General features: G+C 36.9%; 3 protein-coding genes, 1 long non-coding RNA gene and 1 pseudogene across 7 annotated transcripts; 2 read left to right on the forward strand and 3 right to left on the reverse strand.

Annotated features, from left to right (window-relative positions):
• Positions 1 to 4,369: 4,369 nt before the first annotated feature.
• Positions 4,370 to 22,811, reverse strand: LARP7 (La ribonucleoprotein 7, transcriptional regulator). 3 transcript variants are annotated; one of them, XM_042935668.1, is made up of 13 exons: positions 22,678 to 22,811; positions 16,688 to 16,898; positions 16,027 to 16,127; positions 15,874 to 15,957; positions 15,569 to 15,733; positions 15,395 to 15,488; positions 14,971 to 15,321; positions 14,733 to 14,877; positions 12,914 to 13,062; positions 12,003 to 12,121; positions 8,603 to 8,762; positions 8,311 to 8,402; positions 4,370 to 4,558 (listed from the first exon to the last, which is right to left on the reverse strand). In XM_042935668.1, exons 2-13 carry the CDS (start codon positions 16,887 to 16,889, stop codon positions 4,478 to 4,480), a joined length of 1,743 nt encoding a protein of 580 aa, XP_042791602.1. In that variant the 5' UTR covers positions 16,890 to 16,898; positions 22,678 to 22,811; the 3' UTR covers positions 4,370 to 4,477. The 3 variants fall into 3 exon arrangements, with proteins under 3 accessions (XP_042791602.1, XP_042791600.1, XP_042791601.1); XM_042935666.1 differs by having other exon boundaries at positions 14,971 to 15,324; XM_042935667.1 differs by lacking the exon at positions 22,678 to 22,811 and adding an exon at positions 22,329 to 22,484 and having other exon boundaries at positions 14,971 to 15,324.
• Positions 22,812 to 22,932: 121 nt separating this feature from the next.
• ZGRF1 (zinc finger GRF-type containing 1) lies at positions 22,933 to 114,201 on the forward strand. Of its 2 annotated transcripts, XM_042935663.1 has the most exons (33): positions 22,933 to 23,038; positions 23,148 to 23,277; positions 28,051 to 28,176; positions 29,329 to 29,418; positions 31,059 to 31,139; positions 39,759 to 39,818; positions 42,036 to 42,221; positions 42,543 to 44,817; positions 50,693 to 50,766; positions 54,503 to 54,553; positions 57,121 to 57,204; positions 59,494 to 59,679; positions 64,818 to 64,920; positions 65,020 to 65,117; positions 69,632 to 69,755; positions 73,239 to 73,291; positions 73,736 to 73,879; positions 75,011 to 75,149; positions 75,917 to 76,101; positions 77,265 to 77,461; positions 78,969 to 79,108; positions 87,363 to 87,506; positions 89,278 to 89,392; positions 91,620 to 91,879; positions 93,670 to 93,829; positions 95,097 to 95,174; positions 95,622 to 95,769; positions 99,327 to 99,454; positions 101,659 to 101,782; positions 112,193 to 112,369; positions 112,502 to 112,636; positions 113,326 to 113,587; positions 113,978 to 114,201. In XM_042935663.1, exons 4-33 carry the CDS (start codon positions 29,398 to 29,400, stop codon positions 114,121 to 114,123), a joined length of 6,078 nt encoding a protein of 2,025 aa, XP_042791597.1. In that variant the 5' UTR covers positions 22,933 to 23,038; positions 23,148 to 23,277; positions 28,051 to 28,176; positions 29,329 to 29,397; the 3' UTR covers positions 114,124 to 114,201. The 2 variants fall into 2 exon arrangements, with proteins under 2 accessions (XP_042791597.1, XP_042791599.1); XM_042935665.1 differs by lacking the exon at positions 73,736 to 73,879 and having other exon boundaries at positions 22,934 to 23,277.
• On the reverse strand, positions 53,101 to 53,984 carry LOC122217211 (annotated as a pseudogene).
• Positions 114,202 to 138,735: 24,534 nt separating the features above from the next.
• LOC122217034 lies at positions 138,736 to 141,470 on the reverse strand. Its single transcript, XR_006201261.1, has 3 exons — positions 141,289 to 141,470; positions 139,902 to 140,071; positions 138,736 to 138,817 (listed from the first exon to the last, which is right to left on the reverse strand). It is a non-coding gene; the product is annotated as an uncharacterized LOC122217034 (long non-coding RNA).
• Positions 141,471 to 142,064: 594 nt separating this feature from the next.
• On the forward strand, positions 142,065 to 143,840 carry NEUROG2 (neurogenin 2). The gene is made up of 2 exons (XM_042933937.1): positions 142,065 to 142,402; positions 142,794 to 143,840. Exon 2 carries the CDS (start codon positions 142,795 to 142,797, stop codon positions 143,608 to 143,610), a length of 816 nt encoding a protein of 271 aa, XP_042789871.1. The 5' UTR covers positions 142,065 to 142,402; position 142,794; the 3' UTR covers positions 143,611 to 143,840.
• The last annotated feature ends 339 nt before the right edge of the window (positions 143,841 to 144,179 follow it).

Below are 144,179 nucleotides of genomic sequence, written 5' to 3' on the forward strand. Positions count from 1 at the left end.
CTGACAGCTCAGAGCCTGGAGCCTGTTTCAGATTCTGTGTCTCCTCTCTCTGGCTCTCACCTGCTCACACTCTGTCTCTCTCAAAAATAAATAAACATAAAAAAAAAAAAAATTAAAAAAAATAAATATAAAATAAAAACTAAACTCTGTGCACAACATGGGGCTTGAACTTGTGACCCCAAGATTAGTAAGAGTCTCATGCTTTACCCACTGAATCAGCTAGGTGCCCCCAAAACACAACTTTTAAGACCAAGCCCTGGTTAGTCAAGATAAAGCAAATCTAAAACATTTCGGTAGACATTCACAATATAGTTATATATATTATAGTCGTAAGTATTGCTATAGAAATTTTTCCTATAATGGTTGCAAAACCTCAGGTTGACATTTAGAGATCCCTATTATAAGGTCTATACTTGAAAGTCCCTATTTTGATAACCTGCTCTGTAATATAAACCAAGTCTCCAGGTTTGGACCACCTCAGACCTGGAGTACTGTGGTAATTTACAAGAATGTTAGTTTTTTGTCTTATTTCCCCAGCAGTGTAAGGATGGTCTCAATCACAAAACAGAAAAAGCTAAGGATCACTAGGCTGTCATGTACAGTGTGCAGATTGTGCACTATATACCTCCAAGAACACCTTCACATCGTAGTCTATGCAAATGCTAGCACTGGTGCATAACTTGTGCAGCTGCATAAATGAGACAGTCTTGTTTGTGATAAGTCAGTCATCAGACAAATGGGGAATAAATAAAAGTGATAGTGTGGACTCTTCTAGTGCGACTGCTTCCTACTTTTTCATTTTAATTCTCTTTATATTATAAACTTCCCAAGGTATTAAAAAAAAAAAATTTGTGACTTCTTTTTTAAAGAAAGGTATTGCTTTAATTAAGATTGTATTTGTCCGCGGGGCACCTGGGTGGCTCAGTTGGTTGAACATCTGCCTTCAGCTCAGGTCATGATCTTACGGTTCATGGGTTCGAGCCCCACATCGGGCTCTGTGCTGACAGCTCAGAGCCTGGAGCCTGCTTTGAATTCTCTCTGCCCCTCCTCCACTCATTCTCTGTCTCACAAAAATGAATAAATGTTAAAAAAAAAAAAAAAAAAGATTGCACTTGTCCACAAAGTCTCTCATGCTAACTCAAAGATTCCTGCTTATCTGTCAATATTCTGAACATGAGAAAATAAGAAAAGAAGGCAGGATTCACAGACTCCAGACTGGGAAATTATTTTGTAAAAAGCAGACTGAAAGATATGGCTCTGTAAAAATATAAAATATTTATACAACAAATGTATTATAAACCAAGTTGAAAGGCAAGTGGTTGAATGGGAGAACATATTTATAAGGATATGTTAACATAAAAAGTTCTGCAGTTCAGTCCTTAAAAAGAAATTATCCATGCTATAAAAATCTACAAATAATAATTTGTTGGGGCACCCAGGTGGCTTAGTCAGTTAAGTATCTGAATCTTGTTTTTGGCTCACGTCATGATCATATTTATCATGAATACACTTCACATTTTCATGTTTAGATCGGGAAAAACGAAAACGACTGATTATGATTAGAACCTGTACTTTTTTTAATAGTTTATTCGAGAGTGAACAAGCATAGGCACAAGGGGGGGAAGGTGCAGAGAGAGTGGGAGAGAGAGAATCCCAAGCAGGCTCTGAGCTATCAGTGTGGAGCCTGACAGGCTCAATCTGAAGAACCATGAGATCATGACCTGAGCCAAAACCAAGAGTTGGATGCTTAATTGACTGAGCCACCCAGGTGCTCAACCTGTACTTTTTAAAAAGTAAACTCTATGCCCAAAGAGGGGTTCCAAGTCATAACCCTGATATCAACAGGTGCATGCTCTGCTGAGTGAGCCAGCGAGGCACCCCAGATTCTGTATTAGTAAGAGTTTAGATTAAAAAAAAAAAAGGGGGAAATGTAATTGTTGCCCAGTGAAAATTTATACACCATTTTGGGCTATTTCAGACATACTAATATAAAAGATATATATGTATTTTTAACTTTTAAGTAGGCTCCATGCCCATCATGGGGCTTGAACTCATGTTCTACCAAAGGAGTCAGCCAGGCACCCCTAAAAGATATCTTTGTCCCAATTCCTATTCCAGAAATCTATCCTGCAAATACATTTCAATAAGGTGGACATGATGTTCATTGCAGCATTGCTCTCAGTAGTAAAAAAGCAGACAACTAGTTGTCCAATAGAAGCATGGTTAAATAAACTACAGTACATCTCTACCATAACATGGAAAACATTGGCTACAAAGAATAAAATAAGGAAGAAAAGGAGAAAGGCGGGAAGGTGGTTAAGAAGGGAGGTATCACAGTTGTTAAATGTGTGGTCTTTAGAATAAGAGAAACTGAGCTTAAATCTCGGATTAGTTAGGTATTATAACCTTTGACAAGTGCTTCAGTTTCAACAACTACTAACAACAGACAATGACCAATGAGTGGTACTGAGCTACTGTAAGGTGCTTAAATAAAATTAGTTTTGCAGTTAAGAAACTAAATCCCACCAAAATACATAAAGACAGGTACATAGCAAGCACTTACAAAAAAAAAGGAATGTGAACACTGAGAATCAGCAAGTTGAGTAAGAAAATATCCTTTACTGGAGCAAACTGTAACATCCATCCTGGGGGAACATCTTGAAACACATATTCAATTTAACTCAATTAAACAAATATGTATTAAACAATTACTATGTGCTAAGTGTTAGATAAAAAGGAAATTCACTTACCCCCCCCCCCCCCCCCCAAATTAAAGGTTCATAGAAACCTTGGAAGGTCACTCAATTATCATGAGTAAGCTTTTAGGAATGTATCCCACATAATCTGGAGCTACTTGTTACATTACTTACATAGTATCATGATTATGTTGGCTTGTGGGTCTTCCCCAAGGCTGTAAACTGCTCAAGGGCAGGATGCCTTACCTTTTATTTGTAGCTGTTTGTCAGGGTCAAATGTGTAGCAAAGACTAAGTATTTCTTTAATTAAATGAATTAAAGAATAAATAGAAGAATGAATGAATGGGGTTTCTCCTCCACCTTTTCTGTTTGTCCTAAGGAGTTACCTAACGAAGTGTAACTTTTATTACTTATTTTTGCTTACCGTCTCTAACTACTGCTGAACTATAAGGTCCATGGGAGAGAGATCTTTGTCCCAAGTGCTAAAAGTGTCCAAAGATATTTGCTGAATGACCACTTATCTTGTTTTAAAAACTGCCAAGGGGAGAATTTCTTAAATTTTACTTAACAACCCTTCCAAAGTCACCTTAAGACAGTCCTCACTGAGACCAGCTGAATCCTTTAAACATACATCCAACTGTTGACTATTCTGGATCAACGGAAGCATATTTACTCATAATCTTCATAATAAGGTTTAGTAACTATTTACAGATATTTCTTTCCCTCCATTACAGTGTGTGTACGTTAGCTTTCCTTCATGGAGAAAAAAAAGGGAATGGGTCAGTGGGCAACTTGCCAAATGCCTATTTTTAGTATTAATAGACTGCTGTCACCCCAACCAGTGAGGCAGCCAATCTCCTCAAATCCCTGGCCCACAGAAGTAGTTTCCTGACTGTAGGTCTTCTACAATTAGGTACCAAATGAGGCCCTCACTTCTGGATAAAGCTGATGGAACTACAAATGGTTTCTAGCCCAAGGAAATGAACCCCATGGCTGTTTTTAATATTCTGATAGGGGATCAAGATGCCAGTCATGAAAAGGCCCTGTAGATTCAGTTCTGAGAAGGACTTAAAATACTCCAGTCTGCCACTTTCCTGAATAAAATGATAGAGTTCAGTTATGCCCAAGGTTGATTCTGAGAAGATGTTTTTTCTCCCTGTGTTCAGAGCATCTGGTACATTTTACTTTGGTTAAGCAAAATAAGATGTTTAACTTCATTTATGAAAAACAAACTCAATACTTTTAAAAGTTTAATATTTTAATTGGACAGTTCATATGGCCTATTCAGTGGAAGCTCAGATAAGCAAAGTGCAATGAACAGAATGAAGTATCACACATAAGTCTCTGTATAAGTCAACATGAAAAGATATCTTAGATATTTGAAATGGAAAAAGCAAACTATAAAACAAGTACAGTGAGTCTACCATCAAACATATTTTCTTAAACTATTTGTGCAGTATTTTTTGCAAATGTTTTTTTTTTTGTAATATAAAAACAACAAAATCAATGACAATGTTCAAAACATATTTACTAATTATTTTGAGGTTGATTTGTAGAAGATAATTTCAGCAAATAAGACGTTTAATGTAAAACTGTGGGTATACAATGTACTTGTCTCAAAAAAAAGTCTTATTTACAAGTTAAGGAACAAAGGTATTTTTTTTTAATTAACGTAGGTTTCAGGAAAACATTCTTTATTATTGACTACCATAATAAAATGGATTTCCTAAGAAAAGTTCAAGTAATCATTGAAATCTTAAGAGGTGAACCAAAAGTGTTTTTTAATCATATTCAGAAAATCTAATATGTTTACTTGCTTGTTGAGTCTTTGCCAGTCTAATCTTCTCAGCTTTGGTGATTAACTACAGAGAAAGAAATTAGAAATCAGAATGTACCGGATGCTTAAAAAGATAATTACGACTAGAAAAATCAGGTTGAATAAAAATTTTTTAAAAGAGGGAAAGGTAGACAAAAGACATAAATTAAGCTTAAACCAAATCAATATAGAAAGAACTGTTCAGGATTATGGCTTATTAAGTATAATAGATAATAAATCTTAGAATTACCTAAAACACTCAAATTTTAGTTTCACATTACAAAAAAATTTTCAGTTGAAAACAGCCACTCCATGCTGGCAATTTTTTTTAACCTTTTAGGAGGGTTCAAGACCCATATTGGTTAGTTGTTTCATATCCCCTTGGACTTGAGTATTAATTACTAAGACATTTCTTAAAAGATATGTGGTCCTAAATAATTATATTGTGCGTGCGAATTCATGCATTATTGGAATGAGACAATATATTTTGCTCTGAGTGCTACACAAAGGTTTGCTTACAAATTTGAAAATTAAAATATTCTACCTAGGGATCTACTCTTAAGAGAACTTATTACTTATCACACCCTTACATAAATACTTTAATATTTTTAAAGGCAAATGAAATTGTATGCAATGTAGAAGACTGTTTAAGATGCCTAAATATTCCAAAAGTTTTCTTGATGTAAAAATTTTAAATATTTTATTGTAGCTTTGGAGGAAATGAAAATCTTACTCCCTTAAAAAATAGATTCTAGGGGCTCCTAGATGGCTCAGATGGTTGGGCATCCAACTTTGGCTCAAGTCATGATCTCATAGCTCATGGGTTCGAACCCCACATCAGGCTCTGTGCTGACAGCTCAGAGCCTGGAGCCTGCTTCTGATTCTGTGTTTCCCTCTCTCTCTGCCCCTTGCCTGCTCGTGTTCTATCTCTCAAAAATAAACATCAAAAAATAAAAAATAAAAAAAATAGATTCTAGTAATTATTCACCAGAATTTCGTTAAAATGTTTTGTGACTGTGGCCATTGGTAGGAAGTCACTTTTATTTATTGTTTAGTTTCTTAAAGTGTTTGCTTAATATTAAAAGTTTACTTAAAAGTTAAAGTAGAAGTCAGCATAGAGATAGACCGGCTACACAAGTTAAAAATACAAGTATTTAAAGACAAAAACTCAAAAGATGCCAAGGTCACCAAACAGTCTGTTTATGACAGAAAACAGTAACAGCCACATGAGGACCACATTCACAAAAGTCATCAGCAAAGCCAGAACCAGGGTTTATATCTATGGAAGGAAAGGTTTATGGGATATATTTAAGATTTTATTACCATGGAAATGAAATTAGGGTGCCCCTGTATTTGTTGTTTTTGTACAAAGTCACTTCAAGATTAAACCAAAAGCCTGTTCCTCATTATAATTTCATGAATTCTGTCTTTACCTGTTGAATATCTGATATATCAGTAATTTGTAGAAAAAAGACCATGCTAACTAAATTTCAAAAATGCTTTAAAAGCTAAGGATGAATGAGAAAAGACTCATGGTCTCCAGTAGCTGTTACTGCATTTTACCCACATGGTCAAAGTGATAGGGAAGACAACAAAGGCTACAAAGACTCGCCAGAAGGAATGAGCCCCTTTCTGGGGGACGCTTCCTCATCTTACTAATCTTTTGTGAGAATTTACCCATATTGATCTCTATATGTAAAAAATACTACCATGAGTATAAAACACCTTTTTTCTTCACCTACTCTCCTCTTTTAATATTGCATAAACTGACTGGGACTTAGGAAACTGTCCCTAGTTTCCTTCTGCTCCCCGACATGAAAATGCAGAACGAAGATTCATTACCAGTGCTTTTCTTCCTTCGCTCATGGACCAAACACTACAATACTACTGGGAAACTTTGAACTGTCATATCAGAAAAGCGCTAATGTCATACTTTTTTAGCCGCTATTTTTTTTCTAAATATTTAACTTCCGTTACTACGGTGCTTGCTCCCAGGAATCTAGCTGCAGTGGCCTCCTTCCCTTTAAGGCTTCTGTGCTTTCTGGTGCCTCTGCCTGGAAAGCTGTGCATTTAAGCTCTCCTGCTTGTATGCTCACTTTCCTAAGGTCTGCCCTAGTGTCACTTTCACAGAGAACTTCCCAGAACCTCATGTGATGTAAAGATATCTCACAATACCCTTTAATTTGCTTTTTATACACAGCATTTGTCATCACCTGACCTAAACTGTTCATCTGCAAACTTCACGAAAACAGGGTATTTTGTTACTTGCAGCTATTTCCTAGAATGGTGGCTAACACAAATCAGCACTCAAAAAATATTAATTAAATGAATTATCAAAAAGGTAGACTGACATACTAATTACTGTGTTTTCTGAAAAGTATGTACAATACCCACTTTGTGTGGTACCTTATTTTAATTACATGACGGGAGCCAACTAGCTACTTTCACATCTTCAGCTAGAATCCTATACTATTTATCAAACAAATCATGCTAAGGACAAGACTGGTGGTGCAACAGATAAATGAGATCAGGAAAAAACTTTCCAACTCAGTAACAGAGGCACTCATTGTGTTCCAATGAAACTTATAAAATTCCCCAGTCATTGTTTATTTCCTTGCCTCAAGTTTATTTATGGAGGTTGGATCTTTCTGAAAAACAAAACTAATTCCTAGTTTTAAAAACATATATGATTTAAATGAAATTTCACACCAATTAGAATGGTAAATACTATTTAACAAAGCGATTTCATTTTAGTTATGAGCTCTGGTTCAATGATTTTAACATTTAAATAATCTCAAGCAGGCTTTGAAATTACCACCTCTTAGACCTGAAAGAATCCTTAGGGAGGAAGGAGGCCTTCCCACATTTCAGCAAATTCAGTCTGTATTCATGGAAACAGAATTAACAAAGACCAGTAGGAAACCTCCCTTCAAATCATCTTAAATTCCAGTGAATCCTAGGCAATGCAAGGCCAATGAAAAACACTCAACAAATCTAGCACACAGGAAGTATTATGATTTTAAGTGTAACCAGTCATAGAAGAATGCATATCTTTTTAGATACTTATTTAATAATACACATTTAAAAATTTTATAATAGCATTAGTTATTACGTACCCTTAATTTGTCCTAAGCACTTAAAGATGTACTACTATTTATAATAATCTGATTAAAAAGAATAAACGTTCCAGCACACAAACAACAAGTATTAAATTACTCAGTATCATTTAAAATGAAATTATTGAAACAGAGTCTATTTTACATTATTTAAAGTATTTAAGCTTGTTTGTTTCACTTGTTGACTACTATAGAGAAAAAGGAATAAAGCTTATCATTGCTATAACAAACATTAGGCATAAAGTCTCCCAATCTTATCTGTGGGGGGTCATATCTTAAAAAACTACACTCTTAAATACATTGTGTTTTTACCATTAAGACAATCTTTAAATAATCATTTACTACCAAACTATGATACATAGCAGCCAGAATTCAACACTGTTGAAATTAAACTGCTACTAACAGGTACAATAAAAGAAAGGAAAACAAGAAAACTCTAAATTAAAATTATGTACCCTGTGGGGAAAATAATTCTAATTTCGTATATTTCAAAATCCAGAGAAACAAGTATTGTCTCTCACAATTTAAAATGCAGTATACACCATGTAAATCTTTATCGTGTATAGGAAAACCAAGGTTATTTTAGGACTACACATTACTGACTTCCAGAAAACATTCAACCTATTATATTTAAGCTATCAAACAACTGTAACAACAAAAAACAAAAAAATGAATTGATTACCTTCTCAGTGCCTCTTTTCTTTTCACGAGGCTGATTAAGTTTGGCCTGCCTATCTACCAAAATCTTCTGCCAATACCTCTGCTCATGATCACCTTGAAAACAAACAAAAACAATAATCACTAATACAAATGAAGAAACATATTCAAGGCATTAATCACACTTCAATAGTTGTCTGATTAAATACTACTTTGTACATGCTGGAATATGAATAAAAAGTTTATTAATCAAAATCAGAAAACATAGTACAATCACCTCTAAGTAAGAATTATTAAAAAAGACTCTGACGTTTTACCAGAAAGGATCTCGAGATTCCAGCAGTGTTTCTTTTTAATTTCCGTATATGCGTTTATTACTGCTTGAGCATCCTCAGGGGTTTTAAACCTAGCATGGCATTCTGTATCTCCTTCTAGCAAGTCCACATAAACAACTTCTGAGATTGCTGCCAAAGTATCCTGCATTAGAGTTTAGAAAGATTTTACATAAATAATAGAAATGTTTGATAATAATTCTAAAATTATTCCCATAGTTGTGTTAGAATGTGTTACATAAATAAGCCATATCCAGTTTAAAATGAGGAGTAACTATCCTACTTATCATACACAGGGGTGCCTGGCTGGCTCAGTCAGTACAACAGTTAAGTGACTCTTGATCTAGGGGTTTTGAGTTCGAGCTTCATGTTGAGGGTAGAGATCATTTACATAATCTGGGCTAGAACTCACAACCCCAAGATCAAGAGTCATAAACTCTCTTGACTGAGCCAGCCACGCACCTCTAAAATATACACAAATACTCTCAAAATTGACTTGGACAAAGTTGAAAACTCTAATCAAACCCTTTTTTTCAATCACAATCTTAGAATATTAACTAGAATAGGACTACTACAGAGAGACAACAGATTTATAGAGCAGGATGTACAAATAATTTCCCCTAGCCCCCACATCAAGAAGGGGATTACAAGTCACAGTATAGTTAAAATAAGGAATACAATTAAAAACAAACAAAAAACCCAGAATGGATTGGGGGAGAAGGTGCGTTTCCACTTATCTGTACAAAATCCCTTATGACTTAAAATATATGAAAAAAAATTCAACTTTTTCTAACAACTTGTGAAAAAAAACATTTCATGGGAGCCTACAAAAATCCTAGGTTCCTGAGTAGATCTATGGGAATATAGCTCAAGAGTTCATAGTTTCTGATGAAATACCTCAACAATCTCTTCTAAACAAGTTGTGGTCCTCCAGCAAGGAAAAGTTTTACCTATAATGCCTGCTGTGAGGGCAAATTAACAAGATTCCTGCATTCCTAACCATTTCTTCCCAGCATGTTCTGTGGTGTAAACAATGCAATTATGCAGGAATGTTATATAATTCTTCATTCATCAACTTCCATTCAGAAAACCAAAGAAATTACTAGAGATTCCCAACTTAAAAAAAAAAGCACTTTATGCATCTGGCTTTACTTTTGACCCAAATTTCAAGCCTCAAAGAATTTAGATTACTTTTAGATGTTGGATTTTTAAGGTCTGAATTCTGTAACTGAGCAGTATTCTGGAAATATTATTTCACCACAATATAAGAAAAGTTTATTAGTTAATAATAAAGAATAAGCAATAAAAACCTGAGAAGCCAGGGAGTAAGTATTAACTCAACCCTACTCTTAGCATATTGCCTATCTCAAAATGGCACTTAATGATTGCTAATTACATGAAAAAAATAGAACTGGAGGGAAATATACTTGCTAATTCTTTCCACTTGTACTTGAGTACTAAATTTAGAAAGCAAGACAAATAATTGGTATGAAGTTAATGAAATGTGAATATATTAACTGGTAGTGTTTTGTAACTGACTTACCAGATAGACCCGATTACTACAATTCAAAATATTACCTATATATCCATTATAATGTCAGGCTAATCCCAGGACTTAAAACCATTCCTTAAAATGATAAATTAGCCTGGTAATCACATGGGCAAGTTAAATAGCAGTAAATACCATAATAACTCAATTTTTGTTCCGGCAAAATGTAAGTAACTACTAACTTTTAACAATGTTATGATTTTGTAAGTAATTTTTAACTGATATACTTATCTTTTAGATAACAAAAGCTCTTTGATGAATATTACTGAATTTATGTTATTTCAAATAACAAACTTTTTCTAATTTTTCTTTTAAATCTTTTGCTACTTGATTAACCACTGCTTCATTTACATCCTCAGTTTTTTACCCTTCTGATCTGAAATTCTGTATTGTTGTTACCATACTCTGAAATATAAGTTGGTAATACCAATTTGGGATTCACCAAATCCCTCATCAACATCTTAAAAAGAATCTAAATTTATGTTAGTGACAGCTACAGGATTTTACAGGAAACAGGATTTCAGATAAAGTGTTCACAAGCTTATTTCAGTGAGCAACTTCAATGGTCATGCAAGTTAAAAAATGTGACTGGTAGGAGTCTATGCAAAATCAAAACAACATACTAGATGATGATGAATGTCAGCATAACAATTGAAAATATATTTGCTATGAAAATATATATGCTATTTTACATAGGAATAGGTCAATAAGAAAGAAATATCGTTGTGCTGTTACAAAAGGCTGTTAGAAGATCAAATAGATAAAGTGAAAAAAGATTGCAGAGTAATAGATATAACAATGTGTACTGTAAATTATATAGGACTCCGTATTTATTTGTACACGCATACAAAATTTTTGTAGCTTTTCAAAATATTTTACACTTTTCTGTAATTGTTTCACATTTTTTTTAAATTGTTTCACATTTTTAAACAATCAGTGCAGACTGAAAATAGCAAAAAAAATAAATAAACAATATTAACAAAACCTTTTTTCTCCAAAAAAATCTTTGATTTCTTCCAGGAAAAAATTTCAATTTCCAAGAGGATTAACAGACAAAATTACTAAATTGATGTTAAGTTAAAAAATATGCATATGATATCCCCTTTGTTCCAAAATAGCTCTGACTTTAAGTCACAAAATCTTTTGGGAATCTATTGGAAGTTAAGAGCTCTAATGAAAACGAATTATGTTCGCTACAAAATCAGACAACAACAGACGATTAAAAATTCGTAATAACTTCAGACCAACTCTAATGTTGACTAGATATTCAATACATTTTAGCATGAAATATTTTCTAAAATAAATTTTCTCTGAAAATAGATGTCCCTTAAAGGAATACCAGGAAAGCATTTTACTAATTTATTCTTTTAAGTTATAATGACTATAGTAAGGCTTACTCATTCAACTACTCAATATTTTAGCATGAAATATTTTCTAAAATAAATTTTCTCTGAAAATAGATGTCCCTTAAAGGAATACCAGGAAAGCATTTTACTAATTTATTCTTTTAAGTTATAATGACTATAGTAAGGCTTACTCATTCAACTACTCAATCAACCGTTAACGGCACCAATAAAAATAAGCCAAGTGCAGTTCTATAGAAAGATGTTTTAAACTGAGCTCACTGCAAATTTCATCCAGCAGGGAATTTCAGACTTCAGATTTTGCTTCAAGTCAAATACAAGAGTTACGGTAGAATCAAATCTAGACATAGTTTATTGCAGAGGAACAAATTCTAATTTTACTTGCTTTGTTTTCCATATGCAAAACATTTTCACATGGGGAAGTTTTAAAAAGGAAAGAGCAACAACTATCCTCAACACACAAAAGCATTACCCTGACTTGTTTCCTGCCAGGCAGAGGCTCAGTGCTAATGATCTTCACAATCACGCCACTGACAAACTGTGGTCCTGTTGCATTAACCTTTTCCTGGGGACAACACTCTTCACTGTTTGCTGTTGATTTGAAAAGGAAAGAGAAATAAGCCTCTTACACTCAATAATTTAGTAGGCCCACTTTAGAAGAACAACAGTAATTTCTTCAGCTGATTTAAGTAACTAATTTTAATTTACTTAATGTAACTGTAAAATAAGTTATTCTGGTGTCATACTGCTTACTGCAGATTACCATGAATAAAAATACCCAAACCTTTACTACTCTAATTGCAGAGCCTGGTTAGAACACTTGTAAAACCTTAGAAAAAATTCCCCCTTTTTCTTAACCAAATAATAAGAGTACTTTACTTAGTAAACAGACACAGAACAGTATGTTAAGAACATTCAACAAACATTATGATTAAAATGTGAAAATTTAAGATTTTCAATTTGTAAGAATTCCAAATATGTCCTAATAGGATAAAATTACAGACGGAAATTGTAATTTTTGTTTCTACAAACTTGCTCAATTGATAGACACTCATCACTAATTCTGATTAATAAAAACTGTAGAGAAAACTTAAGTAAAAAAGATACTTTCTTTTTTCTTTTTTTAATTTTTTTAAATGTCAAGGGCTTGAATTACAAGGGGCTTGAACATAGGACGCAGATCCAGAGACACATGTTCTACTGAGCCAGCCAGGTGCCCAGAAAAACAGGAGTCATGAAAACGAGCACTTCAAATATTCTTACATCAAAAATAAATTGCACATTTAAGTTTTTAAAAATTAAGGTTTATCCTGTAACTCAGAAATAGTACATTAGTATATAAACACAATACAATACTACAAAAACTATTATAGTGGTATTTACTTTTTTCATTTTCTATTCCAGAGTTAGGAGCTACTCCATTTGTTTCCATTTTTGACTCCGATTTTATTTGGGATATTGTTTTTTTTAAAGAAGACATGCTGGCTTTTTGCAGTGCTAAATACTCTTTTTTCAAATCCATCCATTCGCTCCTGTAACGAAAAGAATGTACTTTTGAAATAGTGAAAAAAGATGGTCAAATAAAAAGTTATTATCAAAGTATATACATTCACAGTGCCTTGTAATCTTTTCCTTCTTCAAACACATACATTCACACTACTTCTGGAGTCCTAAGTCCATCCAGTAAATACATAAAGGGGAGTTCCATCTGACCCAACATTCAGATTAAATGTTTTAAATCTGACAATTCAATTCTTCAGTATGTTTCAAATATTTTCATTTATGAAAATAAAAGTTTTGAATTAATTAACTAGTAACAATTAGTCATCACTAGGGGGAAAATGGCAGATTACTATTTAGAGATTATTTGTTAAACTGCTTCCAATTTGGGAGATAACATTCCTTAGCATTTACTTGACTCAAAAGGAATTTCTAAGAAGAAAAAAAACGCCCCATGGAAGCAATTTATTTATTTACATGCATTTAACATGTAGATGTTTCTTCAAACAGCTAGAGCTCCTCCAGATAGAAACACAATGCCTCTCCAGGCTCCACAGGAGCACTCATTGTTACTCTAATCTATGCCATCAAACAAGCAGATAGGGTTTTTTTTTTTTTTTTTTTTTTAAAGAGGCTATCTTGCGGTAATGGTCTTAGCTGTTATTATTGACATCTGTATACTTCAAAAAAAAAAAAAAAGTATCCAGACCCACCCAGGATCATACATTCCCAGAGAGCTGATACATTAGAATAACAAAAACCTCTTGTAATGATTCTCTGAGATAAAAAGGCAAGAGGAATTCAGCAGTTAAGAATAGTATAAATACAAGTGCCTGAAGTCCTTGCCTTTTAACCTTCAAGAGGAGGACAGGGCACTTCGAGAGTACAATTCAAGAAGGATCAGAAAAACTTTCTTGGCAAAGGTATGGTTTTTTGCCTTTTCTTTTCTTTTCCTACATGGCTTCTGCTTCTTGTGTGGATGGACTCCCTTTAACTTTAACATGGAAGTACTTTCTTTGACTTTTAAATAGTAAGTGCTTCCATGTTTTAGTAGAAGTGAATCCAAATCACTCCTCTGAATGTAACAAGGCAAGTTCCTTATATAGCCCAAGGGGAGCCCCTTTGCTTTAACATGGGGGTACCTGCTGTGTAAAACAAAAGTAAGTGCTTCCATGTTTCAGTGGAGGTGTTCCCAAATGGACACAATGTTTATCTTGATCCGGCATTTTCTAAGCTTACTTTACAGGTTAAAGAATGGTAACTTTCACATTTTTACAAGACTGGGCTCCCCACCACTTAAACGTGGATGTACTTGCTTTGTATCTAAAAAAGTAAGTGCTTCCATGTTTTAGTGATGGTAAGTCTTACTTTTACATTTTACAAACTTAACAAGGCTTAAGCCTCACCGAAATGACCATCTATGGTATATTTAAGCTGTACCCTTAAAACTGTTAAGGAACGCCCTCTACTTTAACATGGAGACACTTGCTGTGACATGATAAAAATAAGTGCTTCCATGTTTTAGTGTGGTGGTTCCTTTCAAATCCTCAACTGCCTTATATCCATTATGTGTGCAGATCTTGGCTACATGCCATGACTGTTGCTAATATGCAACTCTGTTCAATACAAATTGGAATTGCACTTTAGCAATGGTGATGGCGTGTGCCAATTTTCAACTACAGAATCTGTATCATCTACTTACTTTGAAAGTACTCTTAAGGGTATAACCTCTTCTCCCATTTTGTGCCTCTCTTTGTGTTTTTTCTTATGCTTCCTTTTTGCTTTTAAAAGGGATCCATCTTTTACATCTCCAGTATCCTTTTCCTCTTCAGTAGAGACTTCTAAATCTTAATATCAAAAAGTTAACTTTAGGTAAATAAGGATTTCTTAATCTCTCATTTTAATTTAATTGTAGATAAATTAACTGTAGTTGTCAATACCTTTGTTTTCTTTGGGAACTTCTACATCTTCTTTTTTAATGTTGTCTTTCTGCGTTATTTTCTTTACTTTTGACCTGGGAGTTGGGTGTTCTGCTTCTTCAGAGATACTTCTCTTCCTCTTCCCTGTTCTGACTGTAGGTAAGCTGGATGCTTCTGCTCTTTCCCGTTTTTTCTTTTTCTTTGACGGTGGCTTCTGGGGTTCAGTAATCTCTACTTCAGATCCCTCAGATGTGGTCCTGGATCTTTTCATTTTTCCTACAGTCTCTTTACTTGTGTCAATGTTTGACTCTTTGGTCTGGATATTGTCCTCTTTCTTCATTCGGCCTTTCTTCTTCTTCTTCTTTTTCTTTTCTTCTGTAACAATGTTATCATTAGTGTTCATTTTACTTCAACTACGTTTACTTAAATATCAATATTAAGTTACCTGATACTCCAAGGACAGGAATAGGCTTATTTTTTACTGTCTTAGGAAATATGCCAGGTTTTCTTGGTGCTTCTTCTGGTGGGTTGTTAAGAAACTGAAAACCAATAAGATTTTGTTACTATTTAAAAACACTTGCTAATTGTTTTTGCTTTTCTTTTTAGGTTCGGGACCTACCTCAATAGCTTTTGCTGCTTGTTCTTTTGTTTCAAATTCTACAAAGGCAAATCCCTTTGGATCTCCAGTAGATTTATAATGTGGTATACTTATATAAACAACATTGCCACATTTCCCAAATACTCTTTCAATCCAGCTGTGATTAACATTTTTGGGAAGTAATTCCTATAAGTGAGAAGCAATATTAAAATAGAAGTACTTTTTCAGGGTCAATAAATTTTTACTTGTAATGTTAGAATGTTTCTGTCATTCTTTTGAATGCCAGCACTGAACTTTTAGAAAATAAGGTCTCACCACATACATACCACATACACTGTCCGCTCATCCTCATCTTTTGGTCGTTCACCTAAAGGCTTTTTTCTCCTGATTCTGGTGCCTTCTAAGTCCAGCTATGAAATAGTTACATGAGATTAATAACTGACATAATAATTCCATGATATAGTTGTAATAATTCTTACCTCTACAACAGATGAACTTTTCAGTGCTCTGGCTATTAACTTTCCATCTGTGGTCAATTTTTTCATTTTGTTGAAAGACACGAGAAGTGATATATCAACATCTAATGGAAATGCATAAATTAGTATTACAGAGAATAATTGCATTTTGGTAAAAAATTAATCACATTTCCCTCCTTTCAAAATTAATTAGTAAAATGCCTTATGAGAATTAATGCACTAAGCACACAGCATTCAAGAAAACTCAAAAAACACTGAAAACTTTGCACTACCCACTGAGCTTGCAAGGAGCTCAACCACACAAACATGGAGGCTAGTTAGGTTAAGCCTCTGACTTTAGCTCAGGTCATAATCTGCTCAGCACAAAGCCTGCTTGTGAACCCCTGTCCCGGTATCTCTGCTCTATCTCCAAGATAAACAAAATAGGATGTGTGTCTCCAGAATTAGCTGAAATCTTTGTCTTTTAACACTAGAAATCTGTCTTCTAAGCAAAAGTGAGCTATAATAGTTTTCACGTGTAAAAACTAATGGATTTGTATGTATATTATATGGTATATATCACAATATAAAATATGCTACCATTGTATTTATGGTAAACGTTGTACAAGTGTAACCCTCAAAAACTAGTTCCATTCATTCATTATACAGTGAAGTAAAAACTTACATCCATCTCTGGACTTTTCTATTTGTTCTCGAAGAAATCTATCCTTGTGAAGATTTGCATCTCCAAACCAGAAATCCACTTGCTTAGCAATATCTGCAAGCACCTGTTTAACTCTTGACCGTTTCTTTTTTTCTACTTCTTTTTTCTTTTCAGGGTTTTCTTCTTCCATTGCTTTTTCTTGATTTCCACTTTCAGCTTCCATTCCTGTGTACTGAAAAAAGGTTTATATCACATGTAATAATAGGAAAATATTTAGGTTACCCTTTTTAGTCTGAAGGGTTGATACACTCATTCCATTGTGGTTTTTTTTTAAATCTCTTACCTGTTCACTTTTCATTGGCCTTTTTACTTTCAAAATAATTTACAACCTGTCATTAATTAGCTTAAGCTTTTGATGCATTTTAGTTCAGGGCCAGAATGTTCTAGTACAGCATAAAATCTCTACCAACATCTATATCTTACCAAGCTACACTTCTAAATCAATATGTCAAATTATAAGATTAAAGACTCATTCTCCATCTTAAACTAAAAAATACAATCTCCAATGAAATAAGTTGATCTTGATTTTTAAGTGTTTTTGTTTTCAGTGTTTTCTTAAGTAATCTCTACACCCAAAGTGGGGCTTGGGGGCTTGAATTTACAATCCTGAGATCAAGAGTCCCACGCTCTATGGACTAAGCTAGCCATGTGCCCAGAAATGTTAATTTCTGTTCATTAGAAACAGAACTGGCTTTCTCTTTTCCAGGTGACCTTCCCATCCCAGTGTTTATTTCTTGGGACAGCAAACCTCTTTCCTTGAGTTACTTTGCATGTATCTTCTTTGTTATCTAGCTCTTCCTAAGACCTGGTTATCTAGCTCGTCCTAAAACCTGGCTGGCAAATCTTCAACTGAGGGCCTTCTGAATTTGCAGTTCCCTTCCAAACACTTGCTGCCTAGATAACATGGCTTGCTCCCTCACTTGCTAAAGTCTTGTTCAAATGACACTTCATTTAAAACTGCAAATTTCTGGATACCTGTATCTCCCTTGCCTTACTTTTCCTTCATTGCACTTATCTTCTAACATTATTGTACATTAAAAAAAATGCTTACTTATTTGTTTTAGGAGTGGTGAGGCAGAGAGAGAGGGAGATAGACAATACTTGGGAAGCTCCTGAAAGCCTGACATGGGGCTCGAACTCATGAACCGTGAGATCATGACCTGACCTGGAAGTTGGATGCTCAACTAACTGAGCCACTCAGGTGCCCCTACTGTACATTTTTATTTATCCTTCCTAAAATGTAATACTAATGAAATCAGGTTTTTGTCTGTTTTGTTTACTGATGAATTCCCATTCCCTGGCACACAGTAGTCACTCAAAAATTTGTTGAATGAATTGTGGCCTCTTCACTGAACCACTAGAAGTACGTACGCAAAAAGGAGTAAATGAGCAAAGGCTTATTAAATCGGGCCTGCGGTGAGATTTATCTCTGTAACATAGTTTTCCCATATTTTATTTCCCAGGCTCCCATAACTGTTTTCTTGGGACACAGGAGAGTGAAGACATATGGGGAGAGTTTTATCTGATTGCACCAGGGTGGGAGCCACTATTGGTTGGTATGCAGGCCTTGGAACTATGCGACCAGAATGGCATACTGGATTGATGGGAAACAGGGGCTAAGGCCTTTACACATCAAGGTGACCTAAAACATTCTGGTCCGTTATCTGTGGAAGTCACACACGTCTGGTGTATGTAAAGGGGGGGGGGGGGGGGAAAGTGGATTTGGATTAATTGCTCAGTTTGAGTAAGTGCTGGGGCCGAGACTCCAGATGAGATGAAGATGCTGTCCCTACTGTATCTTCTGTCTTTATCCTTCTTTAAAGCTCAGTGTACACAGTTTTAAAGCCTATTTCTGTCTCTTTGGCCTGTCAGCTGGAATCAGTTACTGAGCACCAATGCTGCAGACAGTAACAGAAATAGAAAATGTGTTTCAAAGTGACACCCAGTAAGAGAGTACAAGCCATTAATGCTTTTCACTTCAAATCTCCAACTAAACATGCTATCTCACAAAAATCAGATGAGTATTTTGGCATTTTCAGAACAGGCTGGAGCTGATTGACCAAGTACCAATTTTGAAAATATACAAGTAATGAAGTATTTATTGAGATACATATAAAAAGAGTTACTTGTCAGAATCATTAAAAAAAAAAAAACAACCAAAAACCAATCAGGTGTCATTTAGTGCTGAATAACCACATTCTTCAGCCCATCCTGTGAAGCTTCCCTTTCCATCATTCTAGTGAAACTGAAAACAGTGATCTCCACTGACTACTGGACCCCTTAGCAGCTCCTGCAGTCAAACTCCCTCTTTGAAAATATTTTCTTCATCTGGCTTCCAGGAGAGTTTTCCTCTTTCTCAATTTCCTTTTCTGGACCATTCTACTCTGCTCTACCTTTACATGCTACCCAGAATTGAATTCAGTCCTGGGCTCCCTTCTTATCTCCACACATATCCTTTCTGAGGGTCCCAGGCTTTACACTGTTTAGCTCTATGCTGATGTTTCACAAATCTCTATTCTCCAGCCCTTACTTCTCCCATTAGCTCCCCCCATTCCAATATTCAATCATCCATTTGACATCTTCACTTATCTTCCTGAACTATATATATCTCATGTGGAAAATGGCAAAAACCGAACGCTCAAATTTTAACAAACCTCTTTTTGCCTTGTTTTCCCCATTCTGGAAAACACCAATCACAAAACTGTTGAGAGCAAAAATTCTGAAATCCTCCTTCTTTTCCTCACATACCACAACAAATCCATTAGCATTTTTGTTAGCTCTACCTTTATAAAATATATCCTGAATATGAATACTTTTCATTTATCACCTGGTTCATGCTATCATTGTGTCCTGTCTGAACTACTACAAGAACATAACTTGTGCTTGCTTCTACTCTTCTTCCATTATCACCAACTCTCCAGATAGCAGCCAGAATATGTAAACCAGAGATGTCAATATCTTGGACAAAGTCCTCCAAGGATTTTTAATCACACTCAAAATCCAAAATCCATAGTATGCCTAAGCAGTATGCTCTCTAGCCTGGGGATATCTAACTTCATTTCTTAACAAGTCTTTCCAACAGGTTCACTCCAACTACAACATATCATTCCTTAAACATGCTAAGGCCATTCCCATCCCAAGCCCTCTGCTCTTGCTGTTTACCTTCCCTGCCACATCACAGGGATTACTTCCCTGTTCATTCAGGTCTCCATAAATGTCAATTTCTCAAAAAGGCTTTCTTTCACTCAATCTAAGATATTCCTTACCTGGCAACTTTAACCCCACCTATCCCCTCTGTCACCACTTTGTATCCTTGTATCTTCTTGGAGTTATAATTTTATTGTCTGTCTACCCCACTAGAATGCAAAAAGCTATGAAGGTAGGGACTTGAGCTTGATCACAACCTAGGCATTTGTTAACTAATTATTTAAAAGGATCTCTCATACACTGCAAAACGTTAAGCACTTCAAGTTCTTTTGAAAGGGGGTAGGATTATAATTTAAAAATACACGGAAGCTAAAAATTATTACATAAGGATCCAATGTTAACTTTCCTTTTTGTAAAAACTCCAAATTAGTAAATGGCATACTATTAGCTCTCTAGTTCCTTTCCTTGTCAGAGCCACCATCTAAAGAAACAGTGAACAGAATTGCAGAAGTGAAGAAAGTCACGATTTCCCCAAACCAGATTTTTCCTATCATTCTCATCTCAGAGACCCTCCTCATTCCTTTTCCTAAGGATTATTTTTGTGACCCGAATAATTAAGTTCCAAAACTCTTGCCTAGTGTGTATAACATACGTCTGCGATTTCGATTTTAAGAAATATATCCTCTAGATAATCAAATACATCTCTGTATTAGAGGAAGATATGGATGAAACATAAAGTAACAAGATAGGATTCAATTTAACTTTCCTATGCAATGGCTGCTAGAAAATCAGGAAGTTACACGGCAGTACTTTTGTCACAGTCTTGATTCTCCAACTCTACCTTCTCACTCCCTCCATAAAACGTAACCATTATTATTACCATTATTATTACCAACTTCTGGAAGGGCTCTTTCTTTCCTTCCAGTGTGTTCACAACTACTGTCACTATAATATGGGAACAGTTTATAAATGGTTCCAGAAGTCATCTATCCTTCTCAGAAGCTGTGTAACTTGTCCAAAACACAGACTAATTTTATGATTTTAATGTTACAACTTTCAACATTAAAAATCCTTTAGCACTTTCTTACAATATGCAAGTTTAAAAAATTGGTAATAAAAAAATAAAAATTAAAAAATTGGTAATGAACCAGTGACATCTAATTGGCTTCTAAACTGGGGCTTAAGGAATAAAAGTTACTGTATAACAATGCCAGTTACTTTACATATATTGTTTTAAATCCTCAGTCACAATCAGGTAGTTTCTTCCAACTTGTTTTGACACAGGCTTAAAGGTGAAGTGAACTGGCCGAAACTAGCTAGGTAAACAAGTTCTGGTAAATTCGACTCCTATTAGTAGAACCTCTTGTAGTCTGTCATCATTCATTCTATCTTCTGACTCAGATATTCTTAACCTAAAGTCCAGGGAATTTTGGATGGGTTTCAAACATTCTTGTCAATTTCATGAAATTGCTAAAAGATACATTTTAAAAAGAGAAATCTAAATATGTGAATATAAAATGAATACACATCAAATATTTTAAGTAATAAATCACGGAACTAGTTAAGTAGGATTTTTTATGTGTGTGTTCTGTGTTAGGAAACAGTTAAGTATTAAAAACTAGCTCAGGGGTGCAGAGCTGGCTCATTCAGAAGACCATGTGACCCTTAATCTCAGGGTCATGAGTTTAAGGCCCATGTTCGGTGTGGAGCCTACCTAAAACAAGATAAATAAATAATAAATTTAAAAAATTATATAAAATACCAAATCGAAGGAGAATTAAAATAAATAAGCAATCAGGAACACTGAAATGGATTTGTTAATAGGTGTAAAACTGGTTACGGCAGTTTTTTTTTTAATTGCAAAATTAATTTAATTCCAAGACTAATTTCCATTATTATAGTTTTCTACAACTTACACAAAGTAAAATAACTCAATGACAATGAAAGAGATAACCTAGACAACACATACAATATAACGCTTCTTGGCCGTCTCAAGGTTCTTCATAATTTCCCTACAAAATTATACGCAAAATATTTGGACATGTACATGAATTTTCCTGGGAAACTCATCCATAGCTTTTATCGTTTTTGGAGGAAATGGTGTGTCAAAAACGTTAAGTTCTAGTCACGGCTGACCACCCAACGGTACCAGAACTCCCTTGCCTGTGTGCAAGTTCTGAATTAGTCTTTTTACCTTACTTGTCTTATAAAACCTCTATTCAATTTTCAAGATCCACGTTAAATGGCATCTTACTCTCTATAGCTTTCCAAGACCACTTCTTCCTTAATTAACTGCTTCCTTACTTTCCCTAAAGGGCATCTATGAACGCACTCAGTACACTTAACACTTCTACTTTGTTAGCTCCTTTCCGTAATTGATTTTCGACATTTTTTGATGACAAAAACTAGAATCCTGAAAAAGAAAATGACTTAACTTCATAACACAAGCCCTTACATTCGCTATCGTTTGGCCGCCAAAGCTCAGATCGACGAAGTAAGGCAATTTCCACTTTGGCTACGGCCCACCTCAGCACCCGTCCTTTCGCGAGGACGTCGCCAAATGCTGGGCGGACCCCCAACCTCCCAACGCCGGATAATACGCGCCCCCAACCTCTGAAAACTGGAACTACAAGGGCTGCCAAAGCATTTTTGCGCGTGCGCACTGAGAACTAGCACAAGCAAACTGATGGGTTTGCGGGAGGGGGCGAGGTAAGAACGATAGATAAAATGGACTGCGTGAAAAAAGAGAAATTGAGACCTCGCTCAACCTGACCAACACTATCTACAGTCTACTTGGAACTTACTCTGCTCAATTCCCAACACACAGGGCTGGGGACTGCGTCTTCCAACCTTTTCGTCTCTAGATCCTTATGGTCCGAGTTTCCGCGTCATAGGACGAGCGACACCGTTCTCTCGTACGCCTCGGAAAAGACGAGCACGGAGACCGCGCGTCCGTCGCTTACGTCACAAGCGTGAGCTGGCGCAGGGGGCGGGGCGTCGGAGTACGCGGCTGGCCTAGGCTCTCAGCGAAAAGTTTGGCCGTTTGAAAATGCTGCTTCTCGTGGGCGGGCCAAGTATTGGGTCCTGATTTGTTCCGGTCGCGGGCTAATGACGTCACAGTTTTCCGCGGGAGAAATTCGAAAGTGGATTTTATGCAATGGACCGGTGAAGTGAACTGTTTTCCCGGGATTGAGGGTGGATAGGCAAGGGGATTTTAAGCGAGAGGCAGCGTCACTGATTTAGGGCAAAGAGTTAAAAGAATCTGTTCCGCCAGAAGCGGGGTCCGGGTGCTGTGCGGACCACATCTGGGTAGTGACTGTCGCAACTTGCTCTGAATCCCTGTAAAATTGCTGCCTCCTCTTCGCCGCTTTTCCAAGCCTCTGCTCTGCAGTTCCCGCATACGTGTAAGGACCAGGGAGGGTTTTTCTGTTTGTTTTTAGGACTGACAAAGGGTCAAGTCTCATTGCCATTTGGTTAACACAGGATCATGGTAATTACTGTCTTGGTAAATGAAGTGTGGGCTTCTTTTGGTTACTTGGACTGACTGGGTTCTTAAACAGGATATTGGGTTCGAGACTCAAACTTTTGAATCTGAACCATTTAGGGATTCTAAAGGTCCTGCTTGTTCCAGAATAAAAGACCAAAAAAATCTTGTGATACTTAAAAGGAAGCTACTCATTTTATTGAGAACACTGAATTTTATATATGAATGTACAAAGCAGTGTAAGGATGTATGAGTATATATGTGTGTGGGGGGTGTGTTTGTACGTGTCTGGTTATATAATTATCACACCATCTGAGGGCTCCATACCACTTTAGAAGTTTTCCACATTAAACTTTGACCCTTTAGTGGATCAACACTTGATGTGGTTAGATGAAGACTTTAAGGAAATTTTTTTCTTTTCAAAATTTTATGTAAATTATAGTTAATTAACATACAGTGCAATTTTGGTTTCAGGAGTAGAACTCCGTGATTCATCACTTACACATACAACACCCAGGGCTCTTCACAAATGCCCTCCTTGGTACCCATCACGCATCTGTCCCCCACCTTCCTCCCTCCATCAACCCTCAGTTTGTTTTTTATCCTTAAGAGTCTCTTATGGTTTGTTTCCCTTTTTCCCCCCATCCTGTAAGTCTCTGACTGACTTATGTGGCTTAACATAATATACTCTAGCTTCATCCACATCGTTGCAAATGGAAAGATTTCATTCTTTTGGATCGCTGAGTAATACTCTATTGTGTGTACATGTATATATTTATAGATACAACGCATCTTCTTTATCCATTCATCAGTTGCTGGACATTTGGGCTTTTCCCATAGTTTGGCTATTGTTGATGTTGCTATAAACATTGGGATGCATGTACCTCTGAATCTGTACTTTTTTTATCCTTTTGGCAAATACTAGTGCATTTGCTGGACTATAGGGTAGTTGTATTTTTAACTTTTTGAGGAATCTCCATTATGTTTTCCAGAGTGGCTGCACCAGTTTGCATTTCTACCAACAGCTCAAGAGGGTTCCCCTTTCTCCACATCCTGGCCAACACCTGTTGTTTCTTGTGTTGTTTACTTTAGCCATTCTGACAGGTGTGAGGTGGTATCTTATTGTGGTTTTACTTTGTATTTCCCTTATGCTGAGTGATGTTGAGCATCTTTTCATGTGTCTTGTTTGCCATCTGAATGTCGTCTTTGGAAAAATGTCTATTCGTGCCTTCTGCCCATTTCTTAACTGGATTGTTTATTTTTGGGGTGTTGAGTTTGATAAGTTTGTTATAGATTTTGGATAGTAACCCTTTATCAGATACGCCACTTGCAAATATCTTCTTCCATTCCGTAGGCTGCCTTTTTGTTTTGTTGATTGTTTTCTTCCCTGTGCAGAAGCTTTTTATCTAGATAAAGTCCCAGTACTTCATGTTTGCTTTTGTTTCCCTTACCTTCCACAATGTCTCTAGTAAGAAGTTACTCTGGCCAAGGTCAAAGAGGTTGCTGCTTGTTCTCTTCTAGGATTTTGATGGTTTCCTACCTCACATTTCTTTCATGCATTCAAATTTATTTATTTATTTGTTTGTTTGTTTATTTATTTATTTTAAGAGAGACAAACATGGCATGAGCTGAGGAGGGGCAGAGGGAGCTAGAGAATCCCAAACAGGCTCTGTGCTGCCAGTGCAGATCCTGATATGGGGCTTGATCTCACGAATTGTGAAATCATGACCAAAACCAAGAGTTGGACACTTAACTGACTGAGCTACCCAGGCACCCCCATTTTGAATTTATTTTTGTGTATGGTGTAAAAAAGTGGTCTGGTTTCATTCTTCTCCATGTTGCTGTCTGGTTTTCTCAACACCATTTGTGGAAGAGACTGTCTTTTTTCCATTGGATATTCTTTCCTGCTCTGTCAAAGATTAATGGACTGTATAATTATGGGTTTATTTCTGGGTTCTTTTTTCTGTTGATCTATGTATCTGTTTTTGTGCCAGTACCATACTGTCTCTATGACTACAGCTTTGTAATATAGCTTGAAATCCAGAATCAGGATGCCTCCAATTTTGTTTTTCTTTTTCAGGATTGCTTTGGCTATTTGGAGTCTTTTGTGGTGCCATACAGATTTTAAGATTGTTTGTTCTAGCTGTGTTAAGAATGCTGGTGTTATTTTGATAGTGATTGCATGGAGTATGTAGATTCCTTTTGGTACTATAGACATTTTAACAATGTTTTTTCTTCCAGTCCATGAGCATGGAAAGCTTTTCCATTTCTTTGTGTCCTCCTCAATTTCTTTCATAAGTGTTCTATAGTCTTCAAGAGTATAGGTCTTTTACCTCTTTATTTACCGAGGTTTATTCCTAGGTATCTAATTGTTTTGGTGCAATTACAAATGGGATAGATTGCTTGATTTCTTTTTCTGCTGCTTCGTATTGGTGTATAGAAATGCAACAGATTTCTGCATGTTGATTTCATATCCTGAGACTTTGCTGAATTCATGTATTCTGGTAATTTTTTTGGTGGTGTCTTTCCGGTTTTCTACATAGAGTATCATGTCATCTGCAAATAGTAAAGTTTGACTTCTTCCGTGCTGATTTGGATGCCTGTTGTTTTCTTTTTGTTGTGTGATTGCTGAGGCTGACTTCTAGTACTATTTAAATAGTAATGGTGAGACTGGAAATCTGTCTTATTCCTTCCTGACTATAAGGAAAAGCTCTCAGTTTTTCCCCATTGAGGATGATATTAGCTGTGTGTCTTTCATATATGGCTTTTATGATGTTGAGGTATGTTCCCTCTATACCTACTTTGTTGAGGGTTTTTATCAAGAATGGATGCTGTATTTTGTCAAATGCTTTTCCTACATCTTTTGACAAGATCATATAGTTCTTATCCTTTTATTAATGTGTATCACGTTGATCGATTTGTGAAGACTGAATCACCCTTGCAGCCCAGGAATAAATCCCACTTGACCATGGTGAATAATTCTTTTAATACACTGTTGGATTTGATTTGCTGATGTCTTGTTGAGAATTTTTGCATCCGTGTTCATCATTGATATTGGCCTGTAATTTTTCTTTTTAGTGAGGTCTTTGTCTGGTTTTGGAAATAAGGTAATGCTGGTCTTGTAGAATCAGTCTGGGAGCTTTCCTTCCAATTCTATTTTTTGGAACAGTTTGAGAATAGTTACTAGCTCTTCTTTAAAAAAAAAAAATTTATATATTTTGCGATGGAGAGCAAGTGTGTGCACCTGTGTGAGAGGGAGGAGCAGAGAGAGAGAGGGTGAGAGAGAATCCCAAGTAGCTTCCTCACTGTCAGTAGGAACCTGATGTAGGGCCCGAACTCACGAACCATGACCTGAATCAAAATCAAGAGTCAGGTGCTTAACCGAATGAGCCACCCAGGCACTCCAGGCCTCTTTAAATATTTTTGAATACAGTTAGCCTTTTTTTTTAAGCTAGTCTTTTTTTTTTTATTATCTAATTTACACTTCTGAGAGCATGGATCTTTACAATTCCTTTTAAATTGTAAATCCCGCAAGTAGTATCTCAAATTTAGGAAAACAATGGGGATTTATCTTGCAATTCCTAAATAGAATATAAGTAATCCTATATTAGTAAATACCGGTTTCCTAATCTGTATGTTGTGATAATATCTAAGCCAGTGCTTTAGATCATGCCTTCAGGATTCTGAGACTGGCAAATATTATATACAATTTTTATATGATATAAATTATCTAGTCTACTTCCTGCCTGATATAGTAGGCACTCAATAAATAGTTATATGTCATATTTGTGAGTATGAGTGCTAGAGTTTAGACTACTTAGTTTTTAAAATTTCGTATTTTTTTAAGTAAACTTTATGCCCATCATGGGCTTGAACTCAACTGGAGATCAAGAGGTGCATGCTCTAGGGGCTGAGCCAGGCAGGGGCCCCTAAACTACTTAGTTTTGAATTTTGAATCTGCCATTTATTTTGTGATCTTGGGCAAATTATTTACTGATATATACTTTCGTTTCCTTTTTTTGTAAAATAATGTGAAAATTGAAATCTATACAGTAAGGTTGTGAGCATTTAAAGCATGTTAGATGTCTAGCACATAATGGCACTGAATAAATGATAGCTGTTATTAAAGCAATCTCATATCAATAACTGCCACATGCCAAGCACTGTGCCTACACCATGTAGTCTCATACATATGTAGAATGTCCAACACATTCAGTGGCTGGGAGCAAGTTGCTCTAAAACAGTAGTGAAAGATGTGTTTCTCTGGACATCTGTTATCTTCTTGGCATTCATTAGGGATTTAGCAATTCCTGTGGGTTTGAGGGGAGGGATGTAGGATATGGGAGTTTTTATCTCTGAAAGGCAGTGCCTCCATAGGCCTGTGTCCTGTCCTGTGAACTATGTCCTGGGGCAAGTATTCATACCTCGTTTGCCTAATCCCTTATCCCTCCTATCTCCATTCAGCAGCCAGAGCAATCTTTGTAAAACCCAAGTCAGATTATGTAATCTTATTCTTAAAACCCTACCCTTCCCACTGCCTTTATGCAAAGTTCAAACAACTCGGCATAGCATAGAAGGCCCTCCGACTCCTATTATTTCTAGGTTTTTTTCAGTCTTCTCTCTCACTATTCCCTATCTTGACTCCTTAATTGTACTGAGTTCCTTGATCATGCCTTGCTGTGTCTTTTCACAGGACCTTGTATATATTGATTTTATTTTGGAAATACATTCCTGGCATCTTCTTTCGGTTATGGTTATTTCAACTTGCAGCTTAGACATTATGTCCTTCGGGAAGCCTTATTTGATGCCCTAGACCCAGTTAAGTGCCCCTCCTGTGCTTATTTCTGTCATGGTTTATTGTAAGTACTGTTATTCACCCTGCTACACTGAAATTTCCTTGATTAAGAATAGTATTTTGTTCATTTTAGTACCTAGTTTAGCACATTGTCTGGCAAGTACTAAGAGAAATAATATATGTAATTTATAAATGATACGTATGTGGTATATTTTATATGTATGAAAGGGGATTTGAATCTAGAATCACAAATTATAGTTTTATTGAATCATCCTGGGTGGTTTAGCCGTGTGTTCTCAAAATTGAGCATATATCACTATCACTTGCAGGGCATGTTAAAACGAAGTACTGGGCCTGACCTTAGACTCTCTGATTGAACAGGTCAGGGGTGGGACCCAAGACCTTGAATTTCTAACTAGTTCCCAGGTGATGTTGTCTTGTTAGTCCAGGGTTCATACCTTTGGAACCAGTGCTTTAGAAATTTTTTTTTCATTGGCATCTCTGTTTACTTCTTCAATTCCCCATCAGTAATTTTAGATTTCTAAATTTGCCCACAGTAACAATTTTATCCAGTAGCATAGGATAACTACAGTACTCATTCCAATATCATTGCAGTGATATTGCAAAGATTATTCCTTGCAGAGGAAATTTGTATATTTGTTCTTGGATGCTAGGATATGTTGACTTTAAGATGTAAAAGGAAAAATTCAAAACGCAAGGGGGCCATCTTGTGGTGCCTATAGCAATTTAGAAAATGGAAAATTGAAGCTCTTTCCACAAGGATCCCATATGTTGTGGGATCATTTTCAGATACATGTTATGGCACCTAGAAAAAGCTTTCCATGCTAATTATTTTATATAATATATATATTATTGTTATATAATATATATTAATAACATGTTATTTTATGTATTTTATAATATACATTATCTTACATATTTTACTTCGTTTTCTCTTTTAGTTTTTCTTGGCAAATTCTTTTTCCACAGGGTAGGGTCACTCTTTTATTGTGTACCTATTAGTATCAGATAATTTGATTATACCTATGTTTCCCTTGGTGATTCTAAGAGACGTAGAACTCTCAGATTTCTCTCTTCTGTCGAGTTTGTGGGAAACAATTGTGTTTGATATTTATTCTTTGCATCAAGGTTGAATGTTCTTTGTTTTCATTTTAGGTGATACAAATAATTGAATAACCACAGTTATTTTCTGGACCTGACTCGTTTATAACTTCGGAAGAAATAATGGAAAGCCAGGAATTTATTGTGAGTCTTACCAGTTTTCACTATTTCCTTTTTTCTTTTTTTAAAATCCTCCTTATTTTATTATTATTATTATTTTTTAAGATTTTATTTTCAAATAATCTCTACCCCCACTGTGGGGCACTAACTTACAACCTTGAGATCAAGAATTGCACGCTCCATCCATTGAGCCAGCCAGGTGCCCCACTATTTCCTTTTTCTTATTTCCTTTCACATTTCACAAATGTCTTGCTAGGGTTGATAGATTTAACAAACAACCTCAGAACCTAAAAGCAAGACACTTAGTTAAATTTAAGTATCAGATAAACAGTGAATAATTTTTTTGGTATAAATATGTATATTTCAAATATTGCCTGATGTTTTACCTGGCAACCCTATCTCTTGCCTACTATTCAGGTTTGTTATACAAAGTCCTTTGGAACAAACTCTTTGTAAGCTCTTTGTTAGGACCAGGAAATAATTTCTTTTGAAGAATTGGCATGCCTCTGCTATCTAGATTAGTGATTCTTAAAACTGTTTGGTCTTAGGATCCTTTTATGCTCTAAACAATTATTGGGGACCCCAGAGAATTTTTGATTATGGGGCTTATGTCTATTGATGTCTTTCATATGATAAATTGTAACAAATTTAAAAAATATTTATTAATTCATTAAAAATAACCCATTACATCGGACATAAATTACTATTTTTTTTTTAATGGAAATAGCTATATTTTCTAAAACAACAACAACAGAAGAAAAACACATAGAAAAAAGTGGCATTGCTTTACTTTTTTTTGCAAATCCTCCTAGCAATTGACTTAATAAAAGTCGGCTAGATTCTCAGATATGCCTCTGCATTAGTCTGAAGTTGAATCTTGCAACATTGCATATACATAACCCTGGGAGACTCCATTCTGCATGCCTGAAGAAAAGAGAGAAAAGGCAAATAACATCACGAAAATAGTTTTGACCTCATAGACCCCTGAAAAGGTCTTGGGGACTTATAGGAGTCTCTGGACTACATTTTTGAGCACAGATCATGACTTCTGTATAACTCAACAAATATTTTCCTTCCCACAGATGACTGAGAAGCTCAAAATTATCATTGTTATTATTTTTTTTTGAGAGAGAGAGTGTATAAGTGTGCGTGCAAGCAGGAGAGAGGGGTAGAGGTGGGGAGAATCCTAAGCAGGTTCCACGCTCAGCACAGAGCCCAATATGGGGCGCAGTCCCACAACCCTGGCATCATCACCTGAGCTGAAATCAAGCGTCGGATGCTTAAGTGACTAAGCCACCCTGGTGCCCCTCAAAATTGTTGTTGTCCAGTTAACTTTTCAGTTTCCTCTTTAGATTTTATCTTGTTTCTTTCCTGCCTTGACTTTTACTACCAAGTTTCTTTTTTTTAAATTGATGTTTGTTGTTATTTATTATTATTATTATTGTTTTTTATGTAAGCTCAGGGCCCAGTGTGGGCCTTGAACTCACAGTTATGTACTGTGCCAACTGAATCAACCAGACACCCTGATGTTTTGTTGTTATTATTATATCTTTTGTTTCGATAAAAGATGTCTAAATATTTTTTGTGGGTAGGAAGTGTATAAAGATATATAACATTTAATACATGTAAAAAGAAACCATTTCTTTTGTACTTTTGGAAATAAGGTACTATATACTCATCAAAAAATGAAGAAGTCAAAAGTGTGGCAAGATGGAACTCTGAAGATCACTCACTTGGGAAACAAAGTAAGTACAAAGCAGTTGACTACAAAATTCAAGAGCTAGATTCTTGCCTTTTGATTGAGTATTAAAAAAGACTCTATAGATGATAGAATGTTAAATTTGTCCATAAACTGAAACAATATGAAAACAGAAGTGATCAGATGATTATAGTGATTAATTTGTGCATTATAAAAGTTCAGTAAATATTATTGAATTTGTTTTGATTTTCAAAAGTTGAATTAGGTTTTCTATAAAATGTTTTAGGAATTTTGGCATATTTTTTTTCTTTGCAGGCATGAGTTTAATGATAAAAAAATATATTAAAATATATTTCTAACATGGTAATAGAGGGAAATGGTATGTACAGAGTTGACACACCATTGTAGAAAAGTTGCTGATTTCTAAAATTATGTACAGAGTACTCTTTATTTTCATGTTTTCTTTCAATCAGTTACTTTGATTGTGATATTTACCTATCAGTCTTGAGGGAATTATTTGCTAAGGTGATCTTTTACTTTACTAGATATGGTAATCCTTCTATGGGTTTCTTTTCTCACCCCCAAGGATCTCCATCTGCCAAATTGTAATATTCTTTATCCAGTTCTCATGACCTTATGCAACACTGTTGGCTCCTCCATTCTTCTTCCTATACCTCTTCATTTGACTTTTGTGACACCACACTTTCCTGATGTTGCTTACTGATGTCTAAGTATTTTCTGTGGGCTCATTCTCTTCTCATACTTTAAATTTTTCCTTAGGACTCAGTCTTACATGTACTTATAAAGAAATACATAAAGGTATATAAATCTTTCTTACTCTCTCTTTTATCCCTGTGTGTGTGTGTGTGTGTGTGTGTGTGTGTGTGTGTACACACACATGTAGAGAGAGAGAGGGAGAAAAGAAATTTATTCTAAGGAATTGGATCATGTGATTGTGGAAGCTGACAAGTCCCAAGATCCGTAGTTGGTAAGATGGGAGACCCAAGAAAGCCAATAGTGTAGTTTCAATATAAATGTTGGAACGCTTGAGACTCAGGAAGAGCCAGCATTTCAGTTTGAGTCAAAAGGCAGGAGAGCACTCATAACTCAGCTGAGAGACAATCAGGCAGGAGGAGTTTTTTCTTACTCAAGCTTTTTATTCTCTTCGGTCCTTCCTCTGATCAGATGAGGCCCACCCAATTAGGGAGAACAATCTGCTCTATTTTTTTTTATTGTTTTTTTCTATTGTTTATTTCTTTATTGAGGTATAATTGACATTTAACATTATGTTAGTTTCAGGTGTACAGTGTAGTGATTTGATATTCATATACATTGCAAAATGATCACAGTAAGTGTAGTGTACCATCTGTCACCATATATAGTTAACAAAATTTTTTTTCTTTTATTTTTTGTGATGAGTACTTTTAAGATTTACTTTTAGCAACTTTTAAATATGCAGTATGGTGGTATTAATTATGGTCACTATGCTGTACATTATTTATTTTTATAATTAGAATTTGACGTCTTTTGACGTCTTCATCCATTTTGTCCCTTCATTCCCCTTCCCAGATGGATTAAAAAAACATTTTTTTTTTAATGTTTATTTATTTTTGTGAGAGACAGAGTGCAAGCAGGGGAGGGCCAGAGAGAGGGAGACACAGAATCTGAAGCAGGCTCTAGGCTCTGAGCCGTCAGCACAGAGCCTGATGTGGGGCTCAAACCCACAAACCACGAGATTATGACCCAAGCCGAAGTAGGATGCTCAACCAACTGAGCCACCCAGGTGCCCCCCAGATGGATTTTTAAAAAAACTTATATTGTCCACTGCTTACTAGGTCCCAGGCATGCTTTATGTGTCAACTTACTTAGTCTACATAACTCCACTATTAGGTACTATTTTTATTTTTATTTTACTGAGGATGAAACTGAAGCACAGAAAGGTGAAGTAACTTGTCCACAGATCTCACAGTTAGAAAATGGAGAAGTCATATGTGACCCTAGGCTTTTTGGCTCCAGAGCCCATATCCTAACCATTCTGCTATCTCTGTTAATATTACAAATTAAAAACAAAAAACAAAAAAAACCCTCCAACACATTTGAGTTGACAATACATGAAGTTAGAAGTCATACTTCTCAGTTAGCAGTTAAGGATCTCCATATTCTGTCCTTGTTCTACATATCTATCATTGTGAAATTACCAGAGAAGCTTTTCAATGTAGAAAGACTACTTGTTATTATTTTTAAATTAGCAATTAGTTAAAACAAAATTAAAAGAAGAAAATCGTTTTGCTTTAAGCCTTCAAGTTCAACTTACACTTCCTATTAACTTTAACGTTCAGTGGGTTTAACGTTCAGTCAATTTAAGTTGAACAAACTGGATACTTTTAATCATCAGTCTAGTAACAAACATAAAATTTTAAATATTTTAAACTTATAAATTTATTTTCTTTTTTCTTTTTCTTGTTTTTTTTTTTTTAAGATTTTTTTAAGTAATCTATACCCAACATGGGGCTCAAACCCACAACCCTTAGATCAAAAGTGAAATACTCCTCCTACTGAACAAGCCAGGTGTCCGTTTCTTTTTTTTTCTTTCTTTCTTTTTTTTTTTTCCCCCAAAGTAATATCTACATCCAATGTGGGGCTCAAACTCATGATCCCAAGATCAAGAGTTACATGCTGGGGCACATAGGTGGCTCAGTCGGTTGAGTGTCTGACTCTTGATTTCAGCTCAGGTCATGATCCCAGGGTTGTGGGATCAAGCCCTCCCTTGGGCTCCACATTCAGTGCAGAGCCTGCTTGGGATTCTCCCTCTCCCTGCCTCTCTGCCTCTCCCCCACTCACGCTCTTTCCATCTCTCAAGTGAAAAAAAAGAAAAAGAAAAAAAGAGTTGCATGCCATACCAATTGAGCCAGCCAGGTGCCTCTGATTTTCTTTCTTTAGCATTTTAGTTGTCCTAACAAATAAAAACCTCCCAATTGCCAAAATCCTTCTATTATATCTAGTAAATTAAACATAAACATAGTTATTCTTAAAGCTTTGTAAGTATTCTAATTCTGTTTATAAACTTAGTAAAATTAAATTACCCACCTCTTTCACTTAAAAAGTCACATATCTGGGGCACCTGGGTGGCTCAGTTGAGTATCTAACTGTTGATTTCAGATCAGGTCATGATCCCAGGGTTGTAGGATCAAATCCCATGGTGGGTTCTGTGCTGAGCATGGAGCCTGCTTAAGATTCTCTTTCTCTCTCCCTCTGCTCTTCTCCCCTGCTTGCATTCTCTCCTGCTTGCATTGACCCAGCCAGGTGACTCTGATTTTCTTTCTTTCTTTCTCTCTCCCCTTTCCTTCCTCTCTCTCTAAGAGTTACAAAAAAATAAAGGCCACATATCCAAAATGAATTTTTCAGTTACACATTTGGGATCATAAATGTATATAATCTGTCTTTGTAAATTGAAACATTACAAGTACTTTTTAAAGTAAAAAATAATTTTTGAATGTTAAAATAGCACAGATACTTCAAAATCATGGATTGCATAATTACTAAAACCTATTCATGATCTTAATTCAAAAGCATTGATATTTTGGGTGTGATTTACTGCCTTATCACTATCCAGTTCTAAATGTTTCAGGAGTTAAAAAGTCCTTTTCCATAGTTAAAAAAAAATTTTTTTTTTAGGGGCACCTGGCTGGCTCATTCCATAGAGCAGGTGACTCTTGGTCTCAGGGTTGTGAATTGTGAGTTTGAGCCCATTGGGTGTAGAGATTACTTAAAAATAAACAAACAAACAAATAAATAATCTTTAGATAAAAATGTTACTGCCCAAGTAAATTGAAGGTATATCAGTGAACACAGGTTACTAATTAGATTCTAGGCTGGGACTTGAGACCTAAGGTTATAGATAATCACTGTATCCCTACCAGCATCATAAAGGGATATGTTGAGCCTTGTGTTTAGTGGGAGTAACAACAGGATGTCTAAGTCCATGCCCTTTAGAGAGTGTTGGTCTCATAGTTGATATCTTAGGTTTAGTCATGGCATTATCTAATTCTTTTATTATTTTTTAATTTTTACTTACTATTAAAAATTTTTTTTTCAATGTTTATTTTTGAAAGAGAGAGAAAGAGAGACAGAGCGTGAGTGGGGGAGGGGCAGAGAGACAGGGAGACACAGAATCTAAAGCAGGCTCCAGGCTCTGAGCTGTCAGTACAGAGCCCGATGAGGGGCTCGAACTCATGAACCTTGAGATCATGACCTGAGCTAAAGTCAGACATTCAACTGACTGAGCCACCCAGGCATCCCTATTTTTTAAAATTTAAGTCAAAGTTAGTTAACATATAATGTAATAATTTCAAGAATAGAATTTAGTGATTCATCACTTACATATAACACCCAGTGCTCCTCCCGACCAGTGCCCTCCATAATTCCCATCACCCATTTAGCCCATCCTTGCTCCTAACACCTTACCAGCAACCCTCAGTTTGTTCTCTGTATTTAGAGTCTCTTATGGTTTGTCTCCCTCTCTGCTTTTATCTTATTTTTGCTTCCCTTCCCCTATGTTCATCTGTTTTGTTTGTTAAATTCCACATATGAGTGAAATCATATATTTGTCTTTCTCTGACTGACTTATTTCACTTAGCATAATGCATTCTAGTTCCATCCACGTTGTTGCAAAGGGCAAGATTTCATTCTTTTTGATTGCCGAGTAATATTCCATCGTATATGTATACCACATCTTCTTTATCCACTTGTCAGTTGATGGACATTTGGGCTCTTTCCATACTTTGACTATTGTTTATATTGCTGCAGTAAACATTGGGGTGCATGTGCCCCTTCGAATCAGCACTCCTGTATCCTTTGGATAAATACCTAATAGTGCAATTGCTGGATTGTAGAATAGTTCTATTTTTAATTTTTTGAGGAACCGCCACATTGTTTTCCAGAATGGTTGCACCAGTTTGCAATTACCTAATTCTTTTAATCTGAATAGATGAATGTCTATGCCTGCCCTCATTCATATTTTTAAATAATTTGTCTTAAACTAATTAATCCATTCACTGTTTGAGCTATTCTTTCTCTCTCTCTCTCTATATATATACACACATATTTAATAGTTTTCCTATTTTGTTGGGCCAAGTCTGCAAAGTCTTATAGATTTTGTCTTATATTAAAAGGACATCTGGGGCCCCTGGGTGGCTCAGTTGGTTAAGCATCTGACTTCAGCTCAGGTAATGATCTCGCAGTTTGTGAGCTTGAGCTCTGCATCAGGCTCTGTACCAACAGCTCGGGGTCTGGAGCCTGCTTTGCGTTCTGTCTCCCTCTCTCTCTGCCCCTTCCTTGCTCTCTCTCTCTCTCTCTCTCTCTCTCAAAAATAAATAAACATTAAAAAAAAAGGCATCTGATTAGATTCTGCATATCCTTCATATCTTCTGGTACAAAATCATAATATTAGGTCACACTAGTGGTATCCAACTTTATTTGCACGTATAGCATATATTTATTGAATGTCTATTTTATGCCTCTCATTGGTAAGTTACAGGAAGACAAGATAAATTCAAGTTAGTCCTAGGGATTTTCTGTGATGCAAGAAAGTTAGTAGATCCTAAGTTACAGTCTTGTTCTCAAATCCAAACCACTGCTTGCACCATTTCTCTTACTAGTATTACCTTTTCCCTACCTATCCAAATTCTTACTGTCACAGTTACTCATCTTCCATTAATTGAGTCATCATTCAATAAACATATGTTGCTGGTAGGCAGTGGGAGAAGTTAAATAAGACATATGGAGGCAATGTAGAAGACCAGTTAATGTCAAACAACCTTAGTTTGAATCCTGGTTCTTCACTTACTAGATGCGTAATCTTGGCAAGTTATTTAGCCTCTCAAGGGCTATAGTTTCTTTAAGTTGTCTTGAGGATTAAATAAGAAAAATAAGAAAAATGTATAAATCTCTTATCAAAGTACCTGGCACACTGTAAGAATGCAATAAATGGTAACTGCTATTATAGTTTTTGCCTTCAAGGAGCTTTTACCTGAGAACATAAGATTATAATATGTAAAGAGATATGCTTAGGGTTCTATGAGATTACAAAGGAGAGACATCAAAGTCTGACTCTGGTTCAGAGAAGTCTTTCCAGATGAAGCATAGTTTTTGAGGATTTGTTTTGTTTTGTAAACAGAATTGATAGCTTGGAGGGACGGAAGCTAAAGATGGTGTAACTGTCACAACGTGGCGGTGTGGAAGTGTATTAAACATTTGGGGAACTATAAGCAATTAAATATGCCTGGAATGAAGGACTCATATTGGACAATTGTAGAATATAGCTAAAGAGGCAGTCAGGAGTCATATAATGAAGGACTTTGTCTTCTCTGCTTCAGGAGCCAGTGAAGAATTAGGAGTCGAAGAGTGACATAATCATGTTTCTATTTTAGAAAGATCACTTTGGCAGCAATGTGTATCATAACTTCTGAGCTGTGTAGGATGAAGTTAGGAAGAGTGTAGTCTAATGTAGACAAAAAGTGATGGGGGTCTGGCCAACCAGGCATTAGCAATGACAGTGGAGAGAAAGGATGATTAGGGAGAAATTATGAAAATATTATAGAATCTTAAGGTCTTGGATGTGAAAGGTGAGAATTCACAATGACTTTCAGGTTTTTGTATTGTTTTTATGGTACTGAAATAGGATATCTCAAAAAGAAAAAAAGCAAGTTTAGGAGGAAAAATTAAGATTTTGAGTTCCATTGTTTTGAATTTACTGAATTTTTTCTGTCCTAGGAACATTTAAGTAATTGTCTCTAGAGACCTGGAACTCAGGAAAGTTCTGGGCCACTGATATAGATATGTTAGGAGTATGTAACACTTAGATATTTGAAATTCCTGGAGTGAATACATTCATCTATTCATTTAGCAGATATTTAACAGCAGAGAACCTGTTATGAGTTACACACTATTGAGAGAGCAAAACACATAAATCCCTGACTTATGGAAATAGCATGGAGGAAAGAGACCAATAAACTAAATGAATACATATGGCTAGTGAGTTAGGCAAACAACAAGGAATAGGGTGAGCAAGGGTGAGAATGGAGATAAAGGGGATTATGTAAGCCTTACTGGTCATTGTAGGAACTTTTGTTCTTATTCTTTGGGAGCTGTGGAGACATTGGAAGGATTTGAACAGAAGCATGACATGATCTGGTTTGTGTGGATGATATCGCCAAAGGATGGAGTAGAGAATGTAAAGAACAGAGGGGAAAAGATAGGGCCTTTGTAAACACCAATCTTTTAAAGAGTTGTGTTGAGATAACATTTAAAAAACTTTTCAATTCACCCATTTAAAGTATTCAGTTTAATGGTTCTTAGTATATTCACAGAATTTTGCTGACCATTGCTACAATATAATTTTAGAACATTTGTCACCCCTAAAAGAAATCCCATACCTATTAATGGTCACTACTCAGTATCCACCTCCCAACCCTAAGCAACCGCTAATCTACTTACTGTCTCAATAGATTTGCCTATTCTGGACTTTTCACGTGTATGGAATTGTATAATATGTGTTCTTTCATTGAATGACTACTTTCATTTAGCATGTTTTCAAGGTTCATCTATGTTGAAGCATGTGTCAATACTTTCTTTTTATTGTTCAGTAATAGTCTATTGTGTAGATATATCACATTTTATTTATCCATTCTTCAATTGGTATACATATGAGTCATTTCCACTTTTTTGGCTGTTATGTGTAATGTTGGTATGAACATTTGTGTGCAATATTTGTGAAGTTGTGAAGATCTATGTTTTCATTTCTCTGTATATATATCTAGGAGTGGAATTGCCGGATCACGTGGCATCTCATGTTTAACCTTTTAAGCAACTGCCAAACTATTTTCCAAAGTGATGGAAACAGTAATATTTAAGGGACTAGTGGAGAAACTGGTATAAAAAATGTCTAGAGATAACAAGGAGAAAGCCAGAAAGTTATAACTACCTTAGTTTCCTTTTTCTCCTTCAAATTTTATTCCTTATACCTCATAAACAAGTATCCGTCCCAGTGCTGATGACTTATTTCAAGCACTGATCATCTCCCTGGTGCTCTGTGCCACACCATTACCATAGTCTCTTTACTCATTTTGCCTTCTGTTTTGCCCTCTAATACATTCCAGTTCTGTTTTCTTTCCAGTTCCATCCCAGATCCTTCTGGTAGAGATTAAGTTTGTGAATTCCTTATATGTATACCTTTGCTCTCTTGCAAAGACTGAATAGTTGCTTAGGAAACATTTGAGATAGATGCACTTTTTTTCCTTGTTTTTGTTTTTTGTTTTTTTTTACTTTAAAAAAAATGTTTGTTTATTTTGAGAGAGAGAGAGAGTGAGTGTGCTCAAATTGGGGAGGGCAGAGAGAGACGAGGACAGAGGATCTGAAGCAGGCTCTGCACTGATGGCAGCAAGCCCAATGTGGGCTTTATCTCATGAACCATGAGATCATGGCCTGAGCTGAAGTCACACTTAACTCACTGAGCCACCCAGGTGCGCTGAAATACACTTTCTAGTCCAAAACAAAGTGGGTAATTCTTTCATTATATGATTACTTACGCAACAACTTTTGATTTGCTGTTTATTGAAGATGTTTAAGAAAAGCAATATTATATTGTTTAACATTTGTTTTAATACAGGCAATTTTATATGATGACAAAGGAGAATGTTTGGAGAGTATATTTCTTAAGTGCCTTGAGGTATTTTAATGTTTCTATCTTATTTTTAAGTTATCTAAATCTCTATATTTAAGTTAAAAACATCTCTTTTTTTCCTTTATGAATATTGTCAAATACTGTTAGTGTTACTATTAGTGTTACTATAGTATTAATTATAGTTAGTACTTATTGAACATTTATTATTAGCCACACTCTGTGCTAAAAACTTTTAGATATTGTTTCATTTAATCTTTCCACAACCCTGTGATTTTTATAGATTAGGAGTGCAGTACAGAAAAGTTAAGTAACTTGCTCATGTTCATAGAGTTACAGTGGTAGGGCTGGGATTTGAACCCAGGAAGTGACCCTATAGCCTAACTCTATTACATGATCTTGATAGGCTGAGAACTACAGTGGGAAATATTTTGTGAAATTATTCCTATTTATAATATTTTCTCAAATATTCTCTGTTTTTCCCTTTTGGAGGGAAAAAAAAGGGAACTAAAGGCATATTTCAGTGTAAAGAATAAGGCTATTAAAGTAGGTCATTCTGGGTTCATGTCCCACTTTCAAATGCTTCCTAGCTAACCTCTCTCTGTGTCTAACTTCTCTACTGTTTATAAAATATAGACAATAGACAGATTTCATTGTGTTGGTCTAAAAATTGGAAATAATGTATGTGAAGTGCTTAGCAGTTTAGTATGGTGATTCTAAAAGTGTTAAAATGCATATTCTTGTTATCATTGTGTTGATTTTGACCATGGTGTTAAATCTTTTAAAATTTTTAAAGAAAAAAATTTTTAATGTTTATTTATTTTTGAGACAGAGAGACAGAGCATGAACAGGGGAGGGGCAGAGAGAGAGGGAGACACAGAATCTGAAACAGGCTCCAGGCTCTGAGCTGTCAGCACAGAATCTGATGCGGGACTCGAACCCACGAACCGTGAGAACCCACGAACCTGAGCCAAAGTCGGAGGCTTAACCGACTGAGCCACCCAGGCACCCCATAAATCTTCTAAAATTTTATGTGATATTAATAGTGGTTGTGGTATCTTTATATTTATCATAAAGAGGAAAAGCACTATCTCCATAGATGCTTAATTGGGCCTAACTACTGTTATTTCATTTTAAATCATTTACTAATGAGTAAAGACTAAGCACATTGTCTGAGATAATACACAGATTTTGTGTATTACCAGGGGTTAATAATCTTATTTTTATGCTACAGAGATGGTGGCAGGTGCTATGTTTTTTGGGGTTTTTTTATTAAAAAAAATTTTTTTTTTAATGTTTATTTTTTGAGAGAGAGATTGACAGAGTGTGAGCAGGGGAGGGGCAGAGAGAGAGAGGAAGACGTAGAATCTGAAGCAGGCTCCAGGCTCCGAGCTGTCAGCACAGAGCCCGATGTGGGGCTCGAACCCACAAACTGTGAGATCATGACCTGAGCTGAAGTCAGACACTCAACCGACTGAGCCACCCAGGCGCCCCTGTTTTGTTTTTTAAAAGTATTTTGTTTATGGGGTGTCTGGGTGGCTCAGTCAGCTAATCATCCAGCCTCAGCTCAGGTCATGATCTTAGGGTTTGTGAGTTCGAGCCCATGTCGGGCCGTGTGCTGACAGAGCCTGGAGCCTGCTTCGGATTCTGTGTCTCCCTCTCTCTTCCCCCTTTCCCCACTCACACTCTGTCTCTCTGTCTCTCAAAAATAAACATCTTAAAAAATATATTTTGTTTATTCAAGTAATTAAAATGCATTTTTGGATTATGATTATTTCAGCAATTTCAGTTAATTTATAATATTATTTCAGTTAATAATTTATAACAATATTTAATTTGTAATAATTATGAGCATACAATTCATCTGAATTTATAAGAATAAATATATAATTGCTATTTAATAGCTCTAATTTAAAAAATTACATTTAGTTCCTGGTGAACTCCTTGAGAGAGGGCATACTTGTGCTGCTTGTCATTGTACCTCCTGCATGCAACAAAGGGTCTCATATGTGTATTATTGGATACATAAATTGGTGACAATTTTTTTGCTGTATTGTTCTTTTTTGTGCTTCTTAACTAGTACATAATAATAAATACTTAGTTATCGATTCATACATTTAACAATTATTTATCGAATACCTATTGTGTCTTGCCAGTAGTGTTAGTGACCTACTGGAACACATAATCCAATAATTAGATATATGTGATTTTGAATTTATGTTTTAGAACTTATTTGTTCTTTAAAATGTATTGTTTAAAATTTAGGTGAAGCCTGGAGATGACTTAGAAGGTGACCGATACTTAATCACAGTTGAGGAGGTTAAAGTTGCTGGAAGCATAGCTATTAAGCAGGATGTCAGTAAAGAAGCACCAGAGTTAAGTCCAAGGACGTTTCTATCCTCTGGCCGATCCCTTGGATGTCAGCCTGCTGGTTTAAAAAGGAAGTTTACTGTAAGTTTATCTGTTGAAAATAATAAGTCAATATATATTTATAATATTGTTCCAAGAAGTAGTGAATTTGAAGCTATTGTACTCTACATCATTAAAATGGTACTTCATAGTATATGTTTAGGTTAGGGAAGTAAACCTTAATTAGAAAAATCTTAATACAAATGAGCATTTACATTTTAATTTAGCAGATTTTATATCTTTATTACTGTACCTGGTAAAACAGACTCCTTTTTTTTTTTCTTTCCTTTTTTTTTGAGCCAGTTCATTTTACACTTCCTTTGTAGATAATGGGACAGCTAATAATTGTTTTAATATTTTTAGGGTTTTCAAGGACCACGTCAAGTGCCAAAGAAAATGATGATTACAGAAAATGGTGAATCAACTGCATCACTTGAGGCTAAGAAACCTGGCCCTAATTTTCTTTCTCCCTTGTACAGCACACCTCCTTTGTTTTCTACTGCTGGCAAGAAAGATATAAATAATATGCCAATAGACCCTGAGAACATTGTCACTTACAGGAATAGAGAAGCAAATGGCTTACGTTTTTCTTCAGTTGTCTCTACTCCATCTTTTAAGAGTAACCCAGAAATGCTATGTGAAGAAAATTATTCTTGCTTTCCTGCCTGTTCTGTAAAGAAGCATTCAGATTCTTTACTGACCAATGAGGCCATAAAAAAAGATGGTTTGATATCTCACTGTTTGGGAGTTTCACAAAACGTCAGAAGCAAAGCACATATATTAGCTCTTTTGAAGTCCAAGTCAACTATGTGTAAGGAGCTAAATTCTGGGATTACAGAACATCTCCCTCAGATACAACTGCAAGGAAGTATAAACATTCCTACTAAACCAAAGTGCATAATTGAACAGAAAGAGTGTGCTGACGTGAAGAGCACAGAAAGTTTACACGACCAGCATCAATCAGAAAAAAACGTGAGAAATAAAAGCCGGTGGGCCATGTATTTATCCTCACAGAGCTCGCCTGTACATTCTTCTAGTGAAGATGGAAATAATATAGAAAGGAAACCCAAGGCCCAGGGAGACAATATAGATTTAAATTTGAGAGACCTTTTGGTACAAGAAAAGATACAGTTCTTTGAAACATGTGCTGAAGAGGGTAAAAAGTATAATGAAGACAAGCCAGTAGATGCTAATGATCAATTTTGGGATCAGGAAGTAGAACTGGAAATTCCTTCATTCTGTGAAAGCAACCATATACCAGTTACCTGTAGCAATGTAGAGAATGATGGCTTATTATCCGAACCTGACATTCAAAAAAATAATAAAATACCTGTTAATGAAAATGACCAGATGTGTCTAAAAGGATCAGTTCTCATTAGAGAAAATACTCAGGAGATAAATATATGTGGAACACCAGAAAAGGAGTACAAACAGCCAGTGTCATTTCTGCCAGAATCTGAACATCTACAGATTGAATCTTCTAGAGGTAAAAATTCTAGGGTCTCTGATGACTTTACCAGCATGCTTTCTAACAGTAATACTGATAGTGAAAGTCTTAATAGTATTCCCAAACCTATGAGCAATGTAACACAGCCACTTGTGGAGGTGACTTTTAATCTGAACAATTTTGAAACCAGTGACACTGAGGAGGAGTCACAGGAAAACAACAAAGTTTCCCAGGATTCAGGGAGTCATGTAAAGGAAACTTTGGTTAATGACAGTAGTCCAGATGTTCAAAAGAGATGTGAAGATATAATCTGTACAGAAGTTGGCAGTAAACATTTGTCTCTCTTAACGTCTATTGGGGATAAACCTACAAAGACATTTCCTATTAAAGAGACTCTTCTATCACAATTTTGTGATAAAGCTTATGTGGGTTTTGACACAGGACCTTGGAAAGCTGAAAACGTTAGAAAAGGAACAGAAGAGTACAGTGACACATTAAGCAATTTTGACTCATCCTTAGAATGGACTGATGATGTATTTGTAGATAATAATGAAGATGCTAATAAATCTATTCAAAAAGTGAGAATTAACTATGATACTGCTTCACTACTGAGTAAATCTAAAGATGTCAGCTCGAATTTACATATTCCTCATTTAAATATAGTCATTAATCAGACTCCTGAAAATAGCCTATTCTCAGACCAGGAGGAGCCTCAGCCTTTTGTTATGGGAAGTAATTTAGACAAAAACGGTGAATGGGTTTTACCATCAACTTCTAGCAGTGATATCAGTATCCAACAATTAAATGTCAATCAGAATCACTCTGAAGAATGTGTTGCACTTGATAAATCAAATACCCAAGTTTCTAATTCTTTGTTTTACCCTCTGGGAAAAAAGCGTCCAATTTCCAAAGACACAGAAGCGTGTATTCCTGAACCTGAAGATTTGGGAAGGATTAGAAGTTTAGACCATGACCATATTGATGTAGAAACTGTTGGAGAAAGCAAACAATACTGGAATATTCCTAGAAATCCTTCAGAACTCTCTGGATTAGTAAATAACATTTCCCTTTTACAGTCATTGTCTGAACATAGTACGGCTTTAGAAGGCTTGGAAATATTGAAAAAGAAAAATACAACCTTTAAGCAACAAGGAACTCTGCAGACATATGAGCCAGACAGCAATCCTGAAGGTTAGATTGGTGTGTTTGTTTTGGATTGTTCTCTGTATAACTGTAAGGATGAGAAGTATTTGCTTTGGAGGCTACGTTAAAGAATTACATGGTATTGGTGCATCTGGGTGGCTCAGTCGGTTGAGTGTCCAACTCTTGATTTTGGCTCAGGTTGTGATCTCACGGTTCGTGGTTTTGAGTCCTGCGTTGGGCTCCATGCTAATAGTGCAGGGCCTGTTTGGGATTCTCTGTCTCCCTCTCTGCTCATTGTCTCTCTCTCTCTCTCTCTCTCTCTCTCTCTCTCTCAAAATAAATAAACGTAAGAATTACATAGTATTTAAATAGGTAATACATGTACTTGGTAAAATCAATTCTAATAGATAATCTAGTAAGTTCTATTGCAGTCCCTCAGTCCAGTCCTCAGAATTAGCCACAGTTTCCTTCCAGGATATCCTGCAAATGTTTTATGCATATATAAACATATATAAGCATATATAAGCAATGTGTGTGTGAATATCCATTCCTGTCTTACATTTTTAGATGTGTGCTAGAAGATGCTTTTTTTTTTTTTTTTTTTTTTGAGAGAGAGCGCAAGTGAGCAAGGGGCAGAGAGACAGAGAGGGGGAGAGAGAAGTGGGGCTCACACTCACCCGAAGCAGGGCTTGAGTTAATGAACCCTAAGATCATGACTTGATCTGAAGTCAGAGGTTCAACCGACTGAGCCACCCAGACACCCTGCTGGAAGATACTTTTAAAAAATGATCATGAGTTCATATTGATATCTCTAATTCCAGTTCTAAACCATAGGGTTCTTCCTGTCCTTCCATTTCATGATTATATTTCTTTACTTCTAAAATGAGAAGGGGCCCTGGTTCCAATAACATCCGTATATTTACTACCTCAATTCTACATACAATACACATCAAATAGCTTCCAAATTGTTATACTAGTATCACTACTAGCAAAAAACCTTTACAAGTTTGTGAAGTTCACAAATCCTTTGATTTTTTTGTTTTTTTGGTTTTTTTTTTTAGAATGTATCCTGGGAATATAGATTTGGAGTATTATGTTCAAGTTACTTGGGTTACTTTTCTTTACTGTGATTGTAGTATCATTTGATGTAAATATAGTTAAGTTTATTGTTTATATTTCAGTATGAGGGTTTTTTTGTGCAACCTTGTTGATTTATTTTTATTTCTGACTATGTAAAATATGAACCTAGTTAAGAGTCAAAGCTGTATAAAAACATAAATTCATATGCCTTCCTTAAGCCTTTTATCCTGTTCTTACTCACCTGCTATATGTAACCAATATATCATACCTGTGTTTCTTTTTTGCAAAAATAAACAGCTCCATGTTTAAATTCTTGTCCCTCCCCCCCGCCCCCGACACACACATATTCAACAAAAGACAGTAAAGTCTGTATATTCTTTAGCACCTACTTTTCACTTAATATATTCTGGAAATCACTTCATATCAATTCATAGGACACATCCTCATTTTATTTGTTTGTATCTGTGTAATACTCCGCTGTGGATAAACCATCATTTATGCAACCTGTCTCCAATACTTTGCTATTACAAATGTGACAATACATAACCGTGTGTGTGTGTGTGTATTGCATATTGTTTGAGGTGTGTCTTCAGGGCAAATTCCCAGTAGGTTTGCTGCGTAAATGCGTGACTTTATTAGATACTTCAAAATTCCATCCATTTTGTAGCCCTGTCAGTAATGTATGAGAGTGCTTGTTTCTCTAGTCTTGCCAATATAGTGTGTTACCAAGCTTTTGAATTTTGCTAATCTAATAGATGAGAAATGGCATTCAGTATACTTAAATTTGCATTTCTCTTACTACAAGTGAAATTGAGCATCTTTTCTTATGTTTAAGTATCATTTATGTATCTTTTTTTCATGAATTTTCTTACCCTTTTGTCCAGATTTTAATGGGTGTTGTTCTTTTTATTCTCATTGATTTGTAAGAGTTCTTTATATATTAGAGATACTAGCCTCTTATCTATGATATATGTTGCAGATATTTTCTTTCAGTATGGCATTGGTCTTCTGACTTTGCTTATGGTATGTTGCCAACAGCAACATTTTTTTTAAAGAAAAACTATTATAGAACATATTAGTAAATATAGCAAATATTATATACATATGAATGTGAATGAACAATGTACTTTATGATATTCAAAGAAAAGTTAAAATTGAATTCTTATTTGAATATCTCAAGGATTCCTGAGGAAAATAGGAATAAATTATTATATGTACTGATATGTTTCTTTAAGTTTGTTTGTTTATATATTTATTTGAGTGAGAGAAAGGGGTAGAGAAAGCACAAGTATGGGAGGAACAGAAAGAGAAGGAGAATCCCAAGCAGGGGCTCGAACTCACAAACTGTGAGATCATGACTTGAGCCAAAACCAAGAGTTGGCCGGCTTAACCAACTCAGCCACCCAGGCACCCCTGATAATGTTTCTTTAAAATGTAGTTGTTTGCAATAGCCAAATTGTGGAAAAAGCCTAAATGTCCATCAACTGATGAGTGGATAAAGAAATTGTGGTTTATATACACGATGGAATACTACTTGGCAATGAGAAAGAATGAAATATGGCCTTTTGTAGAAACGTGGATGTAACTGGAGAGTGTTATGCTAAGTGAAATAAGTTGTACAGAGAAAGATACCATATGTTTTTACTCATGTGGATCCTGAGAAACTTAACAGAAGACCATGGGGGAGGGGAATGGGAAAAAAAGTTGGAGAGGGAGGGAGACAAACCATAAGAGACTCTTAAAAACTGAGAATAGGGGCGCCTGGGTGGCTCAGTCGGTTAAGCAGCCGACTTCGGCTCAGGTCATGATCTCATGGTCTGTGAGTTCGAGCCCCGCGTCGGGCTCTGTGCTGACAGCTCAGAGCCTGGAGCCTGTTTTAGATTCTGTGTCTCCCTCTCTCTGACCCTCCCCTGTTCATGCTCTGTCTCTGCCTGTCTCAAAAATAAATTTAAAAAAACATTAAAAAAATTTAAAAACTATAAAAAAAAACTGAGAATAAACTGAGGGTTGATGGGGGGTGGAAGGGAGGAGAAAGTGGGTGATGGGCATTGAGGAGGGCACCTGTTGGGATGAGCACTGGGTCTTGTATGGAAACCAATTTGACAATAAATTTCATATTAAAAAATAAAGTAAAAATAAAATTTAATTTAATTTAAAAAATGTAGTTGTTTGATGGCAGTTGATAGTTTGTTTTCTAAAAATTAAAAAGAAAGAAGAAATTTTAATGAAAAATAAGTAGGGGTAGATATGATTATGTAATATCACATAAGGATGTAAATCCCTAGTATGAAGACTTGAGAATTATAGAATTTAGTTTTAAGAAATCTTTTTTCTCATCAAGTTAAAAAGAGGATTGCAGTTGATTCTTCTTATTTGTGGTAGTTATATTCTATAAAATCAACATAAACACTGAATTAGTGAAAAATGAGTCATTGCTTTTAGGGGTAGATTCCTTCAAGCCTCTGGTCAAAGCATTTTCATCAACTGATCAAAATCTTGTTTTTATCTGTGTTTCCATTTGAAGACAATATATATTGTTGATCCATTAACATTGAATTTGTAGTGAACAGCACTATGACTAATGTCTGAAAGAAACCTCTGTCTAGGGGCGCCTGGATGGCTCAGTTGGTTAAGCGTCCAATTCTTGGTTTTCGGCTCAGGTCATAATCTCAGTTTGTGAGTTGGAGCCACACATCAGGCTCTGTGCTGACAGTGCAGAACCTGCTTGGGATTCTCTCTCTCTCTCTCTCTCTCTCTCTCTCTCTCTCTCTCTTTCTCTCTCTCTCTCTCTCTTTTTCTCTCTCTCTCCCTCTCTCTCCCCCTTTCTTTCTGCCCCTCCCCTGCTTGCACTCTCTCTCTGTCTCTCAAAATAAATAAATAAACTTAAAAAAGAAAAAAGAAACCCATCTAACATATGTTCTCTCTGTAGGGACATCACAGCCTTCTTGCACTTAGCAACACTAGACAGCACTATGCTTAGGGAACATTTTAAATAGCACAGTCCCTTACAAAAAGCCCCCAAATACAAAAACATGGGCTAAGTAGATGACAAAAAGGATACTTGTTTATAGTATGAGAGCTCAAGAAGGCAGAGTGTTGCCTTGTTCTACCTCAGCTGGGAATGTATATGTCAGGCAACTTATTTTTTGTAGTTCTGTATGTCTACAAACGACCTCAAAAACAGGGTATTGATTTGGGGTTTCTGAATAAATTTTAGTGCGTAGGTAAGATCTGTGAGTAAGGAAGATTAACTGTATTTGTTTTCTGATATAAATGTATTTCTTCAAAAAGGAATGTTGGTTTTCTTAAGACAATCTGAGGAAATTAATACAGAGTTAGAGATGAGTCAGTTTTACCACCAATTTAGGATGTGTGAATGTGTTAAAAAAAAAAAGAGATTTTCTTCAGTAGGTTAAAGTTTTTATGAGATAATTGAGAATAACTTTGAAATGTTAATTTAGAATTTTATTCTTGAGTGAAGGCAATCAAGGAAAACACACCAATTTTCATGCAGTGCATGAAAATCTTTTTAAAAATAGCATCAAGTTCCAAGATCCACTTATTTTTATTTCATTTAATGTATTCTGAATTTTAACAGGAAAATAATGAAACCATAAATAACAATTGACTAAAAAATTATAGTCTTGGTGACTTTAGAAGGAATTGAAATGATTGAATATGCACTTTTCTTTAAGAAAAAAAAAATCCTATTTTGAAACAAGGTAGGATGGCCTGGCCACCATGTCCTTTGTATTCAGTAGACTTGTCAACTTCTTTCAGAGTCTTTTTACTTGTGCCTTTGGTCTCAACACCTTTACCCCTGGCATAGCTGGTGGCTTTTTCTTATATTCAGATCTCAACTTAAATATCACTTCCCACAAGAGAGCTTTCCAATCATCATATCTACATTAGTCTCTGTCATATCAACCTTTATGATGCCCTTTTGTATCATAATCTGAATTTATGCGGTTTGTTTATTCTGTGGCTCTCTCTTTTCAAGGGACTGCTGTTTTCCCAGTGTCTGGCATAATACACTTTGGAAATAACTGAAGTTTTTTTTCTCAAACCATAGTCAAATGGGTTTAAAATAGACCCAGAAATAGCACGAAGTTCTTTTCTTTTCCGTGTTTGCACATAGCAGCTGTATAGTGGTGGTCTTGGCTTTCTTCTAACAGTTAATGTTTCATTTTTAGAATTTTTAGTATAGATTATTAGCTGTTTACTCAGTTTTTCAATTAGTTTGAAAAAAGGAAGCATTTCTAGTACTGACTTAGAACATAACCAAAAAAAATCTTATTTAAAAATTTTTATCATGAAAATGTTTGAACATACAGAGAATAGACAATGAATCCTCAAATATCCAAAATCCATATTCAACAATTATCAAGACTACCTTATCTTCAAATTTAAGTTGTATTCCTTGTTTCATTCAGTTTTAGGTGGTTTTTTAAAGATTTTATTGTTATTATTTTAAATGTTTATTTTGAGAGAGCGTACACAGACTCGTGCAAGTGGGAGATGGGGGGAGGCAGAGAGAAGGAGAGAGAGAATCTTAAGCAGGCTCTGTGCTGTCAGCATGGAGGCTTGATCTCTCATGAGATCATGACTTGGGCTGAAATCAAGCATCAGATACTTAACCGACTGAGCCACCCAGGTACCCCCAAAGATTTTATTATTTTTAAGTAGTATCTATACCCAGTGTGGAGTTGAACCTACAACCCCAACATCAAGAGTTGTCATCATCAACTGGGCCAGCCAGGTGCCCCTAGAAATAAGTTTTTAAAAAGTTTAAAACACTACTATATGTATGATGAATAAAATAATTTCATTTTGTCTATTATAGCTAGGAAACCATTGACTGAAGTAGTTTCACAAACTTTACCAAAGTTTCCTCATCTGAACCAGGATTCTCAACAGGTACGTCTTTTTTTTTTTTTTTTTCTTATCAGCATATTCTTATATTTTGATATAGAATGTTGTCATTAGTAATGAAATTACAGTAATATAAAGGGTTCCAAGCTATCTTGCTTCATGACTGTCCCATACCTTGTATCAGAATATTTTTCGTTATATCCCTTGGCTAAAAGGAAAAAAGAAAAACCAAACCTGGCAGTTCCATTTATTAAGTTGTTAGTAGTATTAAACAACATAGTAAGTATTATGTCCTAGTAATTTAGTGAGCTTTTTATTTTTTCCATTTTCATTGATATAAAAGATATAACATTGTGATCAGTTTAAGGTGTACAACATAATGATTTGATATATGTATAGTGAAATGATTACTGTAAACATTTTATTTATTTTTTTAAATTTATTGTTTAATTTACATACAAGTTAGCATATGGTGCAACAATGATTTCAGGAATAGATTACTTAATGCCCTTTGCCCTTTTAAACCATCCCCCCCTCCCACAACCCCTCCAGCAACTCTCTGTTCTCTATATTTAAGTCTTTTACTTTTGTCCCCCTCCCTGTTTTTATATTATTTTTGTTTCCCTTCCCTTATGTTCATCTGTTTTCTATCTTAAATTCCTCATATGAGTGAAGTCATATGATATTTGCCTTTCTCTGACTACTTTCGCTTAGCATAATATCCTCCAGTTCCATCCATGTAGTTGCACATGACAAGATTTCATTCTTTTTGATTGCCAAGTAATACCCCATTGTATATATATACCACATCTTTATCCACTTATCCATCAGTGGACATTGGGCTCTTTCCATACTTTGGCTATTGTCAATAGCACTGTTAAAACTTTGGGGTGCATGTGCCCCTTCGAAACAGCTCACCTGTATCCCTTGGATAAATACCTAGTAGTGCAATTGCTGGGTTATAGGGTAGTTCTATTCTTAATTTTTTGAGGAACCTCCATACTGTTTTCCAGAGTGGCTGCACCAGTTTGCATTTCCACCAGCAGTGCAAAAGAGATCCTCTTTCTCTGTATCCTCGCCAACATCTGTTGTTGCCTGAGGTGTTCATGTTAGCCATTCTGAGAGGTGTAAGGTGGTATCTCATTGCAGTTTTGATTTGTATTTCCCCGATGATGAGTGATGTTGAGCATTTTTTCATGTGTCGGTTGGCCATCTAGATATCTTCTTTGGAGAAATATGTATTCATGTCTTTTGCCCATTTCTTCACTGGATTATTTGTTTTTTGGGTGTTGAGTTTGATAAGTTCTTTACAGATTTTGGATACTAACCCTTTATCTGATATGTCATTTGCAAATATCTTCTCCCATTCTGTCGGTTGCCTTTTAGTTTTGCTGATTGCTTCCTTCGCAGTGCAGAGCTTTTTATTTTGATGAGGTCCCAAGAGTTCATTTTTGCTTTTGTTTCCCTTGCCTCTAGAGATGTGTTAAGAAGTTGCTGTAAGCATTTTATTTTTAAACACAATCACTGATAGAATGTATGCATTTGTTGGGCACTGCTCAGCTTCTCAAACCTTAGAATAATTAGTTCACGTTGTTTTTCTCATGGTAATTGATTTTTTTTTTTATCATAGCAATTTCTGAAAACTTAGCTTTACAAGGTGCCATTGAGAGAAATGACATAAGATTTGTTGTTGAAATGGAACTACCTTGAGTTAGTAGTTCATTCAATAGAGGTCAAATGACGCTGTATTTCCCTTAAATTTAAAATATCTTATGGAGCCCATGTTGAGTTTCCTGTGGCACCCCAAAGTACCTTGAACAGTTTGGGAACCATTGTAGTAATATAAAAATAATAGTACTAATTAGATACATTGAAATTCTAGAATGAAATTAATTTATTAGAATAAATCTAAATTCTTATTTCTCAGTGGGGATACTATTAGCATATTTGGAGGGATAATTCATATGACACTTTTTCGAGAAGATATATTTAAAAGAAAAGAAAGTGAAATGTTTCATTTGCCCCACTTTGTATCTTACTCTGTTTTCCATGTTACTGTTTTTCTTTTTAAATAATCTTGACGTTTTCTCTTTTTTAATTATAGAAGAAAGTGAAGAAAAAATAAAACAACCTACTGAGAGATAATTATTATTAGTGTTTCCAGGATTTTTTGGCCTATTTTTAAAAATATGGTTAGCTTGATGTGTACAAATAGTTTTATATCTTATCCCCTTAATGTATTTCTCACATCATTAAAACACTTATTAAATATATCTTTTATTAATTTATTTTATTTTTTTAGCTGCTTGGTGAATAGGTTTATTATTATCTTTAATCTGAAAAATCTTCAAAGAAAATTATGGTTTGGTTTATTAGCTCTCAGCAGCCGATCCTGCACTTTAAGGAAGCTGCCTTCTTCTCAGCTACTCGATCTTTCTTCTGGGCAAGAGACATTTTGGAATGGTTCCACCTTTTCTTTTTAACTTCTTTCTTAGGCTTCTCTCAAAGATTGGATTCTCTTGTACAGCAGCATGAGCTTTCTTATACATCTCCATCATGCCTGGACTTACATTGTTCTTTATGTACCAAGAGAATTGTTTCTTGTAAGCATCTTAGTCTTCTTCCATTAGTGACACATCTAATCTGCAGCATTCTGACCCAGGATGTGCTTCTGATGTATTTCTGCATTGAATTCCTTGCTTTCCCCATCATAACCAAGGAATCTTTTGGTACTATGAGGGTAGAGAAACCTCCATCCACAACTCCCTTGAGGGCCTCCCAAACTTCATTTTCAGTAGGGGTTCTGGCAAGCCCTGCATCCAAATAGCAGACGAAGGCACCAGATTGACCATCAGTGCTTTCCACGTTGTATTCATCTTGTCACCTCCACTTGGCCTTCATAGACTTTTGTCCGTGCCAAACCTACTGAGAAGCCTGTGGACCAGCAGCATGCCAATACACTATGCTGCAGCATGATTTGTCAGGCCAACCTTCACACCATACTTAGGGAGTTCATGCCCATGAGCTGCACAAACTATCGTATCTCCTTTAGGGGCATTAGCAATCTGACAAATGAGATCTCTGTTTGTTACACAAGTTGCTACCCTGTATTAAGGTGTGTTGTACTTATTTTTATCCTGAATCGCCGAGCATTTCAAAGCATTGTAATCAGTTTTGTGCTCTTGTCTTCTAAATTTCACTTGGTATCTCTTGAAACCAATCTTATTCTTGACAACTTTAATAAACCCCATCCTGCGGAACAGAGTTTGGCATTGGCGGCTTGCTACTGGGTACTGACCAGCAGTTAAATATATCTTTTAGAGGTTACTTACTATTCCGTCCTATGGATATCCTGTGCTTTGGACAAGCAGTGCCCTATTTTGAACATTTAGGTTATTTCCAGCATTTTGCTAGGATAAATAAAATATTAGTAAATGTTTTTGCACATAAATCATTGCTTACATTTAAGTTATTTCCTTAGATGTGAGTCCCAGAAGTGGAACTGATAGCTTGAAAGGCTAAGAACAATTTTCTTGATATATATTGTCAAATTTAAAAGTCTTACTGTTTTACAATATGAATATTTATTTCACTCTACATTCACCAGTACTAAGATATTTTCAATTCTTGCTAAGTAAAATAGTGTTTCATTAACATTTTTTACTTCCTTGATTATTAGTGCTGGTGTTCTTTTATTTCTTATGTCTAATTGAAATTTATGTATTTTTTGTAACTTACTACTACCTTTTAGTTGTTCTTATATTAATATTCTGTTCCTAAGATTATAAAAGAAAATGAAGTCAAACCAAGTGGACCACTTCAGTCTTTGCAGGTATGTTCATTTTTAAACTATAAAGTAGCCAGAAATTATAGTTGTATATATAGGTATGGCATATAATTTTATGTTTGTATTTTACATTGTCAGTTTTCAGTCTCATGTATCTTATTTTTTATTTTTTAATTAATTAATTTATTTTTGAGAGAGAGAGAGACAGTATGTGTGTAAGTAGGAGAGGGGCACAGAGAGAGGAAGAGAGAGAGAATCTTAAGGTCATGATCGTGAGATCGTGACCTGAGCCAAAATCAAAAGTCAGATGCTTAACGCCTGAGCCACCCAGGCACCACTAGTTTTCAATCTCATTTATAATTAGTTGCTCCTTTATACTTATTTAGATGATCCTGCTATCTTTTGTACCAATGCCTGTGTGGTCAATGCAATTTGGTTATATAACAAATCTTTTATTATAAAACTAAGTCTGTAAACTTTGTAAGCATTACTTAATCCAAGAATTGTCATTGACAATTACAGCCACACCTGCAACTCCTTTGCCTAAAAGAGAACAAAACATAAGAAATAAAATTCATATTGTGGTGGCTCAATCATTTTTCACCCTTTATGTATATAATAAGAGCAAATGTATAAAATCAAAATTAGCAACTGCATAATTTAGCTTATAGATGGTCACTTTTTTTTAAAAATATTTATTTATTTTTGAGACAGGGAGAGACAGCATGAACAGAGGAGGGTCAGAGAGAGAGGGAGACAGAATCTGAAACAGGCTCCAGACTCTGAGCTGTCAGTACAGAGCCTGACGCGGGGCTCGAACTCACAGACGGCGAGATCATGACCTGATCCGACCAAAGTCAGACCCTTAACCGACTAAGCCACCCAGGCACCCCTCTTTTTTTTTTTTTTTTTTAAGTTCATTTATTTCGAAAGAGAAAGAGAGCGGGTGCACCATGCACGGGAACAGGGGAGGGACAGAGAGAGAGAATCCAAAGCAGGAACCACGCTACTGGTGTGAACTCACGAAGCATGAGGTTATGACCTGAGCTAAAAGAAACTAAGAGTGGGACACTTAACTGACTGAGCCACCCAGGGGCCATATATGATCATATTCTTAATGCTTTCTTTCACTTGAAAAATTAGGATTTAACCCTTTCAAGAACAGTTATCACAAAGTATAAACTGCAAATAAACAATATCACTGTTTTTTCCTCCAGAATGAGTTTCCTCTTAAAACAAGTATTACATGTTTTGGGACGCCTGGGTGGCTCAGTTGGTTAAGCATGTAACTCTTGGTATAGACTCAGGTCCTGATCTCTCAGTTCATGAGATTGAGCCCTGCATAGGGCTCTGCACTGACAGTGCAAAGATGTTTGGGATTCTCTCTCTCCCTCTCTCTGCCCCTTCTTGCTCACGCTTTCTCTAAATAAATAAATAAATAAGTAAATAATTACATGTTTTTTAAAAAGTGCATTGTAATTTTAACAGTAATGAAAAAGGTCTTACGGTCTTTTGCAAAAAAAATTATTTAAATCTGTAGCATTAATATAGGAATATATTTGGATTTATGTAATGCGTTTTGTACTACAACCCTCTGAAGCAGTCTCTTCATGTACACTAGTGATAGAAAGAACTTTCAAAATTTTAAATTAGGGTCCTCTTTGAGGATACGCTTAATGACACTGCCATTTTATTTCTATAATTAGCTACACATAGCAAAGCAGAAGAGAAGGTGCTGTGCTAATTGATTTTTTAAATTCACTGTATTAGAAAATTCTAATTCTAAAATGTGAGTTGATAAAAAAAATAAAATAAGAGTTGAAAGTTTTCAAGAACTACTTCGTTGGGAGATGTGTTAATGTATTTTGTTATTAATGGAAAGCTCCCATTATTTGAAGAAATACACTAATTTATCTCTTCTGTCTGTTGGGGAAATATTTTTCTCCATATTTTTTAAACAAAAATTGCTTCTCATTTGAATTCATTTTTCTATCTAAATCATAGTAGAGATCATGGTTATTTTACATAGTCATTTGATGAACTAAAAATGACTAGTTTCTGTTGTCTATAGCTTGTGTTTTATGGTTGCTAGAAAATTCTTCTTTTTTTTTTTTTTTTAAGTAGGCTTAACACCCAGCTTGAGGCTTGAACTCACAACCCACAGCCCTGAGATCAAGAGTTGCGTGCTTGACTGAGCAAGCCAGGCGCCCTGATTCATTCTTTAGATAAAATGTTAACACTGTTTATAATTTTTCCTCCTTTGATTTCATACTAATTTTTGAATTAAATAATCTGCATTTGCATTAAATATTAGGTTTGATGGATAATTATTAGGTACTCAACAATTTTTTCTAGTGTTAAAACATTCAACTAAAATTTTAGAATTAGAATTTTTTTATTGCTGAATTTTAAAATTAATTAGCATAGTGCCTTATCTGCTAGAGAACTCCTTTGCCAGGGGCACCTTTTATACATATGTATATACAGAAGATTGAAATGGCAAATGTATTTTCAAATGGGAAACTTTAAGATTTGGGAGTATTTTCCCATCTAACCCATGAACCACCTACAGAACTATTGTAGCTAACACACTTACTGATATTTTATTCTAGTTCTTTCCCTTGGGAGATGAAGAAGAGGCTACTTTTCTAGATGTTATTCCTAAACAGTTAGAGAGAAAAACCTGTGATCCTGAGGTAAAACTTGTGAAGAACTTTGATTTTCTAATCTACTATCTCTTCCTGCTGTTTTTTATACAACTATCAGAGTTTTCATAGGTAGAAGGTTAGTGAGCATAATGAATTAACCTGGTTTTAAGAGCAAGAGTAACTAATGACTGCTAGCCTTTGTTTGGTCTTGAGCCCTTTCTCAGCCCTTTCTCTTTACTCATGAACTAATAATAATGCATCTCATATATATGTATATATGAAGGATATATGTATATGTGTATATGTATATATATATATATATATATATATATGTGTGTGTGTGTGTGTGAAGGATGCCCTAGGGGTTGGACAGGAAGATAAATTAAGTATAATTAATGAATGTTCTGTGGAGAACAAAATAGAGATCTTTATAGCTATGAACATATAGTCTACTCTACCACTTCTACTTCTGTAGAAGTATATATAAACCAAGGTCTAAGTAGTTCCACCTACTGCATATCAAAAATTGATAGAGAAAGTAGCATATAAATAGTTGAGTTTTGTAAGTACCGATTCTGTTTCTTAAACCCAATAGATCTCTACAGAAGAGATCCACTTAGAAACATAGAAAACAAGGCATCTGTGTTCTTGTGGAGAATGTGTATTCCCCATCAAACAAAACGGAAATATACAGTCTTTAACAATTGAGACTTTTTTATTGAAATGTGTGTGCTTCATAATCCAGGATATTTTCTTTCTTTTTTTTTTTAATTTTTAAAAAAAAAAATTTTTTTTTTTTTTTTTTACGTTTATTTTTGAGACAGAGAGAGACAGAGCATGAACGGGGGAGGGGCAGACAGAGAGGGAGACACAGAACCAGAAGCAGGCTCCAGACTCTGAGCCATCAGCCCAGAGCCCGACGCGGGGCTCGAACTCACTGTCTGTGAGATTGTGACCTGAGCTGAAGTTGGACGCTTAACCGACTGAGCGACCCAGGCGCCCCAATTCAGGATATTTTCAATAAAAGTCCCATACAGGGGCAATTTAGATTTGATTTTCCTCTCAAATGTATGATTTAGAATCTTCATTTTTAATAAGAGAATATTCAGATCATGTACTATTATAATTTTGTTCATTTATGAGTTAGAAATAAATTTGTCCTTTATGTACATTCCTTTGGCTCTATTAGCAATCTTAATTTCCTACTTTCTGGGTAGGTTTGGTCACCCTGTGAGGAGTAAAAATCCTAGAGCCCTCAAGGGGGCAGCAGAGAAAGCCATTTGGAGCCTGAAAACTGATCAAGTCTCTGAGGAGATGACAGTACCTCCCTGAAGTACATGCCTAGATTGGCATCCTATTCTTAGGCCTCTGGTCTCAGAGCAATAGGATCAGATCTTCTGGGAGCCCCCATCCCTCCTCTATTAAGCCTGATAGTGTACAAAATGCCTAAACAAAGGAAAATGCTTCTTGTATTTCTTCTCTTACTTTGTTTCCTATTATCATGTTTATTGACTGTCTCCTATATGCCAAAGACAGTGTTAAATGCACATTATATCCTCATGAAACAAAAGGGTCTCTTCCCTCAAGGAGCTTACAGTATAGGTAGTATATAGATGAGAAGAAACTTCGTTGTACTATGTGATAAGTCTATAATGGAAAATTTTATAATGTACAGGGGAAGCATAGAGAAAGGAGCAACTGTGTCTTCCTGTTTTTTTTTCTTCTAATGTTTATTTGTTTTGAGAAAGAGCGCGCACAGGTAGGGGAGGGGCAGAGAGAATCCCAAGTAGGTCCCACACAGAGCCCGACTGGGGGCTCAGTCTCACAACCATGAGATCATGACCTGAGCCCAAATCGAGACTTGGACACTTAACTGAGTTACCCAGGTGTCGCATCTTTCTGATTTTTTTAATTTATTCATTTATTTTTGAGAGAGAGCAAGTGGGGGAGGGGCAGAGAGAAAGGGAGGGATAATCTGAAGCAGGCTCCAAACTGTCATCAGCGCAGAGCCTGACACAGGGCTCGAACTCACAAACTGTGAGCTGCTCCACATCTTTCTGGTGGAATTAGTTCATTATAACTATACTTTTATGCTTATAATGAAAAAATTAGTACTTATTCATTTTGAACTGAATTAAATCAATAACTGAATTATATTTCATAATTAACATATTAGGATAATAGGGGTCTTTCCTGGTTTTAGTATTGGTCACTTAGTAATTACTTACATTAAGTAATATTTAATAGAGCTGAATTGTGATTTCTGTGTATATATACATTGTGACTATATATCAATATATACTTATGCAATACTCATTTTTAATAATTTACTTGTAGCCTGTTGAGTTTCAAGGACACCAAGTGAAAGGATCAGCCACTAGCACTGTGATGGTCAGAGGACACAACTCACAGCTAGAATGCAGTCAGTTTCCAGATAGTATTGAGTATGGAAACTGCATGACGGACTCTTGTTTTTTGACACCAAAATTGACTAGCGCTTGTACGCAGATTGATTTCTTGCAGGTAAAAATATTTTTTCTAGTTGCACCTTGCCAAATCATTTTCTTTATGTAAGTGTTAAATCTTATAAACAGATTATATTTAAATCTTTGAACAAATGTAAGTTACAAAGGAGTTTAGTAAATTGATAAGAAGCATGATATCTGAAATCAATCTAAATAAGAGAAAAATATTTTATTTGAAAGATTTGCTGCCTTTTAGGACCTGGAATTTAAAGGATTACTTTTCATTTAAGAAAAGACTAGGGATTCATGACAATGGCAAATAGATCACATTTAGAAAATATATTTAACAGCTATAGATTTTTTCTTTTCTTCTATTATCCCCACCCCCACTTCACTGTGACACCAGGTACTTCTCATTGCTTCCAAATAGAGGTCATAGAGAGAGAACAATATGCATATATTTGAAACAATGTCAAAGAGATTAAATTTTTTTTCTTTTTTATTAAAGTGTGATGCACATACAAAATAAATGTACATACCATAAGTACACAGCTTAATGATTACCACGAAGTGAACACACCCATGTAACCTCCACCCAGAAGTCCCCTTCTACTCCCTTTCAACTACTACTCCTTCTGTTCCCTCCAAAGATAACCATTAGTTTGACTTAAAACACCATATATTCGTTGTGCTTTTAAAACTTGATGTAAATAGAGTAATATGCAATGTATTTTTTGTGTCTCATTCTTTTTGTTCAACACTGAACGTTTGAAATTCATCACTGTTGTTACCTGTAGCTGTAGTTTATTCATTTTCATTGCTGGTGTGCTAGTCCGTTGTATGAATATTCCCCAGTTGATCCATTCTTCAGTTGTTTGCATTTGGTTGTTATGGATAACGCTGATAGGAACATTCATGTGCTGCCATGCGCTTCTGTTAATTATACTTTATTGGAGTGAGATTGTTGAGTCACCAGATATGCATATCTTTGCTTTTAGTATATAATGCCAAACTGCTTTCCAAAAATGGTTGTTAAGAGTTTACATTTCTATCAGAAGTGTATGAGAGTCCCCATCACTCTATATCTTCATCAACGCTTGGTTCTGACAGTTTGTGTTTTGAATGTTAGCTATTCTGGTAGATATGTAGTGGTATTTCATTGTGGTTTTACTTTGCATTTTCCGGCCTAACAGTGAGGTTGGGACCTTTATAGATGCTTATTGGCCTTCTCTGTATTCTCTTTGATGAAGTATTTGTTCAGATTTCTTCCTCAGTTTTTAATTCATGTGTTTATCTTTTTATTTAATTTTTGAAATCCTTTATATATTGGATATATACTCATTGTCAGTTGAATACTTTGCAAATACCTTCCCTGATTCTGTCTTATATTTTACTCCTAATGATGCTTTTTGATGAATGGAAGTTTATGATTTTTAACATAATACAATTTATCTACCCTTTCCTTTATGATCAGTGCTTTTTTGTCTTAGGTCTAAGAAGTCTTTCCTCCATGGGGCACCTGGGTGGTTCAGTGGTTGAGCGTCCAACTCTTGATTTCAGCTTAGGTCATGATCCCAGGGTTGCGGGATTGAGCTCCGTGCTGACTGTGGAGCCTGCTTGGGATATTCTCTCTCTCTCTCTCTCTCTCTCTCTTTCTCTCTCTCTCTCTCTCTGTCTCTCTTTCCCTCTCTCTCTCCCCATCCCCCCTGCCCTCTCTCCCCTGCTCAGATACACTCTCTCTCTAAAAAAAAAAAAAAAAGGAAAAAGGAAAGAAAATATTCTCTCATATTATCTTGTAGAAGCTTTATTATTTGCCTTTCACACTTTGATGTACAATTTTTTATGTATTGAGATGTGGATAAAGTTTCATATTTTTTCCATATGGACATTCAGTTGACCTAGCACCATTTATTGAAAAGGCTATCTTTTCTCCATCCTTTTATGTTTCCCCCTTTGCTGTATAAATCACGTGTCCTTATATTTCAGGTCCAGTTTTGGTTTCTGTTCTGATTCATTGGTTTGTAGTTTTGGAAGTCTTCATATCTTACAAAGTATGTGTTTTCATGCATCTCTAAATCTTCCCACTTTCTTCTTTTTAGCTTTTTGCATTTCCATATACATTTAGAATTAGCTTAATAATTTCCACACATGTACATAAACATGCTGGGAATTTGATTGGAATTTCATTGTGTATGTAAATCTTGAGGAGAATTGACATTTTTACAGTATTTTATTGATATTTTTTCAATATTGTAATAATATATTTTCTATTTTGATCTTAAATTTTTCCCATTAAATTTTACATTTGTGGCATACAACATTCTCTATCTGTTATTTGTATATTTGATTTGTAGGAGCTCTTTTCATATTAAGAAAACTAACCGTTTGCCATTTTTCCTAATGTATTAGTGTTTTGGTTCTGTTTATGATTTTCTGCAGAAATGCATTTTTAATATTTATGTAATCAGATCTATCAGTGCTTTTTTTTCATGGTTTCTGGAGACAGAACTCGTAAGTTTTCCTTTAGTTCTTTTTAATAATGAATCTTGTTGCTTTTCTTTATTATCATGGTTTTACACTATTTTTAGTAAGAACTAATGATTGGCTATGTTAAGTAGAATAAGTTATTTCTGAATTCCTTCTTTATATTCTCTCAGATTCCTAGTATAACTATATCATTTTTAGATAAATAGATGTTCAACATTTGTATTATAAATATTATAATATTTTCACAGCTGAAACAATATACTGTGGTTATATTTTGTTTCTTTTATAATTTTGGATTTTTTTTCTTAGTTTCTAATTGTCTCATTTTTAAAAATTTGTTTAGTATTCTTTGAATATTGGAGTAAAGATTTTTCACATACTTGAAAAGCTTTTTATAAAATACCCTTCAATACAGGAATCTACACAAACTTATTAGATAAACTTTGTTAGTTCATTTTTTTCCCCCTTGGATCTCTTTCCTATGTCCTCCATCTGTCTGTTCTAATCTACACTGTATAGTTGGCATCTTAAAATTAACCTTCGCCTAGGGGCACCTGGGTGGTTCAGTCGGTTGAACGTCCGACTTCGGCTCAGGTCATGATCTCGCAGTCTGTGAGTTTGAGCCTCACGTTGGACTCTGTGCTGACAGCTCAGAGCCTGGAGCCTGTTTCAGATTCTGTGTCTCCCTCTCTCTCTCTGCCCCTCCCCCGCTCATACTCTGTCTCTCTCTCTCTGTCTGTCTGTCTCTCTCTCTCTCTCTCTCTCTGTGTCAAAAGTAAATAAACATTTTAAAAAATTAAAAAAAAATAAACTTTGCCTATTTCCTAGCTCAAATTGCCTGTATCTTGAACATTGTCTTTTTTTCTTGTTTTGTTATGACACATCTTAAGTGCCTCTGAAGAAAGGGAGAATGGGAAATAGAATTTGGGAGACTTTGTATGTTGTAAATATTTTTATTCTGTTGTCATCCTTGATTGATAGGCTAAATATAGAAATTGGATATGATCTGCTATTTTTCTTTTTAAATTTAAATTTAGCAGTATTTTCTCCTAGAGGTTTTTAAGCATATTTTCTTTGTATTCTTTATTCCTGAAATTTCACAGTGATGAACCTTCCTTCAGGTTTTATTAATACTGGATATTGAATTCTCAGTGAATCTATCCTGCAGATACAAGTCCACCAGTCCTGTAAAAATTTTTTTACAAATAATTTTTTGGTAATTTCCTCCCCATTATTTTCTTGATTTTTCTCATTCTAAAGCTTCTATCAAATGTTTTTAGCCTTTTGTAGCCTACTTTTTCAGCAGCCCCTGTGGACGGCATAGTTTCTAAGTGTTTCCATGGTTATAGGGGTAAATCAGTTACTTGTCATTGGACTCCCCTGTAATAGGTACTTTGGTGTGACTTTCTTTCATATGATGAAGTTTGTATTCTTCCCCATCCTCTTAATATATGGTTGTTAAAGGTTACCATTGTTTCTTAGTTTCATCAAAGATAAAAGATGTTTTTGTGTCTTATTTCCTATGGTTTTTTTGAGGAGAATAGAGGCACTCATATTGAAAATGAAATTTGTATCCATTTGTTTTATTTATTTTATTTTTATTCCGTGTCCAATGTGGGGCTTGAACTCACCACCCTGAGCTTAAGAGTCACATGCTGTACCGACTGAGCCAGCCAGGCACCCCCATTTGTTTTATTTCTAATTATTTTTACATACATTGGTTATGGTAATGTTTTGTATCATGAGTTTCTATGATATGTTTTAAGGCAAAATGACCAGATAGATCTAGGACCAGAGAGAATTTTTTTGGTGTGAGTGTGGCAAATTGCATATAGCAGTCTCTGAACTTTAAAAAAAATTCTGTAGTTCATTAAATTCTCAGGTGCTCTCACTGATTGAAAGGCGCACTGTTCTATTATACACCACTACGAAAGAAGAACAGTCAGTTAACATAACAATGCTTTATCACTTAGACTTTTTATTGAAAACTTTTTATTGTGGTAAAAAACACATCATAAAGTTTCCAACCTCATCCGTTTTTATGTGTATGGTTCAGTCATGTGAAGTATATTTACAATGTTGTGAAACAGATCTCTAGAACTTTTTCACTTTCACTTAGATTTTTAATGTTATATTTATTGAAAGAAGCCTTGGATTTATTTGTATACTACAAACAAATAAGGTATATCACCCTGCTTCGTTTTCTTGCCCTTCTGGGAACACAAGACTTTTTTGTTCAATGGCAAATGATAATGTCATCCTTTTGAATACATTTAAACAGCAAAATTTCATAACATGGTAATGTTAGTGCAAACTCCTATTTAAGTGACCAATATGTGAACAGTATGTCTAACTTGCATATAGTTTCACTTGCACAGCAATACCAACTATGTTACAACCATTGCTGGTGCTATAGAGATGTAAAAGTGTCATCACAGGATTCATCTGCATTTCAATGGTGTTAAGGTATAAGAAATGTGAACTGTAAGAATAGATGAAATGTAATATACTCTACTTTCCCTGACTAGAATTGGTTTCATATCATATTGTTTTCTGTTTGTCTGTGTCTCGTTATAACTACAAGCTATGTGTGTATATATAGAGAGGTAGATAAAGATATAGATACACACACACACACACACACACACACACACACACACACAGTTTCTTTTTACTAAATAAACTGATAAATGGATCTCTGTTTTCTAGTTCCCAGATGAAGACGACTTTCCAAAAGGAGGTATTAGTTTTAATATTGAAGACAATTTTCAAGTGAGAGCTGAGTCTAATAAGGACACAGTTGAAAATGACTGTAAGTAAATTCTAAATAAAACGTAACATTAAAAAGTTATTTGACATTGAACAAACCATTATGTAAAAATCCATGCTTTTTTTTTTTTTTTCTCCACAGCAATTTTAGATTTCTCTCCGAAAAAGTCAGAACGTTCATATCATTATTTGGATTCTAATTTTAAATCAGCAGAGAGGACTTCATTGGAAGCAAATAAGGTACAGTGTAAGCAAAGTTTTAATAGTTGGTAGTAAAAAATCTTGGTAGTCTTAGAAGAAATGAATCCATTAAAAACGAAAAAGATAAAAATTTTAAGATTGGATCATTTTTAACATGATAAAGTTTATCAATAACCAGCCAACATTATTTTAACGATAAAACAAGCAGCAAAATTTCTGTTAGAATAATTAACAAAATGTAGATGACTACCATCTTATTATTCAAAGGTGTTTTGAATTTTCTAATATGACATGACATAGGAGGCATACATAATTAGAGAGGAAGAAATAGAAGAATCAATTAAAAATTAGAAGTTTAAGAAGAATTTTGTAAGTTAGTTGAAGGCAAGATAAACTTAAAAAATTGCTTCGGCCCAGGTCATGATCTCGCGGTCCGTGAGTTCGAGCCCCGCGTCGGGCTCTGTGCTGACAGCTCAGAGCCTGGAGCCTGTTTCAGATTCTGTGTCTCCCTCTCTCTGACCCTCCCCCGTTCATGCTTTGTCTCTCTATGTCTCAAAAATAAATAAACGCTAAAAAAAAAAAAAAAAAAATTAATAGCTTTCCTGAACCAGTTAGAAAACATAATAGAAAAAGTGTTCCGACAATAATAACAACTGATATACAATGCCTAGGCATAATCTTAATTGTAAATATATGGAACATGTGTGGAATATACTATGAAATTTTACTGTGAAATATAAAATTCATGAATACATAGCAATTCACCAATACCAAATACCCTCTGTAGGTCAGAACTTGTAAGACTTGGGTATAGAGTGATGGACAAAATAGGTGTGTATGATCTCTGTCTTTAAAGGCCAAGGAGAAAGAGGATGAGATGGTTAAAGGAGGGAGAGAGATGTTAATCAAGAGTGCAAGCAAACAAATAAATTGAGATAATTGCTATGTAAGAAAGCTATGAACGTACTCTGAAATAGGGGAATCTACTTTATGGATAAATCTACTTTAGGGCTTTTCCAGCTGTGGCAGCTGTAGGGGGAGGAACATACCTTGTAAAGAAACTGCAAGTATAAATACCCTGAGATCGAAAAGAGTTGAGTGGGCTTGAGAAAGTGGACGAAAGCCAGAGTAGTGGGATTGTAGAGCGTGAAAGTGGTAATTAGAGATTGGAAAAGTGAGCAGGGGCAGACACACAATCTTACAGGTGAGGTAAAGAATTTTGATAGTCCTCTGTGTTCCTCAGGGAAATCCATGAAGGGTTTTCAGCAGAAAATTACATGACTTAATTTACATTTTTAAAAGGTTTGCTGGTTGCTCTGTGGTAGATGGGTTTAATGGATGCTGTGGTGGAAACAGAGAAACCAGTTTAGAGGAGACTAAATTGATAGGGACTTGAGGATAGGCATTGTGGCAGTGAAAGGAGTTAGAAGCATGGATGTTGATGGATTGAATGCAGATAGTTAGGGTGAAGGAAAAGGGAGAAGAAAGATTCCTGGCTATCTGACTTAACAATTGTGTGATTTTCACTGCGTGGAGTAAGAAGGAGGAGTGTATTAGTCTGCCGGGATTGCCATAACAAAATACTGCAGAATGTGTCTCTTACACAGCAGAAATTTATTTTGTCAGAATTTTGGAAGCCAGAAGTCCAAGATCATAGTTCTGGCTAATTTGGTTTCTCATGAGGACTGTCTTCCTGGCTTGCAGACAGCTACCTTCTCACTGTGTCCTCACATGGCCTTTCCTCGATGTGCACACATGGAAAGAAAGAAAGAGAGCAGATGAATGCAAGCTCTCTTTTTATAAGACCACTAATTCTGTCAGATCACAGCCCCACTCTTATGACCTCATTTATCATTTAGACTTTGTTACCTATTAGAGGCCATGTCTCCAAGTACAGTTACATTGGGGTTAGGGCTTCAACATCTGAATTTGTGGGGAACACAATTCAGTCCATAGCAGGGAGGAGTGGGTTTGGTGAATACATAGGAACAGACAGAAACACCTGTGAATCAGTCAGGTAGACCTGTAAAGTTAGAAATCGGATACGTGGGTCTGGTTCAGAGAAGTTTGCATGATCATTTGCACATAGCAAAGTTTAAAGCACTGAGAATGGATGGGTTCATTTCAAGAGTGTGTAGAGAAAGGAGAATGTGTTATATCCCATTCTTTTTTTTTAAACATTTTTTTTCAACGTTTTTTATTTTTATTTTTGGGACAGAGAGAGACATAGCATGAATTGGGGAGGGGCAGAGAGAGAGGGAGACACAGAATCGGAAACAGGCTCCAGGCTCCGAGCCATCAGCCCAGAGCCTGACGCGGGGCTCGAACTCACGGACCGTGAGATCGTGACCTGGCTGAAGTCGGACGCTCAACCGACTGCGCCACCCAGGCGCCCCCGTTATATCCCATTCTTAAGAATTGGGGGGTAGGGAGGGTTTGCTATGTCAGTTATTGTGGAGACATTGGTAAAATGACAGAAACAGGTTCATGTGGCAACTTGAGGGTCATTGGTGACTTTGGCAAGAGCAGTTTCAGTGAAATAGTGAGGATTGAAACCAGTTTAGATGGATTAAATGGTAAATGAGATGTAAGAAAGTAGTGACTGGATATGGAGAATTCCTTAAAAAGAGTAACATATTTAATTGATCAGCCACTCATTCCTCAAATATTTTGGGGGCATCTACTGTATGTTGCACTGTTCTACGTGTTAGAGATAGGCCTATGAATAAAACAGGCAAAGATCTGCTCTCCTGGAGCTTGCCTTCTGATGAAAGGAGACAGATAATAAGCAAGTATATAGTACCTTAGAGGGTTTAAGTGCTGTGGAGAACAATAAAGCTGTGTAAGAGGGATGGAGTTCTATTTTATAGGTAAAATAGGGCCTCTCTAATAAAACACTGGGGTGGAGAACTGAAAGAAAAGAGAGGAAGGGAGAGGACACGCATGCCATGCAGATATCTGGAGGAAGAGCATTCCAGGCATAAGGAATAGCAAATGGAAAGGTTTTGAGGCAGAGGAATGCTGGCCAATTTGTAGAACAGCAAGGAGGTAGCTATGGAATGAGTGAACAAACGAAGGGGAAAGTGGTAGGAAGTGAGATCAGAAAGGAAGTAAAGGACCTAATCTTATAGGGCAACTGGGTAGGACATTTTCAGAGCTTTGTACTTTGAGAGAGTTTGGGAACCATTAGTTTTAATGAGAAGAGTGAAATGATTAAACTTAGGTTTAGAAAGAAACCTGTGGCTGGTTGATAGAGAATGTACTGTGGGAACAAAGCACATACTCAGTAAGTATTGCCTATTATTGTTACTTTTGTTGAAAGTGCAATACAATCTAGGCTGCCTAGGTTTGAATCCCAACTCTGCTGCTAATAAGCTGGATGAGTTTAAACAAGTTTAATTGCTTAACTACTCTTTTTCTCAATTCTCTCAGTTGTAAAATAAGGAAAATGAGAGTACTGACCTCATATGGTTGTGTAAGGATCAAATAAGTTAAAACTAAAAGGTACTTAGGACAGTCCCTAGCACATAGTAAGAATTTGTTATTATAATAAGACTATTACTATGATTGAATGTAATTTCCCATTGATTTGTCAGTTTCTTCTACTAGACTGAACTCCCTGAATGTGGGGATCATGAGTAATCATCTTCACATCCTTATTTCCTAGCACAGCACCTAGAACCAAATGACTAATTAAGAGAGTGTTTTAAAATTTATATATACATTTTTTAACTTTATTGTAATTTACTGAAAAAAAAAAAGACATGCACATTCTAAAAAATTTAAACCATTCAGAAGTACACAAAGTTACAAGAATCCTTTCTCCTTAATTCCACCTGCATTAGAAACCAACCACTCTTAACAGTTTGGTATGTATTCTTCCAAACTTTTATTCTTTCATTCTATTGTTATACAAATATACAAATATATATATATATATATATATATATATATATATATATATATATTAAATGTGATCATCATATTATATTTTTAAGGTGATTAATTTCTGGAAGTAGCAAGAAAATTAAATACTGTTCTAAGGAGAATAACATAATGAGTAATATGACTATTCATGTCTGGAATAGATCAAAAAAGTTCAGTCCATTTGGGAGTAGTATCTTCAAGTTTAGGTCAACTGTAGATAAACCCTAGACCTGAGGACATAAGAGAAAGCTGTTCATTCCATGAGTCTGCAGGAAGTTTTACCTTCACATCTTCAAACATGAAATCTGAGTTAGTCTTAAGCCCTATTGACTAGAAATTCATCTTCAGAACCAAATCCCCGTAACCCAGATCAGTCTAAGTCAGGATCTGACCCATTTCAAATAACTCCAATGGTTTTTATGTTCTGCGTTTTATTTTTTTATTATTCTTATTGATTTTAGTGAGTTTATCCTGTCCCTTTGGGAAGAGTTTTTGCCCTACTGTAGCTCTACATAATGTGCTTCAAAGCATTATTTGTATGATATAGATTACTAGAATTCATTCAAACTATAGGGAAAAAATGTAGTAACATTTGGTTAGTAATTTTGTTTCTTCTTTCTGAATAGATGACATCACCAGAGCAAAAGATCTCGACCTTAAACCCTGTTTCTACTTTTTCTTTGAACTCAAGAGATGAAGACTTTGTGCTAGAATTCTCTACGGAGTCCCTGAAAGCAAGAACTTTACCTGGTGACCTTTACTTCCTCAGCTTAGACAGTTGCTACCCTGCTGCCCTAATAATACTTATATGTGTAAAATGAAGTTTTTTATTTGAGAAATTGTCACTAAACTAAAAATATCTTGAAACCAGATTCAGTGTCATCCCCCTCAATCCTTCCCACACCACTTTTCTATTTGAGATGGCTCTTACTTCCAAATACAGTACACCCTTCTAACTCTCAGGTCCTTCTTCTCCTCTCAACTTCTCATGACAGACCTCTGCAGATGTCTTCCATCATTGCAGTACTTCTCACAGCTGTAACTCCAGAGTCCGGCCCCTCTATAGTGCCCTCCCCTCCCAGGGAATGATTCATTGTGAATGTCTGATTTACACCATTGGTTGACTTTGGTATAACCTCTTAGTTTCCCCTTTTTTGCTTTGGGATCCTGGCAAAATCAGGGAACTCTTCCAACTGTTGCTACCACAGTTGCATTCTCAGATCTCTGTGTTTTCATACATTTTAAGTCTTCCCTATGAGTAATTTCCTGCTTCTTGATAAGTACAGTACATTCTGTAGGATTCTTTCCACTAACTTTTCTTTCCCTCTCTCTTTTCTTGAAATCTCACCAACGTATCTTCCCTGATTCCGAAGTTATGTTGGGTAAGGGATGAAGTTGTAGGTAATTTTGGGGAGTGGACAATACAAAAAAAAGAACAAAAAAAACCCACCAACTTTGTAATGTGAATGGGTAGTTGGGTTGAAGAAGGTTTAGTGGGTATGGCTAGTAGAGGAAGCAAGGTAGGGGAAAGTCAGTATGGGAGGAGTGGGTATCGAAAACAAACGAAGTGACAATGGAATAATAGATGATTTTCATAGTTAAAGCATGAATCTTACTCTTGATTTCTTAATTTTTTATTCAAGTATGATTAACATGTAGTGTTATATTAGTTTCAGGTGTATAGTGTAATGATTTAACAACTTTAAACATTTCTCAATGCTTATCAAGATAAGTGTACTCTTAATCCCTTTATCTCTTTCCCTCCTCCTCCTGCCCACTTCCCCTCTGGAAACCACCAGTTTATTCTCTGTATGTTAGAGTCTGTTTTTTTATCTCCGTTTTTCTTTGTTCATTTGATTCTTAAATTCCACATATGGGTGAAATAATATATTTGTCTTTCTCTGACTTATTTCACTTAGGATTATACCCTGTAGGCCCATCTGTGTTGTTACAAATGGCAAGATTTCATTTTTTTATGGCTGAGTAATATCCCATTGTGTTTGTGTGTGTGTGTTGTGTGGGTAGGTATGTACTACCTCTTCTTTATCCATTCACGAATGGATACTTGGGTTGCTTCCATATCTTACCTATTGAAAACAATGCTGCAGTAGACATAGGGGTGCATATATCTTTTCAAATTAGTGTTTTCATTTTCTTTGGGTAAATACCCAGCAGTGGAATTACTAGATCATATGGTAGTTCTATTTTCAATTTTTTGAGGAATTCCATACTGTTTTCCATAGTTGCTGCACCAATTTGCATTCCCACCAACAGTGCAGTGTTCCTTTTTCTCCACATCCTTGCCAACACTTGTTATTTCTTGTCTTTTTGATTTTGGCCATTCTGACAGGTGTAAAGTGATATCTCATTGTGATTTTAATTTGCATTTCCCTGATGATTAGTGAACATTTTTACATGTGTCTATTGGTCATCTGTATGTCTTTGGGAGAATGTCTCTTCTGGTCCTCTGCCTATTTTATTTTATTTATGTTATATTATTTTTGAGAGAGCAAGAGAGAGAGGGAGCGAGCGAGAACGGGGGAGGGGCAGAGAGAGAGGGAGACAAAAGATCTGAAGCAGGCTTGGCGATGACAATGCAGAGCCTGGTGTGGGGCTCAAACTCACGAGCCATGAGATTATGACCTGAACTAAAGTTGGACCCTTAACTGACTAAGCCACCCAGGTGCCTTGGTTCCTCTGCCCATTTTAATCAGATTATTGGCTTTTTTTGGTGTTGAGTCACATAAGTTGTTTATATATTTGGGATATTAATCCCTTATCTGATATATCATTTGCAAATATCTTCTTCCATTCAGTAGGTTGCCTTTTTCTTTTGTTCATGGTTTCCTTCACTGTGCAAAAGCTTTATTTTGGTGCAGTCCCAATAGTTTAATTTTGCTTTTGTTGCCCTTGCGTGGGGAGACCTATCTAGGAAAACGTTTCTATGGCCAGTGTCAAAGAAATTACTGTCTATGTTCTTTTCTAGGAGTTTTATGACATCAGGTCTCACATTTAGGTCTTTAATCCATTTTATTTTTGTGTCTCGTGTAAAAAAGTGGTCCAGTTTTATTCTTTTGCATGTAGCTCTCCAGTTTTCCCAGCACCATTTGTTGAAGAGATTGTCTTTTCTCAATTGTATATTCTTGCCTCCTTTGTTGTACGACCATAAGTGTGGGCTCATTTCTGGACACTACTCTGTCCCTTGATCTATATGTCTATTTTTGTGCCAATCTTTTACTCTTTAATGATGTTTTAACTTTTCTGTCAGGTTGCTTGATTGGCTTGTTAGAATTATAAAATAACACTATAAAAGAATATCATTTGCTCACTTACTGCTCTACTACCTACCCAAATGATCCCCAAAGTTTATTTCAAACAAATATTAACTCTGTCAAGAAGGTACATTATTATAAAATAGGAAACCATAGCATTGTCAGATAAAAACGTTAAGCTTATATAGCTCCCATACAGTATTATTTATTCATTTATTTATTGAACAAATATTTATTATTGCTTTTTACATTTTAGGAATATATTTATTACTAATACTGCTGACAGAAGGAATTCTAAAACTCAGCCCAAATCTAGTTTAGGAGAATTATACTCTTACCACATACCCATAGATCAGAATAAAGCTAACTATCTTCTTTACCCTGAAGGTTAACATATCACTTCATGGGTATAGTAAATATAAAGGAAGTTACAGTCACATAGATAAATAAACCATGAACTTCAGTCTCTGGAGTAGGAATATACAATTAAGAACAAAAAACCAGTTCTCAGTTCATGTCCTGACTCTGCCAGTTGATAGTCATGTTACCTCTAGGCCTTGGCAATCTCATCTGTAAAATGAGAATAATAAATCCCTTCATGGTTGTAAAGTACTTTGAAAAGTTAAGTGCTATGTAAATATAATCTAGTGATTGGTGGTGGTGGGTTGGGGGGAATCTTAGCTAAGGGAAAAAGAAAAAGGGAAGGATTTCAAATGCATTAACCTTAAAAAAGTTTGAGTCTCTTGAGCTTTGAAATCTTCATTTTTTTGAGACTAAAATCATTAAAAATATTTTATTATAAAAAAGGAACTAAAATTACCTTTTTTTGTTTTTTGTTTTTTTGTTTTGGCAAGGCAAGTTGTTACTTTTTCTTTCTTGTATAGATAGCTACTGGTTTTTAGAGCCTAGTTGATGGCCATAATACATTTTTATTTAATGAGCTCTTTTTTTTTTTTTTCAGTTATCAAAAAACCCAGTTCTCTGGGGAATAAGAACTTTCAAAGGCTTCCATTAGTAAGTAGAACCCGAGTTCCACTTATTACTTTGCCACGTGTTGATAGGTCACCTGATTTAGATTCTCGTTCATACGACATCATCTATGACAGGCAAGAATCTTCTGGTTCCCCCATATTCAACTTGGGTGAAAAGTCAGCGGTTCTTTCTTTTAGCTTTGGACTTGACAACCAAAGTGAAACCTTCTCTAAAGAATCCAGAGAAGTGACTCCAAAGGATGTTTTACTTCTCAATAATATATCTACTCAAAGCAAGTGGCTGAAATATCAAAACATACCCCAGTGCAACTTGACTACTGTAAATGTAGTTGATAAAGTAACAGATGGCTTCTTTGCTGAGGTTGTTTCTGGGACACATTGTAGTGACATAGGTGAAAGACAGAGTGATGCTGTGAATGAAAGCTCCATGCATTTGCAAATGATAAAAGACATGCTCCATCAGCAGCAACAGGATTTTAGCAGTCAGGATTTGATTTCCAGAAAGAAAGCACTGTCTTTGAATTTAAAGCAGACTACCAAGACTGAGAAAATTCACAATGTGTTAGGAGAGTCTGCCTGCTGCAACTACAGTGTAACAGGAGATTTACAGGTGAGGAAATGAGCCAATGTATCTTGGTGCATTGTTTCCAATAGTTAGTGTTTGAATTTCAACAAAAGAATTACCAAAATCATATAGGAGCAATGATTTTACTTTTAGAGCTAATGACTTCTTTTTTTGAGTTTTACAGAACTCTAGCTATAGTCATATCTTCTTTGACTTAAAATCTTACCTAGTAGTTATGAGCATTAAAAGAAATTATGTGGTATCTGGCACGTAATAGGTACTTAATAAATGATAGCTCCAACTGTTTCCACTTCTGCCACTACTATTACTGTGATTGTTTTCATTTTTCACTATCAGCTCAATTTTGCCGATCAGATCATGATTAGGGTAAAGTTATATCTTATACATTGGTTTTGCAAAATTCTATTGTAGTTGTAACCGGAAATAGAAACACATAATGATCCATTCACATCAGCTAAGTTTTCCCTAGAAAAAAGTTTTTACAAACTTATTAAGAGGCAGACCAGAAATGGTTAGTTTTGTTTTTTTTTAATGTTCATTTATTTTTGAGAGAGAGAGGGTAAGTGGGGGAGGGGCAGAGAGACAAGGGAACGGAGGATCCAAAGCGAAATCTGCCCTGACAGCAGTGGGCCCAATATGGGGCTCAAACTCATGAATCATGAGATCATGATCTGAGCTGAAGTTGAATACTCAACCGACAGAGCCACCCAGGCGCCTCATGTTTAGTCTTATTTATATGATTAAAAATGCGATGCGTAGCCATTCTTGCTATACTTGGTATCTCATTTAAAATGAGAAAATGAAGAGCGCCTGGGTGGCTCAGTCGATTGAGCATCTGACTCTTGATATCAGCCGGGTCATGATCCCAAGGTCATGGAATGGAACCCTGCATTCGGCTCTGCGCTGAGCATAGAGCTTGCTTAAGATTCTCTGTCTCTCTCCCTCTGCCCTGCTCCCTTGCTTGTGCTCTCTCTCTCTAAAATACTACTACTACTACTACTACTACTAATAATAATAATAATAAAATCAGAAAATGATTTTCAAGGATTCTGAAAAATCAAAAAAATGTGTTAAACATCCATAGAAAATAATTTACTCATTACTAGACAGTATTTTTCTGGAGTTGTTATAATAACTTGAATTATTCCATTTCAGGGGATAAGTGGCTCTGAGCTGTGCTTCCCAAATGGGCAGAAAATAAAATCTGCTTATCTTCCCCAAAGGCAAATTCATATACCGGCTGTTTTTCAGTCTCCTGCTCATTATAAGCAAATTTTTACATCTTGTCTCATAGGTATGACTTATCTTCCTATTTTATTATAATTGGTTGCTGCTTAATGTAAGTAGGATAGCTGTGAGAAAACATAGTATCTTATATTGTGAACTTTCATATTAAATTCTCTACTTGAGATTTGTTATTTTCCATATGTCCATTCCAGTTTTCAACAGTAACTTATATTCTAATTTCAGGTCAAATTGAGTGTCAAAAGTAGGAAATGACAGTATTATCTTTTACAAGTTAGAATTTTTCATTAAAAAAAAATGTTTACTTATTTATTTTTTAGAGAGAGAGCAGGGTAGGAGCAGAGAGAGAGGGAGAGGGGCAGGGCTGTTAGCACGGAGCCTGATGCTGGGCTCAAACTCACAAACCATGAAATCATGACCTGAACTGAAATCAAGAGTCAGCAGTTCAACTGATTGAGGCACCCAAGCACCTATTCATTTTTTTTTTAATTAAACTAGAAGTGTTACTGGGGTGCCTGGATGGCTCAATTTAATTTTAAAAAATAATAATAACAACTAGAAGTGTTACAGATGGTTTTGTTAAGAAATTTTAAGTATGATGCATGATTAGTTTTGATTGTTTTGTTGTACAAGGGCAAAACTTGCCTTTAAAAAAATGAATATTAGTGTTAGATTATAGATTACTGTTAAAAGTCATTTTCAAACTTAGCTAACAGTACACATGATACAAACACAAACTTATTTTGTGTTTAATTTTCATCTGTATTTATATATATATATATACATATATATATATATTTTTTTTTTTTTTTGTAGAACATCTAAATATATTGCTGTTTGGATTGGCACAGAGGTTGCACAAAGCTCTTTCAAAAGTTGACATATCATTTTACACATCACTAAAGAGAGAGAAACTGAAAAATGTAGAAAGTAATGTGCCATCCTGCCATCATCATCAACCTGCAAAACTTGTCACGGTTAAAAAGGAAGGTCCAAATAAGGTATTGTTCCCTGTTACTCACCGGTTGCCCCACCGAATACTTCTCTTGTAGAAAATTTAGGTACCTATTGCTTTATGACCGGCTTTGTTAAAGAGCAGGTCCTGATTAGGAGCCTTCTACTTGAGGTATTAGTAACTAACCTACAGTAAACTCCCAGTAAATTTTTACTAAAAGATGATCTGTGTTCTAGGATATGAAAGTATGAGTTAAGATAATCCTTCAGATTGCCTGTGAATCTATTGCATAGTGGTGGCTGGAGACAGAAACATAAAAATAAATTTTATGTAATAGTGTAATTGATAGAATAGGAAGGATATGCCCAAGTTACAGTGAGAACACTGAGGAGGAATATGTCCCAACCTGAGATCTTAGAGAATGCAGAGATGAGCCTGAAGAAGTGGAAGTTGAAGTAGTCTCCTGTGTGAGCCCCAGTACGAGTAATAGATAAGGCCTGAGGAATGTAAAAGCAAACTGATTTAATTTACATTGCTGATAACATATTATTATGGAAGATGTCAAGTTAGTAAAATGTTTATGTATTGCGTACGTACATTGAGATTTAAATTTAGGCGTCAAAGGCAATAATTTGTAAATAATATTATAACCGTAGAATAAAATATTATAGAGCCATCAAAAGTCTTTTTTTTCTTTTTAAGATAATTTGATGACATGGTTGTCATGCGTACAGCATGTTATTGTGTTAGGTTATATTAGGTTATGGAATAGAAAACACATCATCATCTGAGTTTTACTTTTTTTAAAAACAACAGTGTATGTGTGTGTCCTTGTGCACACACACACTTATGTGAGTGACAAAAAAGGCCAAAAAGAAATGCACAAGATGTTTCTTGTAGTTGTTTCTGGGTAGCCTTCAGGGTGTCTATGGTGAACATTTTAAATTGGAGAAACAAAAAATTTTATTTTTCAAATAAGCTTATGTTCTCAGAATAATGTAATTTTCTGATAAAGAGAAATGTCAACTAAGTGGTTTTAAATTTTAATTTGTTGTTTAGTATTAATAAAAAGATTAACTTGTATGATGAATAGTTTATTGGAGCACATTAATGCCAAGCACCTTTTTATAGAAGTCTTGACAAACATAATACAAAAATAGTAAAATATAAAATTTTTCTTACTCAATTGCAATATCTTTTTCCTCTTAGGGTCGTCTCTTTTATACCTGTGATGGACCCAAAGCCAACCGATGTAAATTTTTCAAGTGGCTTGAAGAAGTGACCCCAGGATATTTAACAAAGGAAGCCTCTCTAACTAGCATGGTTTTAAGTGATATAAAGAGTATTGGCTTATACTTAAGAAGTCAAAAGATACCCCTCTTTGAGGAATGCCAGCTTTTGGTGAGGTATGCTTTGGTAGCAAATAATGCCTGTAATTAATTATTATATCAGAAAATAATAACCTCACATGATTGTTATCAGTTTTAAAAGATACTGAGATAGGTAAATTATCTGAAAGATAGAGTACCTCAGGTTTTCTAACTTTAAAATGGAAATAATTTTCTAAAGCTATTTTTAGATAATCATTTTTACATATAGTCATAATCCTTAGGAAACCCTGTTGAACAAACCACAAGAATAATTTTTGTCAGTGCAGGATAATAGGTAGCCTAACTAGTTAGTTTTATAGGATAATAGAATGCTACAATTTGGAAACATGTCCTATAAAAGTGGGATTATCCAAAAAGTAGCTATAATGAACATGTGCATCGTAATTTAATAACATCTTTGGGGAGTTTATACATGCCTGCATTCTTCTAAGGACTTTGCATGTATTATTTCATTTAATCATCATAATAACCTATAAGATACGGAAATAATGGGGATGATTTATTACAGTTATTGAAGCTGAGATACTCTTGAGTACTTTTTCAATACTTGTCCTGGCTCAGTCTCTCTTTTTTTTTTTTTTAATTTTTTAAATGTTTTATTTATTTTTGAGACACAGAGAGAGAACGTGAGCGGGGGAGGGGCAGAGAGAGAGCGAGACACAGAATCCGAAGCAGGCTCCAGGCTCCGAGCTGTCAGCACAGAGCCCGACGCGGGGCTTGAACTCACAAACCGTGAGATCATGACCTGAGCCAAAGTTGGACACTTAACTGACTGAGCCACCCAGGCGCCCCTGGCTTACTCATCTTAAAACTAATGATAATTCAGGGCGCCTGGGTGGCTCAGTCAGTTGAGCATCTGACTTCAGCTCAGGTCATGATCTTGTAGTTTATGAGTTCGAGCCCCACATCGGGCTTGCTGCTGTCAGCCTGGCAGTGTGGAGCCAGCTTCGGATCCTCTGTCCCTTCTTTCTGCCCCTCCCTCACTTGTGCTCCTCTCTCTCAAAAAATAAATAAAACATTAAGAAGAAATAAAACTAATGATTCTGTGAGGGTTGCTATTTTCTTCCTATTTTTTTATTTTTTGTCCATGGATGAAAGTATATAAACATACACTCACTCTGGTTCCCTCCATTTAATGCTATATTTTAAAGATGAAAAAAAAAAATGTACTTTCAAACTTATAAAGTCCTGGGGTTGTAATGTATCGCATGGTAACTGTTGTTAATAATACTGTATTGTATATGTAAAAGTTGCTAAGAGAGTAGATCTTAAAAGTGCTCATCACAAGGAAGGCAGTTTGTAACTCTGTGTGGTGATAGATGTTACCTAGACTTATTTTGGTGGTCATTTTACCAGAAATACACACACACACACACACACACACACACACACACACACATATATCTCGAACCATTATATTGTGTACCTAATACAATTGTTTCAATTGTTATTGACAATTATATCTCAGTAAAAATTTGTATCTTAATATTTAAATTCATTTTTGTTTTTGCTCATTTTTCAGAAAAGGATTTGACTTTCAAAGAAAACAGTATGGCAAACTAAAGAAGTTTACAACTGTAAATCCTGAATTTTATAGTGAACCTAAAAGCAAACTTTATCTTAAGCTGAGTCGGAAGGAAAGTTCTTCAACTTATAGTAAAAGTAAGTTGACCTGGTCATGATGGTGACAGAGTCTACCCTTGTATCTCAGTTACATTCAGCTCTGCAAATTCTTTACATTAAAGAAGGTTTATAAAGTACTGTTTAATAGTAGCATATACTCTGAGTTATTATATAAGAGTTATTATGTAATAAATTAGACCATTTCCAAAAAGCGTATTTTAAAATTTTAGTTTATTATTGTTATTTTTTAAATAAAAAAATACTTATTCATTTTTGAGGGTGAAAGAGACAGAGCGTGAGGGGGGAGGGGCAGAGAGAGAAGGAGACACACAGAGCACAGAGCCCGATGCAGGCCTCAAACTCACGGAATGCGAGATCATGACCTGAGCTGAAGTCAGACTCTTAACTGACTGAGCTACCCAAGTGTCCCTAAAATTTTAGTTTTAGTCCCTAAAAATTTTATTAAAGGCTAACAAAATCTATTTAATTTTGTTTAGAAAAATTATACTAGCTTCTTACCATTATATAAATAAGTATATTGATTCAGCTGTACTCTGACCTGATATCAAAAATAAACTGAAAATGTGGGCACCTGGGTGGCTCAGTCAGTTAAGCATCTAATGCGTGGTTTTGGTTCAGGTCATGATCTCACAGTTTGTGGGTTCAAGCCCTGTGTCGGGTTCCAGCTTGGGATTCTTTCTCTCCCTCTCTTTATGCCACTCCCCCACTCACAGTCTCTCTCTCTTGTTTTTTTCACTGTTTGTCTCAAAATAAAGAAATAAACTTTAAAAAAATAAACTGAAAATGTAATGACTTTATTGACACTTCTGTCATTGTCTGCACAATTTGACAGGACTAGACCACCAGTTTTAGAGAATTGGAAATAAAATCCTTAAAAGAATTTTTTTTTCTAAGGAGCTTAGATGCACTAAATTGGGTTCATCATTATCTTTGGTTTCATGACCTACTCATATCATTGGTCCTCACCTAGAGTGCTTTGATTATTTAGTTACTTTAAAATTTTTTTTTTTTTAACATTTATTTATTTTTGAGACAGAGAGAGACAGAGCATGAACGGGGGAGGGTCAGAGAGAGAGGGAGACACAGAATCTGAAACGGGCTCCAGGCTCTGAGCAGTCAGCACAGAGCCCGATGCGGGGCTCGAACTCACATACCGCGAGATCGTGACCTGAGCCGAAGTTGGACGCTTAACTGACTGAGCCACCCGGGCGCCCTTTATTTAGTTACTTTAAATGTAATTATCTGTGAATCTACAAACTGAGGCAAAATCAAGTACCTTTATAGCTACCTACATTTAATATAAAGTAACCCCACTAACTCATCTGGGTGTCTCCTAACCTAAGGTAATTATCATTTCATCCCTGTGTTCATCAGCATCTTGCTCCTCTTTGTTTATAAGTTTATAGAAATGAATTCCTCAAGAGCGTACAGTTAACCATTGAGAAAAATAGGTTTGAACTGTGCGGATCCACTTATACATCGATCTTTAAAATATATACAGTACAGTATTGTAACTATAATTTCTCTTATGACTTTCTTAATAAAATTTTCTTTTTTGTTTCTTAATTGTAAGAATACAATAGATAACTCATATAACATACAAAGTATTTGTTAATTGACTGTTTATGCCATCTGTAAAGTTCTGGTCAGTAGGCTATTATTAGTAGATAAGTCTTTAGGGAGTCAAAAGTTATACGTAGATTTTTGACTGGGAAGTTAGCACCTCTAACCTCCATATTGTTCAGGAGTCAATTGTAGTTTAAATTTTTTTTTTTAAACATTATTAAAGTGATATAAATCTGTAATCTTTTGGAGTTTGTTTATCTTTTTCACTTAGTGACATATTGTTGCAATATAGACATTTTATTGATGTTGATCTGAAATCTAGAGTATAGATTACTTGCTTTGACTGCTTTATCAATTTATTTTGTGAATGTGCCACAGTTTATTCATTCACTCTTCCACTGATGGTGATTTTGGTTTCTAAGTTTTGCCATTGTGAGCAGTATGCTATGTATATTCTTGTACTGTCTTATAGATGTGCAACAGCTTCTTTTGGATATAATTCTAAGAATGAAAATGCCCACACCTTTAGGTTGTAGTGCCAAAGTCATTTCTAAAGTGGTTACATCAGCTTATCTTCTACTATCTTGCATCAGCCTGATCAAATGGGTGTAAAAGGATCTCACTGTGGTTTCAGTTTGCATTTCTCTGCTCACCAATGGTGTCGAACAGCTCTTCATGTGTTTTTTGCTTATGTATTGTTGTTTCTTACCCATTTTATTATTTGTAATCTTATTTATAGTTCTTCTATATTTTTCGTGCTAATTTTTTGTTGATCATGTATATTGTGACTGTCCGCTCACAGTTTGTATCCTGTCTTTTCACTTTACTTTATATTTATTTATTTATTTATTTATTTATTTATTTATTTAAGTTTCATTTATTTAGGTAATCTTTACACCCACTGTGGGGCTTGAACTTATGGCCCTGATATCAAGAGTCATGTACTCTTCTGACTGAGCCAGCCAGGCTCCCCTTCACTTTAGTTTTAATACAGTCCAATCTATTAGGTTATTTTTTGGATAATGCTTTCTGTATCTCATTTTTTATTTTTATTTTTTAATGTTTACTTATTTTGGAGAGAGAGAGACAGAATGTGAGTAGGGGAGGGACAAAGGGAGAGGAAAGACACAGAATCCAAAGCAAGCTCTCCGGGCTCTGAACTGTCAGCACAGAGCCCGATGCAGGGCTCAAACTCACAAACCAAACTGTGAGATCAAGACCTGAGCTGAAGTTGGACGCTTAACCAACTGAGCCACCCAAGCACCCCTCTGTGTCTCATTTTTAAAATCTTTGCCTATACTGAGGTCTAAAATTATTCACCTTTATTTTCTAATTTTTTTAAAAGTTTTCTTTTTGACTTTTTTTTTTACTTCTTTAAAGTTTATTAAGGTTTTCTTAATGACATACTACATGCGAAAATCTTCAATCCATTTGGAGTTTTTATTTTTTTTTGTACATGGTATGAGATAGGGATCCAATTTCATTTTTTGTCTCTTTAATTAACAGTTTTGCTAGCATAGTAATCATTTTTTTATTAATTAGTCCTGCTTTTCCTCTCTAAATTGAAATGCTATCTCGGTTATAGCCAAGTTCAAAATAATGTTGATCTCTTTCTGGACTCCCTATTTTATACTAGTGTTCAATTTGTATATCCTCATATCCATTCCATACTGTCTAAATTACTGTAGCTCCATCTATGGTATACTTTCTCCCTGCTATTTTACTACTTTTTGAATCTTCTACATTGAGGTTATTTTAATATTTTAATATATTGAGGTTTATATTTTAAATTGCTATTCTTGGTAAATTGAAACTTATTATTGTATAGAGACTCTCTTCATCTGTAATAATACTTTTTTCTTATAATCTAGTTTTTAATATAACTATGTGAGATTTATTTTGATTAGTATTTGTTTGATGTCTTCTAATATTCTTGTTCCACCTTTGTGTGTTCCTACATTGTCCCTTATAAATAGCAGATGTCTGAATTTTTAAAATTTTGACTTGTGAATGGAATAGGTCCAGTATTTAAATTTATTATAATAATAATAATATGCTTGGGTATGTTTCTACAATTTTATTTTTTTAAATTTTTATTTATTTTAATTTTTATCATTATTATTTTTTTTTAATTTATATCTAAGTTAGCATATGGTGCAACAATGATTTCAGGAGTAGATTCCTTAATGCCCCTTACCCATTTAGCCCATCCCCTCTCCCACAACTCCTCCAGCAACCCTCTGTTTGTTCTCCATATTTAAGAGTCTCTTATGTTTTGTCTGTCTCCCTGTTTTTATATTATTTTTGCTTCCCTTCCCTTGTGTTCATCTGTTCTGTCTCTTAAAGTTCTCATGTGAGTGAAGTCATATATTTGTCTTTCTCTGACTGACTACTTTCGCTTAGCATAATACCCTCCAGTTCCATCCACGTAGTTGCACATGACAAGATTTCATTCTTTTTGGTTGCTGAGTAATACTCCATTCATCCATCAATGGACATTTGTTTTCTTTCCATACTTTGGCTATTGTTTATAGTGCTGCTATAATCTTTGGGGTGCATGTGCCCCTTCGAAACAGCACACCTGTATTCCTTGGATAAATACCTAGTAGTGCCATTGCTGGGTTGTAGGGTAGTTCTATTTTTAATTTTTTGAGGAACCTCCATACTGGTGTGTGTGTGTGTGTGTACACACACACATATATATTGGTGTGTGTGTGTGTGTGTGTGTGTATATATATATATACACACACACACACACACCACATCTTCTTTATCCACTCATCCATTGATGGACACTTGGGCTCTTTCCATACTTTGGCTATTGTTGATAGTGCTGATATAAACATGGGGGCGCATGTGCCCTTTCGTGTTTCTACAACTTTAAATTATTTCTCTTTATCCCATTTTATCTATGCTCTTTTAAATCATTTCTTGCTTTTTTTTTAAATTGATATTTAAAAGCTTACCCTCCAATAAGATAAGAACTTACAAAACACACCTCTTGTTTCTTCCTGTTTTTTTTTTTTTTTTTTTTTTAAGAGCTTGTTTCTTCCTCTTGACCTTTTCTTTCACTCTCCCCTTCCCTACATCTTATTGATATTTTCTACAGTGGTGCTACTCAAAGTATGGTCTGCAGACTGGTTTTAGTCCAAACACTTTTACTGGTTTCCAAAGAGAGGTGAGGAGCTGCTCCAGGGTGTTATAAACTACCCATGTCAATAAGCAGACTAGTTTAGTTGGGTTTTGCTTTGTTTTGTTTGTAGCAAGACTTTCTGAATGAAGGAAGCATTATGTCAATTTGTTAAATTGCATTCTAGCACAGACTTTATGTTGCAGACCTATAACAGAACTATTTAAGACAGGCTACTTTGAATAGCACTAATCTAAACCTATAAATTTTAGGTTAGTATGGATTTATTTTCTATCTTCTTTGAATGTAAGTACTTTTTAAAAGATGAGTCAGACTTGTCCAGGGTAATTTAATTACATTTGTTTCATGTATCTCTTTTAGCGTCTCCTAAATTTTTCTCTCTTGTTAATGTATTTCATCAAAAACTGTTTTGAATGTAGGTCGTTGTATGGTAAACCTTCTAAGCCTTGAATGCTTGAGAATGTTTTTGTTATACATTCATATTTGAATGATAGTTTGGCTGCATATAAAATTCTAGGTTATAAGTTCTTTTCACTTAATACTTTTGACCCCCAGAAGCAGCAATTTTATATGTTTTAAGAAAATATTAATATACTTGGTTATCTTCTTGCTGTTGAAAAATCTGTTGGCATTCCAATTCTTATTCCTTTGTATGTTATTTGCTCTTTCTGACTGGAAGCTTTAGAATTTTCTCTCTGACTATTATAGTCTTATATTTCCTTGTAATGTGTCAAATGTGGTTTTTCCTTTTTCTCCTCTTGGGCACATTGTGGGCCTTTTAAATCTATTAAGTCATCTATTTCCAAACTCATCCAGTATATGCATTAAATAGGTACAGCTTTTTGTATGTCATTCATACTTCCATAAGGTGTTTTTTTAAAAAAAAATACTCAAGTCCTTTATCTTTTTTTTTTTTTTAATTCTGGGAAATTGATCTCCTTTATCTTCGAATAATCTTCATTTTACTTTTATTTCTCTAAGACTTTTATTATTCCAATATTAGCACCTCTGACTCAACATTTCTTTTATATTGTCTAGGCTTTTGTCTTCTCTTCCTTCTAGGAAATATCCTTAATATGGTCTTCTAAATTGCTTAGTTATTCCTCAAATGTATCCATTCTATGATTTAACACATCAATTATAGCTTTATTTCAACTACCATATTTTTTCAACCTGATATTTTTGTTCATTTCCTTTCATTATTTTCTGGTTCTTACTTTGCATTGCAACTGTCTTCTCTTGCTTCTTGTAAAAAATCTCTTCGGGGCGCCTGGGTGGCGCAGTCGGTTAAGCGTCCGACTTCAGCCAGGTCACGATCTCGCGGTCTGTGAGTTCGAGCCCCGCGTCAGGCTCTGAGCTGATGGCTCGGAGCCTGGAGCCTGTTTCCAATTCTGTGTCTCCATCTCTCTCTGCCCCTCCCCCGTTCATGCTCTGTCTCTCTCTGTCCCAAAAATAAATAAAAAATGTTGAAAAAAAAAATTTTAAAAAAAAAATCTCTTTACCAGGCTAAATTTCAATGACTGGTCCATCTGTTCTGGTATTTCTTTTTCTGTAGGACTCTGTAATCCAGTATGTTTTTCTTTTGAAGTCTTTGTCTCCTTAAATGTCTCATTATTTTGGCCCGTGAACTAATTTTCCCCTCGTGGTATCAGCTGTTCCTTCTGGACAATGCAGATGAGTGAAGGCTGACCACAGTCTGGTCAGCTCCAATGAGGTCAGGGAGTTGGGTTCAGTCCCAGATCTGCTATTTACTGGCCTTGTGTCTATGGACAGTTTAACTTCTTTGGGCCAGTCTTCCTTCCTCAATAAAATGGTGATAATAATAATACCTACTTGACATTTAAAATATCTATTGACCCAGAACATAATAATAGGTTATTGTGTGGGGGTTGTTTTTTATTTTTATTTTTGGAAGATTTTATTTTTTTAAAGTAGTTTCAGCACCCAACATGGGCTCAGGTTTACAACTCTGAAATTAAGAGTCGCATGCTCCATCAACTGAGCTAGCCAGGCTGCCCTAGGCTATTGCGTTTTATTAAAAAAAAAAAAAAAAATTCCCATAGATACATGATCTGCCAATAGATTCTGATCTATTTATCTTACCCTGGTGGCCAGGGAAAATTGTTTAAATATATATTACATAAGTTGGCAAGTAGTTTTTTAAAAATTAGATATAAAATATAAATGAACTTTTTAAAAAATAGTTTCCTAAACATATTTTCTAAAACAGTAGTTTTATGGGGTATGATAAAAGTCAGTGTAAAAAAAGGGGGCGGGTGGTTCTGTGGCTAAATAAATTTGGAGAGTGCTATGTTAAACAAATAACCTTAATCTAAGATTTTTCAGAATCTTAAACATGCTGGTATGCATTGGATTTTCCAAGATGGGAATGTAGCCCAGTACACTATCTTTTCTGATGCTGTTGAGACTTGTGGTTTGTCAGTTAATTTTCTTAGTTGGTTAAGGTCAGGGATTTTAATAAATAATGCATATGAACATTAAACATTTTAACTTAAAATATATGAGATAATTTAATGATCTTTTGATGAAGAATCAAGGTTTTTGCTTGGAATATGGGGTTTTTGGTTGGAGATCTTTTGTATCTTGTATAAACTATACCCACAAATATACCACTCAGAGATTTACCATTCTGAATTCTTAAACACAGAGCAAGAACTTGTGAAGCGATCTAAGTAGAGAATGATTTAAATGTTTTCAATTTTTTTCTAATCTTTTATATTTACTTCACCTATGCTTGAGTCAACAGCAGTTTTTTTGTGTTTTGTGGTTTTCTTAAAGCAAATTGTAATGAATTCTTTCTAAATTATTACTTTAGTTTTCTTAAAACAATTATTTTTCTTCATACTCAAATAATTATATATAATATATAATTATAACTAATCCAACTGTATAAATAAGTTTTAGAACAAATACAATGGACTCTTTGTAAATGTAAACTCAACTGGTGGTAGAAATGGTGTACAGGTATTGTGGAAAATAGCCTACTAGCTGTGAGTGCTCAATATGCCATGGAGATGGCATGTTATACAGAAAGAAAGAAGAACATTAATTAATTAATCTACAGCATCAGTTAAGGACAATCCATTAAGAGAACTTGTATTCTATCCACAGATTGCCAACTTTATTTGAGCATGAAAACCCTTATATGGCAGAGCCTCTTTTCAGACTAATGTTCTACCTTGGGAAAGTCTAATACAGTTATAAAGTTGTCTTTTTAAAAATGTTTATTTATTTTGAGAGAGAGAGAGAGAGCAAGAGCGTGAGCAGGGGAGGGGCAGAGAGAGAGGGAGGAAGGGAATCCCAAGCAGGCTCTGAGCTGTCAGCGCAGAGCCCGTCATGGGGCACATTCTCATGAACCTGGGGCTCGATCTCACGAACTGAGCCAAGATCAAGAGACGCTTAACTGACCACCACCCAGGTGCGCTTCAATTTTGTTTTTTTGAGAAATAACATAGGACTAAACATGTAAGAAGTCCAAAGTAATTTTAAATTGAGCATAGTTCTAAGTTCTTTAAAAATTGTTTGTCTTCTCAGATGATCTTTGGGTGGTTTCAAAAACCCTAGACTTTGAATTGGATACTTTTATTGCATGTAGTGCTTTCTTTGGACCATCATCTACCAATGAGGTGGAGCTACTACCTTTGCAAGGTTATTTCCCCTCTAACTGGCCCACTAACAGTAAGTATTGCCATGCTTATATTAATTTATATTAAAAGAAGAATGATAGACATAAGATGCATTGTGAGCAAGGATGCTAACTTTGTTTGGGGTTATTTGATTAAAGCCAACGAAAAGCATCCACCTCTACTTCCTATTATTGTGTATAATGTGTTCCTGAAAAATGTGTATAAAAGTCGAATATATAAATATTTGTGCAGTTCAAGTCTCAGAGGGATAACAATATAATAAAACTTTGAATCCTCACTTAATTTGTTAAAGTTGATCTTTATACAGAATATACCTGATTTTTAAAAATATAAACATTAAACATATAAATAAGTATTTTCTCAAATAATTTCTTACAGCAAGTTTTGATTCTCTTGGTTTTTTATTTCTTTTGGTTTATTATTCTAATAATAGGGTACATTTAGTAAATAAATCGTTTATTTTCTATTGAGAAGGTCTTTAGAGATTTTGTAGGCAACTGAAGAGGAGGGTATGATTTTTATTTTGAGGGTATTTTATCATCTGTCTTGAGAAATTTTCAATAAGCTACTAGGCTACCAGCCTTATTACTATTTTAATAAAGGAAATTTTAATAGGCTGAATCCCTATTCAGTTCTAAGAATCTGTAGATATCTCTATACATCTTGATCTCCGAAATAATTCCTGATGGTCGAATTTGGTCTATAACTAATTAGAGACAACATTTAATGATTCATTTAAGTACTTCATATACATTTCTAACTTTTGAATTTTTTCTTCAAGAACAAAATAAATCTAGTCAACTAGCTTGAGTCCATTAAGAGCCTGCCTAGGGGCGCCTGGGTGGCTCAGTCGGTTAAGCGACCGACTTCGGCTCAGGTCATGATCTCGCGGTCCATGAGTTCGAGCCCTGCGTAGGGCTCTGTGCTGACCACTCAGAGCCTGGAGCCTGTTTCAGATTCTGTGTCTCCCTCTCTGACCCTCCCCTGTTCATGCTCTGTCTCTCCCTGTCTCAAAAATAAAATAAAACGTTAAAAAAAAAAAAAAAAATTTAAAGAGCCTGCCTAATTAAGTAAACATTTGTTACTTAATTTGTCACTTTCATATGTATATTTTTTTAATTTTTATTTATTTTTTGAGCGAGAGAGAGAAAGCACGTGCACACGCATGCGTGCGAGTGGGGGAGGGGCAGAGAGAGAGAGGGAGACAGAATCTGAAGCAGACTCCAGGCTCTGAGCTGTCGGCACAGAACCTGACGTGGGGCTTGAACCCACAAGCTGTGAGATCATGACCTGAGCCAAAGTCAGATGCTTAACTGACTGGGCCACCAGGCGCCCCCCATATGTGTATTTTAATATTTGCTACTGTTGTTTCCCCAGCAATATCAGCATTCTAACTTTCTGCTTTCCATATATTTCTATAAAATAGTTGAAGAATGAAAGAAAATGTTCCGAAGTTACACAAATACTATACAGCACAAGGTGGTATGCTGATTAGTTGGAACTGTCAAGGAGGGTCACCATGCACTAACTCAAAACAGTAGTTATTGCTTATTAGGTGATATATAGAAGTCCGAGTTTGATTTAAGTTATGCAATTTATGGATACCTGTAGAAAAAGTATGAATAAGTAGATGGTATAGTAGTTTAATGGGTAGAAGTACCTCCCCATATACTTAAGGGTTTATTTTATGTCATGTGATTAATGCTGTAGCTGAGCTCTGAGTTATATCGAACGTTTTAAATAGTTCCTTTATGATCCATTTTATTTTCATTAAATGTTCAGTTTCTGCGTTCTCTCTACAGTAGTGGTCCATGCATTGTTGGTTTGTAATGCTAGCACAGAGCTGACCACTTTGAAAAACATTCAGGACTACTTTAACCCAGCTACTCTACCTCTAACACCGTACCTGTTAACAATGTAAGTGATTATTTACCAGCGGTCATTGGTGTTCAAAAATGGTGACTAACTGTGAATATGAAAATGCGTTCAAAGTACATTACATACATTTTTGCCAAAAATATTTTAATTATCTTTCAGAGACCATGAGGTTACTGTCTGTCAGTAGTTAAAAGGATGTTAGTGTAAATTTTTGCCTTCTTCAAGGAATGATATTTTAGGGAGATTCTGAGTGTTGATTTTTTATTCATTTCTGTTTTGATGCCACAAATTATTTAACATGTAAAAGAATTCTTTTAGTGGGAATGCAAACTGGTGCAGCCACTTTAGAAAACAGTATGGAGGTTCCACAAAAAATTAAAATTAGAACTACTCTATGACCCAGCAATTGCCCTACAAGGTGTTTATCCATAGGATACAGGAGTGCTGTTTCAAAGGGGCACATGCACCCCAGTGTTTATAGCAGCTGTATTGACAGTAGCCAAAATATGGAAAGAGCCCAAATGTCCATCAACTGACGAATGGATAAAGAAGATGTGGTATGTGTGTATACACACACACACACACACACACACACACACACACACACACACGATGGAGTATTACTTGGCAATGAAAAAGAACAGAATCTTGTCATTTGCAGCATGGGTGGAACTAGAAGGTATTATGCTAAGTGAAATTAGAGAAAGACAAATACTGTATGACTTCACTCAAAAGTGGAATTTAAGATCCAAAACAGATGAACATAAGGGAAGGGAAGCAAAAATAATATAAAAACAGGGAAGGGGGCAAAACATAAGAGACTCTTAAATACAGAGAACAGGGGCACCTGGGTGGCTCAGTTGGTTAAGCGTCCAACTTCATCTCAGGTCATGATATCACAGCTCAAAAGTTCAAGTCCCGTGTCAGGTTCTGTGCTGACAGCTCAGAGCCTGGAGCCTGGTTGGGATTCTGTGTCTCCCTCTCTAACTGCCCCTCTGCCGCTCATCCTCTGTCTCCCAAAAGTGAATAAACATTAAAAAAAAAATTTCTTTTAAATACAGAGAACAAGCTAAGAGTTGCTGGCAGGGTGTTGGGTCGGGGGATGGACTAAATGGGCAAGAGGCATTGAAGAGGGCACTTGTTGGGATGAGCACTGGGTGTTATATGTAGATAATGAATCACTGGATTCTACTCCTGAAATCATTATTTTACTATATGCTCACTAACTTGGATGTAAATTAAAAAGATAAACTAAACTAAAATAAAAAAGAATCCTTTTTATAGGTTTAATTCAGTATGTACCTTGATACTATTTTTTTTTATGTTTATTTTGAGGGAGAGGGAGCGTGCATGCACGAGCAAGGGAGGGGCAGAAACAGAGAGAGAGAGAGAGAGAGAGAGAGAGAGAATCCCAAGCAGACTCCATGCTGTCAGCGCAGAACCCTGTGTGGGGCTGGATCTCATGAACTGTGAGATCATGTCCTGAGCCGAAATCAAGGGTTGGACATTTAACCGACTGAGCCACCCAAGCGCCCTGTACTCGCTTTATTCTTGACATAAACTTAATTTCTCGAGTTTTAAAATACCCGCTTTTAAAATATTGGAAGTGATATTCTATTAAATTCACTACAATGGTAGAAAAAGTCTAGTTTCTAATTTGGAATGTTATCTGTCTTGTGGTGTTTCCTTTCTCTCAGTATAATGAAGTTCTAGGTAAAAAATAAAAATCCTTATGATCCCATTATGTTATTATCTATCTTTGTTATTTAATCTTTGAAATGAATTGATCCTTTATAAAAATAGAAATAAAACCAGTTTATTTATTATAGTTTTACTGAAATAGAGGCTGTATTAATTACCTAAGACAGCCTTGTATAATGGAACATGGGCTTTAAAGTCAGTACACCACTTATTATCTGTGTGCTTTTTGGGAAAAAAATTTAATATTTCTGTCTCTTATTTGGGCTAATTAACTACTTCTTAGTGTTGTTTTTAAGATCACATCAAATAATATGTAAAATGCTTAGCATAGTGCTGGCACATAGTTGGTACTCAAAATAGCATTAAAATGTTAGTTTTCTTCTCCTCTACCCTCCTTCAAAATGGGGTATATATATCCATTTGTGCCCTTAAAAAAATGTTCTCTATGATGCTTATGAATTATTTTATTAATAGGTTTTACTCACTATTATTAATAGTGTTTACTCACTATTTCAAAAACCCCTCATTTTCCTTTGATTTTTTTTTTTTGCTGCCTTTTTACTAGGTCTTCGTCAACTGCAGTTAGCAACAAGAGAGTCAGTAAGAGAAAATTTATCCCACCAGCCTTCTCAAGTATCAATACAAAATTTGAACTTCTCAGCCTAGAAGCAACATTGCAGTTAGCTAGTCAATTAATTCAGGCACACAAGTTAAATGAGGATCAAGCTACAGCCTTAATTCAGATAGCTCAAATGATGGCATCGCACGAAAATGCTGAAGTGAAGGAACTGCAAACACATACCCTCCCTATCACGATCATACATGGTAAGAAGCAAGAAAGAAAGCAGTTCTAATAAATATACGGTTATATGCACTTTTGTAACTCTGTCTGCTTGTAATTTCCTAATCACAGAAGATTCTAGAATGACTCTACATAGATTATTTTGAGTCTGAACCTACTTTAGTAAACTATTAGATGAGAGCAGAACTGACCATCCTGAAAGGGAGAATAGGCAGTGTATCTAATGAATGAGTAGCATTATATACTCATTATTCACAGTATCCAGACTTGATCTAGATATCTACGTGTTGCACTATCAGAGTGAACTTCAAGCCTCAGCAACAAAGCCTTTTGTTAATTCCTAGTGAGCTCACACTTTCATCCTCCCCCAGCAGCTATTCCAAATCTTTAATTTCTCCTGGCCCTTGCCCTACTCCCTCTAAAATTGATTCTGCCTTTAAAACAGGAAACGGAGTTTATAACAGAAATTCCTCTCAATAGCCTGCTCTCCCCCATTTTACCTAAGTTTGAACCTATTTTTACCTTTCTTGGTTCTGTCCCAGTAAAGGAGCTTTACTTCCCCCTCTTCAGAGCTAATAATTCTATCTGGATTCTGTCACCTTTTTAGCTCATTTCCTCAAACATCCACTCCAAAGCTATTTTGTGCTATTTTGAGGATTTATATCACATTCACCCTGTTGACCAAGCTAGATACCTGGGACTCATCCTTGATTATTCTTTCTCCTTAGATGAAGTGACTCTCTTAATCTTCCTCCTCCTCTCTGTTTATCTCCCCCCATCAGATTAGTCACTGAGATGTTTCACTTCTGGTTTCTACCTTTCTTTCCTATAAGTTTTCTCCTCTCCAGGTTACTTGGGTCCCCTCCATCCAAGCCGTCACTGTACCTCCTATATAGCCTGGTGGTGAAAAGGTAGGCTCTAGAGCTGGAATCCTGGATTTGTATCCTGGCGCTCTCATGTGTTAGCTGCATGACCTTAGCAGGTTACTTATCTCAGCTTTAATTTCCTACTCTGTAACATAAGTTGATAACAGCATCTTTCTCTTAGGGTTGTAGGACCACATGAGTGAACGCTGGTAAAGGGCGTAGAACAGTGTCTGACACGTGGGAGGCACTGAGGAAAGTTAGCATGTGTTATTGTTATGGTTATCTCACACCCCTTTCTAATTGCTCCACCTTTAGTTTTATCTTTCTTAATATTTTCACTCAAGTAGTTTTTACAAAATACAGTCTGCCTAAGTCAATTCTATTGCTTAAAATCCTTCAGTGACTTTCCCTGGTCTGCAAGACAAAATTTAAACTTTTTAGCCACACCAAGCAGAATTCTCGTGATTTATCCTCTTGCCTACTTTGTCGGCCTTGTCTCTTACCTATTTTGCTATAGGCTGTATAGAAATAGTTAACATCTGCATACTTTGCCATGCCTTTGCCTGGAATGACCCTTTCTTTAAGCAGTCTGGATATATTATGCTGGAAGACTTAGTTCTGCTACTTATTTTTAGGAAGCATTCCCATCTTTACCAAAGCAGAGAGGAATGTTCTTTCTTTGATACAATAACAGTGTTGCTTATCATATTATTTTATCATTGTTCCTTCACTTTGTTTTCCTGCATAGATTCATTAAATGTGGAGGCCTCTGGTTATCTATTTATCCCTTGTGCAAAGCACATAGTAGTCACTCAGTGAATGTTTTTTGAATAAATTAATTAAATGAAAGGGAGAGGGAAGCAGATGGATGAAATATTTCTTATACTTTCAAAAATTTATTTATGACATTGCCTTTATTCTATTTCCCCTTCCTTCAAAATAATTAGGTGTTTTTGGAGCAGGAAAGAGTTATTTGCTGGCAGTGGTGATTTTGTTTTTTGTACAGCTATTTGAAAAGAGTGAAGTTCCTACAGTTGGAAATGCAAGACCATGGAAACTTCTCATTTCTTCTTCCACTAATGTAGCTGTGGACAGAGTACTTCTTGGGTAGGTATGACTAGTGTATTGAAGTGTCTAATATTTTATTTTATTTTTTTTTACAGGTTTTATTTATTTAAGTAATCTCTACAACCAACGTGGAGCTCAAACTCCCAACGTGGGGCTCAAACTCATGACTCTGAGATCTAGAGTTGCACACTCCTCCACTTGAGCCAGCCACGTGCCCCTAATTAACCAATTTTTGATCCGTTAATTTTTTCCATATTTTTGCCATTATAAATAATATTGTGACAAAATCCTTAAATATAAATCCTTATCTCCATTTCTGATTCTTTCCTTAGGAAACAGTCCCAGGTCTAGAATAAAAGATATCAACCTTTTTTTCTTACTAAGTAAGCTCTGTGGCCAACGTGCCCAATGTTAGCTTAAACTCTCAACCCCGAGATAAAGAGTTGCATTCTTACCAACTGAGCCAGCCAGATGCCCCAAGATATAAACATTAAAAAAAATTTTTTTATGTTTGTTTGTTTATTATAAGTTTATGTATTTGTTTTGAGAGAGAGAGAGAGGTAGAGAGAGAGAATCCCAAGCAAGCTCCACTCTGGCAGTGCAGAGACTGACGTGGGGCTTGAACCTGTAAGCTGTGAGATCATAACTTGAGCCACAATCAAGAGTCAGAGGCTTAACTGACTGAACCACCCAGGCGCCCCAAGATACAAACATTTTTAAGCTCCCTAATATATTTTGCAAAATTGTCCTTCAGAAAGGGAGTGATGTATATATACAAATGATCATAGCCTTTAGAGGTAGACAGACTTGCCTAGGTTGAATCATGGCTGACTCCACTTTTTAGCTATGTGGCCTCAGCAAAATACCTCACTTTTTTTTTGGAGTCCTCATCTCTAAGATGAGATACTGTCGTGCAGAACTGTAATGAATATTAAATGAGATAATGTATGTAGAGATAAAGTATTTATTCCTAATAAATCCTGATGCTAAGTATATGGTAGCTATTGTTTTCCATATTATTATGTTGTTAGAGACAATTTTATATGTGATAAATACTAACATCAATATTTTATAAACATTTAATGAACCCTCAGTTGAATTTAAAAATTCTCTATAAAACGCCTTATATAAAAAAGACTTTTAGCTACATTGCATTTACTCTGAGTTTGGACATTTCAGATTGACTTCTATAACTATAAGATACACTATTACACAAAATTAATTTTAGTAACATAAATATTATATGAAACTTTGCTTTATATTCTTCTAAATAATCGGAATCTATTTTACCTTGTTTTCTTTAAAGGCTTCTCAGTCTTGGATTTGAAAAGTTCGTCAGAGTTGGGAGTGTTAGGAAGATTGCCAAACCAATTTTACCTTATAGGTGAGAACACTGAATTCCAGAAGTCACAGAGTGCTCAGAGAAGTACAATATTTTTTTTCAGTTTATTTATTTATTTTTGAGAGAGAGTGCACCCACGTACACACAAGCGGGGAGGGGCAGAGAGAGATTGGGATAAAGAAAATCCCAAGCAGACTCCACACTCAATGTGGAGCCCAGCACTGGGACTTGATCCCAACACTTTGAAATCATGACCTGAGCCGAAACCCAGAGTCTGTTGCTCAACTGACTGAGCCACGCAGGCGCCCCAAGAAGTATAATAATTTTATATAACTCTTACCTTAAATTTGGTTTTTGAAGAAGAATGGAAAAAGATTTATCTTTTTTTTTCTTTTTTATCTTTTTTAACTTAGAAAATCTGTATTTTATATTTTTATAATGTGAAAATGGGACAAAGAGGGATATTGTTTTATGTAATACTTTTTTTAGTTTGCATGCTAGCTCAGAAAATGAAAATGAGCAACTAAAAGAACTGAATGCACTAATGAAAGAAGACTTGACTCCTCTGGAAAAGATCTATGTCAGAAAAAGTATTGAGCAGCATAAATTGGGGACCAATAAAACCCTGCTGAAGCAGGTAAATTTGTTTCTTCATCTATACGTACTATTCAGATTTCTTTTTCTTGTTGACGGAGAATATTTCCTTTAAATAAAACAAATGACTGTGATAGTTTAGGTTCAAATAAGGTGTGTGTATGTCCATTTGGTGTGTGTTTTATCCTATCGGAAAACATTCTTCAAATTTGTGAACAGATCCAGCTTACCATGACTGAGTTATCTTTTCTCCTTTTCTGTATTTGCGTGTGTGTATTTAAAATATTTATTCATTATTTATTTATAATTTTGAGACAGAAAGAGCACATGTAGGGGAGGGGCAGAGAGAGATGGGGAGAGAGAGGATCCCAAACAAGCCCCGCACTGTCAGCACCGAGCCCAACGCAGGATTTGAACGTATGAAACTGTAAGATCATGACCTGAGCCGAAATCAAGAGTCAGACTCAACCAACCTAGCCACCCAGGTGCCCCTATTTGTATATCTTTTTATAAGCTTAAAGAGGAAAGAGAAAAGGTTTTTATTATTAATGCATTATTTTATAATTTTTATATAAGTTATATATAAGTATATTATTTATAATAATTATTTATTATTGAGAAAAACCTCCCCTTAAAGAGGAAACAGAAGATAGTTTTCTTGGCAAGTTAAGTGAAACTTGATTTTTTTCTAGGTGAAATTGGAGAGAAGGTCTGACCTGGGCAAAATATCAAGTGAAATTTGTCTTTAATGCTTTCCCTAGAAAGCCAAGCCTTTCAGGGTCTGTCTGTATCTGAGAATCTAGGAGTCTCAGATACTTGCTTCTAGGTATTGGAAGCCAAGACTGCACACATAGGATCCTAACCTGTAACAGGTAGCATCATCCCTTTTATCAACTTCTCATCCAGAGCACCTTCCTTCAGCTGGCAGCTGATGAGAAAGAAACCAATGAGTAGCTCCCACCAATGAAAGGAGAGCATGCAGAAAAGAAAGAGGAATGGAGGAAAAGGGGGTTGTTGGCTTTTTGGACCATGTGGACATTGGTCACTTTCTGCAAGAGATTTGGAAAAATCAGGGCACCTGGGCGGCTCAGTCAGTTGAGCGGCTGACTCTTGGTTTCAGCTCAGGTCATGATCTCACGGTTCATGAGTTCAAACCCCGCATCGGTCTCTGCACTGACAGTGTGGAGCCTGCTTGGGATTCTCTTTCTCTCCTTCTCCCTCCCCCACCCCTTCTCAAAATAAATAAACTTAAAAAAATTATATAAAAAGAAATTTGGAAAAATCAACATGCTTGGGTCCTGGTATTGCTTAGCTCTTTCCAAAAAATGCTGCTAAACAAACAAAATCTCAGTACTTTAAGACAACAGACTCATGACTGTAGAGGTCATTTGGCACGGCCCAGCTTGAGGCTGTGGTTCAGGTCTCTCATTCTGAGAACAGTTGCCTATGGCATGATGGCCTTCTCCTGACGGATGGCAGAAGCACAAAAAGGTGGGCAGGATCACACAAATACATTTAAAGCGTTTGTTCATATTATGTCTGCTAATACTCCATTTGCTTTAACAGGTCAGATGGCCAAGCCCAGCAGTAGTGGGACAGGGAAATACACTCCACCTATTTCTCTGGTGGGAAGCGCTGGAAAGCCACATGGCAAAGGGTGCGGATGTGTAATACTCTCACAAGGAGGGAGGAGGGAATTGGAAATGATAACCAATCTGCAACAAGTTTTGCTTACAGAAGTCCTCAGAAGGCTTCAGACGAGCTTTCAAGTATTTTGAATTATAGAGTCAAACTCTACTTCCTTCTCTACTTAATCCAGAAGGGCTTAGTTTGACTGTGTTCAATCAATGCACATTAGTCATTTATGTAAATTATTTACCATTTTAGTCACTTATTCAACATAATATTGACATGTAAGAATAATTGTTAATGACTTCTTTGATAATTTTCTAAGTGAAAGCCCAGATAGCATAATCTGTTGCTCACTGGTAATATCTGTTCACAAATGAGAACTCTTTTAAAGGAAACATTTTTCTTAAAGTTTATTTAGCAAATTTCCAAGGTCAGAGCTAACACATTTCTAAAGTGGCATGTCTTTACAATAAAATTAATTTTAAAAAATGCTTCGTGGTTAACTATTTCCTAGATCAATAATAAAAATCTCTTCTGTGGTTAGAACCTCAGCAATACAAGGACAAATTAAAATATATAAATAATACAGTATTTTATTTTATTTTTCAATATAATTTATTGTCAAATTGGCTAACATACAGCATGTGAAGTGTGCTCTTGGTTTTTGGGGTAGATTCCCATGGTTCATCGCTGACATACAACCCCCAGTGCTCATCCCAACGAGTGCCCTCCTCAATAATAATATGATATTTTAAAGAAAACTTAGTTATTTAGGTTTTTGTATTTGATATTTATTTAACTAAAAAAACTGCTTCCTGGTTCACAACTTCAGGGTTCTCATTCTAAGGTTGTCTTATCAGATACAGTTCCCAGAAATTAAATGAGGAATGCCATTTGAGAGTGGTACCATGAGAATGTATAGTGCTACAGTGTGGTGTCCCCTGCTGGATCCTTTTGCAAGAGCTGAATATTTAAAAACTGTGGAGTTTCTAATATAAATGGGGCCTTGGGATTTTTGGTTTTGTTTTTAACAAGAGGAAAACCTAACTGACGAAGGGTTATTGTATGTGATAAATGTTATCTATTATTAAAGAAAATAAGGAGTTTATAATATTTCTTGTTTCACAGGGCCTATGGAGGCAGTGTTTAATTTGTAAAGCATATTTTTGTCAATCACATTTGTTGACAAAATTTTGGTCGGTTTGTGTGGACTGCCCTTGCTACCAAGAAGTAGAATTATACTTCAGATTGTTAAGAGAGGGAAAAAAATGTATATATGCTTGTGTGTATGTGTATCTATACACGTGTGTGTGTGTGTGTGTGTGTGTAGCTATTAGACCAGTAGTACAATGGCCACATGTAATTAGAAAATTCAGTCATTTTCCTCTTGTTTATATTTAGTTGCAGAGATTAAATATGAGCTTTTTTTTTTTTTTTTTTTTTTTACATCAGGCTTTTTGCCTTGAGAATAATGGTATTCTCTTATAAGATTCAAATATACTTACAGGCCACAAGGACACTAATTTACTGTTGTTTAGAGGTAGCCATCTTTACTTTCTTAAGTAAGTTAAAATCCTAGAGTGCAGTTCATTAGTGTGTTCAGTGCTCTTCGTGGAGCACTTTGGCCTGTGTTGATGATAACACATGTGGTGTTTATTTAGCTTCATCTAGAAGGATAAAATATGCATATCATCCTTAACGTTTTAAATCTTGACAGTGTAATAATCAAAATGTGTCTTTTATCCGTTCTTATTAAGGGGCTTGTGGCTTAAGTAGCCTCTATGCTGTGATTTCCATTCACTCTGTGGGAATGACAAAAATGTGGAAATAAAGTGACCTATGATTTCTGATTGCCAGTAATTACATTAGGACAGCTCGTTTCTGATTTTAGCCTACAAGTTCTTTGGTAAATACATTGTCTTATTTTTTAAAAATTTGTTAATTAATAATATTCTTATTGTAATAAAGGTGCGGGTAGTTGGAGTTACCTGTGCAGCCTGCCCATTCCCATGCATGAATGATCTTAAATTTCCTGTAGTTGTGCTGGATGAGTGTAGTCAAATAACTGAACCGGCCTCTCTCCTTCCCATTGCAAGGTAACCTAAAAAATTCCTTTCCAAAACACACTCAGATATCATAATATTTCAAATAATTTTGCACTTCAAACTCTTACCAAACTTTTTGAAAATTTTTAACAGTTTAGGTACTAAAGTGACTTTTTAAAAGAATGCAGAGGGGAACTTGAGAGGGGTTAATGTGTCAAAATTTTGTTAGATCACAGTTGAGACATTTGGATCACATAATTCTTTTTAAAGTTTTCGTTTTAATTCCAGGGAGTTAATATACAATGTTATATTAGTTTCAGGTATACAATATAGTGATTCATCAATTCTGTACATCATCTTGTGCTCATCACAAGTGCCCTCCTTAATCCCCATCATCTATTTCACCCCATTCCCCCCACCCACCTCCCCTCTTGCAACCATCTGTTCTCGATAGTTAAAGAGTTTGTTTCTTGGTTTATCTCTCTCTTATTTTTTTCCCTTTCTTGTTTATTTTTAAATTCCACATATGAGTGAAATGAGATGGTATTTGTCTTTTTTTGGTTGATTTGTTTCACTTAGCATTATACTCTCTCACTCCATCTGTGTCATTGCAAATGGCCAGATTTCATTCCTTTTTTATGGCTGAATGATATTCATTGTATGTATACACCACTTCTTTATCCATTCATCAGTGGATGGACACTTGGGCTGCTATTATATCTTGCTTATGGTAAATAATGCTGCTGTAAACATAAGAGTGCATGTATCCCTTTGAATTAGTATTTTTGTATCCTTTGGGTAAATACCTAGTAGTGCAATTGCTAGATCATAGGGTTGTTCTATTTTTAACTTTTTGAGGAACCCCTACAGTGTTTTCCATGGTGGCTGTACCAGTTTGCATTCCCACCAATAGTGCACAAGGGTTCCTTTTTCTCCACATCCTCGCCAACACCTGTTGTTTCTTTGGTTGTTGATTTTAGCCACTCTAACAGGTGTGAGGTGATATCTCCTTGTAGTTTTGATTTACATTTCCCTGATGATAGATCACATAATTTTTAAAGCCTTGATAACACTAGTGCTAGAATTTTACTAGGACCTTGCAGGTTTCTCACCTAAATTAGAGGTTCTTCTTTAGTCCTATTTTGAGAACCTAAGTCTACTGAAGAATGTTCTTCAGTTGCTTACTTTGATAAAGTTCCAGTGTTTAAGTTCTGAAAATAAAATTTATATTATGAAAGGATATAAACTCTGTACAGAAAAATAAGTTGAAAATGAAACTTTGTCCAATAAAATTTAGAAGACTATAAAATCTTCTAAGCTGTATCAGTTAATTGAAACATTGTGCTTTTAAAGCATCTCTAACTGAGGGATCCTGAAGGCAGTGGAAAGAGTGCTAGACTTGGACTCAGTAGGCCTGAGTTCTAATCCTTGTTCTATCCCCAGTTAATGAGGGAACGAGTACCTACTGTCATGATTTTCCCAGGACTTGGGAGGTCCCACATCATGGGAATTTTAGGTTAAACTGGGACAGTCCTAAGCAAACCAATATGAGTTGGTCACCCCACTCAGGAGCCAGGAATGGAGGAACAGTAAGGTCCTGCACAGAGGATAGAGGAGTAATAGGGCTAATCTATTTAACAATAGAAGCAATAATGCTAATATGAGTAACAAGAAATATTTCCTGTTATATGAAGCACCTGCTGTATACTAAACACATTATATACTGCACGAAGTCCTGATAACAGTTATGCAAAGTAGTAGCACATCCAGGTTACTGGTAAGAGTGCTGAAGCTTGGGGAAGTTAAATAACTTGTTGTGTCCATAGAATATAATGGAGTTGAGATTTAGATACAAGTTTTTCTACAAAAAATTGGACATTTTCCCACGATATCCTACCTCGATTTAAAAAGACATTTAGCCCCAGGAACCTAATTTATTTCATCTCTAAAGCAAGAGTTTAAGCCAAATGTTTTCTATGAAAGCCTCTAAGTTTATAGAATTTAAAAGTCATTGTTTCTCAAACGTGTTGTGCAAAATGCTAATTCCATGCAGAGGCAAGGGGACATTTAGTACGTTTTATGTAGGAAAAAATTGTAAGGGGTTTTCTACTGAGTAAGTTCAAAGCCTTTGAATACATTTATTAGCATTATTAAGCCTTGTTAGCTCCCAGAACTCTGGGAAAATAGTGCAGCAAATGATGTCAATGCATGCCTTCTCTTATTGCTTAGATTAATTTTTGGAATTCTGTTTTTAGGTTCGAGTGTGAAAAGCTGATTCTTGTTGGAGATCCCAAACAGCTTCCTCCTACTATTCAGGGTTCTGATGCAGCTCATGAAAATGGATTAGAACAAACTCTTTTTGATCGGCTCTGCTTAATGGTACTACTGTTCAATTCATGCAGAATTATTATTTATGGATTATATACTGTGTAGATAGATCGAAAATGAAAATATTAGAAGACTTAGTCCCTGCCCTAAAATAATTGTAACTGTTTAAAAAGTACCCCTCTTAAAGATAACTAGCACCTTGTAATTTAAGTACCCTTTTATATAATGAATCTTTTCCCCATGTACTACTTTAATAGTGGGTAGTAAATATATTGCTTTTGCTCTAAAATCTTAAAAAACTCTATAATGTCTTTATTATCCATGTCCCCTATTGTAGAGCTGTTGTAGAGTGCTGCTTCACATTTAAAAGAATTTTTAAATTAATTATTAATATACACATATATATTTTTTAACATTTACTAATTTTGAGAGAGGGATCCTGAGCAGGGGAGGAGCAGAGAGAGAGGGAGAGACAGAATCCCAAGAAGTCAGCACAGAGCCCAATGCAGGGCTCGAACTCAGTGAACCATGAGATCATGACCTGAGCCTAAATCAAGTCTGACACTTAACCGATGGAGCCACCCAGGCTCCCCTAATTATTAATATATCTTTTTTAAAATTTAATTTATTTATTTATGTATTTATTTTTACTTTACATCCAAGTTAGTTAGCATATAGTGTAACGATGATTTCAGGGGTAGATTCCTTAATGCCCCTTATCCATTTAGCCCATCCCCCCTCCCCCACCCTCTTCAGTAACCCTGTTTGTTCTCCATATTTAAGAGTCTCTTATGTTTTGTCCGCCTCCCTGCTTTTATATTAGTTTTGCTTCCCTTCCCTTGTGTTCATCTGTTCTGTGTCTTAAAGTCCTCATATGAGTGAAGTCATATGATATTTGTCTTTCTCTGACTGACTACTTTCGCTTAGCATAATACCCTCTAGTTCCATCCATGTAGCTGCTCATGGCAAGATTTCATTCTTTTTAATTGCCGGGTAATACTCCATTGTGTGTGTGTGTGTGTGTGTGTGTGTGTGTGTGTGTGTGTGTGTGTATGCCACATCTTCTTTATCCATTCATCCATCAATGGACATTTGGGCTCTTTCCATACTTTGGCTATTGTTGATAATGCTGCTGTAAACATTGGGGAGCATGTGCCCCTTCAAAACAGCATACCTGTATCCCTTGGATAAATATGCTTTGTCAAAGATTAGCTGGCCATATGTTTGTGGGTCCATTTCTGGGTTCTCTATTCTGTTCCATTGATCTGAGTGTCTGTTCTTGTGCCAGTACCATACTGTCTTGATGGTTACAGCTTTGTAATACAGCTTGAAGTCTGGAATTGTGATTCCTCCTGCTTTGGTTTTCTTTTTCCCGCATTGCTTTGGCTATCTGGGGTCTTTTCTGGTTCCATACAAATTTTAGGATTGTTTATTCTAGCTCTGTGAAGAATGCTGGCGTTATTTTTATAAGGATTGCATTGAATATATAGATTGCTTTGGGTAGTATTGACATTTTAACAATCTTTGTTCTTCCTATCCAGGAGCATGGAATCTTTTTCCATTTCTTTGTGTCTTCAATTTCTTTCATAAGCTTTCTGTAGTTTTCAGTGTATAGATTTTTCACCTCTTTGGTTAGATTTATTCCTAGGTATTTTATGGGTTTTGATGCAGTTGTAAATGGGATCGATTCCTTTATTTCTCTCTCTGTTGTTTCATTGTTGGTGTATAGGAATGCAACCAATTTCTGTGCATTGTTTTTATGTCCTGCAACTTTGCTGAATTCAAAATCAGTTCTAGCAGTTTTTTGGTGGAATCTTTTGGGTTTTCCATATAGAGTATCATGTCATCTGCAAAAAGTGTAAGTTTGACCTCATGGCCGATCTGGATGCCTTTATTTCTTTATGTTGTCTGATTGCTGAGGCTAAGACTTCCAATACTGTGTTGAATAACAGTGGTGGTAATATATCTTTAAATAGAGGTGACATTCACATAATGTAAAATTAACCGTTTTAAAAGTGGATAATTCAGTGGCATTTAATACGTTCACAGTACTGTGTAAACACGGGCTCTATTTGAAAACACTTCTATCACCCAAAAATAAAACCCCATACCCATTTAGCAGTTTCTCCATTCCCTCCTCTCTCCAGACCCTGGCAACCACCAGTCTGTTTTCAGTCTGTATAGTCGTATCTAGTCAGTATACTTTATGTCATACAATCTTACAACTTTCATATCATATACAACCCAGAATCTATACAACATGTGACCTTTTGTGCCTGGCTTATGTCACTTAGCACCGAGTTTTTGAGGTTCATCCACATTATAGCATATATCAATACTGTATTACATTAAAAAAAAATACATTCTTAATGGTACTGTAGTCATCTCCCTACTCATATCTAGAACTTTTTCATTATCCCAACAGAAACTTTGTACCCATTAAACAATAATTCCTCTTCTTTCCTGAGCACCTGGTAACCTCTATTCAGCTTTCTGCCTCTGTGAATTTGCCTCCTCTATGTGCTTCATATAAGTATAATCATATGATTTGTGTCCTTTTGTGTTTGGCTTATTTACTTGGCATAATCCATTCAGCGTGTGTCCATGTTGTAATATGTGTCAGAATTTCATTCCTTGTTAACACCAAATAATATTCCATTTTATGTAATACCACATTTCATATATCCACTCATCTGTGGATGGATATTTGGGTTGTTTCTGTCTTTCAGCTATTGTGAATAACAGTGCCATGAGCACTGGTATACAGATACCTATTCGAGTCTCTGCTTTCAGTTCTGTTGAGTATACATGCAGAAGTGCTACTACTGGGTCATATAATTTTATGGGGTTTTTTTTTGTAAATCCATTCTCTTTGTTTTTTAAGTTTTTATTTAAATTCCAGTTAGTTAACATACAGTGTAATATTAGTTTCAGGTGTACAGTGTAGTGATGCAACACTTCCATACAACACCTGATGCTCATCACAGTAAGTGCCCTTCTTAGTCCTGATCACCTGTTTAACCCATCCCCCACCTACTTCCCCTCTGGTAACCACATCAGTTTGTTTTCTGTAGTTAAGAGTCTGTTTCTTTCTTTTCTTTTCTTTTTTCTTTTTTTCTTTTTTTAATCTTTGTTCATTTTTGAGAGAGACAGAGTGCATGCAGTGATGGAGCAGAGAGAGAGGGAAACAGAATCCAAAGCAGACTCCAGGCTCTGAGCTATCAGCTCAGAGCCTGACATGGGGCTTGAACTCACGAACTGTGAGATCAGGACCTGAGCTGAAGTCAGACACTTAACTGACTGAGCCACCCAGGCGCCCCTTGACAGTTTCCTTTGATGAACAAAAGTTCTGTAATTTTGGTGAAATCCAGTTTATCTATTTTTTTTTCTTGTGTTGCTTGTGCTTTTGGGGTCATGTCCATGAAACCTCATCCAGTATCATACAAATTTTCCCGTGTTTTCTTCAAGAGTTTTATAGTTTTGGTCTTACATTTAACTTAAGATTCTTTGATCCATCTTGAGTTTATTTTTGTAAAGGTATAAGATATGGTCCAGTTTTTTTTCCCCCATGCATATATTCAGTTTTTCCAGCACCATTTGTCAAAAAAATCTGTCCTTTCCCCATTGAATGGTTTTGGCACCCTTGTCAAAAATCAGTTGACTATGTGCAGGTTTGTTTCTGGACCCTCTATTCTATTCCATTGGTCTATATTATTTAATTTTTTATGGCTGAATAATATTCCATTGTATGCATGTACCACAATTTGCTTATCTATTTATTATTACTATTGTTTTGATGCAATATTCAAAATCAAGCTATTTTTATAAGCAGAAGATTAAACTATTACGGCCGAAAGAATATAGAAAATCTACCAAAAGAAAAATTTTATCAGTGTTGCTAGCTTAAATTGCATTTAATGAGTTACTTTGCTGTTTGAACTTTCAATAATCTGTACTTTTTTTGAGAGAGAGAGAGGGTGTAACTGAGCAAAGGGCAGACAGAGAGAGAGAGGGAGAGGGAGAGAGAGAGAAGTGGGGCTCACCCAAAGCAGGGCTCATGCTCACCCAAAGTGGGGCTTGTGCTCATTTGAAGCAGGGTTTGTATTCATGAACCATGAGATCATGACCTGAACTGAAGTCAGATGCTTAACTTACTGAGCCCCCCAGACACCCAATAATCTACTTTCTTAACAGAGGAAGAGAAATGGAAATGAAGCTAAAAGAATGATTAAATCTCAAATAAATGTTTCTTCACCCTTAAGAGATAGTATTTCCTAAAAGATCCTTCTAATAAGAGATTTTAGATGGATGGATTGATTGCTTTGCTCTAAACGGTAGAGATATTAGTGCTCTCATGCTTTTCCCCCTTTTCTTATCCCTTCCCTTATTCCTATTTTTGTTAGTTACGTTATTATTCTTTTTGTTCTATAGTCATAATTTGTACGATTGTTTAGAGTCATTCTATATATTTTTTAATTTTTTAAAAAAATGTTTATTTTGAGAGAGAGAAAGAGCACGCATGCACGCGCGCACACACAGGTGTGCGCATGCATGTGGGGGAGGGGCAGAAAGAGAAGGAGAGAGAGAAAATCCCAAAAAGGCTCCACACTGTCAGCACAGAGCCCCGACCCAAGACTCGATCTCACAAACTATGAGATCATGACCTGAGCCACCCAGGTGACCCTAGAATTAGTTCTATATTTAGAAGTTTCAGTGATATTCATATGGGTGCCTTGGACTTCATCATCAATTTTTTTTTTCAAGAATGACTTATAGATACATACTTTCCTGAGTCCGTTTTGTTTCAAAATGTCCATTGCTTTTAAATGTAAAAGGCATCTTGGCTTATTGAATAGTTGCATCAAGTATTACTGTGAATTTTAGGGCCAGCCTGATTATTTTCCCCTTGTAATGATTTATTTTTTCTACCTAGATACAATAACTCTTTTTACAACCTTAAAGTTTATAAATTTGCCATAGTATATCTCAGTGTGGAGCTTTCTGTAAGTAATCGTTCTGTAATAAAAGTTCTCTCAAACTGGAGACTCTTGTTTCTTTGTTTCAGGAAAGGCTTCTGCTCTACCTGATGAATTCTCTACCAGTAGCTTAGTCTGTGCAGGATGCTGTAAGAAAACACCATAGACTGGGTGGCTTAACCAACAGACATTTATTTCTCACAGTTCTGGAGGCTGGGAAGGCCAAGATCAAGGTACCTTCAGATTTGGTTCCTGGTAAGAATGCTCTTCTTGGCACATGGTAGAAAGAGAAAAAAACTCTAGCCTCTTCCTCTTCTAATAAGGAAACTAATCTTATCATAAGGACCCCATCCTCATGACCTTATCTGAACCTAATTACCTTCCAAAGGCCTCGCCTCCAAATATCATCTCCGTGGGGTTTAGGGCTGCAACATAGGAACTGGGGTCAGAGACACATTTGGTCTAAAATACAAAGGCCCCTCAATTATTTTTATATTGGGTATCTTTATCTGTTTCCATTAATGTTACTTTAATTTTTTGTCTTCATTATCTGTGAAGGCTTTCTAATATGTCTGTTCCCCTTACATTGAGTTTGAAGTTGCATTGAGTTTTGAGTTAGGTTGTAGTGAGTTTTATGAAGAAATTCCATTTGTTCTTTGCTTCCTTTAGTTCTCTAATGATACTATTTTGAAAATTAGTTTGTTTTCTTAGGATTGAAATTTCCCTTTAATCTCATTATCTTTTTAAATCTCATTGTCTTTTCATCATCTCACTGTTGAGATTTTATTTCACTCAGTTACATTCTGATTATATTCTAAAGGTTGAGACTTGAGGAAAACTTTCTTCTGTTTCTTGGTTATATTTTGTCTGGGCTGCATTCTATACATAGTGTTTGCATTGTCTTTATCTTGTTAGTTTGAGGGGAAGCTGTAGTGTGTTAGCACAGTTGCCATTCCTGCTTGATCTCCTGATGTTCTTGCTTGGGTAGCTCTCAGATTCTGTATTTTCTTAGTACCCTGAAAATAGGGTGTGGGGAGTGGGGTAGGTGTGGGACTGGAATAGAACTGAATTAAGAATGTGTACTATCTTGGGGCACCTGGGTGGCTCATTCGGTTGAGTGTCCGACTTTGGCTCAGGTCGTGATCTCACGGTTCATGGGTTCGAACCCTGCGTGGGGCTCTATGCTGACAGCTTGGAGCCTGGAGCTGCTTCGGATTCTGTGTGTCTCTCTCTCTGCCCCTCCCCCGTTTGTTCATTCCCTCTCTCTCTCTCTTTCTCTCTCTCAAAAATAAGTAAAAAAAAAAAAAAAAAAAAAAAAAGTTAAGAACGTGTACTGCCTTTTTTTGCTTACATGGGCTCTCTCAATTCTAAGGTTTTATTAAATATCCAGTATCAGGATTCATTCCACATAGTTGGAGGTATTGTCCCTTTCCCAGACAAGGAATATTCTTGGACTTCAGGTGTCCCCCCAGTTTGATGTTTCACCCTCAGAGCCTTCACTTCACTAAAAACTAACTGCTCAGATCACTTTCCCTCTTTCATTACTATTCTTAGGAGCAATTTCTATGTTATGACTTCTAGAGAAGTTAGGAATCTCACCATACAGATGGTCCTTGACTTACAATATTTGGGCTTAACAATTTCAACTGTATGATGGTGTGAAAGTGATACACATTTAATAGAAACTATCCTTTGAATCTTGAATTTTGATCTTTTCCCAGGCTAACAATATGATGTAAGATCCTCTCTCATGATGCTGGGCAGTGCAGCGAGCCACAGCTCCCAGTCAGCCACATGGTCATGAGTGTAAACAACCTATACACTTACAGCCATTCTGTTTTTTACTCTCAGTATCGTGTTAAATAAATTACATGAAATATTCAATATTTCATTATAAATTAGGCTTTGTGTTAGATGATTTAACCCAATTGCTAGCTAATGTAAGTATTCTGAGCATGTTTAAGGTAGAATAGGCTAAGCTATGATGTTCCATAGGGTAAGTGTATTAAATGCATTTTCACTTCCATTTGCAACTTATGATGAGTTCATCAGGATGTAATGCCATCATAAGTCAAGAAAGATCTATACTGCATTTCTCCCTTCTGCTTTATTTTTTTTTTTAATTTTTTTTAACGTTTATTTTTATTTCTGAGACAGAGAGAGACAGAGCATGAACAGGGAAGGGGCAGAGAGAGGGAGACACAGAATCTGAAACAGGCTCCAGGCTCTGAGCTGTCAGCACAGAGCCTGACGCAGGGCTTGAACTCACGGACCGCGAAATCATGACCTGAGCCGAAGTCGGCCATTAACCGACTGAGCCACCCAGGCGCCCCTCTCCCTTCTGCTTTAGAATGCTGTTTCTTGATAAGCACTTTATAAATTTTATGGCATTGAGTTGTCTCTAAACCTTTCTTTGGTGCGTGGCTACTGAATTTTTCCTTTGCTATTGTTTTTAATATTTTGTTGTAGATGTTTCTTTAGATATTGGAGAATGGATTCTGCAAGGCAGTGTTATTCCACCTTTTTCAGAAGTTTCCCCTTACACTGAGTTTCAAGTTGTGTTGTTTTGAGTTTAGTTGTACTCAATTTTGTGAAGACTCAAGCTTTCAATTATCTTGAGTTATTAATTGTAACTGAATTGAATTGCACAACTTTCTACCCCTTCCATGATAAGTCCGTGTTCAGATTCTTTTGAATCATACCTTTCCATTGGCTTTTTAAAAATCTTAATTTAAAAAATTATTTAGATTCTGAAAACATTTTTAAATGGGTAACCTAGTCACATGATTCAAAATGCAAATTCTAAGGGAACCACAAAGTAGAGTGAAGACTTTTACTCCTGTCCCCCAACCACTCAGTTTCTCTCCCCCAAATCACTGTCATCTTTTTCTTGTATTCTTCTAGTGATAATTTATGCCATCATAAGCAAATACATAAAATATTTCCCCCCTCTTTTACAAATGCTACCATACAATGCATGCCGTTATGCTCTTTGCTCTTTCACTTATCTGTTGTCGATGATTTTTAAAACAGGAAGTAGATTATTGAGGGAATTTTAAAAGGGCAAATAAAGATAGACTGAAAAGTGGATTTATTTGTAGAATATAATGGAATTGAATTTACGAAATGGAATATATAAAACATTCAAGGTGAATGAACTTGATCCATATAGATCATTCTCATAAACATAGTAGATGTTGAAAGAAGCAAGGTACAAAGAGATACATAGTATAAAATACAATTTATGTGAATTTCAAAAACACAGCAAATAATGTGTATTATTCATACATACATGCCCATGTAGGAAACATATAAAGCTTGCATGGGAATGCCATAAAACACAGTTAGTATTGGAGCTGTTTCTAGAGAAGGTGGTAGAGGAAATAGATGAGCATGGGGGTGGGTGGGGGGGGCATAGCTATCTATGCCACATTTCATGTTTTAACAAAAAGGAAATCTGAAGCAAGATGACTCAATACTAATGTCAGATTTGTGTGGTACATACATGAGTATTATATTTTTTTGCTTTTCTGTATATTTGAACTAGTTTAGAATTAATTAAAAGAAACAAAAATAATATCTATTATTCATTATAGAAAATGTGGAAACTACAGAAAACTAAAAGGTTAAAAAAAATCTATAATAACCTCACTGCCCCCAAGAGAAAATCCTTTGTAATATTTTGGTATCATTCCTTCCAGCTTTTATCCTAGGGGTGTCTGCATATATCAAATATATACACTGTAAGAATACATATATTTGATATATGTGCACACAATGGAATATCATTCAGCCATAAAAAAAGAGGGAAGTCTTGCCACTTACAACAACATGGATATACCTTGAGAGCATTGTGCTAAGTGAAATAAATCAGAAAGAGACAAATACTGTATGTTACCACTTACCTGTAGAATCTAAAAAAAAGCTGACCTCATAGAAACAAAGAGTAGAATGGTGGTTACCATGAGCTAGGAGGTAGAAAAGTAGGAAGAGGGAGATGTTGGTCAAAGGGCATAAATTTCCAGTTATAAGATGAGTAAGTTCTGGGGATCTAATTAACAGCATGGTGATTATAGTTAATAGTATCATATACTTGAAAATTGCTAAGAGAGTAGATGTTGCATGTTCTCACTATTAAAAAAGAAATGTAATTACCTAATTATGTGATGTGATAGAGGTGTTACCTAATGCTATGGTGGTAGTCAATTTGCAATATATGAATATCAAATCAATTCATGGTTCACCTTCAGCTTATACAATTGTGTTATACTTACACAATTATGTTATATGTCAATTATATCGCAATAAATCTGTAAAAATATGTATGTATTTTTACGTAGTTGAAACCATACCATGTAGTTACTCTCCTGGCTTTTTTAAACTTTGCATTATAATAAACCATTTCCCTGTGTTATTACTAGCTTTGTAATCATCACTGTTGTCACAAATATTTTAATCACTAAATATTATGTGAATATACCATAATTTAATCATTTTTCTAACATTGTTTCTAGTACTAAATAATGGTCCTTTGAATAAAAAAAAAATCATTTGAGAATTTTTGTACTTTGAGCATATTTTGTATTTTTGGCGGAGGTTTTCACATGCCCACTGACTTAGACTCATCCGCAAACTTATGCCCTAAATAATACAAGGACTGTTTTTTTCCTTACTGTTTTTCTTCCATAAAAGATACCTTGTCTGTGTGATCATTAATCCTGCCTTTAACTATGCATTATTATTATTAGAGTACCTTGTAGTTATTCAAAATGTTCCAATAGTGCTCCAGAACATTTTGCAAACACAGAGCATGCTCTACAAGAGCTCTAACTTGGATGGAATGTGGATTTTATGATGCACTAACAAGATTGAAGATTCAAAATAAAAGATGGCTTGTGCCCAAGGAGGAAAATTAATGAGCTATCAACAACTCTTTCTAACATTTTTTTAAATTTTTAATGTTTATGTATTTTTGAGAGAGAGACAGAGAGAGAGAGCACGCGCGCAAGCGGGGGAGGGACAGAAAGAGGGAGACACAGAATCCAAAGCAGGCTCCAGGCTCCGAGCTGTCAGCACAGAGCACGATGCAGAGCTCAAACCCACAAACCATGAGATTATGACCTGAGCTGAAGTCAGACACTTAACCGGCTGAGCCACCCAGGTGCCCCTCAAATATATATTTTTTAAAGAGTCCTTTTCAATTTAGTGCCACATACATTATGAAACCACCTAATGTTAGTCACCAAACTTATTAGATAAGTCTAATATTTGACATGCTTTATAATTTTGTGGTGTAAATAATAGGTTACCATGAAGATATTTTTAGTAATTAAAAATTGTTATTTATAGTCTATTTGATCATAGTTGTAATTCATTTACTAAGAGCACAGTATGTTGATATTTTTAAATTTTTAAATACTAATCTTTTTTTTTCCCCTAAGGAAAAAAATGCTTTAATTTTTTTTTCTTCATTTAAATTTCTTAGGGTCATAAGCCAGTTCTGTTGAGAACCCAATACCGTTGTCACCCTGCAATCAGTGCTATCTCTAATGATCTGTTTTATGAAGGAAACCTCATGAATGGCATTTCAGAAACAGAGAGGAGCCCTTTATTGGAATGGCTCCCAACTCTGTGTTTCTATAACGTTAAAGGACTGGAGCAGGTAAATGACATTAATGAGAGTCAACATGGTTTAGTTTCCTGGTTTAATTTTATTGTTGTTGTTTATATGGTTTTCTTGGTCTTTCCACAGCCTTTCTGGGAAATATAATTTAGGCTCTGTTTCATATTCCAGATTGAAAGAGATAACAGCTTTCATAATGTGGCAGAAGCTGCTTTTACACTCAAGCTGATTCAATCACTGATTGTAAGTGGAATAGCAGGCTCAGTGATCGGGGTGATAACATTATACAAATCCCAGATGTACAAGGTTTGTATCGTATTATGACACTTAAATATTGTGACTTTTTGTTACAATATTTGATAGTTACATTTGAGTAGTAGTTGGGTTTGGTACTTAAAAAACTTTTGGGAGTTTAACATTTTTAAAAATTCTGATTTTTGTGTGGTCTGGCTTTTTTTCTGTATAATTAAATGTAAACCTAACAAGGTTTAATTAAATTCAGTTTACAGCTGTTAGGGCAAAAATGCAAATAAACAAATTAGAGGGAAGAAAATACAGTGTATGCTTTGTGTTTTGGGCCAGATGGGATTCAATCTTTGTTTTCCAAAATGTTCTTTCATTATTATTTCATTTTATTAATAAATCAAAAGTAGATAGCAGATATTAATGTACATGCAAACCAATTACTTCTAATTAGTTTTTACTTTTTTTAAAAAATATTTTTCATCTATTCTATCATTAATTTTCAACTCTGAATTAGTATATCTGGATGAATTCCCCAACAATAGATAAATCATCACTTTTGCTTTTGTTTCCTAATTTATATTGTCATGTAGTTATTTATGAATCATTTTAGAAACTACCAAATCTATGTGAATCATTAAAAAATGAAAATTATCCACTACTAGTTAAATAAAAATGGCTGCTGTGAATAGGTTCAGGGCTTAAGTTCTTCACGGTCTCTTCCCTGTGTGATCTCGTCTTTTCCTCCACAGCTTTGTCATTCACTCAATGCCGTGAACTTTGATCATCCTGATATTAAAGCCGTGCAGGTATCCACAGTAGATGCTTTTCAGGGAGCTGAAAAGGAGATTATTATTCTGTCCTGTGTAAGGACAAGACAAGTAGGATTTATTGATTCAGAAAAAAGAATGAATGTTGCATTGACCAGAGGAAGGAGGCATTTATTGATCGTGGGAAATTTAGCCTGTTTGCGGAAAAATCGACTCTGGGGACGTGTGATCCAACACTGTGAAGGTAAAATATAAAAATATCTTTAATTCGGGGCACCTGGGTGGCTCAGTCGGTTGAGCGTCCGACTTCGGCTCGGGTCATGATCTCACGGTTCGTGAGTTCGAGCCCCGCGTCAGGCTCTGTGCTGACAGCTCAGAGCCTGGAGCCTGTTTCAGATTCTGTGTCTCCCTCTCTCTCTGTGCCACAATCCCCCCCGCCCCCGCCCGCTCATGCTCTCTCTGTCAAAAATTAAAAAAAAAAAATTAAAAAAAAAAATATCTTTAATTCAAGTGTTTTGAATTAAAAATGCCTCTTGAGTTAGTGCTTGGAGTGGTTCAGGTAGGACTAGCTCTGACTTTGCCACTGTGTGAGATGACTGAAATATCGTCGTCTCACGTTTTATCTCTTTTTTAGGAAGGGAAGATGGATTACAACATGCAAGCCAATGTGAACCACAGCTGAATCGTCTTCTTAAAGATTATTCTGAAAAACAAGCAGAAGAGAAACAGAAGAAAAAGAGTGAAAAAGATAAATCTCATTCACAAAAAGTCATGGCATAGATAATTTGTATTTATATGAATTCAAATTCATTTTACACTATATATTTTTTATACTTTTACTACCCCAAAGTGTTGTTACTGATAAAAAATTTATAATATTTATATAATAAATTAACTCCAAATAAAAATTTGTTCTTCAAAAAATATACATACTTATATTAAGATAGGCAGATGTTGAACGTAATATAAAATCTTACTAATAAAAATACACTTTTTTCTAAAAATTATTTCTGTTTGCTAAAGGAATAAATTTTACAAAGGGTATGGAAAAGCCTTCCTGGGGAATACCAATGTTACTTCAAAAATAAGTAAATATCTCAAAAACTCATCTATTAGAACATGGCTACAAAGTTGTATCAATACACCCCTTTCTGAACTACAGTTCTATCAGAATCTTTAAAAACTAAATATATATAATGCCCAGTTATAAGTAAAAACATATTCACAATAAGTTTTTAGAAATATAAGAAGAAGAAGAAAAATACAAAAAATTCGCTCCTGGAGAATGCAGTGCTCAGTACCTGGCCTTGTCCAGTACCCAGCACCATACCTGGTATTGTAGGTTCTCAGTAAGTAGCCATTGGATGAATGAACAAATGAATGAATGAGAGACTACCTTTGGTTCGTTTCCTTCTAGTCTTTTTCCTGTGCATTTATTCACATGGTAGATATTGGTATATAAAATATATAATGGATATAAATTTTTTTATTTTGAAGTATTTTTTAATACACACGTATAGAAAAGTGTACAAATTACAAGTATACAGCTGAGTGAATTTTCATAAAGTGAATACATCTTTGTAATCAGCACTCAGATCACAGACGGAACATAACCAGTATCGGGAAGCCCCTTCGGTGTCCCCTCACTGCTACTACACTCTCACCCTCAGGGTAACCAATATCATAACTTTTAAAAACATAGGTTTGAGATTCATGTTATCATGTGCAGGCTTTGGACTTTATAGAAATGGAATCACATTATGCTTCTACATGTGATTGATTAAATATTCTCACGAGATTCATTCACATTGTTTTGAATATTGGTAGTTTTTAATATTCTCACTCCTGTTTGATATTCCACTGTAAAAATAACTGTAATCTATTTACGTATATTACTCTTTTTTTTGCCAGTTTTATTGAGAAATAATTGACATACGTCACTGCATAAGTTTAAGGCATACAGCATGATGGCTTCATTTACATGTATTGTGAAATGATGACCACAGTAGGTTCATCTTCTCATATAGGTACAATAAAAAGAGGGAGAAAAAGGGAAAAATTTTTCTTGTGATGAGAATTCTTAGGTTTATTATCTTGACAACTTTCCTGTATATTGTACAGCAGTGTTAGCTGTGGTCATCACGTTGTCCATTACATTCCTAGTACTTATTTATCATATAACTGGAATTTTGTGCTTTTGATCACCTTCTTCCAACTCCCCCTCCCTCTACCCTCCACTTCTAGTAACCACAAGTCTGATCTCTTTTTCTAGAAGTTTGGGGATTTTTGTTTTTAATATGCCACATATAAGTGAGATCATACAGTATTTGTCTTTCTTGGACTTACTTAATATTATGCCTTCAAGGTCCATCCATGTTTTCACAAATGGTAGGATTTCCTTGTTTTTTATGGCTAAATAACATGTGATATTCATATATGATGTACATTCATATTCATATTTACATATGATATATATATCACAGCTTCTGCCTTTTTTAAGTAAACTCTGCACCCTTTTTGGAGTTTGAATTCATGACCCCAAGATCAAGAGTCACATGTGCCACCAACTGAGCCAGCCAGGCGGCCCTGTGTCACAACTTCTTTATCCATTCATCCATCAATGGACACTTAGGTTGTTTCCACGTCTAAGCTGCTATGAATGGATGACTTTTTGAGTTAGAGTTTTCATTTCCTCTGGATATATCTCCAGAAGTATAATTGCTGGATCATATGGTAGTTCTATTTTTAATTTTTTTTTTTTTTTTTTTTTGAGGAAACTCCATGCTGTTTCCATAGTGGCTATACCAATTTACAATCCTACAAACATGCACAAGGGTTCTCTTTTCTCCATATTCACACTAACAGTTGTTGTCTTTTTGATGATGGCTATTCCAACAGGCATGAGGTGATAGATACCTCATTGTGGTTTTAATTTGCATTTCCCTAATGACTAGTGATGTTGAGCATTTTTTCACATACCTGCTTGGCCTTTCATATATCTTCTTTGGAGAAAAGACTTAGTTCTTTTGCCCATTTTTTTTAACTGATCTTAGAGGAACAACTTTCAGCCTTTTATCATTGAGTATAATATTAGCTGTGGGCCTGTCATATATAGCCTTTATAATGTTGAGATATGTTCCTCTCTGCCTAATTTATTGAGAGTTTATTGTGAATGGATATTGAATTTTGTCAAATGCCTTTTCTGCATCTATTGAGATGATGATTCATTTTTTTCTATTATTGTATGGTATCACATTGATTTGTATATATTGAACTATCCTTGCATTCCAGGAATAAATCCAACTTGATCATGGTGAATGATCCTTTTAGTGTGCACTTAAATTAGGAAAACAATGTATGAACAAAACAAGAAGTTCAACAAGGAAATAGGCACCATCTAAAACAAAAAACAAAGAAATCTAGAGTTAAAAAATACAACTGAAGAATTCAATAGAGATTTCCAAAGTAGACTTTTCCATGTAAAAGAAAGAATTTGTTACGTAAAGGACATTGAAAGGGATATTGACAATTATCCAGAGAAGCAAAAACTAAAAAAAAAAAAAAAAAAAAAAAAGATTGAAGAAAGCCTTTGGGAATTATGAAACACAAAACAAACACTATTCACATTATGGGAATTCCAGAAGAAGAAAAAAGAACAGAAACTGTATTTAAAGCAATCAGGGAATGTGGGGAGAGAAGTAGACATTCAGATCTATGAGGCCCAAAGGATAAAGGATCCCAAGTAGGTCAACACAAATAGGACTACGCTGAGACACATAGTAATTAAGTTGTCAAAAGTCAAAGACAATTTTAAAAGGAGCAAGAGAAAAGAAGTTACATACCAGGGAAACTCCATAAGACTATTGACCAGTTTCTCAGTAGAAACTTTTCAGGCCAGGAGAGAATGAGATGACATATTTAAAATACCAAAAGAAAATAACTGTCAACCAGAAATTCTATAGCCAGTGAAGTCCTTCAGAAACAAAGGGATAAAGATTTTCCTGAACAAACAAGAGCTGAGGGGGTTCCTTACCACCAGACCTCCCTCCGAAGGGAGTTCTTTGAGCAAAAGTAAAAGAATGCTAATTAACATCATAAACACAGGTAGTGTAAATCCCACCAATGATGGTAAATATATAGTCATAGTTAGATTCTGCAACATAGTAGTAATGGTACATAATTCACTTACAATCCTAGTTTTAAAAAGGGGGGTTATGTCTCTGTTAATTTGTTTGATGGTTGCTATTCCTTGTCAAACTTCTTGTGGTTTTTTTTCATGCATTGTTTTCCTAATTTCATTTATTTGTGTTTTCTTATAGTTCACTAAACTTTAAGAGGATTATTCTAAATTCTTTGATAATTTATAGATTTCCATTTCTTTAGGGTCAATTATTGGAGCTATATTAGCTTTCCTTGGTGGTATCATATTTACCTAATTTTTCATGATCCTTGATTCTGTATGTTGTACCTGTACATTTGAGTAATCAGGCTCCCCTTCCAGTCTTTAAATATTTGCTTTCGCAGAGACAGTTCTTAACCAGTCAGCTCAGTTTGGATTTCTTGGCGGTGTTGTTGGGCAGGTGGGGCATGCTACTGTCTGTTTTGGGGTGAGGTAAGGGTTTGAGCTCTGAGGATTAGGTGGGGGGTTGTGCCACTGGCAGAGAACATTTGGATAGAACAGCTGGCTCGGTCCCCTGCCCAAGCAAGGCTGTAGGATGGTCTCTGGGTTGCCTGCAGGGCAGTAGGATAGGATCCAGGGCCCAGACAGCTCATCATTGAGTGACCCAAATCAGGTCAGACTGTACACTGAATTCCCTGGTCAGGTGAGGCCACTGGCTCTTCTCTGCAGAGGGGGGAAGCCTGGGCTGCGCTCTCTGTTCCAGTGCCACAGTAAGCAGTGCTGTTGAATGGACTGTGCAGCATCTTGTGTATTAGGTTCCTTGGTCACACGTACTACAGGCTATATTCAGCAATGAGCGGAGCTGTGAATTAGATTCTCAAATGCCGTGGGAGATTCTCAGATGCTCTTTGTTGTCTTAACTCAAACCAACCCACATCCCACGTTCCCTGGATGAACAGGACCATGGCTTTGCTTGTCAAATTATTGGCTCTGCTGTCTACCACTCAGTTTGAGTTCTGCTGGGCCACACAGTTTCCAGGAGTTGTCACCAGCGCTTCTGGTCAGATGGGGTCGAAAGCCACTGTTCACAGGGATGGAGCTATGTTGAAGCTCCTTTTTCTGGGTGGGAAGGGGAGAGGCTACTTCAGGCTACTCTGAAGTTTCACAGGGAGGAGCCAGAAGTTACCCTCAGTTTGGGCTGTGAATTGACCCCTCCGCTTGTGTGTAGTATGGGAACGCTCCACTCCCAGTACTGGCTTTGTTCCGGGGGCAATCAGCTCTGCCCATCCCCTCCTCTGCTCTACTGCTGCTGCTGGACCACAGATTCCAGTTGTGCCAGCCCTTCTGGTCAGATGGGGCCATAAGACACTCCACCGAGGGTGGAGCTCTGATTCAGGTCCTTGGCTTGGGCCTGGGGCAAGCCAGGCTTTAGAGCTGGCAGAATTCATTTGAGGAACTAAATCAGGCAGATCTCCTACCTGCTGAGTTCCCTGGTCAGAGTTTTGCAGGTAAGCAAAAACCCCTGGTTGGGATTACTTCTTGGGCACTGCAGGTGTGAACTCAGTCTGACTGTCCTGTTTGTTGTAAGCCCCTGCCTCCTTTGTCACAGTCAGATTCCCAGTGGCTGGGCCCTGCAGATTCCCCGGCAATCTCCATGGAGTGAGATCAGCATAGGGACTTCCTAAAAGTGACCCAATGCTGGGGATGACTGGCTATTCCTCTTGGGTCTCTTCTCACTGAAGATCCAGAGGTTCAGGGGAGACCTCTCCAAGTGGTACTGTGCTATCTCAGGGAGGGGCAATGTGGTCAACATGTAGTCACTTCTTACCCTTTGAATGCAGTCTCTCCCGGTGTCTGTGATGTGGGGGTGTTTCAGCCTCATTTTTGTGTTCTAGGATTCTCTCAGTGGGTCTTATTCTTGAGTGGTGGTTGTTCTGGTGTGGGGGAGCAAAGTCAGGAACAACTTATGTCACCATCTTGTTGACGTCACTCCTAAATTTTTAAAAAATGTTTATTTATTTATTTATTTATTTAGAGAATGTGTGTGCTCATGTGCACATGAGCAGAGGAGGGGCAGAGGGAGAGGGAGAGAGAGAATCCCAAGCAGGCAGCATGGAGCTCAATGTGGGTATTGATCCCACCATCATGAGATCATGACCTGAGCGAAAATCAAGTTGGACTCTCAACCGACTGAGCCACTCAGGTGCCTACCCCCCCCCCCAATTTTTTATTATGAAAAGAATACATTCTCTTTGTAGAAAATTTGTAAAACATAGCAGAGTATACAATAGAAAACAAAAAGCACCTAGGGATCCACTACCCAGAGATAATCGTTACAAACAACAATGTATATATGTGAATAAGTTAACCCATTTGTGGTATGATTTTAAACATTAACAAAGGAACATTTACTCATTCTGTATGGAAAAATGGCAAGGGCTTGATTATAATTAATAGCAATGAAGTGTTGTCTTTATCAGTTAAAACAGAAAACTGCTTACTTGAATTATTTTATAATAAAAAATGACCAGTCTACTTCTATAAAACTATTCTTTTATGTTTGGGAAAGAAATAAAGCCACTGAAGAAACAAAACTTGTTTCATAATTCTCCAAGCCTTGTCCCAAATGTGTTCCTGAGTTTAACAGCAATTGCACGCTTAAACATTCATCCAAACTGTGAAGAAATCAGATTGTTGATTGCTCTTTGAAGGTCTTTGAAGGTCTACATTTGCTACTAGGATCCACTTTGCTACTTAATGCAAGAAAAACTGATTACCAGCAAAGAAGTTTAATAGCTGAGCTGGTGATTCCTAAAATCCTTATTTTCAAAAGTTGACTTAAAAAGAACATATATGTTTCATACTCTGCTGCCAACCCCTGTCCTTAGAAATATGCATTTCAATATTTGAGTCGTTTGTGAAAAATCACAAGTTAAAATCTGAGATTATGAAGCCCAGCTTAAAACTTCACAGTAAAATGTAACATTTGGTATTGTTCTATGATATTGGAACAAAAAGAATGTTTGATTTGGCAATGCTGCGTGCTCTTGACTATGGTTTAATTTAAAGACAGCTGTGAAATAGCTTTCTACTAATTTGATTTTTTTATATTAAATAAGAAGGAAATGGAAATTGGTGATTTACTCGACAGATATTGGACCTTGAAAATTAAATAATTGTTCTAAAAACATTAGCTTAATGCTGACTTGAAATGCCTGCTTCGTAATTAGTCATGAGTGAAATGTGTGTTTAGCTCAAGTTGTGTTTTTGGTTTATATTAGCATGACTTGATGATAGAATAAAGGAAAAATACAATACAAATATCTCTGCAAGGCCCTGAGTTCTTTTCATCTTGAAATACTAGATAGGTTAATATTTTTAACTCTTCTGTTTTATTTTTATTTTTTTAATTAAAAAAAATTTTTTTTAATGTTTATTTATTTTTGACAGAGCATGAGCGGGGGAGGGGCAGAGAGAGAGGGAGACACAGAATCCTAAGCAGGCTCCAGGCTCTGAGCTGTCAGCACAGAGCCTGACGCGGGGCTTGAATCCACTGACCGTGAGATCATGACCTGAGCCGAAGTCGGACACTCAACTGACTGAGCCACCAAGGCGCCCCTAACTCTTCTGTTTTATTTAGTCTCTTTATTATTGATTTTCTCTCCTATTCTTTTCCCTTTCTTTCTTTCTTTCTTTCTTTGTTTTTTTTTTGTTTTGTTTTGTTTTGTTTTTTTAGTTTATTTATTTATTTGGAGACATAGAGAGAATGAGTGGGGTAGGGACAGAGAGAAAGAATCCCAAGCAGGTTCCATTCTGTCAGTGCAGAGCCCGATGCGAGGCTCCATCTCATGAACTCTAAGATCATGACCTGGGCTGAAATCAGGAGTTGGACGCTTAATCAACCAAACCACCCAGGAGCCCCTGGAGTACCTCTTTTACAACAGAAACTTTGAGTGCATTTATTTTATTGGCTGGATTATAATGGATTCGTGGCTTTGGGGAATAGAAATCATTCCTTGATTCAGTTGAAGTCAGTGCATTCATTGAGCATCTACTCTGTGGCTGGACCCATATTCAATGGAAAGCAGGCTGGTTCAGTATTCGGGAACACATGTGTGCAGCTTGTCTTATTTGTCAGCCCAGGCATGGAGTACAGGTGAATTAGTTACATACCACCTTGTGCCTATGTGGGGCAGGCTAAAGCTCTCCCTGATAGAGAAACTTGGCAGAATTCTTGAGGTAAAAATATCAGGCTTCTTTGACCATTCTTTTGGAGTGTCTATTTCTAAATAAAGCAAGAACTACCATGGCCATGATGATGTTGGGAGCTCAGATACATTGTTACCTACATTTCCAGATTCCTTACTCCTAGAGTTAGTGTCAGGCTTTGGGGTGTGAGGCAGAGGCCAGATCTTTGAAGACCAGGTAAGGCAATGAGAAGTAGAAGAGGGCTGGATGTGCATGGAGGGGGGTAACTGATGGGGAATATTCAGGGTTGACAAATTCTGAGGCATGAAAAGATACCAAGTCTCACAGATGGGGTGAGTGTGTGTGTGTGTGTGTGTGTGTGTGTGTGTATGTGTGTCTAACCAGATGGCATCTCCAAGTAGTCTATGACTCTTTACGTATCATGGGCCATATCCAGTGTTTTGAATGCATAATGATGACCTTCCACATGGAGACATCACATGAGTGCAGAATCAGGGCATCAGACGAAGTATAATGAACAGCATTTCAGGGAAATTCCTGAGTCTAGACACTGTTGTATGAGACTTGCTTTCACGTATCAGGCATACTGTGTAAGCAAGCTGACTGAATACAAGGGGCTAAGGACAAAATAAAGAACATATTGCAAAGGGTGCTACATTCATAACTTTAGTGCCAATGGCTTTTCAAAACTTATTCTGCATTTCTAAATTAGGATCAGCACCACCACAATAGGTTCTCAGTGTTTGCACATTGAATAATATAAAATCTAGAATGTCCAGGTCGTATGTTTTCCTTTCTTCTTTTTAAACATTTTCTTCTATGTTTTTAAACAAATCAAATTGAGCTTATTTCTCTCACCTTCTAGTATTTGTCCATATATATGCCTAATTTGTATACTTAAAGCATGAATACCTCACTTTGTTCTGTGTTTATTTATTATATCATATTTTCTTTTCCCTTCCTTTTGTCTAGGCTTATTTATATATTTTTGAGCAGGTAATAACATACACATGATTCAATATTCTAGAGGAACAAAAGGGAGCAGAGTGAAAAGTCTACTTCTCTGTCGTGTCCCTCAGCTACCCAGTTCTCTTCCCCAGAGTCAACCAATATTATAAGGTTCTTAAATTTCTTTCCAGAAATATTTTACTAGCATACAATAAATATTAGTGGCTTTGCCCTCTGATGGTACTCTACTATACACACTTTCTTGTACCTTGCTTTTTTTACTGAACAGTATTGTCTTCCAGTTCATGCCATGTTCATACTTTTAAAAAATCACCTGAGATTTGTCATCAGCATAAATTACTCCAACATGCCACTGACCACAGCCTCTCCCTCACTTCCCCAACATGTACTCCCTGGCTTCATCATGATCACTCATCTCCTGACTCCTTACTGTTCTGCCAACCCTATCACATCCTTTGATCTTTTCCTGTCTGCCCAGACACCATTGTGTTAATCACACTCAACTGCCTTGGTGCATTGACTCTTTGCTGTGGGTTTTTCCAGCTGATAAAACTCTAACATCCTTTTCCATTTCTCATACCTGGGCTGCTGCTGGGTGCTCTTGAGAAAATTATACTAATATGCAGATGGGTGTCACAACATATTTATGATGACTGATGTCAAAGATCTCATATGCCCAGAAGTTCTGGTTCCTAATAAGCTCTTTAACCCATTGTCTCCAATTACTCCTCCACCAGAATGATTTTTCTAACACACAAAAATCCCATGAAGTAAATCCCTCCTCCCCCCAAGGTTACCACTAATCCAGTCTGTCATGATAGATTAGATTTGCCTACCTTAAAACTTCATATAAATTGGCCCATACAGTATCTACTCTTTCAAGTCTTTTTACTCAACATGTTTTTGAGGTGTATCCACGTTATTATGTGTATTGGCATTTCATCCCTTTTAATTCTGAGGAATATTTTATTGTATGCACAAACTGTAGTTTTAAATCTGTTCACCAGTCCTTCACTTCTGAGATAATTTCGTCTCCTGTATTTTCTCTGAAACTCTTGCTGGTTAGATGATGGACTCCTGGACTGATCCTCTAAGTATTTTATCTTACTGTTGTCTATATTTTTGACTTCTTTTTCTTACACTCAGGGAGATTCCTTAGAATTTACCTTTTGTTGTTTTAAAGGACTTTTTAGTGGAGCAGTTAGGTTGACAACAAAATTGAGAGGGAGGTACAGAGATTTCCCCCACACAGGACCTCCTGCCCCCACACAAGCTTAGCCTCCCCCATTGTCAACCTCATTCACCAGAATGTACTTTTTTTTTTTTTTTTTTACCAAGGATGAAACTACACTGACATATAATCACCCAAAGTTTCTAGTCTACCGTAGGCTTTCCTCTTGGTGCTGTACATTCTAATTCTATGGATTTAGACAAATGTAAAATGACACATATCCATCATTATAATATACAGTATATTTTCATTGCCCTAAAAATCTTCTGTGTTCTGCCCCCTCCTGGAAACCACTGGTCTTTTTATAGTTTTGCCTTTACAAAATGTCATATAGTTAGAGCCAAAAAATTAAACACTTTTTTTTTTTAATATTTATTTATTTTTGGGAGAGAGCAAGCAGGGGAGGGGCAGAAAGAGGAGGACCGAGGATCCAAAGCAGGCTCTACTCTGACATGCTGAGAGCAGTGAGCCCGATGTGGGGCTCGAATTCATGAATCATGAGATAATGACCTGAGCCAAAGTCAGACCATCAGCTGACTGAACCACCCAGGTGCCCCACAATTACATACTTTCTATATTGGCTTCTTTCATTTCGTAATATGCATTTAAGGTTTCTCCATGTCTTTTCATGGCTTGATAGCTTATTTCTTTTTGTCATTGAATAATATTCCATTGTTTGGATGTACCACAATTTATCTATTTACCTACTGAAGGACATCTTGGTTACCTCCAAGTATTGGCAATTATGAATAAAGCTTCTATAAACATCCATGTTCAGTTTTTTGTTTGGACATAAGTTTTCAACTCCTTTGTTGAAACCCAGCAGTGTGATTGCTGGATCATATGGTAAGAGTATATTTGGTTTTGTAAGAAACTGCCAAACTATCTTCCAAAGTGTCTGTATCAGTTTGCATTCCCACCAGCAATGAATGAGAGTTCCTGTCACTCCATATCCTCACTGGCATTTGGTGTTTTTGGTGTTCTAGATTTGGGCCATTTTATAGATGTGTAGTGCTGTCGTTTTTTTAATTCACATTTCCCTGATGGCATATGGTGTGGAGCATCTCTTCATATGTTTATTTGTCATCTGTATATTTTCTTTGGTGAGGTGTTAAGATCTTTGTACATTTTGGATACTCTTTATTAAATGTGTCTTTTGCAAATATTTTCTCCCAGTCCTGTGGCTTGTCTTCTAATTCTCTTGATCTTTTCTTTTTGTGTGTGCCAAAGTTTTTAATGAGGCACAGATTATCATTTATTTCTTTTATGGATCATGCCCTTGGTGTTGTATCAAAAAAGGCATCGCCATACCTAAAGTACTCTAGGTTTTCTCCTATGTTATTTTCTAGGAGTTTTATGGTTTTGCATTTCACATTTAGGTGATGGACCATTTTGCAGATTTTGTGGAGAGTGTCAAGTCTGTGTCTACATTCATTTTTTTGCATGTGTATGTCCAGTGGTTTCGGCATCATTTGTTGAGAACTATCCTTTGCTCCATTTTATTGCCTTTGCTCCTTTGTCAAATATCAGTAGACTATATTTATAGGGGTCTATTTCTAGACTCCATTCTGCTCTGTTGTCTGTTTTTTTTTTTTTTGTTTTGTTTTGTTTTTTTTACCAATACTACACTGTCTTGATTCCTAAAACTTTATGGCAAGTCTTGAAGTTGGTAGCATCAATCTTTCAATTTTGTTCTTCTCCTTCAATATTGTGTTGGCTATTGTAGGTCTTATGCCTGGCCACATAAACTTTAGAATCAGTTTGTCAATATTCATAAAATAATTTGCTGGGATTTTGACTGGGGTTATATTGGAATGGCAGATCAAAGTGCAAAGAACCGATACCTTGATAATATTGAGTCCTCCTGTGCGTGAGGATGGAATACCTGTTTATTTAGTTCTTTGATTTTGTTCTTCAGAGCTTTGTAGTTTCCCTCAAATAGATCTTATATTTTAATAGATTTATACCTAAGTATTTCATTGAATCGGGTACTAATATGAATAGTATCGTGTTTTTAATTCCAAATTCCACTTGTTCATTGTCAACATACAGGAAAACAGTTAACATTTGTTTATTAACCTTGTAACTGGCAACCTTGCAATAATTGCTCATTAGTTTCAGGAGATTTTTGTGGACTCTTTTCTACACAGATCAATTATATTATCTATGAGCAAAGACAGTTTTATATCTTCTTTCTTAACCTCTTTGCCTTTTATTTCCTATTCTTGCCTTATTCCATTACCAAGGACTTCCAGTATGATGCTGAAAAGCAGTGGTGAGAGGGGACATCCTGCCTTGTGCCTGTTCTTAGTGGGAAAGCTTTGAATTCCTCACCATTATGTATGGAATTAGCAGTAGGTTTTTTGTAGCTAGGCTTTATCAAGTTGAGAAAGTTCCCCTCTTTTTCTAACTTACTGAGAGTTTTTATCATGAATAGGTATTGGATTTTGCCAATTGCCTCTTCTGCATTTATTGAGATGATAATGTGATTTTTCTTTCCCAGTTTTTGATGTGGTGGATTATATAAATCCCACTTGGTTGTGGTATATAATTCTTTCTGTTTTGGATTTCATTTGCTTATAATTTGTTGAGGATCTTTGCATCAATGTTCATGAGAGATAACTGTTCTGTAGTTCTCTATCCTTGTTATATCTGACTGGTTTGGATATTAGGGTAATGCTGGCCTCAAAAAAAAAAAAAAAAAAAGAATTAGGAAGTATCCCGTCTGCTTCTATCCTCTGGAAAGAGATTGCAGGGAATTGGATATTTGGTATAATTTCTTCCATAAATGTCTGGTAGAATCCACCAGTCAACCCATCTGGGTCTGGTACTTTCTGTTTTGGAAGGTTATTAGTTATTGATAAAATTTCTCTAAAAATATAGGCCTTTTCAGATTGTTTTTCTTCTATGAGTTTTGGCTGATTGTATCTTTCAAGGAATTGGTTCATTTCTATGGGATCAAGCCCCACTTTGGGCTCCACGATGAGCAAGGTGTCTGCTTAAAATTCTCTCCCTCTTGCTCTGGCCCACCCTTGCTCTCTCTCTCTCTCTCAAAATAAATAAATATACTTAAAAAAAAAGAAGTGTATTGTTTAGTCTCCATATATTTTGGGATTCTTCAGTTATCTTTCTGTTACTGATTTCTAGTTTAATTCCACTGTGGTCTGAAAGTCAATATTGTATGATTTATATACTTTTAAATGTGTTACGGTGTTTTATGGTCCAGAATATGTTCTAGCTGGGTAAGTGTTCCATGTATGAGAGAAATGTGTCTTCTGCTATTGTTGAATAAAGTAGTCTAGAGATGTCAATTATATCCAGTTCATTGATGGTGTTGTTGAATTCAACTATGTCCTTACTGATTTTCTACCTGTTGGACTGTTCATTCCTGAGAAAGGTGTTGAAGTATCTAATTATATTAGTGGATATATCTATTCCTCCTTACAGTTCTATAAGTTTTTGCCTCCCTTACGTTGATGCTCTGTTGTTAGGTGCATATATATTAAGGATTGTTATGTCTTTTGGAGAATTGATTCCTTTATCGTTATGTAATGCCCTTCTTTATCCCTGATAACTTTCATTACTTTGAAGTCTGTTTTGTCTGAAATTAGAATAGCTACTCCCACTTTCCTTTGAATAGTGTTAGGATGGTGTATTTTTCTCCTTCCACTTATATTTAATCTATAATTTGTCTGTAGTCAAAGTGGTTTTCCAGTAGACAACATATAGTTGTGTTCTGTTTTTTGAACCACTCTGACAGACTCTGTTTTTTAATTGGTGCATTTAGAGCATTGACATTCAAAGTATTGTTGATATATTTGGATTAATATCTCCCACATTCATTATTGTTGTTGTCCTTGATCTTTATTCCTGTTTTGTCTTCTTGTCTTTTTCTACCTTTTTTGCTTTCAATTGAACATTTTATATGATTACATTTTCTTTTCCTCCTTAGTGTGTCAGTTAGACTTCTTTTTTTGTTTTTGCTTTTGTTGGTTTGTTCTTAGTTTTTTACTTTTTTTAGTGATTGCCTAGAGTTTGCAATATGTATTTATGACTAATCCAGATCCATTTTCAAGTAACATTATACCACCTCACAGGTAGCATGAGTACCTTATAATAACAAAATAAACCTAATTCCTTTCTCCCGTTCCTTGTATCTTTGCTTTTATTCATTTCACTTATATATAAGCAGACATAAGCATATACTCATAAGTATACATAACTCAATACACTGTTGTTATTATTAGTTTGAACAAATTGTTTTCTGTTAGGTCAATTAAAAATAAGAATAATAAAGGGTTTCATTTTACCCTCACCTATTCTTTACTTGGAGTTCTTCTTCTTTATGTAGATCTGAATTTCTTAACTATATCATTTTCCTTCTCTCAAAAGAACTTTTTTTTAATTTAATTTTTTATTTTTAAAAATTTACCTCCAAATTAGTTAGCATATAGCGCAACAATGATTTCAGGAGTAGATTCCTTAGTGCCTCTTACCCATTTAGTCCACTCCCCCTCCCACAACCCCTCCAGCAACCCTCAGTTTGTTCTCCATATTTATGAGTCTCTTCTGTTTTGTCCCCCTCCCTGTTTTTATATTTTTTCCCTTCCCTTATGTTCATCTGTTTTGTCTCTTAATGTCCTCATATGAATGAAGTCATATGATTTTTGTCTTTCTCTGACTGACTAATTTCACTTAGCATAATACCCTCCAGTTCCATCCACGTAGTTGCAAATGGCAAGATTTCATTCTTTTTGATTGCCGAGTAATACTCCATTGTGTGTGTGTGTGTGTGTGTGTGTGTGTGTGTGTGTGTGTACACACACACACACATATATATATATATATATATATATATATATATATATATATATCACATCTTATTTATCCATTCATCCATCGATGGACATTTGGGCTCTTTCCATACTTTGGTATTGTTGATAATGCTGCTATAAACATGGGGGTACATGTGTCCCTTCAAAACAGAACACCTGTATCCCATGTATAAATGCCTAGTAGTGCAATTGCTGGGTCGTAGGGTAATTCTATTTTCAGTTTTTTGAGGAACCTCTATACTGTTTTCCAGAGTGGCTGCACCAGCTTGCATTCCCATCAAAAGAACTTTTTTTAACATTTCTGACAAGGCAGATTTACTGGCCAAAAAATTCCCTCAATATTTGTATTCCTGAGTAAGCCTTTATTTCACCTTCACTTTTGAAGGATAATTTCTCAGGGTACAGAATTTTAGGTGAGTGGCATTTTTTGTTTGTTTATTTTTATTTTTATTTTTTTGTCTCAACACTAAATATTTAGTGTTAATAAATAATATTTAATCCAACACTAAATATTTCACTCTACCGTCTTCTTGCTTACATGGTTTCTGAGGAGAAGTTAACTGTAATTCTTATCTTTGCCCCTCTACAGGTAAGGTATTCCTTCCTGCCCCAACCCAGCTTCTTTTAGTATTTTTTCTTCATCTTTGATTTTCTGCAATTTGAAAATGATAAAGCCTAGGTGATTTTTAGCAGGAGGTGGGGGGGGGGGGTGGGAATGGGGCATTTATCCTGCTAGGTACTCTCTGAGGTTCCTGGATTTGTGATTTGGTGTTTGGTATTAATTTGGGGGGAAATTTCAGTCATTGTTTCAAATATTTCTTTGCATTTCTCAAGGGAAGGGCATAGGCTTGGAGTTCTCAAGTCTGGGTATACAGTGTGACAGATCTAGTCTGTGACTGGGATCCTGACCTTTAATTAATATGTGACCTTGGTGTGTGTGTGTGTGTGTGTGTCTCAAAATAAATAAATAAACTTAAAAAAAATGGAGCACCCGGGTGGCTCAGTTGGTTAAGTGTTAGACTCTTGATTTTAGCTCAAGTCATGATTTCACGGTTTGTGGCATTAAGCCCTATGCTGACAGCATGAAGCCTGCTTGGGATTCTCTCCCTCTCTCTCTCCCTCTCTGCCCCTCTCCCACTCTCTTGTGCTCTCTCCCTCAAAATAAATAAACAGGGGCAACTGAGTGACTCAGTCGGTTAAGGGTCCAACTCTTGATTTTGGCTCAGGTCATGATTTCACAGTTCATGAGTTCAAGTCCTACATTGGGCTCTGCACTGTCAGCGCAGAGCCTGCTTGGGATTATGTCTCCCTCTCTTTCTGCCCCTCCCCAACTTGCTCTCTCTCTTTCAAAATAAATAAAAATAAACTTGAAAAAATAAATTAACAAAAAAAAAGAAGTAGTTTCTATTTTCTCAGTTTTCATCAGGTATCAGCCTGAAAACACTGTCTTCCCTGGCTGTTCACTACAACCAAAAAATACGGGGAAAGATTAAGTGGAGAAAAAACTGCCCAAGAAATCATTGCTTTAGAACACAGTTTTGGGGCATCTGGGTGTCTCATTTGGTTAAGCATCTGACTCTTAATTCCTGCTCAGGTCATGATCTCCCAGTTTGTGAGATCAAACCCCATGTGGGGCTCTCCACGGACTGTGCAGAGCCTGCTTGGGATTCCTTCTCTCCCCCTCTCTGTGCCCCTCCCCAGTCATGCTTCCTTGCACTCTCTCTCTCTCTCTCTCAAGATAAATGAATAAACTTTAAAAAAAAAGTTTTATCAAGATCACTGATGTTGATCTGACACAGCCTTGATACATCTATCAACTACATATTATGTAATCAATATTGCTTAATGAAAAGAAACAAGAAGAAAAAGTGATGGTCCTCATCTCTGTGAATGCTGTGTTAACCTAAATTTTGACTTGACTTTCTACAGTGATTAAATTTACTCTGTGTTCTCTAGTTACAGATTTATTTCTCCATAAATATTAAGTTAGAATTTCAGTTGCCAAATTATGATTGAAATCACTAGGTATCCTTTCTTGGCCAAATGCTTGGAACCAAGAAATGTATTACTGACTTCTTATTAGACTGTGTGCATATATTTTATTTAATTTGTTGTATTTAGTATTTAAAAAATCTGTATGTCTTACTTGCTTTTATTTCTATTTTATGAGAAGAAGAAAAAGCACTTTGAGCTTTTCAGTTAAGAGGGAAGGAAAAACCTGTTACAGTAAAACCTTAGATTCCAAGTAACTTGTTCCGCGGGTGTTCCACAAGACAAGTCAACATTTCTAATCAGTTTTAACTTGATAAACGAGTGATGTCTTGCCATACAAGTAGTAAGTGATGACGAATGTCACATGATCACAACTGAGCCAGTGGTTCTTTCTCTCTCTCATTGCTACATTGTGGCTGATCTCCCCTGCTCGGATGCTCAGTCTCAGACTGAGGTGTTTGGCACAAATCAGTTAACATTTTCAGAACACTGGAAGGTGCCCACAACTGGCACTAGTGTATTTTTTTGTCACTTCAAAGCACCTATGGACAGTCCTTTGCTTTTCCATACAAGAGGAAGCTTAGGAATGCTTTGCTTCATTCTAGGTCAGGCTGCCTATAGATATAGACCCTTTCCTCTGCTGCCTTATTGCCAGTTACATTAAATACAGTAGATGACAAGCGTTTATTAATACTGTACTCAACATCCGTGTTAGCATATACAATGGCCCCCATGTAGAAAAAAAGGTGAAAAGAAAGGCAGTAAGAAGGAGATGATTATGTTTGAAGTTAAAAAGGAAATCATCAAAAAGTATGAACAAGGTATGTGAGTGGCTGAAATTGCAAGATTTTATTACAAGTCTACATCTGTGTCTTTTCTGCAGAGAAGGAGAAAAAAGCAGAGGAACCCCTCCCTTCAAATGAGATTAGGGAGATGTGTAAAATGTGGGAAACAGTGCAAAATTTTGTATAAAAAAAGCACCACCAGAATAAGGCTGTAGCAGTGTGAGTGGTGAATCTGTTTAACGACAATGCAATGTCACATTTCGGCAAAATCCTCAACAGGAGGCAAAAGCAAATGTCCTTGGATAGGTTCCTTATTAAAGCTGCACAAAAAGAAAAAGATTCCACTTTGCCAAAAGATAGCAGTGATTCCATTAGTGATAGTGAAAGTCGTCCTACACAATAACCCTTCTGTCTCTGTCTCCTTCACACCAGCCACAAAGGTTTTCAAAGATAAGTACAGGTTAATTTGTGTATTTTTCTTTATATTTTGCATTTTAAAAATTATTTGGTATTATATTACAGTATTGTAATCATTTTTTATATGAATATTTTTGGGTTGTGGAATGAATCATCTGAGTTTCCATTATTTCTTACGGGGAAATTCACTTTGATACACAAGTGCTTCGGATTACAAGCGTGTTTCCTGAACGACTTATGATGACAAACCAAGGTTTTACTGTATTTTAATAAGACACTACTCCTTGGTTAGCTTATTTTGAACAAAAGAATTGTTTCCAAGCATCACCATGGGGGTAGGTAAGCACTGTTTATGCCTATTTTGTGAGACACTGTGCCAAAGGAATATTCGGAGAGAAAACCAAATACCATGTGATTTTTCGGGAGCAGCCAGCCATTTATTCTCAGGAACAATGCACTTCGTCATAAAACAACTTCCTTTAAGCCTTCCAATGACTTGTTTTCTGAGAAACTGTTGATCTCAAATCCAATGTAGCCCAAATAATTTGAAGTATAAGGATAAAAGGTGATCAGATTCATGCAAAAAATAAACTGTATTTTCCTCCAATTTTTAGGGGCATATTAGATTCAGTGCAGCTGGGAAATTTAAAAAAGTTTTCTTTTTCAGAAATTTCTTAACAGACATTTACCATAAAAAAACTTTAGAAAATATCTCTTGATTTTTCTGCTTAATACTGTGAAATTATTCTTTTCCTTTCACCAAGAGAAAATGAACTCTCAAATCCTCAAAAATAAAAAAACCTTGGAGAAAAAGAGAATTTGCTGAGAAGAATGCCATTATCCTCTGGCAAATCCTTTCCTTTCTCTTATTCTCAGTCCTGCTGCCTCATACACAGACAATAACACAACATAGTTTCAGTGTGATGATTGGTGCTATAAAAATGCAAAGTTAAATAGAAACCCACAATAGTCTCCTTCAGGGTAAAGATGGCTTCTGTCAATAAAGCCAAAGCCCTAATAGCATCAGAAAGCAAAATTCAGAATTAAACAATTTCTGGATCCTGACTGGTTTTTAAATAGCAGTTTTAAATGCCGTATTTTCAAGCACAGAATGTAAGAGGAGGAAAGTTTTTAATCACTACTAAGAACAGGTCAAGAAGAAGTACATTTAAGGAAGATTAGACACAAAGAATTTTCTGTTAACAAGTGCCATTTAAAAGGGGGATATATTCCTTCGATACATGGTTAAAAAATCTTTCTTTAGATATCCATCAAAACACTATCTGTGATGAGATCTCATCTCTTTGGGAAAATTATATGTGATTTACCCAGAATATAGAAAACAATAGCATCAAGGAGATTTCCTTTCCCTATCCAACCCCAAGAATTGTGATTTACAAAAATATTGAAATTAGCACTGAATGTTTCCTATACAACAATGTTTACACTGTGGTTCAAGAGCAAGTCTTAAATGTTGGTTTTCAAGTTACAGAAGCCAATATCAATCAATATCAATCAACCAAAGATGGATCAATCGATCCATCTATGTGATCCTTAATTTTAACTGTGAAGGAGTTCTATGATCTAACTCACCCCGGTTCAGGCATCTCTGATCTGAAATTTACCCCCAATCTTTGAGAAACACTACAAAAGACAAAGGTGAACCCCAGAAGGTCATTAGCTTTTAAATAATAATGTCTGATTATAAATGTCCCCAAATTTACCTGGCAAACACAAAGAAGAAAATTTCAATTACCACTACCCAATGGCAAAAAAAAAAAAAAAAAAAAAAAAAGCACTATGAATATTTTTCTTTCCAGGATGTATGTGTTTTTATGTCCCTGCAATCTTTCAAGTATACATATTGTCTACAAACTGGAGTCATACTAAGAATTACATCATGATTTTAAAGGTGAAATATCTGCCAAAAATATTTTAAAGTTTGCATGACATTTTGTTATTGTGGTAATACTATAACTTATTATTAGTCAGACTCTACATTGGTAAATATGGTCAAACTTAAAAGAATCACAGGTGAAGTGCTAAAATTGTAAGTCCTTAAGTTATCTTTGACAATTGGGAAAGCCCAATTTGCCTGACAAAGTTAAAGACAAGTACATTCTAGTGGGGAAGAAATGAAAATGGGTAGCAGAAATTGGAATTTGAGCCTCTGAATCCAAGGGATGAAGCTTAAGGCAATTGGCACTGTGTGCCTCATAGCCCCCTCTCCCAACATACATGATATCCAGCTAAAATGTGTATCGAATATCAATTTGGAGGATAAAAACATATACTAGGGGAACCGCAAGCAATCTGAGAAGGAGTCTGGAAAGTGGCTCTTTGTGTGTCAGGAGAAACATTCATCTACACCCTTTATATAATATACAGATATAGTGTATGCTCAATAAGTGCGTATGAAGTCCTTTCAACAGTCTGGAATTCAGGCCTTTTCCTTAGTCTACTGCATCTTGGCGTCACTTCTAGCTGGTGAATAGAGAAATCCTCAAAACAAAAGTCTTGGGGCCTAGGCCCCCTTGTTCTCAAACTTGGCCGCCATCAGAATCGCTGGGGGAGGTGCCTTGTATGTTTACTTCGGCTCCGAGGCGCACACACACTACGGACGCTTTGGAGTCTGATGGTTAGAAGTGGCCGGGTGCCATGCGTTTGTAAAACAAGTCCAGGTGAAGGCACCAGAGGGTACCACCGGAGGAACTGCGAAGTGACGGACAGCCCAAAGTCCTGTTTGCAGCCGGCGGACCCCGGGCCCCACCGTGGTCCGCCCGTAGTCCCGCCAGGGGGCGCCAGGACCTCGCCGCGCGCCCAACTCCCCTGGACCCTCTGCGCTTAACTCTAGGTGTGACCGGAAGGGAGCCTGACCCCGGGGGTGCGGCCGGCGGTAGGGGGCGCCTCTTCCAAACCCATCAGCCGCTCGCGTTCCCTCGGATGTAGCCCTCGCGTGAGATCTTGTTTTGTGTTTTGTTTTAAAAGCCTTCTCCGTCCCGGTACTGCTTGAAGGCGTAAATGAGAGACGGTGGGAGGGGTGGGAGGGGGAAACGGAGAAAAGAGGCGCTGGGGGACTGAATGCCTTCTTTAAATTACTGCTGACACCTCGGTTCCAGGCCCCTAAAATCTCAATCAACAATCCATTAGAACTCAACAGGAGTAAAACGAAATCCTCGTTTAAGTGTATTTATCCGATCTCCTTTCTCTCTTTCAAATGCAAAATCCATTTCAGCATATGCCCCCTTCTTTCTCTGGCCTTTCTCTCAAGACTGGCAGCCCATACCACTCTTGTAAATATGAAAGATGCTAATCATATGACATATCACGTCTCCGTCGGAGCCGGAATAAAGCCTTCAGATTTGGGATCATTGCCTCCAGACAACAGCTTCATCAGCCGGAAAGTTGGTTTTTTTCTCCTTTCCTTCAACTCTCAATCCCTTCTTTGTCTGGAGGAAAATGCAGCCGACTCGAGCCACCCAGGCCATATGGTTCACTCTGTATTTTCTTAGTTGAATTCTGTATTGTTTCTGTGACTTGCGAAGTTTTTTTGGAAATGCGTATAAAGACATAGACGAGCTACTTGTGCAGGGAGCGCTGCCCGGGCGCGCCGCGGCCGCCCCCTCCCGGCCTGGAGACCCGGCCGTCGCCGCTCCGCGGAGTGCGGTGTCAGCGATGGCATTAGCACACTGACGTGACCAACCACCGAGCCGGCCGCAGCTGTCTGGTTCGCTCGAGGTGCGTACTCTGCGCCTTGCACGGCGCCTGGCACACAGTAGGCGCTCGAGGAGACTCGGGGGCAATGAAAGAATGAATACATCAGCGACAAGGGTCGACCCGGAATGTTTTGGGTTCTAAAATGTACTTTGGGTCTCTCAAAAGAAAACGTAGTCTCGCTCTCTCTTGACGCTAGTAACACTGTCTTATCGTCCACACAACACACGTTTTCCTGATTTCTGCAACTCTCTCTCTTTTCTTGCCTACTTATTTGAATGCAAGCTTTATGGGAGTAGAAATCGTGTCTGTCTTGCGCGTCGCATTGTTCCCAGGGGTTGGTACAGTGCTTGGCACACATAGGGTACTCATTAAGTGTATTTTGAACGTAGGAAGGAGGGATGATTGAATGAATGAGTTAAAGCGGTAAACGGATCCTCCTATTCCCCAAAGATACGATTAAAGAAACTTCTCTCCTAAAGATTCGAATTTATTTAGTGCAATCTCACCCTTTTCAAAAATCTGTATCAGCAACAATGAAAAATACATTTATCTCCAGAAGAGAATTCGGTGTTTGGGGGGTTCTGTTTTTTTCTTTAGTGGGGAAAGCAGAGGGGAAAATCAGCTTTCAGATCTTTATCCATCGCTCTGAATAAGTTTTGTGTTTTCCAGGTTCGGTACTGTCCGGGCGAGGGAGCAGGCTGCCAAATTTCCTTTCTCTCAGTCTAACTCCTTATACAAACCCAAAGGGCCCTTTCACCAAATCATTAAATTCTACAGAGGTGGTCAAGCTCGCACTGCTTTTCATGAAACGGAGAAAGAAAAGGGTCCTTGAAGTTTAGAAGATGCCCAAGGAAAACTCCTTGAATGACATCAAAAGAATGAGTTTCCATAGCTGTTGAAGCACGAGGGCCGTGTATCCGCACAAAGGGGGACCGGGGCACCGGGACGGGCCCAACGCTCTGTCCCAGGACAATTGGGTCACTGAAATAGGGAATTAATTACCATTGGAGAGTGGGCAGCCCATTCACCACTGGCTGAGTTTTATTAAACGCCAATATAAATAACAAAACAACTCTTGTGGCTGCACTATTCCTACACGCCAAAGGAAGGATTATGCTGGGGATTAACATCTTAAAGTCTATGAGACTTTCTGACTCAAGGCTCGGAGCTGGTAATCGTGTTTGTCTCCTGGTTCAGCGATTAGTGCTCTCTTTCTTGCACTTTCCCCTGGATAGCCAATGTCCCTTTTTGCAGGCACGGAGGGTTAGGGTGGGGGAGCCTTCTTTCACTAGTGGGCCCCCAGGTCCCCATTCACGCGCCGGCTGTTCTTTTCCTCTTACCTGAAGAAAACAATCAGAAAGCTGGCGTGGATTGGCAAAATCTTCTAACAGGGATTTCTTTCCTTCTTGGGAAAGCAAAGGGGCACTTGGGTCTTTTAAGGAGTGAGGAGAAGCCTGTAGGGCACTGCCTTTCCAGAGCTGATGGGGACAGGGTTAGGGTCCGGGCGGAAGAAAGGGAGCCTCCCCTCGCTTGCCGGGCAGATCTCGCCGCCTTCAAGACGACCTCGTGCGTCAAGATGGGTTCCCTGAATATTTGGCTTGAGGGACCAAAGCACTTTGTGCGGGCTTGGAGCGAGGATCTCGGGAATGGGGCTCCGACAGGGAGTAGGGTGGGGTCGGGTGGGGAGATGGTCTACCCTTCCCTGGATCTCCTCCCGTCGATTTCTCCGCGACTACCAGTTTATGGAAGAGGGGGGCGGGGGCGCTGGCGCGGTGAAGCTCCTAGCTTGCACCTCTCCAGTACGAGGGTGATGCCCAGTCCTCCCCGGACAGGATCCGAGGGGAAAGCCGGGGAAGACTGGGAAATCCATGCAGGGGTCCAGGACGAAAGTGGGGCGTGATTTCACATAGTTTTGTTTTTTCTTTTTTTTTCCCCTGTGGGCTTCCTTGGCTCCCCGGAAGGGGACCGCCAATATACCCGAGCTCACACTAGCTGCCAGCGCTTGTCGTCACAAATAACGAACTCTGGCAGCGCGAGGAGTCCTCGGCGAGGAAAGCTAACCTTTTCCAGCCCGGCCTCCCCGGCCCTGGAAACGGCGTTTGCAGCCCCCAGTGAAGAACTAACCATTTTCAGGATTGGCTAACTTTTTCTCTCCATCTTTACGCCTTTCTCAACGCTCCCTCGGGGGATTAGGACATTAGGCTATAAAATCCCTTTGGCAGGCACGGCACCCTATCCTTTTAGCAGGGTGTAGATGCTCCCTCTCCTTGCAGGCAGGGTGGTTTACTGGGAATTGGGGGACAGGCTCGCTGGGCAGGCAAATTTTTCCTCCTGCACTCTGGGAAAAGAGCCCTCCCTCGCGGCCTCCCCGCCCACCCTCACCCCCGCATTCACCTGCAGCAGCGTGAGTTTGGGGAGGAGACCATTTGCCCTCTTTGGCCACTTGTGAGGTCGAAGTGTGGATGGGATGTAGCCTATGGCCCCACAGCAACACCTACCCTAAACTTTAGGGCTTTTGGGTCGCCTCAAAGTTCAAGCTTCTTAGAGGCAACAAAGACTTTCTAAAGATCTCCACCCTCTCACCCCTCCCCTTACTTCACTTTTCTCTCCCTACACGATTCGACCCCCTTTCTTTCGAAGGCTTAGGGACGAGTTTAAATCATTGTGCTCCCATCTCTTGATAACTGCCTGCTTTGAGCTTTTGTTCTCTTAAAGTAGGATTGCACACTGAAAGAAGGGCTGAAGATGAACAGTTTGACCCTTCAGGACAGTTCACGCAGTGGACAGGAGCGGCCCTCGGTCACCGTCCTCACTGATGCTATTCACGCGCTCCCCTCCCCCTTCGCATAACATTTCAGCCTCGTTTCATCTGGACAATCTTTTAGACCACACAAGTGCCTCTTGAATTTATTTAAGTTAAAAGAGTGCTAGAAGAGTCCAGCTAAGGATATTTGGCGTCGGTCACGTCTTCGCACATCTGAGTACAAATTAAAATTTCTTTCTTTCAGCAAAACTGAGCAAAATGCTGAACAAAAAGAATTCTGCAACTGAGTGTGAATGGTTGGTTTCTGGACTTTCACTAGTGTTGTTAGACTGTTCTTGGAGTTGTTTCTTTTCTTTTCTTTTTAAAAATAATATTCTTCATAGTGGGAAATATTTCCAGAAGTGCTCTGTTACTGAGTGACGATTCTCTTGAAAGCTATAACACAAACATACAACCAAAATTCTTAGAATTCCAAGATGATATAAAGGGTGATTTTTAAAAACTCTGTACTTTGCACAGTAATCTAAGATACACCACTGCATACACCCAAAGAAGCCCTTATTTTAAAGATAAAATTCTATGAACTCCATGATATCCTTATATTTATAAAGATTAGAAGCTGATTTACGTCTATGTTTGAAACCTTAAGTTTCTCCGCAGAATTTTCCCTTTTGAAGGAAATTTCTGGAATCCAAAATGTGCAGTTTACCCTCATGATATTTTATCTTTACTAAATATCTGCACAGAACATGCTTAAATATGTATTATTAACTTCTTACGGTGTAGAAAGTTTGGATTTTGACAAGAGAAAGCATGCACCCCTTCGGTGCATCATAAAAACATAAAACCTGGGAGAACATAAAAGCTGGGAAGTCAGACACCCAAATGCTGTTAACAATCAACTAAAGAAATCCATTGTGTGTTTCACTAGCACTAAGCATTAGACCCAGTTTGATCTCTGTGTAGAGTTATACAAGATTTACCAGATTTTCCTTTAAGCTTCTTAACTGGATTCTGATTCTGTTCTTCACCCAAATATATTTTATCGTATCGACCCAGCACTTTCTAGCCAAACCAAAATTTTACAACAACCTGTCCAAAGGGTACGTTTCTACTGATACCGAGATAAACCTTCCTTTGCTTTCTGTTACATTAACCAGTTGGCTTGTCATTCTTTGCGGGCAACTCCTACATGAGATGTATCTATCTAAAGACTGACACTCCGTGCGTGGTTCCTCCCATCATCCCAGTATTTCTTTTTAGCAGTCTTTGATCGTTTCCTCAGAACCCAGCATTCTCATCCTCTGTTTCACTCAAATTAACACAAAAATCTTGCATCCACTGCAGTGTTCCTGTGTTCCTTCAATCTTGACCTGCTAGCCATGACTTTGAAGGCTTTCTTTTAGAGGGACTGCGAAGAGTATTCACTTGTTTGGTATCAGTGAGCATCACCTGCAAAATAATGTTAAGATATACATGCAACCATAGTAAAGCACTTCTGGTAACTTTTACTACTGACCTATCTTCTGCTTGATCAAACTCTTTTATGAAGTTCTGATTCTGTAGGCTCATGATCCAGAATCAGAGACCCGAAGAAGTGTGAGAGAGGCAGATGCTGTATTCTGGAGACTGAAAGTGTCTTTCTTCTTTATAAATGTTTGCACTGCTAACACATGAAATCAAGCTGTTCTGAAAAGATTGAGGGGGCATCTGGAGAAATAATGGTTTTAAGCGTAGGGAACTTGCTTTCCAAGGGGAAGAGAGGCGAAACACAAATATCAATGAGCAAAGTGAAAATTGTGGCAGTTTTCAAATCATTTCAAGACAGAAGGGAGTCTGGAGGTTGGAGGGCTGCAGTGGGCAAAAGTCTCTTTCACGGGATTCTAATTTTCATTTTCTTTACTTTGCACCTTCCAATTCTGCTGTTACTCCATGCAGAAAACATAAAACAAATTGAAACCATGCCAAAACACTAACAACCGCTTTCATCATGCCCTTCTCTGAAATAAATTTGTTTCCAATTCCCACAACCTGAGTGACACAGAGACCTGCAGACAAGAATCTTTTCTCTCTTGTCACTTTTCAACTTCCACCGTTCCAAATACGCCTTGCTTAAACTGAATTTGCAAAAGGGAACTCAAGGGACTCCTCTCCTATCTACCGCAGTCCAGATTCTTGTCAGCTACTCTGGCACGGTCTAACGCTCCATCCGGCACACACACTTCTAGGGACTCTGGTTCGGTCTCTAAGAAAAGTCAGTCAAGGCGACAAGAGGGTGGGCGTGAGCGTGGGGGAGGAGGAGAGAGGGCGGGCTGACGAGCAATTCAGAACAAGTTCCCTCCGAAGTCCAGTAGCCCTCGGCTCTATTTTTCCGTTGAAAAGCGCCGAGTATCGGGAGGACGGGCCCCTTGTCCCTACAACGCCCCCCAGCGCGGAGCAGAGGTCACGGAAATGTCAGCTCAGCCCAGGCGCTCACAGGCGCTGCAGGTCGGCCGCTCCTCCCACTCCGCTGGCTGCCACCCTTGCAAGGAAGCCACCTTGTTGTCTGGCTCTGCCGTAAAGCGGGGTTAAACCCCAAAACAAAACAAACAAAACAAAGCAAACGAACAGACAGAACCTGTGTCGGTTCCCGGAGACTCCGTTTGTCACCGGCAAAATGAGGAGGGTTTTTAGCTTTAACCTGTGAGTGCGTTTATTCTCACATCCTCTAAAAGCCCATCTACCGCTCCCGCACTGGATCTCCCCTTCTAGGAGACGCCTCGATGAATCTTCCAACGTCCTCTTCCTTCACCCTTCTACGCCATTCTCTCTGGAACCTAAACACGTTTGCCCACCATGTGCCCACAACTCGCCACCCACACCCCACTCCTCCCGTGACCAAATGAGTGCGTTTTAAAACAATTTACTATTTGGTACAGCTCCTAAGAGGCTTTGCCAAGAGACGCCGGGTAGCACCAGAGGGTTGCTGCTTTCCCCGAGATTCTGACCCCCATTAACTAATTCCTCGGAGCTCAACGTCCGGGAGCTGAGAGGCCGGGCAGCGCCTGGTGCGGTGCGCGAGCGCGCGCCGGAGCTGGGGGTGGGGTGCGGCCGCAAGGACGGGGGCGGGGGGAGGTAGCCTCCGTCTCCCCAACGGCCCCCGGCGCCCCGGCCCCTAATGAGCTGCTGAAAGGGAGCGGGCTCCGGTGCGCGTGGCTCGCAGGCCTCCCGGAGTCCGGGGCGCCCTGATTGGCCAGCTGCGCCTCGCGACCTCCATTCATTAATAAATTAGCGGCACGCTCCAGCCGAGCGCGAGCCACCAATCACAATGGGCAGCGGCGGCGACAACAGCCGCAGCTTGAGCTGAAGCTGCCACCGCGGCTTCAGCCGCTCCGACCGCAGCCTCGAGCTCCAACAGGAGCTTTAGAACCATTTTATGCTGATTAGATAAAGGGGGAAAAGAGAGGCGGGGGGCGATGGGAGGAGGAGGATGGATGGCAGGGCCAGGGAGGGGGGAAGTGGGTGAAGAAAGAGAAAGAAATGAATGATGATAATGCAATGAAAAGAATAAGCCGGGGGAGGGAAAAGCGGGGGAGAAGGGGGGCCTGCACAGGGGGGAGGAGGAGGCGGCGGCAGGGGTTGGGGGGGAGGTGGGGGCCCCGGGGGCAGATCTGATTGTTTTCTTGGTGGTATATAAGGGGTTTTAAGGAGAGTCGTGTGCCAGACACGCAGCCACTGAACCACAAGCAGCTTCGCTTTAACTGGAGTGCCCGGGAGTCGCGTGCCAGGAGCTGCACGGCCGAGGACTGACTGACAGACAGACACGCACCACCACCACAACACACGAGACCCGGGCGGATCGCCGCGGCCTCCGGGGCTCTTGGCAAACTCGCCAGTCGGAGAGGTCCCCCGCGGAGCCGCGCCAGATCCGCCGCTTTCACGCTAAGAGAAGGACGCAGCGCTGCGCTCCCGGCAGCGCGGAGAATCGCAGCACACGCCAAAGTAATAGCTTCGCCGAGACGCGCTGAGGGAGCGAACTACGTAAGTATCCGCCGGTGTCTTCCAACTTGGAAGGGTGTTTCCGGCACTCTTTTCCGGCACTCTGTTCCACCAAGTCCGAGCACCCTTTGCAGGCACAGAATCTTTGTCCCAGGGGCTGCTGTCTCTTTCCGGGCGGGAACACAGCCGCGAGGTCGACCAGCCGAGGGCGGGACCCTGTTGGCTGGCAGCGGGGACACAACGAGGGGCTCTCCTGAGCTTGGAGAGCACTGGCGGGGTCTCTTCCCTAACTACGTTCCTCCTTGGTGCCGCCCTTCCGAACCAGTCCTCGTGGGTGCGCGCAGGAGTACTTCCCGCTGGCACCAAGAACGTGCCTCTGCTCCTGTATTTACATCTCGTTTGGTTCTTTCTTCCTCCCCGCTCTCCCCGGTAGGATGTTTGTCAAATCCGAGACCTTGGAGTTGAAGGAGGAAGAGGACGTGCTGGTCCTGCTCGGCTCGGCCTCCCCCGCCTCGGCTGCCCTCACCCCACTGTCGTCCAGCGCCGACGAGGAGGAAGAGGAGGAGCTGGGCGCGTCGGGAGGGGCGCGACGGCAGCTTGGGGCCGAGGCCGGGCCCGGGGGGCTGGGCGGCCCGTCGGCCGGAGCTGAGGGCTGCCGGCCAGCGCGGCTGCTGGGTCTGGTGCATGAATGCAAGCGGCGCCCCTCCAGGGCGCGGGCCGTTTCCCGCGGCGCCAAGACAGCCGAGACCGTGCAGCGCATCAAGAAGACCCGTAGACTGAAGGCCAACAACCGTGAGCGCAACCGCATGCACAACCTCAATGCGGCGCTGGACGCGTTGCGCGAGGTACTCCCCACGTTCCCGGAGGACGCCAAGCTTACCAAGATCGAGACCCTGCGCTTTGCCCACAATTATATCTGGGCGCTTACCGAGACCCTTCGCCTGGCGGACCACTGCGGGGGTGGCGGCGGAGGCCTGCCGGGGGCGCTCTTTTCCGAGACCGTGTTGCTGAGTCCGGGAAGCGCTAGCGCCTCCCTGAGCAGCGGAGACAGTCCGTCGCCTGCCTCCACCTGGAGCTGCACCAACAGCCCGGCGCCGTCCTCCTCGGCGTCTTCCAACTCCACCTCCCCCTACAGCTGCACTTTATCTCCTGCCAGCCCGGCTGGTTCTGACATGGACTATTGGCAGCCCCCACCTCCCGACAAGCACCGCTACGCACCTCACCTCCCCATAGTCAGGGACTGTATCTAGAACTGCCATCCTTGCTACCCGCGCCAGGCCTTAGTGGGTTCCCTTTCCTGTCCTGGACCAAGCCCTCCCACCCCTCTCCTGTCCCCACTTCTATGCCCTGGAAACCATCTCATTTCGCAGGGCAGATGTAGCCGTTCTGACTCCTGGGTTGTTTGCTGCATTCCTTGGCCAAGGGTTTCCTTCCGTCAGACGGTCTCTAATTTATTGAAGGTGTGATGGAGCTTATTGTCAAAGAGGATGGTAGAGTTGGGGGGGGGGGGGAGGGCGTTTCTTAAGGCTAAAAAGATGCTGGGAAGCAAAGAAGGTGGCCAGTCTAAAGAGTTTGCAGAGTGGACTGACGCTCCTCCCCCTCTCTGTAACACCAGAGGGACCCAGCGCAGTGCGTGTGAATCTCCCAGGGGGAATGCAACTGGTTCCTCTGATCTCTTCACCTTTGCTTCTACATAGAGATGTTAATGTCGAGTAGAAAGAAATGTATCTTAGCATCTGAATGATTTTACCGGTAATAATATTATCCACAGATTTGCAATGGCTGGCATCTGCTTTATTCCCATTGCTGTCTGCGGGCT

This window comes from Panthera leo, chromosome B1 (assembly GCF_018350215.1).
Source record: "Panthera leo isolate Ple1 chromosome B1, P.leo_Ple1_pat1.1, whole genome shotgun sequence".
Taxonomy (NCBI): domain Eukaryota; kingdom Metazoa; phylum Chordata; class Mammalia; order Carnivora; family Felidae; genus Panthera; species Panthera leo.

Bases quoted from the DNA above. Each gene is read 5' to 3' on its own strand.
- LARP7 (XM_042935666.1), bottom strand. From the start codon at position 16,889: ATGGAAGCTGAAAGTGGAAATCAAGAAAAAGCAATGGAAGAAGAAAAC. The intron at 15,489-15,568 runs GTAGGTCCCGAA...ATTGGTTTTCAG, and splicing joins AAGCAGCAAAAGCTATTGAG to TTTCTTAACAACCCACCAGA. The intron at 8,403-8,602 runs GTAAAACGTCAG...TTTGTTTTCAAG, and splicing joins GAATCTCGAGATCCTTTCTG to GTGATCATGAGCAGAGGTAT.
- ZGRF1 (XM_042935663.1), top strand. From the start codon at position 29,398: ATGGAAAGCCAGGAATTTATT. The intron at 44,818-50,692 runs GTTAGATTGGTG...TGTCTATTATAG, and splicing joins GCCAGACAGCAATCCTGAAG to CTAGGAAACCATTGACTGAA. The intron at 54,554-57,120 runs GTATGTTCATTT...ATTTTATTCTAG, and splicing joins GACCACTTCAGTCTTTGCAG to TTCTTTCCCTTGGGAGATGA.
- NEUROG2 (XM_042933937.1), top strand. From the start codon at position 142,795: ATGTTTGTCAAATCCGAGACCTTGGAGTTGAAGGAGGAAGAGGACGTG.